Source organism: Stegodyphus dumicola, chromosome 10 (genome assembly GCF_044657685.1).
Source record: "Stegodyphus dumicola isolate Sdum_Otavi_A_Nest chromosome 10, ASM4465768v1".
Classification (NCBI taxonomy): Eukaryota; Metazoa; Arthropoda; class Arachnida; order Araneae; family Eresidae; genus Stegodyphus; species Stegodyphus dumicola.
Window position 1 is genome coordinate 51985313 of NC_140777.1, and position 144179 is coordinate 52129491.

Genomic DNA, 144179 nt, shown 5'->3' on the forward strand with positions numbered 1-144179 from the left:
TCGTGTGACTGTAAAGATTAAATCATGGCGAATATGTGGTAAAGGTTGAATGATGTAGTTAGGCTCTCTGACGCTACACTTTAGAGTTAGCCACTTTTAGAATAGTACCTCAGGGTTTAGAGTTGAAATTAGGGTGTGTTAAGGGGTCTCGTTATGTTGAATTTTAACACGTTAGTGTTTTGAATCTAGGAGGAAGTGTGGCACACGTAGACAGAAACACATTCGTGTTTGGTGTTCATTTACAACACATGTCAGAGAGCACGGGGAGAGATAATTAAAATAGTCATGAATGAAATAAGAATGTTAAGAGTAGTATAATTCTATATGTTACTTGCCATGTCATTGTGTAACATTTCATCAAACTAGTTTTCCTTCCAGATCTCTGGAAGGAACCAGATTTGAATAAAAGCTCCTGTTTAGATGCAGTACAGATGAAAAATTGCGTGTCCTTGGAGCTGCTATTGTAAAAACAAATTTCTTTTTTTTAAATTTCTAGTTTCTAGTGAGAGATGTTTGTAAAAGATTGGCCTCGCGTTAGATTCTAGAGCTAAAAGTTTTCAACAAGGTCGTTTTAGACCTCAGTTTCAAACTAATTCTCTGGCGGGAAGTATGTAAGGATCTTAAGTTTTACTAACGTTTATTTTATTTTAAATCTTTACTATCACTTCTTATTTTCTACTTCCGGCCAGAATTAAAAGCGTTAACTTATTTATGCAAAATTTTTCTGGCGAACGCCAAGTACTTAAGTTGTGGCTTTTTGCCAAGCGAGAGAGAGAGGAAGGAATTAGTCGAAGCAGGCCGCTTACCTTAGAAGTTACGCAGTTGCTATTTGCCTTCCAGGCCAGAGGTTTTAATCCTCTTGATAAATTAAACGTATTGTAGTGTTCACAGTCTCTGTGCTACATACGCTTCCTGTTATTATAAGGCCAATCTTCCACGTGTATTATTCTAAAGTTAAATTAGAGTTTAGTTTTATTTTTATACTTTTACGTTAGACCCCGAGTGGCGGGTCATTGTATTCCGAAGTACGGAAGTTATTGTATATAGAGAAAAATAAAGGGTTTTGTATACCCTTCGTCTGTATCCTGTCTACTTAAACTACAATTAGTGAACATAGCTTTAGTAAGCTCTCTGTTCCTAGTCAGGTCCTTGTATGTTCCCGAAGAAGGTTAGAAGGAACATTGAACCTGATAAGTAAACCAAACCAAACATTTATTTGGTGTCTTGCAAAAATTATCGTGTTTCGCTGGGAATCAAATCCGAAGTTTTCCACTTGTGAATGTCCAAATGCTGCAACACAAAGACTTATTGATGAATGCCTTAAAATTCCTTACATTCTCTTAAAGAGCAAATGCTATTGGATTGAATTGCATTTATTAGATTATGATAGGGCACTTGGTGACTGTGTATCTAAGAATATCTTCTTGAAGGATCTTTTAAAAGAAAACAGATTGCATCCAAGTTACTCTTAGAGAAAAATACGCAACCAACCCATTCACGGGACGTGAATCCAGATCGAACTATTAGTGTTCAGCGGTCTTTATTTACTTAGTCGCCACTGGTCGGATACTGGAGTGGATTATTTCAGACAAAGCGTTCTATCTATTTAAAGGAAGGTATGCCTTCGTTGAGGATTTTCACAGAAAATTTGTTCTTATTATATATGGTATTCTTATTTAATTAATCGATTACTCAAAGCAAGTTGAAAATGGCATCAAAAATTGCAAATTTTGAAATTATATATCTTCGTGAATATTTGTTATATAGCAGTCAAATTTCTTGTATTTTTTTTAATAAGTAAAACTATTTCCCAAATATAAATATAGGAGCCGGGAGACCACACTGAAAGTTAAATTTCGTTATTTGTCTAAAATTATTATTATTTTTTTAAATTTGAGTTTGCCAAAATATGAATATTTTCGTCATTTAAAACCCTTACGTATCTGAAAGAATATGCCTACGACCAACAATTGCGAAAATATAAGCAGGGTAAGGAGACTAGTATGAAAAATAGGGAGATGCATAACTAGACGTTTTAGCAGTCCCATATGCAAAATTTTAACGTTGTACGGCTAATCATTTTTAATTTATGCGAGATACATGAATACGTACGTATGTACAGATGTCACGAAAAAAATATCTTTTGTTTCCATTTTAAAATCAGTTTACAATAAGTTTTTGAAAAAAGAATCCTTTATTCTGTGCATCCGTTCAGACGTCAAGCAAAAAAATCGTCCAAATGGATTCCAGAATGGTCCGTTTTTTAAAAAATATTTTTTCAGCGTAATTTTTAATATATATTTATAAATATTATGTATATAAGAAATTTCTATTGAATATGATGCCTTAAATTGTTCCTTGATTACGTACAAGAAAGTAATGGAATTATGAAATAGGAATATTGCTCTTCGGAAAGCGCAAAAACATACCCTTTCATCCGCAGCTTGTTTACATGCGACATTTTGAAAGAAGAATACATTTAAAAGTAGCAGACGATATTTTTTATTTCAAATAATAAATTGTTGCCAGAAATTTTTATTCAAAATATTTGCGTTATATTTTTTTTATCATAAATGTTCTAAAAATATGCAAAAAATATAGGGAATACCCATAACATACATTTCATAGTTCTAGATTACTATACATTTTAACGCCTTATAAATCAAATAGCCTTTTGTATATGATTGAATTTAAACGCGGTGACATCTGAAATCAAAGGTAATCGCTGTCAGATGAAGATATTAGAAATCTTTGTAAGGGTTGAGGCAGAAACCAACTTAATCCATAGAATCTAATTGCGGTAGCGCCTGAAGCTGACAAATGGGCAGAGGTGTGACGCACTTTACATTTATAATGTAGTCCGGTAGGATCTTTAAATCCTTGGAGGCCCCGCAGGGCACTTCCCTAGCATTATATATCACAGATCTATTGGAAAAACTCCGGTGCATTGTTTACTAGAATTAATGGCTCTGAACCCCCTCCCCCTTTTAAGCTCTTTCGGAAAGGTTAGGGTTACTTCTTTTACACCACCTATAAATTTTCTGCAGTCTTTTGTTTATTTTATTTTAAAGAGGAAAAAAGAAGGAAAGAAAAACAGCAGAAATCTTTTTAAATCCGAACTTGTTTAGGACGAATTGAAAGTGAATTTAAGAAGAGCGGAAAGGGAAAAAAATTAGACGACAAAAACAAATTGCCTTTAGGACATTTTTAAGATTTTTTTTCCTTCTTCTATTTTTACCGATATTTTCTTATATTTTATCGTTATTATTTCTTTTTTTTAGAATTTGTTTTTCGAAATAGTTTTCGTGTACGATTAAATAAGGGTGATAAGCTGTTAAAAGCTGAAGTTAAAAAAAAAAGTCATTTATTCTAGCGTTAGTGACTAAATAGATATATATATACGATAAAAATGTGCTACATTGAGGTGTGTGTTTTAAAACTTGTTATTTATTCATTGGTTAAGTGGTAAACCTATTTTTTGTTTTTGTTCTTATTTTACCCCCCCTTTTTTTCTGAACGTATAAACAGCGCCATCTAGAGAAAGTTAGAAAAACGATTAGGTAAAAAAAAATTTAAGTGTTTTAGTTCTGCTATCTTTCATTTTAAGTATTCCATACATGTGTGTGTAGATTTAGTTTCTTCTTTATATTTTTAATTTAAGCATTAGACAGAGGCGATAAACAGAAAACTAAATTAATCATAGCCAATATGATCTTATTGCTCTATATCTTATAAACAAATTATTGTAAATATAGATGCATGTTTGTTTTTAATTTATCTTCTAAATATTTTAGAAAGGTGTTTTTTTTTAACTTACGTATTTAATTATTTCGTGCATCTTGTATGACGCTTTTATTTTTATTTATTAAATATATTATTTAATTTTGACCTTTTGGCCACTTTCTGTGTATGTGTGTGTTTATTTCGTGTAATTTATCGAAGATATTTCAGATCAGAATCGACTGATGTTTCAATTCGTAGGATATATCAAGCAGAATCCGGTATTTCTACCCAGCCTTGGCGACAACGTTTTGAGTACAGTTGGCTATATTTGGCGATATTTTGCCAACTTGCTGACATAGTCGAAGTTTTAGGAAAACCAGTAAATAAAGAGTCTTAGGAGCGATGTTTCTCGAATCTTCTAGTAATTCTTATCTTTCACCTTCACCTTCAGCATCTTCTCGAGGCCCACCGTGATGAAGCTCAAGTGCAACCGATTCTTCCTCCAAGCCTGCACCAGTCATGCGAATATTACGGCTTACTACACATGGTTACTAAGATAAGACGTTAACTGTTCCTGAACTCTTCACGGAGAAGATGCCGACGCACTCCATTATCTCTTTTCCTGCCCACTCACGGCAAGTCGACAGCAGCACCAGACTTCAGCACCTTCTCTCACAACAAACTGTTCACGGATTTAGCATTGTATTTTTACCTCGCCGAGGCTATGTATAAAGCCGGGCTGGGACTGTGGGGTCTGCGCCGCCACTGATCAGTCCCTTCCAGAGCCAGTTTCATCTAACTTTGTACGGAATCTCCAGGTCGAAGGTTCGGTCTCTGGTGCCCTGTTCCCTGATTACTATTGCCTAAAAGCTATAATTGCAATTATAAAACACGTGAACGAAGCCAACTACATTCTCAAAACAATGAAAACTTGACGTAACAAACTTAAACGCCTGAAAAAACGATGGATTCAAGAAGCCCATTATGTATAATTGTTGTATAGTTGGGTGTGTCTCACCCAACTTGTATTCGTGTTTTGATAATTAAAGGACAGTACATCCACAGATAAGAGCAAACAAAATGTAAAATGACAGCCTAAACGTCAGATTACTAGCGCAACGACCGGGATGATATCACAGCTCTGTACTGCCATTAACTAGTTTGAGGGACCAGGCAATGTAGAGCTACCACTTACCTTCCGCCTTAGCCCCTAGGTTGAGTGCATTGTCTTAGCATTTTACTATGACAGTATTGGCTCTAAGAGCACAATAATACGGACCGGGTTCCTACCGCCAAAAAAGGCAGCCTATGCTTTTCCGACCAGTCGTGGCTTAGGCCATCACAGTGGGCTAACGTGATGGCCAGAATAGCGGTCCTTCAACAGACTTCCCCCTCACTTCGTGGTCTCCGTGCGCCTGGGAGTGCCGGTTTACTGAGGTGTGCTAAGAGTGAGTTTCAAAACTCCGCCGCAGTGGAGTGGTATCACACTGCGTGAGGTTTACGAGAGCGTAACTACAACTCCCTTTTGGGAGCTTTTCTCGACAATTTCCCATCTTTCTGCCTAATTCAGAGGTGGGGATTCTGTCCGTGTACTCATGAATTCAGAGACGGCGGATCACGTAACTTAAAAAGACTTACCTTCCGCTTGAGCAATCTTATCAACAGGAGGTTTTGAGCTACCATGAGTCAGTTAATGAATTCAATAGTAGTAATTACATTGACACTTTTTCTAATACTTTATTATGAACTACAACGCCTCACTAAAGCATATACAAAGGGTGTTTTCACATTTTAGAACGATTGCAGGAAAATTTAATTAATGATTAAAAAAGTATTTTTTTAATGTTCTAATCGATACTTTTTTCTTTTAGTGTTAAATTTATCTCTTCGTCTTCATTTTCATGATAGATAGGCTTTTCGTAACATTTCCAGTGGCATTGATTTTCTTTCTTCTTTCGCTACTTTCCAGAGTCCATCCTTCGTGTCGCTCAGAAACAGCTCTTTTCAAGAGATCAAAAGCACAATAGATCATAGGTGAAACGTCATGGGACTTCGATGGAATGCACTGAATAGGTACATATACAATACTTGCATCAGTATTCAGTTTTTCAGGGAATGCAGTGGTACTTTCCGAAGTATAATGTTTTGCTTTGTCTTAATGAAATTTCAATCTTTGAAAGTCACTGAAAGTAGCATAATTTCTTATGTAACTGCTGGACGTAAAACTTTCTCTTGATAGTGCGTTGACTTTATTTTTTTTTTATTACAGACAATCCAAATATAATCCAATACCTAAAGAACAGGTGAAATATGAGAGATCTGAGAAGATTTAAAGTTATTGAAAAACTCGAGATCTTGTTCCATTCCTCTGTTCTCCAGCTACAATGGACGGCTCTTTGATCCGCGTTGAGCCAGAAGCAAAATTCTTAGGATTTATATTTTAAAGCTCACTTTCCTTCCACATATCTTAAATCTAAAGAAAAAAATGTGCTAAAGCTCTGAACATACTGAAAGTCCTGGTCAATACTTCATGGGTAGCAGAACGTTGTTCTATGCTCCGCATTTATAGAGCTTTAATCCGTTCCAAACTTGACTATGGCTGTGTTATCTATGGATCAACATGACCTTCTGTGCTACTGAAATTAGATCCAGTCCACCACCAAGCGCTACGGATTTGCTATGGAGCTTTCAGAACATCTCCAGTCCAAAGTTTATATGTCATCTGGTTTGAACCATGTCTGGAATTCAAACGCAAGCAATTCTCCATTGATCTTCATTATAAAGTTATGTCACAAGTCGAACATCCTGTCCGACTCATGACATCTGATCAGTACTGGCGTATCTAACAAGCATGTCCTTCATGTATCCCACCTTTTCATCTTCGCATTCACTCACTGATTGAAGAATTCAACCTAAAAGATCTCCATCCCAAAAGCTTTAATTTTTTCGTTATTACTCCCTGGAAAGAAGTAAATATTCACCTACTTAATATTTATGGAGAACTTAAGAAGAGCAGTACTAATGATGACCAATATCAATAAATTTTCCTAGAGCATAGAAGCAGTCATTCTAACTACAAAGTATTTTACTGATGACTCAAAGAATCATGATCATGTCGGGGCAGCTTTTGTTTGTGATAAAGAAATCAAGAGTAGTAAATTTCATAAGGCTGCATCTGTCTTTACTGCAGAAACGTTTGCCATTTTGAATTCCTTAATCTTTATGTCTAAGCAGAATAGCAGAAAGTCCATCATCTACTCTGACTCTCTGAATGCTCTTGAATCAATAAATACGAACACTAGCCACCTTTGGTCTTAGAAATTTTAAAGGCACACCTCCGTTTGAGAAACGCAGGTTATTTTATTGTGTACTGCTGGGTGCCTGGACATGCTGGCATCAAAGATAATGAACTCGCCGATGTCGCAGCAAAATCTGCCGATATTTTCTCTGAAAATGATGTCCTTTTTACAGACATAAGGAATTATATCAGAAAAAAGATCTTGTCCAGGGGGCAAGAACTCCGAGAATGCCAGACACTTAACAAATTAAGGCAGGTAAAATCCAATTTGGAGTATTGGGAGTCGAGAGGGAATCGAGACGAGGATGTACTGCTGACTCGCCTACGAATTGATCACTGCAGATTGACACATCAGTATCTCTTGAAAGGAGATAATGAGCCAATTTGTGGCACTTGCAACGTTCCCGTTTCAGTCAATCACATTTTAACCTGCTGTTTTGCTTTTAGTCAGAAACATGAATATCATTTTAACTCTACGAATGTTAACTTAACAGATCTCATTGGAAGAAACCTCATACGATTTTTAAAAGACATCTCTTTTTACCATATGATTTGAAGTTTTTTCGTTTTATCCTACTCTACCTGTTGCTAGAGCATTTCTCAAAGTCATTTCTCCATGCCTTCATCAGCATTACAGGTTCATTTCAACAATTCATCTGATACAGTGTGTTTGTGCATTTTGGATTTTATTCACTATTGTCTGGCGCATAATAATCTTCAAGGTTTTGTGCCATTAAAAGTCAACCAACCAACCAACCATCTACAATGGATACCATCTCATGTAGGTCTCAAATATTACGATATAGCTGATAGGCTACTAAAGCAGGGTACTTCCATGCCTCAGGTTTATGGCCTACCTTGAACCTTTGGTCTTTGGTCTACCTTGAACTATATTCGAGACGAAAGGCTTTAATTAACAGTTCCTGGAGACAGCTACCGACACATTCCTAGAATCGTAGTATAGGTCCTTTTAACTGCTATTGGTTTCAAGAGAACCAGAAAGGACCAAAATGTTCTGGCTTGGTTGACATCAGGATATTTAAGGACTCTCAGATATTCCCGTGGTACTAAAACGTTTTCCACTCGCGCTGAATGTAAAAACCTTGAAGCTATTGCGCAACATCTACTTAGTTGTGTTACCTTGGTGCGTGAAGATCTACTGAAAAGACCTAATTTCGTGTTGGAAGTTATGTAGGCGAATGAACTCATGGATTTGATCTGATTCAGGATAAGAGGGATTGGTAAAAGAAGAGGTAGACTTTTTTTTAACTCTTCTTATTTTTAATTTCCAGCTGTAATAATATATTACAACAAACATAAATCCCTTACTGAAACATTCTTTGCATTGGTAAAACCAGGTCTGTACATTTTTCACGTTTTGTTATCAATATAAAAAGGCCTTTTTTGTTGCATTCATTTAGATAAAGCCATGATTTATCAAGGATTACAATAGTATATTTCCATTTATCTGGTGCTAAATAGTTTTCACTTAAGGCTCTACAAATTGTTCTACTTTCAGCCACATACCTCTCCAAAATCTGGTGGACATTAAGTTTTTAAGTTAAAAATATTGGTTTGCTATTTTATTTATTGTTGCTAAGCGTGTATTTTAAAGACTTTGCAATTGATTTCTGCGTTGATGGATTTTCTTTCATTACCAATGAGCAAGAACTTTAGAAATATTAGAAACACTATTTACTTTTATCGAGTATTCGGTTGGAGTATTCTTTTAATGCGGAAGTGATGACTGACAATTTTTTTTTCTTTCCGATAAATAATGTTGCTTATTTTCCACTTTGAAATTTTAATACCATGCATTTCACAACTTTTTGAATAATGGAATAAGAATATTTCTTTTCGAAAAGCACAAAAGCATATCCTTAGATGCATAGCTTGTTTACATGCGACATTTAGAAAAAAGAATAAATTCAAAAATAGCTGACGGTATTTCTCATTTCAAATAAGAAGCTGTTGCCAGAAATTTTATTCCAAAACATTTTTTTTTTTTTTTTTTTTTTTTTTTCAAAACGTTTTATTCCAAAGCTTTTTATTCTAAAGCTTTTTTTTTTCTTATATCGAAATTGTTCTGAAAATGTGTAAACATCCTCTACACCTTATTCTGATATGACTACTGTCCATTAGAGCACATAATTAGGTTAAGCATGTTATTTTACAATTATTGAAAAGAATCATATTTTTCACAAAGGTAACATTTTTCACAGATGACTGCAAAAAATACTCTCTTTTTCTCGCAATTAATAACTTTTTGAATTACTTACTGAAACCGTAATGCTACTAATTAATAATTTTAATCTTGAGTAAAGGGCATCGTGTATGAACACTGAATACAGTATGTTAAATTTCATAATTTGCTAATAGATTTGCATTTCCACTTCAGCAGTATTAGTAACTATAACAATTTATTTAATCTTGAAAATGCCTTTCTGTGCATCTTATCATTTCGACTGGAATGCAAAGGAAATTTTAATACGGATGCTCATTAATCGATTTAACAATCAAGTGATTAAGTAAAAACCTTTAAATAATTAGGAAATTTCCTAAAAGCTATATTAACGCTTCCTAATGTTTAAACAACTTTCGCTTACATTAAATTACTGGTATCGATTTCTCAACTTGTTCAGTGCCAGAAGACAAATGTGCTCTATAAAGCGAAATGGAGCTTTCGATTTCAAAGCGAAAGTTGTACTCTTTTTCAAATAAGCTTCGTATATCGAGTTATTAGATGAGTTTTCAAGATATATGTAACCCATTAAAGTACAGGAACGTTTCCCTTCTGAAATGCGGAAGTTCTACTCTTTTTGAAATAAACCTGATATATTGATATTATTTAATGGGTGTAAAAATATAAGTGCAGAAACGTTCGCTGAATCACTTTCAGAACGTAACTGAAATACGTCTTTTGCAGTGGATAAGGGCCCATCGCCCTTCCCAAACTATAGGCTGGTTACCGATAGGTGGCTGCACAAGCCATTCAATCTAAGCTGGAACCAGTGCAACATATGAATGTTTGAACTATTATATTATTATGTGGAATAGGGGTACATAAAATTTGACGAAAAGCCTCTGAAGCGCTTGGTGGTAGGAGAAGACAGGTATGTGATCCTCGGATTCCATTCTTTGAGGTGTTTTCTGTCTATAATGGGATAGCGTTTAGAAATATCCTCAGTATGCTTTGCTTAAATTAAATAATTTAGTGCAAATCTGTGGATATGTAAACTGAATTATTCTCATATTGGTAAAAGTTAGGGAGTGGAAAGAATGTGAATAAAATTGAAAAAAACTATCCGCACTTTCTCTTATCGTCTCTTTAGATTTGACGTTCGTATGCTATAATATTAGCCACTTATGGTTATGTGAAGTAAAGTTTGATCTTGCTTGCTTCACTTTACTTTCCTCCGTTACACAAAACAAAGCGCACCTCTGGGAAAGAGAAAATATTTTAAAAACTTAAAATCTAGGAACACATGTGTGCGATATTTTCCAAATGCTTTATTTTATCCACGATGCTTTGTATTAAATGTTTTAAAACTGCATAAAATAATGTTGTCCCAGTTGTCCATAAAATAATGTTGTCCAGTTTTAGTTTCGATCATGATGTTGTATGTCTCGACCTTTTAGAACAGCGTTGTTTTTCTTCTTGCTTTCTTGTTTACCATGATGTTTTACGCAGAGATGTTGCCACTCCACGTTATTATTTCCTAAGCAACGTTTTCGCTCGCAGTGGTTTTACTGGCAGCATTCTGATATCTCTGATTCTGAGCATTCGTAAAGTATTATCGATATTTGAGCGGAAGGAAAATCAGAATTTCACCATGGATATGGAGGTATAACCTGACTCCACTAACTACAGGTTTACTGCGTAGAAGGGTGCATGAGTTCATCGAAAAATATAAAATTGTTCTGCAAGCGTAACGGATAGCACGGAAATAGGACGTTCATTAAAACCACCACTTAAGGTGAGAAGAACTCAAAAAATGACTCTGTATGGCCACCAATGAATTGCCAATTGAATTTGTTTCGGCATAAACGTTTCTAGTAGAAATAGTATTCTCAAAGACGAACATATTGCAAATGCAGTATTTTGAATTCTAATTCTTTTCTTTTTAATTCTAATTCTATTCTAATTATTCCATTATAAATTAATTTCATAATGGGAATAATAAGAAGACAATGTAAAATTTAAAATTAATCAAAACAGCAACCTTATAGCGTAGATTTTGAATAAAAACTGAGGATTTCGTGGGTGATTAGACACATACCAATTTTCTTCAGATGGAAAAAAAATTCTGCCTTAAGGAATGCTTTATTATTAAAATTAGCCTTATGAGTGATGATGGATCACATTTTTTTTTGGTGCCCTTAAAATTTTATTCAATTTTATCGGATTTTTTTTTTTCTTGAAAAAGAGGGTTTTGCTCTGATCATTCTTTAAATCTGTAGTTTTATTGAAAATTACCTTTAGATTAGGTTAGGTTAGATTATGGCAAAACACACAACACACTAGCTGCGCCATTAGTATCTTGGCAGAGTTTCACGCGTTCGCATATTCCATTCGTTAGATACTTTGATACTTTCGTCGGTATACTAGCATATAGTAGGAGAAATTTTCCCCTCCACTTACCAGTACGTTTTAGGAATTGGTGAAATCTGCAATTAAATACATATCCTCTAGATGAGATGAATTTGTCGAGGAAGAAGTTTAGAGCACTTTGTCTCTTGAAAGCAGACCGGAGGCTTGGGAGCTGGTCAGGTTTGTTCCTTCGACGAATCCTAAGATGCGGAGATTATTTGCAAACTATATACAATGACTACTCAAAATGCACAGAAAATTACGTTCCATATAAAGGAGACGAGGAAGAGTCTTTCAGATTCTTAAATTTGAAGAAACACAATTTTCAACAAAAAACTGCGCATAACAGAAAACAGCGCACAGAAGTATTGGGTTGTCATTTGTTATCGTGATCACATGGGTTTTAGTGAAGCAAATGAGCAGCAGAAGGTCTAATAAGTATATCCTCCTTCGGAATCTTATAGACTAAGATGTCAACGAAGTTTACGGGGTTGTTCCTTATTGATCTGTTGATAAAATTTTCATTTATCCTGGTGATGAATTGTTTAATTGATTCCATCTTCAGATCTGAATGCAGGCTTCTATTCGAATTAAATAGGGAGCTTTTGTGTCAATCCTTAGAGCCTTGTTAAGGAGAACCTGAGGCTTCTTAATGTCCTTACCGCTGGCGTTGCCCCAGACGGGGAACGCATACGCAACAATAAGTCTTATGATCGAGAAGTAGCATCTCCTTTTCAGATTTAATGGGAGTCTAACACTTTTGAGCAGCTGGAAAAGCCTGATCTTCATGCTATAAGCCTTTCAGCACACGTTAGTCATCCGGTTGAACCAGGTAAGTCATTATTTAGGGTAAGCACTAAATAATTAAAAGTATTCACTTTAGGAACCTGGGTTCTGAAGAGCGTTAGTTCTTTCTTAATAACGTCTCTGTTGCGGAATTTTCTGATTAGGAGAATTTTTTACTTCTCAGGTTGGATACTAATTTTCCACTTGCTGCACCAGCGCTCGATGATAGGGATTTTTTCCTGAATTTTGACCAGTGCTTGATTTGGATTCCTTAGAAATTATCGTGGTATCAAGAGCGTAGCAGGTAATTAGCGAGTTGATATCCTCATTAAAATTAGATAAATTATTCACATAGAGAATAAAAAATATTGATTCCAAGATTGTCCCAAAAGAGATTCCTGCTAGGATATTTTTCACACTGGAAAATGTTTTCCTATGTCTAACCGTGAAGGTACGGTTATCCAAAAAAGATTTGATCATCAATACCAGATGTCTAGGTAGGTCTAATTTGACTGGATACCAGACGCGGTCAAATGTTTTGGCCACGTTTAGCATCAGGACAGCGCACTTTATTTTATTATGTATAGAACAGCCCATGAATTCGATGAGAGGAACAAGCTGAGAGCTCGTAGAACGTCCTTTACGAATGATGATGGTCATCGAGGCAATGAAGATCACCTTTTATTCTGTTATAAATAAATCTTTCCACAATCTTGCTTAGCGATGATAACAGGCTAATCGTCCTATAGTTGGCAGGGTTGTCACCCGATTCCCCGGATTGGGAATCATGAAACTTTTCACATGCTTCCAGGCATGAGGAAAATAATGATTGAGTAAGCACGCATTGAGAATACTCGTTAACTTAGAGAACATCATGTTATCTTCAACGGCATGTTTATCAACATAAGGTTATTAATTTCATCACACTTAGGGACTTTCCTGGATGGTATTGTTAGGTATTAGCAATGCCATTCAGTTCATGCGGGGAAGCGAAGTCTGGAATGTTCATCACACTGGCTGAATTAGCCAATTTGCAATACATTCCTTGACCTCCTGGTCTGAACCACTATCTGATGGGAAGGTGTTTTAGGATAAACTGATGAGAGAGATATTCAGTAGAAAGTTCAGATTTTTCTTCGTCCTATAGATGAAGACATTAGCACTTTTTATGGGATTGGATTACTGCAGGAACTGCCATCGGGTAGAGAATAGGAAGCTTACTAATACACCATAATCTGCTTATCTGACTCTCATTCATTAGCTACATGTATGTGCATAAAGCTAAAGAATTCATAAAAAATGTGCATAACATAACGGTCATAATTTTTCCTCTGTATTTTCTTCAAATTTATAATAGCAGTAAGTTTATGGATGCATGTTAACTCCAAAATCACATATTTCGTTGTCAATAGTTTTATCAGGTACTGAAACAAATTTTGCATGCAGAAGAAAGATACTTTTCCTCGATTTTCTTTTAAAATTCTACACTATACAATTTTTAAGAAATTTCCTGAAAAAAATATGGTGTTGGCGAAGAGCTCCTTAGGCTTTCAATCTTTGGCATTGTCGCTTAATCTTTTTCGCGTAACTACAACGTACAGACATATTTATAATAAATTTTCCAAACGCGTTTCTTTTATTTTATAGAGTTACATTACATCTAAATGCCTCTGTGTTTTATCGCAATTTTTGATTTGTTATAATTATTACCTTTGTATCAGTACGTGTCAGAAAAGATACTGGTTATATTAGTTAAGCTTTTTTGTCTGAAAAACTAGTGAAGCAAAGTAGTTTTCATTTTATACTTGAAAAAAAAACGAATATTATTACCTATTAGATAATGCTAGTTTATTAGTGTATGGTTATTGAAATAATAACCATATTCCAGAATATGAAACTAGAATATGGTTATTGGAATAATAACCATACCTCTCAGATAATACTAGGTTATTGGGAGAGCTTAAAAGAGCTACCTCTCTAACAGGAGAGATACTTTCATGGAGGACTAAACGAAACTAACTCGTATTTATGTTACGTATGAGGAAAACGACGAAAAACTATCTTGTAGCCAGTCCGTTCACTTAGAATAGAAACCAGGTCGAATTTGCAACATTCGGTGGGCTTAACCTCTTGGCTACTGGTGGAACAAGTGTAAGCCAAAATAAAGTTGCTGATTTGCCTAATTTTAAATCGGTAATGGGTTTTTAGAAGGACAGATGTAACACAAGAATTTTTTTTTCTTGTGACAAATTTCAAAAAATGAAAGAGAGTTGTTAAAAAATCTAAAAACAAATTGTTACCTGCTACGTAACATACATCATTAGAAGCATCTTTTATTATTTTAAAAAATTATAAATATCCATAAAATTTATAAACTAGACATGTTATAAATTAAATATGCTTCAATTAGATATATTATTGGAAAATGTAAAATAAACATTTCGGTCTTAAGAAATGTTCTTAGTTCTAGATTACTCAGGTTTTTAAAATCTCTGATTAACTTTGAAAGAAAAATTAAAGGTCTTATGCTTTCTTGAATGACAGCATTTTGTAATTCGGCTATGCGCATGGTCACTTTAAATATAAATTGGAAATTGTAAACACTTGCAGGGGCGATGCTAGAGGCTGTGGCTGTGCAACTAGTGAGGCTCTTTCCGCGATAATAATTTTAGAATTTAGGGAGACATTTGGTGACAGAAGTAACCACATAACTGATAAGCGAAATCCGCCTGATAGGCCCCCCACACATAAGCAAAATCAGTGGGGGCACTTACAATACTGGCAAACCAAAGATTTTGATTAAGATTTTCCCGAATGATTTCATTTTAGGAGAAGAAAGGTGCGATATCTTGAAATCCGTCCCTGGTGTGTTCTTCATCAAAATTGGGACAGAGCTTTCATTTTTTTTTTTTTTTTTAGTCCAAAGGGACTTGAGTCCCGAAGGACTATTACTTTCGTTTTGGCATTTTGCGTCGGACTCATAAATGTCGGTTCACTTTTCAAACTGTTGCCACAAAATGTTAGAGTCCTGCATTATATTTGAAGAAATTAAATAATGAAAAATCTGCATAAATGTATGTATATTTCTCGTATTGTGATAAAACAACGGTACATAGAGTCATCGAATTTTGAATAACGTAATCCTCCAACGAATATGAGCATGTGGAAGACCAAATTTGAAATTTGAAATTTGTTTTATGATCGATTTCCTATTTTTTAAAACTTTGACGAATTTTTGATTAACAAACTCAAGGATTTCAAAGCGAGCAATGGCAACGTTGTGCAGAAAAAACATTTTTATCTCCAGCGCGTGAGTCTCTGTATCGGAAATTCTAAAGATATGCTCGTTTTAAAACTATTTTGCGATATTGCTGTTGCACTGGATCTTATGGTTTAAGTGCGAGGAACATGATATTTAATAAAGAAAGGTAACACACAAAATGTTAAAAAACGCCCCTTTGGACGTAATTTAAAATCTGAAACATTTCAGATTTTTTTTTTTTTTATATATATATATGTATATATATATATATATAAATTAGAATTATGATCTGAAATAGTTTTTTTTTTTTTTTTTTTTTTTTTTTTTTTTTACAGGTGGAGTTTCGTCTTTCTTTTCTGGTGAATCCCGTCGCCATGGTCCGTTTAGTGAACAAAGATGTTGGCTGCCAATCGTTTGACCTGCGTTCGGATCCCGGAGAAGGTATAGATGTTTGGAAGTTTATAGTGCACCAGAATTGCCCAAAAGGGCTATTAATTTCGTTTTGGCATTTTGTACCGATTCACTTTTGAAATTGTTGAAAATAAACTGATCATTTGATCTCTGGCGATCGTGCGTTTGATCGTTTGATATCTTTTTCCTGACAGGGCTTGGGATAAATGTTTATGTAAACAAATATTTAGAATTCGGAATGTAACGGATATTTTTTTGCTTACTAGGTTGATTTATTCTTTATTCTTTTAAACGGATTACTCAATTAATTATACTTGGATTATATTTCAGTCTAATATGTTTATGTATGAGATGTGTTGTGAATAACTATAAGTAAAACTACGACAACATCGTCTTCACGTGAGAATCACGTTTAATCATTAATGTGATATAGTATTTTTTTAATATTTTGTTGAAATGAGTTTTATTGTTTAACATATTTAATAAATAAAGGTAACACCCAAAACTTTAAAAAAAAACCGCCTCTTTGGACGTATTATGAAATCTGTAAGCTTTCAAACTTTCTTTTATTTTTTAGCCCGGGAGGGCTATTAATTTCGATTTGGCATTTTGCGTTGATTCACTAATAAACGGCGAATCACTTTTTAAATTGTTGCCACCAAATACTAGAACCCTGTATTATATTTAAAGAAATTAAATAACAAAGGTCTGTATAAATGTATGTATGTCTCTCGCACTGTGATAAAACAACGGTCCTAGAGCAATCAAATTTTGAGTAACGTACATCTCCACCCGAATATGAGCATCTGGAAGCCCAAATTAAAAATTTGTTTTATTATCTATTTCATATTTTGTAAAGCATTTATGAGCTTTTGATTAAGAAACTCAACGATTTCAAAGCAACCAATAGCAACACTGTACGGTAAAAAGAAAACATTTTTATTTCCAGCGCACGAGACGATGTTTCGGAAATTCTAAAGATATGCTCTTTTTAATATTTTACTATATTGCGTTGAATTGAATTTTATGGTTTAAGTGCGAAGAACATGAGATTTAATAAATAAATGTAACACACAAAACGTTAAAAAACGCCCCTTTCAGCGTAACATAGAATCTGAAAGCTTTTAGAACTTTTTTAATACATTTTTTTTTCTTTATTTTTTATTTTTTATATTTATATTTTTTTTTTAGCCCAAAGGAGCGTTAGCTCAGAAAAGCTATTATTCTCGAAACGGGATTTTGCTTTGAATCACTGCAAAAGGCTAAATTGCTTTTCCAATTGTCGCCACGAAATATTATCGCCCTATATCATTTAAAAGAAATAAAACAAAGAAGAATGTACAGAAACCTAGATATGTTTCACGCATTGTGAAAAAACGACGGTACCTAGAACCGTCAAATTTTGAATAACGTAATCCTCCACCCGAACATGAGTACCCGGGAGCCCAAATTTCTTTTATTATCTGTTTCACTTTTTGTAAAACTTTAACGAATTTTTTATTATCAAACTCAGTGATTTCAAAACGAGCAACACTGTTCAGAAAAAATAAATAAATAAGCGAGCGAGACAGTTTATCAGAAATGCTGTGTTTAAATATTTTGTGATATTGCTGTTGAATTGAATTTTAAGGGTAGTTGCCTTGAACTAAAAAGCATCAGCTTTGTATAAAAACGTTATTGATATTCTAAAACATGAACTATTTAAGAGAAAAAGTTGCCTGCAGCACAGTGCGGCGTTTAAGTGAGAAGAACATGATATTTAATAAAAAGGAACACACAAAACGTTAAATAATCGTCCCTTTGGGCGTAATGTAAATCCGAAAGCTTTCAGACCCCTCCCACCCTCCTCCGCGATATCCGACTTAAACACTAAGGGCTGGAGATCTATGTAAAACTGATGAAAGATAGATTTGATAGAAATATATTTTTAATTGTATGTCATTTTTTAATGGCCGAGCACTTTATTTAATAGCCATTAGTGCCCCTGCAAGGAGCGGAAGAGGTAGTCATTTTATTATGGAAGTACCTAAAAGCCGTTTACGAAAGTACAGACAGGATTCGAATCCGGGCCCATCGCTACAGCAGTCAGAGTCACTACGCACTATACCGGCTGAGCGGCTTTATTACGTCTGTATGTGTCTCTGTTGAAAAAAAAAAAAAAAAAAAAAAAAAAAAAAAAAGTACTGTACCATAACATTATTAAAGTTCACCTTTCTTTATCATTAATTTTAACTGCATTTTCAAGATTTATTTCAACTCAATTGATAACTGCAAGTAAAATAGAGGGTTGGAAATGGGGGAATTTATACTTTTACTTTAATGTTCTCATTAACTCGGAGTCTTTCATTTTTGTCCCTCCATGAGAAAAAGAAGTTTATATTTTGAATAAATAACATAAATTATATTAAAATTAAATAAGATAAATTATATTTTGCTGCATATAAATGTGAAATAATGTGAATAAATTTCTAGAAACAAATAAATTAAAGTATAATTTAAACAAACTCTTGAAATCAATCATTCAGTTTCTCACAAAAGCAATCCACATTGGCAAAGGAATGAACTCCAATTTCAGTGACGTCATCTCATTAAGGGTAAAATAATTAATAATTCAAACCGATATCTGACTGCTAGACAGTGTTAGGACTTTACAATTTACATAATGGACGTGTATCCAAACTTAATTACTTTATGTTGTCTCTTAGACGAAAACTTCCACGAGATTTACGTTTGAAAATGAAGGCAAATTAGGATACCGCCCTTGACTTTTGAAGAGTTAACAAGCTCAAAATGACGCCGTGCAAAAATATATTCTTCTCTACCAACCCCAAAGAGTCATCTAAATCTATACAAGGTCAAGGTCATATATTCACAGGCTGGGTGGATGACACGCTTCTATTCAAGAGGCGTGGTTTTGTCATATTTGCAAAATGCAGTACTGTATCCAAATTTCGGAGTTGAGAGAATTTGGGATTTTAAAGAGAACAAATCTGGCAGCAGATATTCTGCGCGGCGAGGGGAATTCATTCCATTCACTCTCGCAATGTGGGCGTGAAAGAGGCCTCTTTGCTTCAACGCGCCCCCTTCCCATACAGCTCGATTTTCATTTAACGAACATCTGCCTGACCTCTAAAATGGAATAGCAGTAGAAATAATAAGCATGTTAAGTGCCCGAGACCCCTATACAGAGCGTGAACTACCATTCTGTAGGTAGGTATTGCAGGAGTGTGACCTATCCGTACTTGCCTCAAATTCTCTATATTTTTAGTTTTATTTTTTTCCCGGGGGGAGGGAGGAAAGGCGAGGGCTTCTTTCATTCTTTGCGCCCGTACGTGCCCTGTTCGTGTTCTTACATTGTCGGCAGATGAAGTAAAAGGAATTTATCAAATTGGCGAAGACATCCCTCGTTGGCGAAAAGATGCCGCCATGAAATTCTTACTTAGGTTCATCATTGAATTTAAATTATAATTAATTATAATGACTAAGATTATCATTACATTAGACACCACTTAATATGATCACGTTTGTCTACAATTACTTTTATATCACTAAATGATGAAGAAAACATATCCTTCAAATTAATAACGGAATCTATCTAATTGAGCATAAATATAATAGGAAATATATAAATAATTATTTTCACAGCGTATCTATGAAAAAAGTCGTTAGTAGTGGATTATCTGCAAGCATTACGCAAAGGTTGATTTATGAACTAATGTTTCTGGAAATTATTTGTCTAATAGCATACTCCTAATCTCAGTACTCGGAAGGCATTACTTATATCAGCATTGGGAAATTATCTGTACGTTCTTCAAAAAGTTTATTGGAATATGTGATTGGATCGCTTTCAGAAAGCCCCTCGCAGATATCTACTTCTGAGCAACAAATACGTCTACCTGATCGTTCTCAAAATCAAGTTATTAAAATATCTATGCCAAACCAAAATAAAAGTTTAATTTTTGCCTAATTTTAAATGTTCGACTAAAATAAAAAGCTAGCAATTTGGTGGTAACTTAATCCCTTATTTGGTGACCTCTTTCAGTCGCTTGGCTGTTTGGAAAATTTACTACGTTTCGAGAAACTCATTCTATAACATTTTAATAGCATTAACTGAACTGCTGAATACAAGAAGTGACGTATTTTTCATGCTTCTCTGCTTAAACGGGCGGGTTTCGACAGTACGATAAAATTAACCGAATGATAACTGTCACATTCTTGCCACTAGGTGGCGGGCATCTCTTCCTTTACTTTTGCTGTAATTAAGTTCCGAGAAGCTGTAGAGATTGGAACCGCTCAGAGGAGCGTAAAGACTCAGAACTAAAAATGTACTGTCTTAAAATAGTTATCACCTACCTTGTAAATAGTGTATATTAGCTTTTTATTTCAATAAATAATTAAAAGACAAGATGGCTTGTTAGCAGTAATAGAAACTCTTACTGAAAACGTGATTATTAGAAGCCTGGCGTCGAGAACACTGAAGATGCAGCAGGTAAGGAATTTTACATTAATTTTATTGTAAATAGAAGAACCTGATGCAACATTTTTTATGGCGCCCGAACAGGGACGCCAGGTTTTTTGAAAAGTTCTAATAAAGTGAATTCAAAAGCTGAATATTAAAATTGAAGATTTTAATACTTGTTCTTGAAGTATTCAGCAAAAGAATAATTTTGTTTTCTAAGTAAGAGTTAAATATTTGTTTTTCATGAGACGTATATTTTTTGTGTAAATGTTTGAATCTAAGAAAGATAATGGCTGAAGTAGATAAATTAAAAAAGAAAAGAAGTATCTTAAGAACTGCCGTTACAAAACTATTTAAGAAAATCGAAAGTGAATTAAATAAATCTGAATGTAGTATTAATGAGCTTGAAGAATTGTTAGAACAGCTTAATGCTAAAACCGAAACGCTATCTAATGCCGATGTGGAAGTTGAATCAATTCTGAGTGTAGATGAATTCGAAAATGAATTCGAAATTACAGAACAATATCGCGAGAAGATAACGTTATGGAAATTCAGGCTTAAGAAACGGATTAAGGAACTTATTCATGACTTAAATGCACCGAACACACAGCAAAATATAAAAGATACACCTTATGTTAAATTACCAAAACTTTCGATTCCCGTATTTTATGGAACAGTAGTCAATGGCTTACTTTTTGGAATAGTTTTGAGTCCTCAATACATAATAACGAATCATTGAACAAAGTAGACAAATTTAATTACCTGAAAGCATATTTAAGAGGAACAGCTGCTAGTTGCGTTCAAGGACTTCCGTTATCGCCGAAACATTATGATTCAGCAATTCAAATCTTACACGACCGTTTTGGAAGGAGAGACATTCTTATTAATGCGCACATGAATAATTTGCTGAATATTGAATCATTAAAAAATGCGAATGACATAAAAACATTTCGTAATTTGTATGATAAAGTACAAACACAGATTAGATGTCTCGAAGCGTTAGATGTTGTATCGGAATCTTACAGCGCTTTGCTGTGTCCGATGATTTTGAAGTTATTGCCTTCAGAATTAACGCTTGAATTTCATAGAACACAAAATGTTGGCACCGATTATAACATAAAAGATTTAATGTCATTTTTACACGCAGAACTTTCATCCCGTGAACGCACGAGGTCAACGGTTTCGCAACAGCAAAAAATATCCGATCGGCGACAGTCTTCTTCCCCCCCTGGAACGAAAAGCGCATATGGTTTCTCAAATAGACATAATAAATCAAAGATTCCGACCGCTACTGATTTGTTTACAAAATCCGAATGCAGAGAGGAAAATATGAACTGCGTCTTCTGTAATCAATTCCACAAGATTCATGACTGTAGTTTCGTTTCCGGCTTATCATTACAAGAAAAAAGGGACATTTTAAAAAGAAAATGTGCTTGCTATAAATGCCTAAAATTACACCATTTGGCTCAAAACTGCAGAACAAAAATAACTTGTTCTATTTGTAAAAAACAACATGCAACTATTATGTGTAATAAACAAAATCCTTCTGTCGAGGTTTCGGAAATTAAAAAAGACGAACAGATAGAAAATAAAGTACTTTCAAATCAAGCAGGATGTTCAGAAGTATATTTGCAAACTTTAATTGTTCGCATATATGGAAGAGGGAATAACCAATTTGTTCGAGCGATAATTGACACCGGAAGTCAAAACTCATACATAAGCAGGTATGCAGCAGAAAGGTTACAATTAAGAAGCTTAGGTGAACAAAGTGTAACCCACGGACTTTTCGGTGGCATAGAAGTTTCGGAAAAACATAAACGTTATAGAATAAAATTGGGTAGCGTAGATAAACGGTATAATTGCGAAATCAATGTATTGGATGAAAGAAAAATATGTTCTTCGGTCCCTAAAATCAAAAATATACACTGGATTAGGGAACTTAGAAGAAGAGGAATTTACGTCAGTGATGTTTTTGAAAATTCCAGACTATTTCAGGAGAACCCCCAAGAGATTCATTTGTTGTTAGGGGCAGATGTTGCTGCAAATTTATTTACAGGTAAAATCGAAGTTCTTCCTTGGGGAAGATTAGTTGCTGTAAGTACAAGACTTGGGTGGACAGTCATGGGGAAAGCGAACACTGACAATTATGTAATAGAAAATTCCTTTTCCACGCTTTCGTTATCTTTACATATTTCTGATGCCACGTTGTCAGAACTGTGGAGGCTTGATGTTATCGGAATAACAGATCCAGTTACAAAAAAGGCTAGAGAGGAAAGGGATTTGCAAGCAAAATTGCAATTCGAAAATTCTGTATCTCTAAACGAAGAGGGGCGTTATGAAGTCGCACTTCCGTGGGCGGAGAATCATGTACCACTTTCCACCTACAAGGATTTAGCGTTGAAACGTCTACAATCTACCACCCAGAAACTTTTATCTCAAAATTTATTTTCTTCATACAATGCAGTTTTTAATGACTGGTGTAACTTAGGAGTGATCGAAGAAGTTAAAGAAAATATTGCGGTTGACTATGGACATTATTTACCGCATAGATCGGTGATCAAAGAAAATAGCTCAACACCATTTCGACCGGTGTTTGATGCGTCTGCGAGGAAACAATCGTCTCCTTCTCTAAATCAGTGTTTGGAGTGTGGACCAAATTTGATAGAACTAATTCCTTCTCTTTTGTTGAGATTTCGGGAAGGCAAGTTTGCTGCTATAGCAGACATTGAAAAGGCTTTCTTACAGATCAGTGTAAGGCCTCAAGATAGAGATTGGCTTCGGTTTTTCTGGTGGAATGATGTGGAAGAAAGGAAAACGAAAATATTTCGTCATACTAGGGTAGTATTTGGGGTTAAGAGTAGTCCTTTCCTTTTGGCAGCTGTTATAGAATTCCATCTACAAAAGTACATGAAAAATTCTTCATATGATACGGAGATAATAGCTAAACTCTTGCGTAGCTTCTACGTAGATAACGTTGTTGCCAGTTTTGACAAAGAATCCGAGATGATTCAGTTCATCGAAAAATCTCGAGAAATAATGAATGAAGGAAAGTTTAATCTTCGAGGTTGGTTACATAATGGAGATAACCTGAAACAGGAAACTATTTCACCCGTATTGGGTCTGTTATGGAACTCTCAGAAAGATAATTTAACTTTGAATCTGAATTGGCTAGAAGATTTTGAAATGGGTATAATAACGAAGAGAAAAATTCTCGCTGTAACACACAAAATATTTGATCCTATTGGTATTGTGAGTCCTGTTCTCTTGTATCCTAAAATATTGTTGCAGAACCTATGGAAAACAGGAATTTCTTGGGATACTGAAGTTGACGAGAGTACAAAACAAAATTTTATGAATTGGTATAAAAGCCTTTTTCTCTTAAAAGAAATATCCCTCCTACGTTGGATACATTCCAGCAAGGACAATAGGAAGTTCTGCAGCATTCACACATTTTGTGATGCCAGTAGTAATGCGTATGCTGCTGCAGTTTTCTTGAGAACTGTGACGAATTCTGGAGTTGAAGTTCATCTGTTGGCATCGAAGTCTAGAGTAGCTCCCGTAAAATCTATTACGATCCCTCGTCTGGAATTGATAGCTGCCACGATAGGTGCCAGACTATGCTCTTCTGTTTTAAATGGTTTGCAATGGCAAAATGTGGAAACGCATTTTTGGACGGATTTTACAACAGTTTTGACATGGATTCAAAGGGAAGAGATTGTCTGGGCTGTCTTTGTGGAAAACAGAGTCAGGGAGATTAGGAAACTGACGGATCCAAAAACGTGGAAACATATTGCTGGAACAAAAAATCCAGCTGACCTCCCATCAAGAGGTTGCACCGCTAAACAACTTTTAGTAGTTAGATGGTGGGAGGGCCCCGACTGGCTGAAGAAAAATCAGGAAGAATGGCCTATACAAAGGGAAATACCGGACATGGAAATAGTGAATTCAGAAAAAAGGAAATCAGTCATTTCTGCACTAAATACGCAAAGGGTAGAACATTTTTTTGAGAAATATTCATCTTACCATAAAATGTTAAGAATAACTGCTTGGATATGCAGATTTATCAACAACTGCAGAAGACCAGATTCTAAACAATCAGGAGAACTCACGGTCCCTGAAATAGAAACTGTAGAAAAGAAAATATGCAATATAATACAAATAGAAGCATTTGGCAAAGAACTTAAAGTTAGCAACCTTTGTACCTTTCTTGACTCAGATGGCCTTATTCGGTTAAAGACCAAGATTACTAGAAGAGAGGAAGAAGAAAATTTTCTCTGTCCAATTGTATTGCCCTCAAATCATGACTTAGTTCATAGGTTAATTTTAGATTACCATTTGCGACTATCCCACGCTGGTGTGCAATTCATACTAGCCAATATTCGACAGAAATTCTGGGTCTTGAGAGGAAGAAAAACAGTACCTAAAGTTCTTATGAAGTGTGTTCGCTGTAGAAGATATAGCGCAAAGAATATAGAGACTGTTCCAGCACCTCTTCCTGAAGATCGAGTTCGAGATGCTCTGGTGTTTGAAGTGACCGGAGTCAATGTAGCCGGTCCTCTTTATTTAAGAAAAGGAAAAAAGGCATGGATCTTGCTCTTTACTTGCGCGGTCTATCGCGCGATACATCTTGAACTGATAGAAAGTTTATCAACAAATGCGTTCATCTTGGGATTAAGGAGATTTATTGCCAGAAGAGGTCGTCCAGGTATTATTTACAGCGACAATGGTACTAATTTCGTTGGAACTGAAAATCTGTTAAGATCGATAGATTGGAAAGAAATAGAATGTCATTCAACTAGTATGAGAATACAGTGGAAGTTTAATCCCCCAACTGCTTCATGGTGGGCGGTTGGTGGGAGAGGTTGGTACAAACAGTGAAGAAGATGTTGAGAAATGTTCTCGGCAAGTCCTGTGTCTCTTATGAGGAAATGTTGACTATACTTTGTGATATCGAATCAGTAATCAACTCAAGACCCCTTACGTATCTTTCAGAAGATCCAAATGATCTTACGGCACTAACTCCTTCAATGTTTCTACAAGATGTGCACGACGTCGGAGTGCCTGACTTAGACTACCTGGATACCATTAATCTGACAAAAAGATACAAGTTCTTGCAGAACTTAAGAGAACATTTCCGCAAAAGATTTCGTGATGAATATTTAGCTATCCTAGTGCAAAAACCATCTAAACGATCTACTCGGACTATCAACAAAAATGACTTGGTGTTTGTCGGCAGCGACAACAAGAAGAGAATAGATTGGCCAATAGGTCGTGTTGTAGAACTATATCCTGGGAAAGACAACGAAGTACGTGTTGTCAAAGTGAAAACTGCAACGGGTGAACTCCTAAGACCTGTGAAACGTATTTATCCTCTCGAACTTGATAGACCTAACTTGTTTAGTGACTTCACCATGAACAGAAAAAACTCTGCCGATAAGTGTGACAGTGATATGAATTATCAAACTAGATATGGACGTAAACCTGTAAAACCTGTTACATATTTTTAAATTGCTATACTAATTTTTGTTTCTTTTCAGTATTTTAGAAATTTAATTGTCCTAACAATAGTCAATTGGAACATGTTATCTGGATATGATATGAATGTAATGCAGAAAATGTTTAGATGTGTAATCCTTCTTTGTAAGTATTAATTTTAGAGCATTAGTTACTTTTCATATTTGTGAAAGTTGTACTTGAATTTTTGTTTGATTATTGATAAATTTTGTTTTGATTTTCCCATCTTATCGAGGTAAAATCAAAAGGTGGGAGGATGTCACATTCTTGCCACTAGGTGGCGGGCATCTCTTCCTTTACTTTTGCTGTAATTAAGTTCCGAGAAGCAGTAGAGATTGGAACCGCTCAGAGGAGCGTAAAGACTCAGAACTAAAAATGTACTGTCTTAAAATAGTTATCACCTACCTTGTAAATAGTGTATATTAGCTTTTTATTTCAATAAATAATTAAAAGACAAGATGGCTTGTTAGCAGTAATAGAAACTCTTACTGAAAACGTGATTATTAGAAGCCTGGCGTCGAGAACACTGAAGATGCAGCAGGTAAGGAATTTTACATTAATTTTATTGTAAATAGAAGAACCTGATGCAACAATAACAGTAACTGTAATTACATTAAGTGACGTCTACTGTATTATATGAGCAACCTAAACAATTGATTTAAAAAAAAACAATAGATTTGAAAATTTGATCACGTCTATTTCTAGGTGGAAATGCTTTACATACATACAGATGAAATAAAATGACTGCATGGAACATTAATTATTTTATCTTTGTGCATAAACACGAATAACTAATCCCTTTACCCCGGCCCACCAGCGGCCGGAGGATGAAGCCGGTGAACACTGGTAGTTCCTACCCGGGTTGGATTCCAGGCGAACGAGCTGGCTTCATGCACGTTTTCTTGTTTTTACCCATGTGTAAAGTGCATACGAGCCAGTTTCCCTTAGAAAGTCCTCCATGAAGGCATTCCTTACCTTAGACAGCTGGCCCTCTCGTGCTTTGCCGTAATTAAATAAATCAAACCTTCACCACGTATTTTCGCTCTTGATTATGTACGAGTTTTTTATGTAGTTTATCTAAAGCAGAAAGTAATGAATTAACCCAAGTAATACCAAAATGTTCAGAGCACATTCACACAACGTGTCGTTCGTCCTGTGACAATGGTACGTGTGTTTAGAACTTCCTGCACTGCGTGCTAAAGTGTTCGGTCTTACAACAGTGTTCTTATCTTAGGATGTCTATTTGAAGATACAACATTGGTACTTTTATAGACTTCTCCAGCATTTGCTATAAAGTATGTTTGGCACGAAAGTTGTGAAGAAATATTAAAGAAACGTTTTTTAGGATCAGAGACAGAACTAAATTTATAAGAAACTTTTTTTAAGAAAAGGCAGAGATTTCCAAAAGCAATATTTCTGAGTGATAAGATTCCCGCCGGGGACCGAATGGATAAGACTGCTAAATGCTGGTAGTTCTTTCTGGTATCGAACATAAACGAAAGCGCTTGCTGCATGTTTTATTGTCGTGGTTTTCCCCTATGTAACACGAATACAAGCTAGTTTCCTTTAGAAAGTCTTCCACGAAGACATTCTTTCCTTTAGGCAGATAGTCCTTGTGTGCTTTGCTGTGTTCCAGTAACCTAATCTCATGTTCTGCAAACTTATTAATGAAAAGAGCCAAAGATCACCAGAACAACATTAAGATATCTTTCGAGAGGCAAATAAGAACCATGTTTTTAGGAGTCAGTTTAATTTCACTAGTTTAAACTTTAAGTAAAACCAGATATCATAACAATAATAATAATCTTATTTATTGATATAATGGAAAAAATATTTTTGCATTAAAATATAAATATAACAAAATTAACATTTAATGTGAGCAATGTCCTGCATTGGTATATAGTCTGGTTTGTTTTAGTTGATTACGACAAAGCATACCTACGAAAAAGGGTAATTTGCTTTCGAAGGAAATGACTTCTTCAAACATCGAAACATTGTGTTTCCTTTCCTCTGTAGTTTACGATTAAGATTGTTTAAATGAGATGTAACATCTACCATGAAATCAAATTTTTGGATCCACTGATCATCCTTCTAAAGGAGAAAGGCTTCAATTTCTAATAATAAGAAATCGAAACGTCTTGAAGCATTTCCTCTTGAAGCCAATGTATATCATTCTGCAGCAGGTGATCTCCGTATTAACTCTCCATTTCAACTCAAATTCTTTAATTTGGGTGATGATGAAAATCTTCAGCAGCAATTATATTGACAGTTTTGTTCATCAGTTCCAGAACACTGCAAATTTCTTCTGGAAATATTTGAGCACAAAGCGCTTCTGGATGAATAACGCAATGGTAAATTATCTCGTGATTCATTTTTCCCTTGAAAATAGAAACAAAACCTTTCCTCACTCCGGTCATTTTGCCCCATCCTTTGGAATGAAACAATTTTAATGAGTGGAATATAACGTTTCCCCACGCATTGCCATATCCTCGCCATATGATTAATCTTTCAACGGCAATAATCTGTGGCAAAAAAAAAAAAAAAAAAAAAAAGTGCTTTAAGAGGCAGAGACGAAATCTATCAAACAAAATGTGAAAGTTTTGAGCTATGTCATTTGTGTCACAAGATTTGTCAGCGGTTATTAATTAAAGGTGAAACCTATTTAAAGCCTTCGACTTGAAAATTAGTGATATTCAAAGACATTCTCATTGTTCTGTCTTTCACTGCTTTAGCAAACAGTGGTAAGAATTTCTGCCTTATTCTTAAAATCCCGAAACATCTCTTCGGATGCATTTATAAAACAACTTGTAATGTATTTACCGTCTGCGTATGGTTTGCCACTGTTAGAAGTCTCTAGACTAACAGTAACTTGCAATATTAACATTGTTGGAATATTTCATCTAATAATTAATTAAATACGTAATTTAATTTTTCTGGACTCTTCTGAAGTTCCTCGACTGCTTTCTGTATCGTATCACCGGCGAGAGTTTACAAATGAGTTTAGTTGTAAAGTGTCTCCCCATGATTGTTACAGGCCAATTTTTTGGACACGGAGCGCGACTTTAGTTTTGTATAAACGCGAATCTATTCAAATTTAAAATCACGATTTTCGTCTTCCGTTTTCCATTTCTCCTTTATAGAGATATCAAATAAGTGACACCTAAAACGTGCTTCATTTTATAATAGTAAAAGCTGCAACACGAAGTTACAACGACTTATTAAATTGATGCCAAAATACCTATGAGGTCTGCAAGCTATTTGAAAGTAGTAGTAGTAGCCCCAAGTATGTACTCTCTTCACTTTACCCGCCCAAAAGTAAGCTTTTTTTAACGTTTTGTGTGTTACCTATATTTATTGAATATCATGTTCTTCGCCCGTAAACCACATATATTTGAAAACAGCATATGTTTCGAATTTCCGCACTGGAGATAAAATTGTTTTCTGTACAATGCTCGCTCCGAACTCGTTGAGTTTGTTAATCAAAAATTCGTTAAAGTTTTACAAAATAGGTTAAAACAAATTCAAAATTCGGCCGTCCAAATTCCCATGTTCGGGTGGAGGATTACATTATTCAAAATTTGATGGCTCTAGATACTGCCGTTTTTGTCACAGTGCGAGAAACATACATGTATTCATTCAGATTCCTCATTATTTAATTTCTTTAAATATAATACAGGGCGATAATATTTGGTAACAACAATTTGCAAGGAGACACGGACATTTGTAGTAAAACAGCGCAAAATGCCGTTTCAAAACCAACAGCCTTTTTAGGCTACCGCCTCTTTGGGCTTATAAATTACATTAACAGTAAATAAAAAAATTATGCAGAACTAAAAATAAATTAAAAAAATAATCACTGTAAAATACAAGCAAAATTTATTATTACGGCTAAATGAAATTTTAATATTAGAATTAAATGCATAAAAATTTTTAAGGAGTCAAAAGTCTTTATCACTATGATTTATTATTATATATAATTGAAATAAAATTCCTTTATAGAAATTGTGTTATAATATTGGTCTATAATTTTAAAAAAGAAGCACAGTTTATAATTTTAAACACAACTTTGAAAAATTCGTTTTTAAATATTTTAGTATTTTTTATTTATTTACACCAATAAAAAGCATAAAAATTGCAAGAGAAAATTGCTTGTTTGAAATTTTCTATTAGTTCAGATTTAAAATATCATTTTCTAAAAGAAGTAGTTACAAATTTCCTTACAGCATAGGAAAAGCTAAAAAATATCCAGCCCTGAAAGCATGCAATAGCTTTATAATTATTCGGAACGTTAATTATGCTTGATAAATATGCTAAATTTTTAAAAATCAATCTCAATTTCAAAAATAAAAATATGTAGAAATTCTAATTTGTGAAATGAGGCGCTACAACCAGCTTTTTCATGTCAATTATACACGCTGCAATAGGCAACCACAGTTAAATTTCTGCAAGTAGTCCCTACTCCTTCGGATGCGATCAAAGTGACAACCGGGAACGCCTCAGACGAGGGAGAAAACCCATTTGGGTTAGTCTATTTCTTATAAGGTCCATGCTGTTGGCTTTCTTGATGAGTTGCGAACGATGCAATAGGACAAATAGCTCTTACGATCAAACCAATATCATCTCGATGAGATCATCCACATGGTATTAGCAAATTTAGGAGAATGTTGTCCTTGGTCGTGAGAGGACGCGTTAGTGAACACCAGCATTATTTGAGTAGGCTGAATGTCTCTACGTTTAATTTAATTAACCCAAAGGCACAGTTTGCCCAAAAGGTTTACTAATTTTGTTTTGGCATTTTGCGTTGATTCACTATAAACGACGAATATTTTTTTTTAAATTGTTGACAACAAATATTATCGCCCTGTGTTATATTTAAATAAATTAAATAATGAAGAATCCACATAAATGTACGTATATTTCTCGCATCGTTATAAAACAACGGTACCTAGAGCCATCAAATTTTGCATAACGTACATCTCCACCCGAACATGGCCATCTGGAAGCCCAAATTTGGAATTTCCCTTATTATCTATTTCATATTTTTTAAAGCATTTATGAGTTTTTGATTAAGAAACTCAACGATTCAAAGTGAGCAATGGCAAGACTGTACAGAAAAAAATATCTCCAGCGCGCGAGACTGTGTATCGGAAATTATAAAGATATGCCCTTTTAAATATTTTGTGATACTGCTGTTGAATTGAATTTTATGGTTTAAGTGTAAAGAACATGATATTTAATAAATGAAGGTAACACACAAAACATTAAAAAAAGGCGTCTTTGGGCGTAATATAAAATCTGAAATATTATTTTGGTTTTCATTATGCAGAGGAAATAATAATGACGAGCCCTAAACTGTCAGTATACAGATTTCTTAAACACCGGATTTACTGAAGAAATGGTTAAAATCAATATCGTGAAAAAATTTTACCAATTCGAAGTTTTCTAGAATAAGTTAGTGCCCACCAGCGGCCGAGCGGTAAAGTCGCTGAACACTGGTAGTTCGGTTCGACGTTCGAATTCCGCGAACGGGCTGGCTACATAGGTGTTTTCGTGGTTTTCCCCATGTGTAACGTGTATACGAGCCAGTTTCCCTTAGAAAGTCTTTCACGAAGGCATCCCTTCCCTTAGGCAGATAGCCCTCGAGACCTTGCCGTAATTAAATAACCTAACTTAGAATAAGCTAAGCCTAATTTTAAATTTAAATTTACTAAGATATTCGGTTCTGTATTTAAGAGAATGGATACAATAATATTACAGAATTTCATTTCGATACTAAACTTTATGTAAAATATTGTATAGAGTAATCATGTTTTAGTATAACTATATATCTAATTATGTGATTGCTATACATTCACTTACTTGTCAAAAATTTCCAATATTTTACTTTTTGCTTAATTTTATAGCTTGAAACTTTTCATTTTATACGTAAATTGGAGAAAATGGAAGTAATTAATTTAGAAGATTTTATAAACAAACTCTAAAGACAATAATCATGCTCATGAATTTTTAAAATTAAAATACAATGAACATAGTTTTGTATAAAATGAGAACAAATCTAAATGTTTAATGCATGAAAATTCACCTATTATTAAAACTTATGGCTCGTAAGAGCCCCTATGAAATGTAAAAATCATTGGGCTATTATGCAACTGCGATGAAAGCGATGAAAAATATTAGCCATTTGAGGCATGTGAAAATGAACACTCATCCAACAGACTTCTTAAACTGCTTGTGCATGTGGCCGCTAGCTTAAATTACTGTGAAAAAAAAAATAAATAAATAAATGGTTCGCAGTCTAAACAAGGTGGAACGAAAAGATAAATTAAAACTTTAAGTGATGAAAAAAGACTTAAATTTCCTTTTGAGATACTTCATTTTTATTTACTGCTCAAACATTTAATTGCAACCATATAAAATGCAGACGCTAGTTACAGCATAAAATGCTATTTAAAATTTGTTATTTAAGGTTAATTTACGGGAAAAATCCAGAATTTTAATGTAATGAAAGTAAGCTTTTTTTGAGAATGTCATTAAACAACTTGGTAAAATGATAGAAAAAGAAATGCATCAAAGTATATTAACTATCCCAGACCTAGCTAACTACTAAATTTCCGGCTCAGATGAAATTCCGAGGAAGAACACCCCGAGGTAAGTTATGGGTTCTATCTTTTTCTCCCCTACCATTAACCTCCCAAAGAGATTTCGAGTCGCCATGTCTTTTGAGTGCCTCCTTACCACATAGACACTATACGCGTACAATAATTCATACCGTCTCCAGAACCAGACCTTACGGTACAGCTGTCAGCATCATTAAGCATTATTCCGTCTGGGGGCACTGAACAAAGGCAATAAATCATCAGGAAAATTCGAAAAAAATATCAAAATTACTTGTATTTAATGAGAATTTTCTAAGAATTATAAAAACGAAACCACACTACTTCCTTAATTTTTGGAGCCCGCCTCTGCTCTTTATATTATTTCTTTGGTTCACGTAGTAAGAATTAGCATAACGCAGGCTCTTTTTAGCAAACTAATGAGAATCCTTTACGTAAATTACCTACAAATGCACGCTGAATGCGTAGAATAACTTGGCGCATTTTTTTTGCCATTATAACTTCACTCTCCATTAATGCAGGTAACCCTGACCCACCTTTTTCTGTATAGCAACCTCACCCTCCACTTACCATCTTTTTTGTATGAGTTCTTGCGGGACCGCCTGTTAATCTTACACATCAAAAATAGGAAAGCTATCATCTTTTTCTCTTCAGCCTGTATCATTTTTTTTTCTTCTCCCCCTCGTATCCTGTACAAGAATTCGCGGTGTTTATGCACTGTCTTTCAAAATCTGTCCGCACGATCCTACTTGCACGGAATGAAGCTTATTGGTGAATTATTCAGTTACGGTTATAGTTCTGCTTGCGTGAGCGTGAAATTAATCGAAGAACTTGCAACTGGAGGGGTTTGGGGGGGGGAGAACATCAATAAGAGCGGGAGTAGCTTAATTTTTAATTCAGCGTTTTTAAGAAATGCTGGACTCTTATTAATTGGCTTACGTAGTAGGAACTGATATTCGGAAACCTTCAACTCAAATGAAGCATACACTAAATAACATACTTCGTCAATTGGTTAAAGATTTAACAGAATAAAACTGAGATAATCTTTCTGCTTATATTTTTAATCGTTAACTATAATTCTGAATAAACATTCATTTCTACCACTAGATGAGTGCTGACTGCACTGAATTTAATGGCATTTCTGCACAAATTGAAATCAAGAGAGTTTCAGATAAAATATTCATTGAAGAAAGGGTAATAATAGTTTGTATAATTTAGTGGCCCTTCGCATAAAAAGAATCTTGCGAATCTTTCACTAAACTTGAGATTGGTACGTTATTTAACTTAGCAAAATTTGTGCAAAAATATCATGTGTGGAAGTGTCGCATCATCGTTCCCAGCACATATGAGCTAATAAAATAGCCGTAGCTGGATTTTTCCTTTTTCTTTTCTTTTCTTTAGACGAAGGACGTGTTCTAATTAGCTTCTCACCGACCTCATGTTTCTTGCTTTTATATATGCATTTCGAAATGTTATTTAGTGATTTTGCTTTGGTGAATTGTTTTTGCGTTTTTAAGACGGACGGGGACCTCTAGCCCTGCAAAATGAAACTTGGAACTTGATGGTACATGTGACAGTTAGCTAGGTAACTTTCACCATAAATCTTGAAATTATGTCCTAAGGCGCTGGCTTTAAATTTTGCATACAAGTGTAAAACGCTTTGTCAGTCAGGCGAAATTCAGTTCATGTACCTTTAGGTACGTATTTGAAGCTCCAAAACGTGGAAAAGCTGTTCGAGCAGTGAATTTGTTGAAATGCAAACACAAAAACGCAGTATGATAATGTAGAAATTCTGATTCGCCGGCAGCTATCACGTGAGTAATCACCCACCCAAGTTCAGACCCCGGAAGCTGCTCCTTCAGACAGTACCGGCGGAGTAGCAAGTTCTAAAAGTTCAGTATTTGACACTTATTATTCATAGTTCATAGTCTATGACTCTGCTGGTACGAGTTTAAATAAGCAAATCGTGAAGATACTGCAAAACGTGTCCTAGTTTCTTGTTCCTCTGTAAACCGAGAATAACACATATTTGGTATGACATGTTCCGACTCGGTTGAGATGGTATCCCTTGGGCTTATGACAGTACATTTTCTCGAAATAAATCTCGAAAGAGAGAGTCATTCATTGTACAAAAAAAACCCCCTTACTTTACAGGTTTAAGCAACAACAATATTTCTTCATAAGTTATAGGTGGATTAAAAATATACTATTACACTTCAGTTCCATAAGTAAGTAAATGGCGATAAACATGATAAATCCCGAATAAGTGTGCATATAATAAAATACATACAGAGTATTTACAAGTTCCTTAAACAAGAAAGTTCACGTGACAGGCTTCACGTGCAATAGCACGGTTAGACAAAAATTGACATAGTAAGAGTAATAAGAGTATAAAGTGGGACATATGACCCATCATTTAAGTAGAAAAAGTAAAAACAAAGCAAATGTGAGAGTTGTTGCTGACTAATGTGCTCACTTGTCTGACCTATAGTCAACCCAAGCCCAAGAAATTCGTCGTGATAAGGAGCGCAAGATACGCCTGTCTTTGGCCTTGAGCCTTGAGCATCTTACAGACGACAGGTAGATTTAGTTCAGTCGCGGCCCTAATTTTGATGGAAAACACCGAAACACCCTGGGGAGACGGGTCCAAGGGTCACCTACCTCTTTCTCTCTACCACCAACATCTCGAGAAGACTTTCGGCTTGTTGCATATTTAGAATGCCCCCATGCCGCACGAACACTATACATTTACAAACATCCATGCCTTCTCCTGGATTCGAACCCGGGCATTTAGGCACGGCAGTCAGTAACGCTAACCACTCTACCGGTTGAGTCGCAAATATGAGAGTAAATACATAAAAGTGCAAATAAAACGGTGAAACTATGGCGAGCAGGGCCCTGATTGGTTGAGTTGATTAAAGTCGTGTTCAGTCCAAACTTTATACAAAGTTCAGATGGAAAAGTGATAAAGATTGTTATGTCGTGGAGCAAAAACAATTTTACTTTACACCTGACTGCCACTGGCTCCGACATAGCAATGTGAATACTCTACATCTAAAATTTTATGACACCATTCCAGAAATTTAAATGTTTATTTAATAGAATTCTATTCATATATTTGCAAGTTATACACTATAAACACAATAAACAAAATTTGAACTTATCTGCACCAGCGTGAATAAGCCTGGCATAATATTCTGAACTCGACGCAACTTTAGGAGGAAAATTACCGCAAATTCAAACACAAGGTTTCATCCTTTCCAACGCAGCTAATTTTCTAAATATATTTTACTAATATCCGCAGCGGGACAGCGGATTCATTTCATTCACCCAAAACTCAAATGTTTTAACGCAATATTATCGCAAAGGAAACATCGACTCAAAATCAAAATATTAAAATCTATAGAATATCATCCGCTGTTATTCCAGCACTGCCAAGTTTTTCTTCCTGTAGCTGTTGCCAGACTTATCCTCACTGTATGATGAGAGGTACAACAAAGATGCATCAAATTTCATTAGAAATAACAATTAACATCCTAATGCAATCATTTCGTGTCATAACACTAGTGGAGACAAAAAAACAGGTGATCTCTAGCTTGGCAGGGGTGTCCATTTCAAGCGGAGCTCTGACTGGCTGTCTTCTGCAAGTCCATCGACAGGTCAGATAATTTGAAGAAATGGAAAAGATGAAAAAATTGCAAAACGGGATGAACGACGATCGCATTTACTTCGGAAGGATTGGGTGGAGCAAACCCAGCAGTACTGTAGCGACATTTGTTTGAGAAAATTAATAATGAAACATGAATAATTAAGATATTAGAATTCTAAAAGCATTAGAAAAGGCTAAACTGTTAGACCTAAATGCCAATAAATGAAGAAGATAATTTTTTATGAATGGGAAAAACTTCAAAGAAATCCAGTTCACGAACTGAAGGAGCATTTTGGATAAATTTTCCGATGTCAAAATTATGACTAAGTTTCCAACTATTGAAGATTAGCTTAGTTCTCCTTTTTGGATATAATGCTGTACTTTTTTTTTCCTCTCTTGAAGAAGCGGGGCTTGTGTCTGGTCGCGTCCGAAATCGACAGACTTGGTTTACTTAAAATATATGAAGAAATAAGTTTGCTGTTGCGCCTAATTTTAAGTTTTTATTAAAGGTATCGCGTGGTCCAAATCCTTGCATTATGGTTAATCGTCGAAGAGACATTTGACTGCGCTATCTTTGTGAAACATCGTGTATACAGAGGGTGTTTACACATTTTTGTAACGATTTTGCAAAGTTTCATATACAAACGATCCTTAGAATTTTATTTTCTAATATGTTTAATCTGATAGTCCTTTTGTTGAGGTATCATATCATATTACGTCTTGCTTTCCAAGATAAAAGTCCTGTTCTTAGAATATCAAGGTTGATTTTATTCCCCTTCTCCTTCACAATCTTCCACAATCCATCCAATATTTTGGGATGTCATTCATAAAGAGCTTGTTTTGTTTAAAAGTCCACATGCACAGTAATACATAGGAGACACATAAGAAAACTTGGGTCGGTTGCATTTAAAGGGATTAGCTTCAATTCCGGTTTCATTTCTCAATTTTCAAAAATTGAGCAGTAGATTTAGAGGTATAGCGTGGAGCCTTATCCTGATGGAACTTAAAAAATTGAAGATTGTTTGGATAAAGAGGTGGAATTTCTTCATTAAAAATAGATGTTAAAATATATTTCTGATAGTAATCCGAATTACTTTTGACACTTTTCTCTACTTTCCTTGTTTTAAATTTTCAGTTATAAGAGAGTCCAGTAATAACCATAAAAACCTTTAGAAAAACTTTCCTTGTTATCTCTAAACCATCATATTAAGTCTTTTTCTCCTCTTGTTTGGCAGTAAATCTAATAGCTTTTTCTATTGCAGTCAGATAAGTATATCCAAGCCTCATCAATTGTAATTACGTATTTCCATTTTTCACTTGCCAAATAATTTTCATACGGTAATCTGCACATAGTCTTACGCTGAGAAACATATTTTTGGGCGTTATGTTTTTATTTTGATTAGTTTTAAATGAGATTTTATAATTTTGTTTACAGTTCCTACAGAGGTATTTAGAGATTTTTCAATAGCTCTTCAGGGGGGGGGGATTTTTCTTTCAAAAATGAGATTCAACTTTAAATTTAATAAAAGCTGTACGTGCCTTTGTTGGGTATGCATTTTTCGCCTTTTTCCCATGGGAAAAACTTTGACGTTTCTTTCCTTTCATATTAATTATGTCACTTATTTTATGTATAGAAATATTAAAAATCTTTCATCTTTTTACTTCCCATGGGCCTTTTTCCTTTTTTCCATGGGAAAAAACTTTGACGTTTCTTTCCTTTCATATTAATTATGTCACTTATTTTATGTATAGAAATATTAAAAACCATGCTTTTCATCTTTTTACTTCCTTGCACGAAGTAAAAAGGAAGTATTGTAATCGCGAAAAGTTTCAGGCAGCATATTTCAACGAAAATATCCATTTTGACCGCTATCGAATGCAATTTAACGATGTTTTTGCGTCATATCTGTACGTAAGGACAGAATGAAATACTCTTTTCCTTCAAAAAAATTATGAAACTGCTTTAAAATTAATTCTGAAGATAATTTTTCGGGGCGTCTGTACGAACGTATGTACGTACGTGCGTGCGTACGTACGTATCTCGCATAACTCAAAAACGAGTAGCCTCAGAACGTTGGAATTTTGTATATAGGAGTGCTATAACATGTAGATGTGCACCTCGTATTTTGGTTGCAATCGGCCGCACCAAACATATATAAATATATTTTTATATATATCTACTCTATTACCCGGCTCAGTGACCTCAGTTTCTTTACTCTTATATGTTTGTAAATTGTACATTTTTTGCTTTAAAAATGATTAAATTATGTTGTTTTTATCTTCGTTAAAGATTTTATGCCTTTAGTAAATCTGTTTGCAATATTTTTAGAATTATCAGCAATTTTAAAATTGTTTAATTGCCGCTAAGCCTGTTTTTAATGGCGGCCATTGATGTTTACGTTTGAAACAGGAGACTAGTGGATTTGTTGCCAATCTAGAGAAACTTAGCTTCGCAACAACAAAGATAACGCATTCATTTATTATTGCCAATTAAATCACGTTTAATTCTTCTTGGAATTTTGAGGAAATAGGCGTTTGAAATTTACTTCGTAATTTTTAATATAAATATTTTGAGTTTTTATGTATTTTTGCCTTCTCGCGAAGTGAGAATTGGATTAATTAAATGAGAAATACTCAATCGTCTGTGAAAAACTGTTTCTTTTTGTTTTGTTTCCTTAATTTCTTTTATACATAGTTCTAGCTTTATTATAGTATCTGAATAGAACATGTGGCAAAGATTAGATAATTCTTTAAATGATATACATTTTGTGCATTCTGAGTTATAATATGAATGAAATATAATACTGTTAAGTAAACCTTGCGCCAGAGTGTCGCTATGGTAAACAAAATGAATTTTAAAGAATGCATTTATTCTATTGTGGTTTATGCGCTGTCGGCGAAGTAGGTTTAATTCAATCTAATAAGTTTAAATAAAATGCAATAAAAAATGCGTATAATTTAATATTTCGTGTACAAGGAAGTCATGTGGTGTACACATCAGATTTTTTTAATAATCGAGTAAGAGTATTTCTCTTCGGACAGCGCAAAAATATAGCCTTCGATCCATCGTTTATTTTTCAGAGACATTTTGAAAAAAAAAAAAAAAAAAAAAAAAAAAAAAAAAAAAAAAAAAGAAGAAGAAGAAGAAGAAGAAACCCTCTGTACGAATTCATTCTAAGGTGATGCATGATTCTCTTGCGTCATTTTCTAAGTACTAAAGAAAACACAGAAAGAATTATGAACAGAAAGGTGAAGAGAAAGAATTTTGTATCTAAACAAGCAGCAATTGACGATTAACTTACCCACTAAAGAAACATTCTGTTTCTATTTTCAAAGCCCTTTCTGCTTGTGTTTGTTATGGGTCTTTGATGTATACCGCACGAAGCAGGAATAAGAGGAGAAAAACAGTGTGGTTTTTTTGTCCGAATCATCCCGTAGTTATTTATTGAATGGGAGAAGAAGTAATCTTCAAGAAGCATGATAGCACATTTCACTTCTTAAATATACAAATGAGAACAGAATTTAGTCACCAGAAATGTTTTATTGCATTGGTAAGGGCAAAAAAATATTGTTTTTGTCAGCGTTTTACTTAGTTTTTGTCTGAAATATTCTCATTTAGAGAAAAAATTACAAAAATTATTCTGATCTCAGCTGCGTTTAAAAGAATTTATTCGTTTGTTTATAATAAATAAGACTGTAACTTTTAACTTTAGACAAAAGCAATGTTTGGGTAAGATAAGAAGATGCAATATAAAAGACAAATCTTGCTAAAGTTGTTTTCAGAAAGGAGAACTTCCAGATTCTGCAAAACAATAGTGTAGAAAAAAAAATTAAATTATCTGCTGATATTTTTCATGTTAAATGTAAATATCATGCATTTTTATTATGGAAACAGGGAAAAGAGAATAAAATATAGTTAATCAATAAAAACAATCAGAATTGTGTAAATAATCGTGAAAAAAAACATTCATAAGTAATAGTTATTAAGTCTCTCTATTTATAATTACTTAGTATGTAAATTATAAATTATTTTAAAGTAATTACTTTCTTTCGAAATGCCTTAATTGTTTCGGGAATTAATAATTACATATCACTTATTATATAAACAGCAGCAATTAATATTTCTATTTTTAGCAGTTATTAATAATTACATATCACTTATTATATAAACAGCAGCAATTAATATTATTATTTTTTGTTTTATTAATAATAAAGTGCTACTTATGGTTAGCTATTATCAGTTAGGGTATACGTGTTGATTACTTTAACCTTTTTTTAACCTTCCTTATAACAATTACAAAATACGTAATGAATATTCATAAAAGTCTCTTCCTTGTAATATTTTTAGGATTAGGTTTTATTTTTAAATGTACGAAACACATACATATAAGGAGTATTTAAAAGAAAAGGTGGCTTTTCATTAAATATCACAATTCAAAACTAGTGAGTTTTCTTAAGACGACCACCCCTTAGGCGACTTTATCTGAAAGTTATTAGCATTTCAGAGGGCATAAGTAAACATTGATATAATATTCTTAAGTATTATATAATATTGTCGCGCAAAGGACCGAGTGGTTAAGACTGCTGAATACTGGTGGTTCGATCTAAGGCGAAAAGGCTGGTTGAATAGTTAGTTTTCGTTGCTCTTTTCATTATATGGACCAGTTTGTCTTAGAAAGTTCTCCACGAAGGTAGCCTTCTCCTTGGCAGATAAATCCCGTGTGCTTTGCGGTATTCAAAAATGACTTAACTCTTACCCTTCTGAAATAAGTCTTCTGTGGAAATATTAAAAAACGTAGTGAAAACCCTTACCTATATCAACCACCTAAAATGTTTGTGGTTTACGTGTAAGGTGCATACTAGCCAGTTTCCCTTAGAAAGTCCTCCATGAAGGCAACCCTCACCTTAGGAAGACAACCCTTGGGTTGTTTGGTTTATTCAAATAATCCAAACTCGTACATTACGTTGCAGTAATTATGTATTGATCTAAATTTTTAATTAAAAACAATCAGTTTAATATTGAAAGGAAAATTAAATATTTTAAGCTCTGCCGAATGGTGACCACTGGGAGGTGAAAGAAAAAATACTTATCTCGAACGGTGGCAAAATATTTCTTTTGAATTAGAGTTTGTTAGTTAAATTTGGAAATTAATATATTTTACGCTTTGCGGAATGGTAACACATTGCCTTTAAAACGCTGAGTTTTATTAACTTCGTAAAAATCATAAAGTATAAAAAAAATTCGAAATTCGTGCTTTGAGTTACACATGATCGGGTAGAGGACTATATATGAGTTCACAATTTGGTGTCTCTAGGCGTCATAGTTTTCTCACAGTGTGAGGAATTACATACATGCATACATGTATATAGATTATTCCTTACTGAATGATAGAGATAACAGCGTATTTCTTTTAGTCTTTTGAAAAGGGTATAAGCAAAAAATTTCAGTTATGTTTTTTCGAGAAGCCTTTCTCTAGTTCAGTTACTGAAACCATATCTGTAAATAACAACAGTGAAGATCAGAATATGAGGGACCAACAACGCCCTTTTCTCGTTAAAACGTGTTCCAGTATAAATAGAGAAGCCTGGAGGCGCTATGCATCCGTAATTACATTTCCGTTCCGTTGCATTGCCTGAGTCATTATGCTGTATATATTAGGGAAAGGAAATTAATTGCCACCGACGCGGATTACGTCCCGATTCAGATGCGGTTGCGACTAAAGGGGGAAAAAATGTCGAACCTTTTGATATGACACGGGTCTCTCAGCCAGAGGGGATTTGGAATTAAGAGGACGTATCGGATGCAGGCAGCTCTCGGAAAATTGGAAGTTCCTGACAAATTAGCGTGAAAGTTAGATTAGAAATGTCTTCCTGCAAGTTGCCTTTGGGGAGGGCAAGTTTTAAACTCTTCAGGAAATTCACATTTATCTTAGAAAAAACGTTGTGTTTGCGTTTAAGCGGCTACATACTAGGTAAAAAAGAAAACATCGAAAGAGAAATAAAGGAAAGATTTATAACGGTTTAATGTTTGGCATGTAAAATATAATGTTTACGATTTCTCGAGAACATTAAAAGATTTTTGCCACAATAGATATACATTTTATAGTAATAATCCAGTGTGCTTTTACTGCTATACACTCTATCTGTCCGTATCGTTTAATCGAAATTTCTTGGATACGGGTGTATGCCCCAGAAATTGTATATACATTAAAAAAAAACTTTAAATAATTAAAAAATCGAAAATTTCATGCTTTTACTTTGTCATTGCATTATTCAAAATTTAGAATGCTTTGATTTATTGGCCTTTTACCACTTGCCTTCAAAAAACCCGAAGTGAGCATTTGAATGTGATCAGGTATATCCAAAAGAACTCAGTAAATATAGGGGATAATTTCAGAAGTACCATTTTTTTTTATTTACTACAGAGCCCACCAGCGGTCAAGTCGCTGAACACTGGTAGTTCGATCCGAGGTTCGAATCCCGCGAACGGGCTGGCTGCATGGGTGTTTTCGTAGTTTTCCCCATGTGTAACGTGTATTCGAGCCAGTTTCCCTTAGAACGCCCTCGACGAAGGCATCCCTCCCCTTAGACAAATAGCCCTCGAGGCTTTGCCGTAATTAAATAACCTAACCTAACCTTTATTTACTACACATATAACACAGAAAAGCATAATCAGTTTTTATGTATTAATTCACGGGCAGATTATAATTGCCCTTCCCCTCACTGCACACATTTTCCCACTCCTCAGACCTAACTGTAGACCGTTGTCTATGGCTTTGAATCAGGTGTGCAACAAGTTGGTTTTTACTTGAATCTGTGAGATCTCTAAGCCATTGGCTCTATGTAATACATAGCCGCAAAGCACCGCAGAAATCGATAAAAAAATTAAACTCGGGGGAAAATTATTGTAGCTACCACAGCATTTTACTCTTCGATTCTAGACCGAGCTAGAGCTAAAAGTATTCTGACAGGCAGATAAAATATTTACTACACTCTGTCAGATAGTAGCTGCAGGAAACATGAATGGAGAGATGCAAAGATCCTTTAAGTCTTTGATGTACACAGCAAAGGGGCAATGGGATAAGAATAAAAATGAGATGCAATACAATTCAGATACTAAAAGAAGTTATGAAATATACGCAATACGGTGTCCGCCGATAACATCGCGGCAAAAACATCGCGGACGAAAACGTCGCGGAGAAAACAACGCAAGGCGAAAACGTCGTGCTACAAAACATCGTGGGAGAAAACATCGCAAAGAGAAAACATCGCAGTTCTAAAACATCGTGGTACAAAACATCGTCGTCGAAAATAAAGCGGTCCAAGAACTTTGCAGTTTAAAAACATCGTCGTCGAAAATATCGTGGTAAAAAATAAAGTATCTACAAATCATCGCATGACGATAACATCGCAGACATGCTTTTTTCAGGCTTTAATAACTGTAAATGGATATTCCCATAATGATTTGTGAGCGCAAGATGTAAAGAAGGATAATTTTTACTTTCATATTTTTTGTTAATCAATAAATTTTTGCTGAGAAAACAAAAAGGAAACTTAAGCATAGAAACTTAATGCAACTTATAGCACTTAATAGAAATTTAAATCGACATAGTTAACTAACAAAGGCCATTAATAAATCATTTTTATAAAGATTTTACAGGCAATTTTTCATAAAAAGTATAATCTATTAAGTAGCATTTAATTTTCTATGCTTAAGTTTCCTTCTTATTTTTTCAGCAAAAATTTATTAGTTAATAAAAAAATGTGAAAGTAAAAATTATCGTTCCTTACATCACTTGCGCTCACAAATCATTATGGGAACATCAATTTACAGTTATTAAAGCCTGAAAAAAGCATGTCTGCGATGTTATCGTCATGCGATGATTTGTAGATACTTTATTTTTTACCACGATATTTTCGACGGCGATGTTTTTAAACTGCGAAGTTTTTTAACCGCTTTATTTTCAACGACGATGTTTTGTACCACGATGTTTTAGAACTGCGATGTTTTGTAGCACGACGTTTTCGCCTTGCGTTGTTTTCTCCACGACGTTTTCGTCTGCGATGTTTTCGGCTGTAACCACGCAATACATACTGCTGCAATCACAATGCAGATTAATATGCGTCATTGTGATGAATTGTCCCTGGTAATTTAAAGGTGTTTTCAGTAGTAGGATCGTAGTCAGCTAACTGAGCAGTATATATATAATTAGAGTTCATTATTTTACTGACGGAGTTATGACAACTTGCAAGAATATCTTGTGCATGCGGAGTTTCAAAATCTTAGAGCCAAACTATCCTAGCTGGCGACGTTTTAACTAGCAAGTTGGCGCCAGTTCTCGCATCTTGGCGAAAGCTGGCTCTTCTCGTCGCTTTCCATCGAGTGTTCCACTTTTATATTAAAATTCAGTTTGTCACAAACATTTGAAACAAATCCCATATAAAAGTCGTTCTAGAACCCAAATTATGGTAAAATGTAATTAAGCTTTTGTAATTAAAAGGACCGAATGGTTTCTTTACATTTGCATTTCCTCGCGTTAAATTCCTTGAACTGCTCATAAAATGCGTCTGTGTATAATTGTATACAATTATTTAGTTACGCACCATAGGAGAGTTAATTTATTAGCACATTTATCTGTATATTTATTAATTTAAGTAAGTAATATGCTTACACGATTCCAAGATAATTTCTGTTTTCACCCAAGATTTATACTTACGTATAGGCCCACCAGCGGCCGAGCGGTAAAGTCGCTGAACACTGGTAGTTCGGTCCGAGGTTCGAATCCCGCGAACGGGCTGGCTGCATGGGCGTTTTCGTGGTTTTCCCCATGTGTAACGTGTATACGAGCCAGTTTCCCTTAGAAAGTCCTCCACGAAGGCATCCCTCCTCTTAGGCAGATAGCCCTCGAGGCTTTGCCATAATCACACACACACACATTATACTTACGTATAATCGCAACCACCATAATAGAAGTCGCCAGATTTTCAGAATAGGCCAAACTCTGGCAACCATGCATATAAACATCCTTCTGGCCAGAAGCATGGCTTTGATAGTGTTTGTTGTCTACTTAAACTATCGGTTTGTTGTCTACTAAACTATCGGTATTTATCGTATATAAATACCGATAGTTTGACGATTCTGTATTTTTAAATTTCGAAAATTGCCAACTTGCCCCCGATAAGAAATCTGTATCTTTTTATCTGTAAAATATCGCCTAATTGCCCAAAAGTGATTGCGTTAATCCGTAAGAGGTAAGATAAAAAGGTAAAAAGGTATCAGATAAAAAGGTAAGCATTTAAACACTATTTTTATATAAAATGACCTACTTTTGCGTTTCTTAAATAAGAACTTTAAGAATTATAATTAATATTTGAAATCAGATGAAAATTTAGACACCTAACTTTTATTCTTAAAATTTATGTTCATTATGTATGCAACAGTGTTTAAATATTTCATTATGCATACTTACAAACTTTAACTGATATATATATTCTTTTTTTGTTAATACTAAGAAATTAATTTTCATTTACAAGGTTTGAAGGTCACTATATCTTTTAGATTTATCAAAAATATAGTTTTTCTGCTTCCGCCCGTGATCTTCCTGCACCCGTTGGTCAAAATTTCTAAAAATTTCTAAAAATGAATTTTTGTTTAACAAACTGAGCGATTTCAAAGCTCTGCGATACAACTGTTCAAACGTTTTTTGGAGGATCTGTTCCGCAAAATGTAAGATTTGTTCAGTTAACTAAATGGGGTACTTAAAAGCAATACGTTGCCACTGCCTAAAATAAATTACTTTCATTGTTCACGCACCAGAGTGTTGCCATTCGACAAAGCGTAAGATATTCAATTTTTTTTAAATTTAATTTGTCTGTTAGTGATTAACGAACCAAGCGATTTAAAGACAATAAATGCAGTTCTTCTCACTGTTGCTATTTAACCATAACCGGAACCGTGAAATTACATAAGCTGGGTTTATTAAATTCAAAAATTAAAATCATTATCTGTATGTTTTCTTTTTCTTTTTTTTTATAATATTTTCAAACGGCTACTTTGAAATTAATGCACAACATTGAAATAGAGTAAATTTATTATTTTGAAACTGTATGAACGAAACATATTTGAAATTTTTGGAATGAGGCTTCCCCGCAAAAAATCTTACAGAAAACTCAGCTTATTTATATATATTTTCTGAATTTAGCCCTTTGAAAATCAAGGGAATTTCGCAAACTGTCAAAATGAGCAATGCTTGATTTAATATTTTCATAAACAAAAGTTTCAGGAATATCAAATGCATAAACATGACAAATTTTAAGCTTTAAATCAACACATTAAACAAAATCTTCGAATAATTGCATTTATGCATATTTGCAAAAGATTCGCATTCAGAGATATGTAGATTGGAAATTGTGTTTCAAGTAAAATAAGAACATTCATGATTTCAAAATGATTTTTTTCAATTATAAATAAAAATGAATTGAGTATTTATTTAAAAAGGAAACTTACATTATTTGTGTTTTTTAATGACTAATATTTCCCACTTTATCTAGCTATACTTTAAAGAAAAACTAAAAATGGTTGTTGAAATCATTTCCCCCCTTTAAATCTCTATTCTCATCTAATGCCGTTCTACCCTTCCAGCACCGCTATCAACTTTTTCCGAAGTGGCAATAGGCATCTAACTTTATAATGCCCTTTTCAAAGCCCGAGGGGAAGGCGACCTACTCATTTAAGATTTGCTGGTCGCGTATACAGTTCGTGCTCTAGTATCATCCATTCCGGGGGGAACTCCCCAAGGGGGAGACCGCCCTTAGGCACGCGATCGAAGAGAGAACGCCCCATTAGCGCCCTTCCCCAGGGCTTTGCGTGATTTGAAGCGCCCCTCTGCGTAATAAGAGGTTGAGCCGTAGTGGGAAGCAATGTTTCTGGAATTCCAGAATGAAAAGGAAATGGAATTAGAATGGATTGTGTTGTTTGTTCTGTTCATTATGCAGTGGGAGGTATCAAAGGGGAAAAAACAATAAAAAGAAGTAATTGAAAATCGTCCACGTGTTCTTATATATGCTTCTTTTCTAAGAACTTCTAAGGAGAGTATTGCTTGTTCATTTAAAAATAAATAAAATTCGAATTAAATTAAACTAAAATATAATTCTTTCCCGGGAATTCGGTTTCTTTTCTAAAAATTGAGCGTTGCAGAAATTAATTTGCCTGTACTGTGTCAAGTTTTATGAAAATATTTCATTAATAGATGTAAAGCGAATACGAGCTAGTTTCTCTTAAAGTCCTCTACGGTGGCATCACTCTCTCCCTCTAGGCAGATAGAACTAGCGTGTTTTGTTATAATCAAGTAAACCAAATCTGAATATCTGAATTACAGAGAGTGGTTACACATTTTTAGAACGATTTTGAGAACGTTTAATTAATGTTTAAAAGTCAATAGCCCTTCCCCCTTTTTGTTTTGGACTAAAGTGTACATGGTGGTTTCCATGATAGATCTTTTCGTAAAATTTCTCTAGAGATATTAATTTCTATTCCTTTTCCGCTACTTTCGAGACTCCATAAAATGCGGTGGGTTTGCGCTTTAGAAAAATCTCTTTTCAAGGTATCAAAGGCACACCTGTCCATGGGTGAAACGTCAGGGGACTTCGGTGGAACACTTTGAAAATAGGGTTTCTTATTTCCCACTTTTTTTTTTTTTTTTTTTTTTCATTCCCGGGAAAGTGCCAGGAAGATGAAAGTGTTTCCCCGGAATGCATCAAAATTTGGAAAATTCTAATTTATTAGTTATTTTTAATTGACATCAGTACCATCACACAAAATATGGATATTCAAAAATTCGCATATTTATATTCCTTTATAATTTTATTACAAAATACAAATAAAGTATATTGATTATCAATTTTTGAAGTATGAATTAAGGAAATATAAGCAATCTATGCTTTTATCTCTCAGTCTACGGAAGCTATTTGCATATTTTTTAGACGATTTCCATTGCATTACAGAAACAATTTACTTAAAATTTTTGCGTTTTAAATATTACATTTGATAACCCTTATTCTTTACTATCTTTCTACATCGTAAATTCCAAGACAATAAAACCTTTTATAGTATCGGAAGAGGTATTTTATGCTATTCCTCTTGAACAGCTTCCCTAAGTCCAAGGAGTGTTGTAGCCCAGCTTTCGCAAAAATCCATGAGGTGTTTATCCTAGCGATTTAGAAGGGATATGAGTGAAGAACATGGCCTTGCTACTCGTTTCTTCTTCCCTTTTTTTCCAGGAAATTAACAGTGGATTTTGACGTGTGGCTGCTTGCTTTGTCATGTTGTAGTTCTACTGATTGATGGCACTGTGGGTAAACAGGAGGTATTTCATGTTTGAAAACTGGGTATAAAATATGTTGCTGATAATACGTGGAATTGATCTTAGCATTTCTGCCCTTTCTCTTTATTTTTTATTTGCAGTTATATGAAAAACCAGCAACAATCTTAAATTTCTTTGAAAACTTTTCTTCAGATTCTTTGAACCATTTTTAAGATTTTTTTACCTCCTCTTTTATGATAATAAATGGATTTCTTCTTATAGTAGTCATTTAAATACATCCAAGATTCGTCTGCTCGGGCAACATTTTTCCATTTTTGTCCGGATAAATGTTTCTCATAAAGAATTCTGCAGTACGTTCTGCGTTCAGTGACATGACACGGAGAAAGGCGAAGCACATTACGTTTCTTCCCTTTTTAAGATTCAAATATGCATTAATTACTTTGTTTCTAGTTGACATTGAGCGTTTTAACGATTTTGCAACTCTCCTTTAAATTGAAGGATTTTAACATTAAGGATCTTCTTACCTTTGCAATATTCGAAACATTCCCCTTTTTTTTTTGTTAGATATGTGTTTGAAACAATTTCCCCCCTCGACGCCAAACTTCGTCGTTTTTTCCTTTCTTGTTGACAGTTTTTATTACCTATCGTAGCTTTTATAACGAAAAATCATGATTTTACAGCATTTTTGGATAAACAGATACAAATGATGTTTTTAGGAAAGAGCGCAAACATAACCTTCCATCCATTGCTTCTTTAAAAGCGTTATTTGGCATGAAAACAAAACCATCAAGTTGCAGACGATAACTTATACATTCAAAAATATAGCAGCAGTTAAAAAAATTTCCAGGAAACTGATTTTTTTAAAGCAAAGCAAAATCATCTAAAAAATGTGCGATCAGCCTCTGTAGTTTTTAGCTATATTGCAAACAACCTGGCAGCAGAAAATGCCTTTCAACTGATGTCAAAGGAATCGTTTTCAAACCCTCACCCAGTTTTATAATATTCAATGATCGATTTACTTTGAATTAAATAACTGCAATTCTTGATTCACTGCTTTGTTCATGCTACAATTCTTGCTAGTTGAACAACTTAGGACCTTTGTCTTTGACTGGAACGCTTTTTCTAACCTTTCCTCAACGTTAAAGGTTTCTCTTCCGAAATTTCAATGCTATCTTCTTCTGAGAGCGAAGAGAGGGACTGTGATTCGTCTTCCTCGCAACAAAAGTTTTGTCTTGATTATTTTAGATTGTTTAATCAAAGGAGTTTTATTTGGTAAAGGGCAAATATCAACAGTAACTGCAGCAGCGTCATACTTTCTCCCAAAATTTAGGTAATGCATTAATCCAATTAGATTAACATTACGCCTCTCAGAAGTTCTTTTTACAAGAGACATTTCCATACCTTTAGCTGATTCTGAGTTTTGTTGGTCAATTACCCAATAATGAAAGCAAATAATACTCCTTCAGCAGCTAACAAAGTTGAGTTTCAACTGCATAGCTTTTCTAGGCCAGTTTTTACTGGCTTGAAGCTTGCAACAGTTGCAGTCAGAGTTTCGAATTCTATGCCAGCCAAAATTTGTTATTCTTTAACACCAGTTATTCCTTTTGAAATTATTGATTTTACCTCTACGAATCTTTTAAGTATTTCCAACAAGCTATTCTAACGCGGTGTCTAAACAAACCATCTTTTCCCAGCCAAATTTTGCTTTAATGTTATTTTATAAAATATCTTTTTTGAGAGGTGAGTTTATGGACAATTTTGGTTCTTTATCCTTTCTAAAGTTTCATTTATATTAGTCGTAGAATTTTTTTTTCTGCTTAAGTAATAGGAAACATAGTATCTGTTGCTATACCACCTTCGAATTCTAAATCCAACGCTTTGATTAAATCTTCAATTAGCTCCTCATTTTCATCAGTATCTTCTCGTTCTTCTTCATATCATGCTTTTTTTTTATATCTCAGTAGTGTTTTCTCTCAAGTCCACAGTTACAAAGGACATAAGACACGGCCAAGCGTATTGCGTGTGCGTGCATAGCATAGGTGACACTCATTATTTCTCCAGACTTGACCATTACATTAGCCCCATAAATAACCCATGAACTATCCGCTTTACAATTGTGATTCCAAATGACTTTAGTTTAGGCGCTACTGCTTTAACACAATTTTCTGTTGAAAAATATCCAGTAATTTTTAATATACATAAAGCATTTACTTTCATTGAAATGTACGTTTATGTTCTAATAGCGTTTGTTTTGAAATGATGTGTATTCATCAAGCGTCAAGCTATAACATGGATTTAATTTTGATGAAATTTAATTTGTAACTTAGCTCTAATCAAATCATATTATTTATAGTTATCCTTCATAGCATCTCTATTCATTTTTACTAGGGTATTCATTAATTATAATGTATAACTTAATTATAATTTATATTTTATTAGAACATACAATTTTGTATTTTAATGCTTATAATTTTAGGTTATTAATTAGAGCTTAATGCGTTAATCTACACGTTTGTTAAATTACCACAAATTGTTGCAGAAATTACACGTTGTTTCGAAAGTTACCACATGATCTTGACCATGAGTCATGAGTTTTCAAAAGCTTCTTACTGGTATGTGGCAAAAATACACTTTTCTTTACCTAATATTGGAAACTTGGATGAAACACCGATCAGCTTCTATTTGATAAACAATAGAGCAGTGGAAATAAAAAGTGTAAAAACTTTTCCAGTCAGAAGCCATGAAAAGACGAGTATTATCATACGTAGCAGATGGAATAAAGTTAAAATCCATGGATACTTTCAAGAGGAAAACTACTCTTATAATAAAATTATTGCCAGATATTTTCATAAAAATGGAGGTGGACGAGAATGGTGTAAGACATGAAATCAACACAGTCTGTTGGTGTGGGATATGTTTCGCAGTCGCGGAAATGAGAACATTCAAAATTGTTTAACACGGAACAATGCTACGATTGCTGTTATACCGGTGATTTAACTTTTATACTGCAATATTTAGACATATCTGGGAATAATCCATTCAAAAATCGCATACGTGAACAATGTAATAACTGGATGATGAGTGTAGAAAAGTCGTAAACGATAGGTGGAGCTGTGCGGAGTTGCGTCACACTTCGCATACTGCGTGATTTCGTTATCAAATTATAGGGAAAAGTGAAAGTAGAAACAGTGATCAAATCCCTTCAAAACGTGTGGTATTTCTAATGCTGCGGATGACACGAATGACGATTATGACGAAGTGGAAGTCTACTCGCTAGGTACAGATTGGGACCCATATGACGAGCTTCTCAACAACGAAAGTGAGGATGGAATTGAGGAGCTGTTTGCTTTAGATGATGAAGGCGAGGATTTTATAGGATTTTAAATCCAATGGTGAGTGATTTCGTTCGACTCCCAGTATACCCTTTGATCATCATTTACTCTCTATAAAATTTTAATGACCTATATGTGTTCAATACCGACTCCGTTGGGAACCTTTGGTCCACAGCTACGCGCTGTCAGCTAAAAGTGCTGTTGATTAAACATTTTTTTAGTTGCTATCAGGTAAATGCCCTGCCGGCTAAATTATGTGTCAGCTTAATGTCCTGTCAGATAAATGTCTTGTCGGCTAAATAATGAAATCATTACTTAGATTAACACCTAAAAGTAACTCCGCAAATGCTTCGAAAGACATGGGCTGAAACTGAATATCGTCTTGGCGTCTGCGAACAACTAATGATGCACTGATCGAAATATATATATTAATCAAACTTTATATACCTTTACTACAAACTAGTCGTGAGTTGAAACCTAGTTGAAACTAGTCGTGAGTTACGTCGGAGAGAAACAAATTCCTTAATGTTATGGACCGGAAGCTCAATCCCAGAACACAGACTTACTCAAAACAAACTCTCTCAAAAGTCCATCTCAAAACTCAATCACCGGGCGCTCGTCAGATCTCGAAAATCGAAGACCACGGCGGAGTGAAACAACAAAAAGTGTTTATGGCCGTCACCGCTACCTATTCAGATAATCAAAGCCACTGCGGTCCGGGACAACGCAGGCTGCTTTTTCTTTCAGTAGGACAGTAGGAACCAGGTTCATGTATTTTGCCGTTATAGCCGCTCTTGGCATAGTATGATATGCAGTTTATGCAATTCTCGGGTGGAAACATATGTGAAACTTTATACATTTCTAAATATAACAGTGAAATAATTACGTATGTGCATATGTTTTTATGGCAGTATAACAATGTAATCTCAGCATTATTTTCCAGTGATCCTGTATGAGACGATTTTATACTATTTAAATTTCTCTTTGATAATTTTAACTTAAACTTCGCCATTTGCTATAAGTGTCACAATTTCCTCTTGAATCCACTGTAATAAAAAATGCAAAGATAATTTTTTTTTTTTTTTTAGTTTCACTAAAACTGTAAGTTTTTAGAAATGTTTTTACATATATATTTTTTGCAGTAAAATTAAGACTATTGGGCACGATTTTATAAATTTGAACTTCGTATAACATGTATAAACGTTCTATGGAAGAAATTTTTCTTCCCTTCGCCTAATGTCTTTTTTGTTGCCAGACTTTGGACCCAAAGATTACTTACCCAGACCTTCCCAACCTTGAAGGGCATCTAATCGATCGTCGCGTGAGCGCAGTTCGGAGCCTTGAAAATCAAGTTTCACCACAAGATAAATGAAGTTATGAGGCATTCTCACCGGAAATAAAGATACATAAAAAAGTAAAAAACCCGCTTTAATTACCTGTCTCGAACGGGATTCGCTCCAGCTTTCCTGAGAAGGTTATACGTGAGATATACAAGTGGTGCACACACACACACATAAAAAAAGGGGGGAGACATTCACTTCTTGAGATTGCGGCCTTTAAATCATGCATGATATCATCCCACTTTCTCGAAAGTCATTTCTTATCTCCGTGGCATGTTTAACGCACAGGAATATGCATGCTAGGTTTTTAGGAGTAATCTGAAATGTAATAAGATGTTGAAAAACTTTCAATCTGCCAATTACTTGGCTTCTAATATATAAAGACCCAATGAAAAATTGCCTAAAATTTGCGGTTTAGACGATATTATTCTTTTTTAGATCTAGGCAGCATCATTTAATATTTTTATGTGATTATTAAATTTTGCTGAGTGACAACATCAACACAAAGTTGTTTTCAGTTGGTGTTCCATTATTATTGTGCAGTATCATCAGCGTCAGTAGTCTGTATTATAGTTACTTTAATTATCTCTGATCCTGATACTTATTATTTGCTTTAAAAAAAGGCGTACTCAAAAACAGTATTTTATGATAAATATTTGTATTCTACGTTTGATATATACAGAGAAAAAAAGAATAGCAAATTTTATGAAGATTAAAACAAAAACTAACAACAGTATCAACATTGCAAATTAATGGTAGAATATTTTAATCTAATTTAACTTAAATGCAATTATTCAGTACTTTAAACCTAATAATAGAATACAAGCATAAAATTGTATCTATATGTTTATGAAAATGTTATAAAAGTGTATACTAGTGTAGTTTTGTGATGGAAGATCTTAAATTTATATTTTGAATCGTGTTAGACGATTGCATATCAGTCAACAAACTTGAGTGATTTAAAAACAATTTTTAATTATTTCCTAATAATCTGTATCTCTGTTTCATCTTAATATTAAAAATGTTTGTAGCCGAAGCTGAAGCGAAGAAATAAACTGCCAGTTGTGCGAGCTATTCCCTTCTGTGAGGTATTGTCAGAAAAATGTAGTTTTGTGAATGTGAAATTTTTAATTCGTCATTCAGATTAAATTAGTACATTGCTTAAGTAAGGAAGAGGATTTTAAAAATAGTATGCATAATTTTAAATATTAATATTAGAAACTTTAAGGTTAGCGTTTATGAATTAAAAAAATATTCTGGCGCGATACATTTTCCTCTACAAAATTCCATTATATTCTCGGTAAGCATTTTTAGATCGCTAAAAGATGCATAATGCTTTTGGTGTATGCCTTAGTACTTTAAAATAAATCTATTTTTAGCAAAATAATTTGAATAATATTTAATTGATTATTTTTACAACCTCTTAGAGCCGAAAGTGTAATTTCTAATAATATATCGTTAAATACCATTTACTTTAAAAGTGCATTCTGCGCGCCATCTAGTAACTAGTTTGATGCACTGAACGTTAGTTTTATGACTTTAGTTTCGTGATGCTAGTACATTACCCCTCAATAGAAACTTCTTTCGCTCAGTATAAAAAAGTATAACTCGCCCCCGGGTGGTCTCGAACCACCAACCTTTCGGTTAACAGCCGAACGCGCTAGCCGATTGCGCCACGGAGGCGTTGTGCGGTCTTGTATCGGAATCTTACAAATTAAAAAATCTTTGTGTTCCGACTACTTTTTCTTGCTTTTTTTTACTTTTTTTAGGTCTGAAATTTTATTTCATGATCTTTAGAATAAAAATGTAACGTATAATTGAACTTTCATTGTTCATCATTAAAATATCACCTGTTATTCAAAATGAAAATTGGGCTTTCGGAAGAAGATCATGAACGAATTTATAAATACCGTAATGCAGATATATATGCTTTAAAATGTTGCTGCAAAAACTGCTTTCTGCCTAAAATTTATGCATGTTTATTATTTTTATGGTATTTGTGCATGCGCTGTAATATGAAGCGTTTTAAAAAATTTTTGTTAGCTATAAAAAATGGCTAATAATTTGCAAAAATGGATTAATGTCAGGATAACTAAAAGAAACATCTTAATGCGTTTGAAACTAAAAATAAGTGTTTATATACATTCATAAAATTATTTGATATAAAAAGTACTAAACAAAGTTACTAATTACTTGATTATATTGTTATGAAACTGTACGCACGCACTGTACGCAGTGCTACGAATTTTGCATTTAGATAGTTAATTTTAGTAGAATTATAATTAAAATTGTTTATTTCGCCGTGCAATGCAGTGCGTGATAAATTTTAAGAGAAAGCTACAAAAAAAAAGTTAAAAATATAAGAGCACGTGCATTTAACATTGAATAAATGGATATATCTTTCATTTGTATTGAAATTGAATGAATATAATTGACTACTGTGTTAGCTGAAACCGTAATTCCATCCTCTTGTTGATTTCCAGAAATCTCGAGAAGCAAAGAAATTACTACAACTCTCTCGCGACCGATTGATAGCTTTAAAAAGCCAGAGAAGGACATCTCAGCTCAGTTGTTTAGTTAGCTGGTGTTGTTATTGTTGATCGGATTAGTTTTCTCTGTGCTGTGCTTTGTGTTCTATTTAACATTTTTAGTAGTTTAAAGTACTAAAAACGTTAGGTACTCATTATTACTGCGTGATATTGTGAGCACTTGTACAGATATTTTCTGAGAAAACTTTCAGCGTTCTGTTACATTTCTTTTGATAAGAATAAATTTTATTAACCTTTTAGCGGACTTGTGAATTCAATCTGTTGCGAACCGGTACGCACGCAACACCCTTTGGTATCAGAAGTGGGATTGAATGCAAGTGACAAGAGCGATGGAGGAACAATTAAGGCAACTCATGGCAGCCTTTGTTGCATTTAAAGAAGAAAAGAAAGGGCCAAGAATCCGTTAAAGGAAAGATATAAGCTTGTCAAGTAACTCTTAAAGAAGATATGAAAGCTGTACAAGCAAAGATTAAAGCAGCTCAAGAGGAAATGAAAAGAGAAACTACCTGCAAAATAGAAACCAAATTCGAAGCTTTGGAACCAGAATAGACACACTTGAAGACAGAGTTGGAGAAATTCAGGACAGAGTTTTTGTAAAGGAGCAACAAATCGAAGACAGGGTTTCTGCTGCCGTCACCAAAGAAGTTGACACCTTAAATTAATGCATGGCGACAGCAGGAAGCAATTATGATAGATTAAAATTTTTACCCGTGCCTTCTGGTTTCTCTTCGAAGCTATCCACTTATGATGGTAACACCTCCTGGCAAGTATATAAGACACAATTTTCTATAGTGGCGGAAGCGAATGGATGGGATCCCCAAGCTAAGGCTTACCATCTCGCCGCTTCTCTAAGAGCAGACGCAGCGGATATCCTTCGGACACTTCCCGAAAACAAAAGGCTAGATTTCGAAGCTCTGTCCGGCGCGTTTGAGCTGCACTTCATGGAGAAATGTTTAAAAAACTATAGTCTTGAATTAAAATCCCGTAAACAGAATCCCACGGAATCCCTCCAGAACTCGCCACGGATGTTGAAAGGCTGTCCCATCTCGCCTTTTCGGAACGCCAGACAGAAACAAGGAAAATCCTGTTCCTGCAATACTTCATCGACGGCATTCGGGATCCTGAAATACAGAACGCTCTACGAATGGCGGGTGTCAAGGACTTAAAAAGCACTCTAGTGTACGCTATGAAATTCGAGGCAGCCCAGCAACCAATTTTAGACCAATTTGTTTTTTTAAAATGTCAATTTGCATTATGTAAAGTTTTATGCTTTTTTGAATAGTCAATTTGATACATGTTACGTTTTGTTCTTTTTTTTTTTTTTTTTTTTTTTTTTTTTTGAAGTGTATCGAAGGCATGTAGGGAATATTCTGGTACATTTAAGATTCGATTTTTGGTTTTGTACGAAATTTTTTATATCTTAAATGAAAATTTAATTTAATCTTTTTTACGGTTTTTGATCTCAAATGAACCAAGAGAACGAAACGTGAATGAACATGAAACGAAATTTGGAATTTGTTTAGTATCGCTTTCGTATTTTGTGAAGTATTTATGAGTTTTTGATTAAGAAACTTAACGATTTCAAATCGAGCTATGGCAACACTGTACGGGAGAAAAATTATCTCCAGCACGCGGGACTGTGTATCGGGAATTGTAAAGATATTCTCTTTTAAATATTTTGTGATATTGCTGTTGAATTGAATTTTATGGTTTATGTGCGAAGAACATATTTAATAAATAAAGGTAGCACACAAAACGATAATAAAAAGCTTCTTTGGGCCTAATATAAAATCTGAAAGCTTTTAGATTTTTTTCCCCTTGTAACGTAAAATGAATTTTATCCTTTTTGTGACATCATATGTGAAACTATGTGTATCGCAGACTTGCTTTAAGGGGGGGGGGATTTTGCTAAAGTGAAAAATCGATGTCGCCATATCAAATTTATTGAAATCAAGGAATTGGTTTTGTCAGGAAATATCATTAAATTCAGAAACTACAATCATTCGGCCATGAACAATGATTTTCGTGAGAAAATGTCTTGTGCGAAAGTCCCACTTAACAATATTTTTAGCAGAAATATACCTGATTTGTGTAGGAATATTCCTGATTGATGTGGAATTGCCACTAAAACGGTAAAAGCGTAGATCCTGCCTATATGTATTAATGACATTATCACTGAGATTTAAAAAAAATTAACTGAATTTTTTTATTCTAAAATATTTGCATCTAGGTAAGAAGCATTGGTAAAGTTTTGTGGCTCTAAATGCGTCAATCTTAATGCGTCAATGAAAATTCAAAAAAGGGACCTTTTTTACCACCAATTTTTTTATTCTTCATTTTAACTGGACCTCTTTTTACTTCTTCCTTTATTTTAACTCAAAACTGTAATGTATATATTCAGTTGTGTTTGTATCTGCCGCCCAGTTGGTGCAGTTATTAGTGTTGCTGATTACTGCGCCGATGGTCACAGATTCTGAACCTGGGTAAGGCATATGTGCTTGTAAGCATATAGTGGCTCTGAGACAAGGAGGAAAACGTATCGTAAATTCTGTCTTCCCGCCAATTTGTTCCTTTACTTGTACTAGGAAAAAATTTTAAACGTACTTACTCGGATGCGCGGAAATAATTTAGTTCAGTGTGCCCGAGTTAACTTGGTTGTGTGTATTAAGAGATTAATAATTCTCTTTTCAGCTTTTATATCTACTACTTTAAAAATCTTGAACTTTTGTTTCACCCAGGAGGGCAGCGTAGGCATAAATCCAGGTGTATCCACCTGAAACCAGGACGTCTGGTAACGCTACATGCATATAGTTTAGGAAATGATGTGCTCAAGAATGTCTTAGGATATTATGTGTTCGAAATATGCGCAGTTGTGAAACAACGTCACAACTGCATCTTGCGGCTTTTCAAGCAAGATGAAATTTAATAAGTTGAATCATAAATGCTAAAGAATATAGAGTTTATTATAAGCCATGTAAAAGGGTAATTTATTCTAATATTATTGTATCGTTATTATCTTCGGCCTTTCTTACCATCAGCTATATTATAAAAGCACAATCAGCGCTTATATATGGTTTAGTGGCACTAGCCCACAAATCGGAAAGCAGCATACAAACTGAAAACATCGAAACAGCCAACCCCGACTCTTGATTTATTCAGAGCTTCAGTTGCCTTCTAATAATCAATTGAGACTTTAGCCGTCACATTATACTTTCAGGTTATTCACACACAAACCCAAAAGCTTTGCAACTGGAAGCATCAACTCCAAAAATCTAATCCTTCGTAATCAATCAATCGACCCTCCAACATTCGACAACATACGAAGCCAAGACTCGACAGATGTCCTCATCACCTCACGACATCTATATAAAATCTGCAACAGACAAGTTCGAGACGATCACACCGAATCTGGTTATAAATATGTTACCTTCGACATCATGAAACGACAACAAGCAACATAATCACCAAATTCAAAATGAACAAATGAAGACAGAAAATATTTATACAACACCTGAACTAATATGCATAATATGCACCTGAACTAGTATATAATATGCCCTGATACACTCAATCGGGCATTGCAGTCACACAGAAGAAATCGACACAACTTCAGAAGAAACAAACGAAAAAACGCAGATCACCTGCGACCAAACATTCAAGAACAGAACACCAACAGTACTGAGAAATATAAACTGATGCGCAAAAGATATGCGGAAGGAAAAACATAAAACCAGAACTTGGTAAGAAAACTTAAATCCAGAGAATCAGACAAAAAAAAGGAATACCATCGCCCAAAAATTCAGAAAAGAAAACCTAGTTATAAACGCCAAATTATAGGAGCGAAACTTAAAGCCTGTCATACTGTAAGAATAACAACGATATTTATGATCCTCTTTATAAGATGGCAAAGTATAAAATCCTCAAATCTACTCAGCTTCATCTCTCGTGCACCAGTAAGTCCAACAACAACATCACTGATGCCACTACACCACCCTGAACGTAATCCTGGACGCAGTCCTCCTGAACGGTAACGGGGATGAAGATAAGGAAGACTAGAAGACTATTCCAACAATAAGCAACCTCCAGACTCAGAAAATGACCTACCTTTCACCCAGGCTCAATTAACGCAAATTATAGAAGCTCTTAACAACAAGAATGTCTTGGGCATCGATGAAATCTGTAACCAAATCGTTAAACTTATCCACCATACCAATCCCGACATAATTCTCCAGTTTTGCAGCAAATATCTCAAACTTAATACCTTCCCCAAATGTCTTAAAACTAGTCAAATCACCCTGTTCTTAAAGAAAATAAATCGCTCGGCAGTCAAATGCTTATCTTCCTATAAATCTGCTTTCTGTTTTGGGTAAAGTCCTTGAACGCTGTGTTGTTAGAAGGCTGAAGTACCACTTCCATTATGGGCCCACCAGCGGCCGAGTGGTAAAGTCGCTGAACACTGGAAGTTCGGTCCGAGTTTCGAATCCCGCGAAAGGGCTGGCTGCAGTGGCGTTTTCGTGGTTTTCCCTATGTGTAACGTGTATACGAGCCAGTTTTCCTTAGAAAGTCCTCCACTAAGGCATCCCTCCACTTAGGCAGATAGCCTTAGTGTACTTTGCCATAATTAAATAAACCAAAACCAAACCAAATACTTCCCATTATGAAGGACATATCAGCCACGAGCAATATGGGTTCAGAGAACAAAAATTCATAACTCATGACATACAAGCAATCCTAGACCACTTTAATATCAGTAAATTAAAAAATCTTCACTGGGCCATCCTATGCCTTGATCTCAAAAATGCTTTTGATTCGTTATGGTGAACCGCCACCTTCCAATTTCTCCGCAACATCCGCTGCCCACTCAACATCTACAAAATCATTGAAAAACCCTCCAAGACCGCAGTAGCATCATATTGCACAACAACACCATTAACTACTAAAGCACAAACACGTGGATGTCCTCAGGAAGCCTGCATGAGTGCAGATCTTTGGAACATCACGTTCAACGATATTATGAACCAGGAATGTCTCAACTTTGCTAAAATTACAGCGTTTGCAAACGATGTCGCCTTCGTGGTCAGCATATGAATACAACAAATTCTTCAGTAAAACTGCTAAGAAATAATTAATATATTCCAGCATCAGTTCAAGAGACATAAACTAGAAATATCCATTCCCAGGTCACAAGTAATGACCATTCAAAAGCCGAGATAGATAATTACAAAACATTTCTCAATAAAAATAGAAACAAGTAAAATTAAAAACGTCAAATCATTAAAGTATTTATCAAAAATGTCTGCTGATATATCAACGCCACCTATCCAAAAATCATGAAAATAGAGCAATGACTAGGCTACACCTCAATAATTGATTCCAACCAACATCAGGAATTTACGCAATGCTTCAAAACGCCAAACGTACTGAGCTGAGCCCACGAGCTTTATTTATGAACTCTGAATTTTGGACTGAAATATCTGAGTTCAGTGCAGTCTTACCTCTAACAAATATCTTCACATAACAAGGAATCAGACATTCCAATATACCTTTATTAACAAAATCAAATCCTATATGTTTATCAGCTTACATAAAAATGCCAAAATTGCAGTGGAACGATCTCCAAAATATCAACTCAATTACATATACAGAAGCCAGTACTGTAATGTTTCTGTTATGTTTTGCAACTTTGCCTAATTTTATGTTACTATCCTCTTATGTTTAAATACAACTCTGGATGTGTAATTCCAGTGTTTCCTTAGGAGAAAAAGCATACATTCAATTCCAGTTTTTCAAATTGGTTAGAGTACTGAGGCAATTACCTGTTTGATTCTATAGTGAAGTCTCTGGTACTTATGCATATTTACCTCTTAAAATGCCTGTCTATGTCTTTGCTATGGTAAAAGAAAGCTGATAAAATCGTTAGGAAGAATTGCAGAAGATGTTTACAGAATTTCGATAAGGAACTAAAAAAAAAATATCTTGAAAAAAATATTTATGTCAAGAGTTCGCTATTTGAAATGAAGAATATGATCTACTTTTAAATGTATTCTTTCAAAACGTAGCATCTAAACAAGCTGCGGTTGAAGGATATGTTTTTGCGCATTCCGAAGAAATAGTCATATACCACAACTCCAAAGCGTTGTGAAATACAAGGTATTAAAATTTCTAAATATAGAATAAGCCGAATTATTATTTAGGAAGAGAAAACCGTCAATCATTACTTTCCATGATTCGAAACGAATACCCGGAAAAGTTACGTATTGTTTGTAAATGTTTCTAATGTTAAACTGTTGGTTACAGTAAAAAATCCGCTGAAGCAGAAATCAATTACAAAGTCTTTAAATACACCTGTAAAAATAATTAAATAACAATAAATAAAAATAACTAAATAACAATAAATAAAAATAACTAAATAACAACAAACAAAACAAAAAAATTAACGTTTTCAGATTTTATATCACGCCCAAACAGACTTTTTTTTAATGTTTTGTGTGTTGCCTTTATTTATCAAATTTCATGTTCTTCGCACTTAAGCCATAAAATCCAGTTCAACAGCAATATCGCAAAATAATTTTAAAATGAGCATATCTTTAGAATTTCCGATACACAATCTTGCGCGCTGCAGATAATTTTTTTTTTTTTTTTTTTTTTTTTTTTTTTTGGTACAGTGTTGCCATTGCTCGTTTTGAAATCTTTGAGTTTGTTAACCAAAAATCCGTTAAGTGTTACAAAATAGAAAATCGATAATAACACAAATTTCAATTCCAAATTAGGGTTTCCAGTTGCCCATATTCTGTGGAAGCATATTCTGGATTACGTTATTCAGAACTTGATGGCTCTAGGTACCGTCGTTTTACCACAATGCGAGAAACATACATGCATTTTTGTAGATTCTTCATTATTTAATTTCTTTAGTTATAACACGGGGCGATAATAAGTGAACCGACATTTATATAAAAATGCCAGAATGACGTGAGCCAGAAAAAATTCAAAGGTGAACCAACGCTAAATGCCAAAACGAAATGAATAGCCCTTCTGGGCTAACGCCCTTTGGGCTATTAAACAAAGATTTGCAACTTGAAAAAGCTAAAAACTATGTTCCCCTGCTTTTCCCAAGGCATGTGGCTCAACGCTGAACGCCCCGTATAAAAACTATTTAACGAGAGATAACTAGAGAAACACTGTGACCCTTGATGAAGCATGGATTTACCTAAATGACTACTTCAAAAAAGGTGTATTTATTACAGAAAACGAAGAGCAAAAAATACAAAGCTAGTTCTGTCAATTCAAAGAAAGTTTTAGCAAGAGTTTTATGCTTGTCTTAAGATTCTCTTACTAAATGAGATGAAAAGTAACAAGAGTGGACGTGCCAAGAATCAACACTACGTATTATCGAGAAAAGGGGTTACATCCGATATTTACAGAATAATTTCCATTTCTTTATTCCAGTGGCTTTCAAAGACTGAAATTCCATCAATACGAAGCTGTAGAGATATTAAGTTAATTGGAAAAATCGGAGAGAGGACTATCGGGCCTCTAAACTTTTGAAGAAAGCTCTTTCTTAGCTCCAACCCCACCACGATGGATCGACTCTGGAAAGTAGTTGAAAAGTAATAGAAATCAGTGTCCCTGACAAATTTACGAAAAGCCGTTTTATCATGGAAATCGCGATGCAGACTTGTAGTTCAGAAAAAAGGTTTCAGAGGGAAGATTTAACAAACTGTTCGTTACAAGTCTGTAGTAACAAACTGCTTGTTACATTTGAAACATTAATTTAAATGCCACAAAGTCTTTCTAAAAAGGTGTTACCCTCTGAAAACTACAACACTATCTGGTTGCAGCACAGAACCTTGAGCTTTCCTCCTTATTCTGCAAAGATATGACTTGAAACTTTGAAGTTATTGTATACTGACTGCAAAGTCATAATCTTTGTAAAATAGTCCATTAATTTTACCATTAAAAATTTTGGTATCAAGCCATCTTCTTCCCTTGCTGGTTTGTGTGCCACCGTCAACTGAACACCGTCAACTCTTGGATCACGTCAGACTTATAGATATGTTCTGTAACTTTCATGATTATTTCACTTTGCGTAATCATCCACCTTTCGCAATTCTGTTTTATTTTTAATACATCTCTTAAGTTACCTCTTTAGAACAGGGGTTCTTAACTGCAGAGGAATTGCGTAGCTTCAGGGTAGAAAGCGGTCACCTTTTGATTTACCAGTAAAGTACTTAGTACATGAACACAAAAGAAAGAAACTACTTTTATTTAAGATTTTTATAATGTGGAACACATTTTTCCGTTAAATTTATAAAACACATTAAAAACAATCGAAATTTAAATAACTGTATATGAATTTTTCGAATTTTGGGCAGGAGTTGGGGAGAATGATTGTTTAATAATGATGAAAGGGGTTGAATGAGGAAAAGAGATGGAATACACCTGCTTTAGAAATTCGCATTAGCATAAAATTGCCGATATCGATAGTGGTTTCAGACTGCGTATGCTTTGCCTTTACATGCTTCGGTCAGGCTTAAATTCATTTTATATAAATGTTCTAGAGAGAAAAATTAATGAACAAGAACACTCAAAACAAGCAGGAACTTAGAAAATATCATAAGTTGATTGATTGTTTCTGACAACTGTGCAAAAGTGTCCTTTGTCCGTAACTGAATACATCTGTTAGACAAATTCATTTTCTCGCAGGAATGATGTGGACAAATACCACTTAATGCGTAACTGCCGTGTGCCCAAGTGTCACCTCTCCTTATAAATAGTATACCTTCTCTCCCAAAAGTTTATAGACTCAATTATATTACATGTTAAAAAATTGAAATGTGTAAAATTACCGAATTAAAATATGTTTATTTAAAACACATGTGCCTCATATTCGAGTAAATATTTTACAAAAATATCAATTTGTCTTTTAGAAAAAATAAAAAGGAAAAAATGTTTGTCCCAATTAGATAAATGATACTTTATGCAAGTTGGTTAGCAACAATCACGATGAAGAACTTCAGCATTTTATATGATAATGCCTCATTTAAATCTCCAATTTAAAAAATAAAAAAGATCATTTGAACTGCGTTTAAATATGTCTAAAGCTACCGAACTTTCTGATGCTGAAGTTAATAGGTCTCTGAACTTTAAATTACATGGTAGGTTTATTAAAGAAATTTCAAAACTTCTGAATCGATCTATAAGCATGATTTATAGTGTAATATCCCGTGAGACGCCGCATCAGCCAAAAACACGTACAGGAAGACCCCGAGTGACGGATAGTCGCAGTGATAGGCAGATGTAAAGAATACCTCCCACACAAATTTTAAGGACTTCTGGATATCCCAAAACACTCATAGACAAATCAAGGAATCTGCTTATATGATTCGCATAAAATGGCTCGATCATTACCGCTCCCAGAACTTCACAAACGAATGAGATTGGAATGGGCCCGTAACCACATGGCATATGGTGACAAATGGATCTCTGTAATTTTCCGTTATTAAAAAGTATAATGGAATCTAGATGGTCCTGACGGATATTCATATTACTGGCACGACTCGAAGACTATTTCGGTAGAAACAATGAAGGTTGATCTATTATAGTGGGGCAGCTTTCGGTTTCAACGAGCAAGTGGATTTCACCTTTCTAGATGGTTGGCAAGACTCGGTTAAATATATAGAAACACTAAAAGACCATCTTATGCCATTTGCAGAAAACATTGGAAGACAGAACTGGGTGTACCAGCATGACAATGCTCCTATTCATACCTCTAATACTACAAAAAATTGCGTAGACGTAGAAAATGTCAGTTTTCTTGGGTGGCCACCAATCAGCCCCGATCTTAACCCGATCGAGAATGTGTGGGGTATTTATATCTCGGACAGTTTACGAGAATGGAAGGCAGTTTTCTTCCGTTAATGCTTTAAAAGCAGCCATCAAGAGTGCATGGTACAGTGTGGAATCAGAGTTATTACAAAACTTAGTTCTCTCGATGAAGAAACGCATATTACTTACGCATATTAAGTCGTTTACAAAACTTAGTTCTCTCGATGAAGAAACGCATATTACTTACGCATATTAAGTCGTTTACAAAACTTACTTCTCTCGATGAAGAAACGCATATTACTTACGCATATTAAGTCGTATGGAATAATAGGACGACTTTGAAGTATTAAGTAATTTGATTGCAAGTTGTTAAAATGTTAATTTCTATAAACTTTTGAGACGCGTATTCTTCTGTGTTTTATCTATTTATTTATTTATTCTAAAATAAAAATTGCTATTTTAGTTGAACACTTACTGGAATGAAAGTCCCATGTGATGTAAATAAACAGATTTTTATTTGGTGTTTGTGCTCCTTTCCATTTTTCTAGTACTTGAGCCTGTAAACTTTTGAGATCGAGCATACTTCCAGTATAGTATTTGTTGTTGTCTGTTTCAGTGGCACTTGATTGATATATTTCACTTTTAGTGCTCGTAACGTTTTGATATTTCTACAGCAGTGCAAGAAACCCATCAAAATTTTATGACGTTCGAGTAAAACTGAGCGAGAGAGATACTTAGTAGTTTGGCGCGGAACAAGAAAATCTTCTCATGAATAAATTCCACTCAACTCAAGTTGTTGAATTTTATTTTTACTAATTTTGTTATGATTCGTTATGATACGTTTAAGCTTAAGCGCAGCTTCGTTTGAAAAATTGCTCTCATTTTCCCTTTTTACTGCATGTTTCAAAGAAGGCGCGCGCATCTTAAATTTGACAATATGAATACGCCATTTAAACTCTTTATTTACACAACGTTATGCAACGTTTGCGCAGTTGATCCTCTGCCAGAATTATTTACGCTTTGTTTCTGCGGTTGCAGGAAATTGGGGGGGGGATGCAGGCATTTTTTTTTCTTCGCATGCAGTCTTTTCCTCCCTTACGTTTCAGCAAACAGAAGCTTGAATAGAAAATTGTAAACTTGCATTTAAATTATAATCGTTCATGGGTTGTTTCAAACGTTTTTATTTATTTTACTTATTTATTTATTTATTTTAATTTTTTCAGCATTTACTGGAAGCTGTGCTAAGTGGTCAAACGCAGCTTGAATTCCGTAAAAGAGCAAATATTGGAAAAGAAAAGTTTCTAAAATTCGTTAAATTTAAGTTAAGCTTGGAGTGAACGTTTATGTCTAGTCGCTTAAAGCAGTTACGAGTCCAGCTAGAGTAATTTTATAAAAGTATTTAAAAATTTTAATTATACACCAAAAGTATTGCTTTCCTGATTACACTAATTTAATACATTGTTAGGTGGACTCATAATAATTAATATTGGAAAATAATTACGTGTGTCCAGTTAAGTAAGATATTTCAATACATTTTATGTAAATCGATCAGATTAAAAATTTAAAAATACATTATTGAGAACAGTGTTTCATTGCTTTTAAATCGCTTCGTTTGTTAATCTCTAACAGAAAGACATAAGCTAAAAGATAAATATTTTTCACATTGCCGAATGGCAACACATTCGTTAGCGGATATTAGAAATAATTTATTTCGTGTTGTGACAATACATCTCTTTGAAATCATCAAGTATGTTAATAAAAACTTCATTAAATTCGTAAAAAACATAAAATTTTAAAAAATGAAAGTATTAAATCAAGTTTCGATGTTCGCATGTTTGGGTGGAGAACAACGTGTATTGAAAATTTGATGGTTCTACGTGCCGTCGTTTTTTCACAGTGCGAAGGACATTCATACGCCAGGCTCTAAATCATTGGAGTATTGCTATTCGGTAAAGAGTGAGATACTTAATTTTTCTTTCAAATTCAATCTGTATAATATTAATTAACAAATTAATTGATTTAAAAAACAATAAATGCAGTTTATCATCTTTGTTATTAATAATTAATAAGTGGACCACTGAAATGACACTGGCTGGACTCGCTAAAATTATTACGTATATTTTCTCTTTTAGAATTTTAGGTGACTGAGCGCATAAGCGGCTAGTTATTTATTAATAGAGAAATGCAGAGAAGCTTGTTTAAAAACTAATGCCAATGTGAAGTTTTTAGGTTGAGGTTCTATTTCTCGACGAACAAGCAATTTTGAATACAGACTTCTTTCGTAACATTTAACTTAAATAGGAAGAAAATTTCATTTCAGTTTAATAGCGTAACTAATTCATGTATAATTTTAAGTATTTTTCTTTTAACTATCAGGATAAAAGCAGGCACATATATAATGTTAACTCTAACTAGCTATCTAATTTGCTCTTATTTAACCCTTCTTTCTCCGATAAATTATTGGTCCATTGGCGGCCGAGAGGTAAAGTCGCTGAATCTTGGTTAGTTCGAGCTGAGCTCGATTTCAGGCTATCGGGCTGACTGCATGGGCGTGGATACGATCCAGTTTTTCGAAGTCCTTCACGAAGGCATCCCTCCCCTTAGGTAGATAGCCCTTGCATGCTTTGCCATAATCAAATAAACCAATCGATGAATTATTATTGAGGGAGTTAAAACAACAACAGCATATAAACGTAGGTAGGTTACAGAGGACTGGAACACCTGGCGTCTAGCAGAGACATATAAACGTAATAGTCATAAATTTACAGGCCTAGTTTCGAAGGTTAAATTATAGAACTGCAGAAGGGCAAATGACGGAGAGAAGCATGTGATGAGATAAGACGATAAGAATGAGAGGAAGGAAATCAAGCTACTGGCTCCCTCTATTGATGGAAAACGAAATCAGCTAGTAAAGAGTTTCCTTAAAAGCTCGGGATAAAGATGGGTTGGAATTGGGATCATTAACTAGAACTGAAAGATTTTAATGAACTTGAAACGCCATTGAAAATCTAATTTGCTAACGTAAGATATTTCTTGAATAACTTTGGCTGAAGAAAATTGGAAAGTGTCATTTTCTGATCAACGATATTGAGCAACAGAGGATTTGTGTGTTTCTTTTTTCCTAACACGTGACTTAAGTTCCTTATGTTCCACACTGGAAAAGAACCCTGCATATATCCCAGGAGTTCATATCCGGAATGTGGTTCTTAAGTATGGAACTGCAAATTTTATTGACAGATGAGAAAACTACCCCAAAGTGGAATTTGTTTAAAATATATGCAATTTTACTAGCATATATTTTAAACAAATATATGCTAGTAAAATTTTTGCTAGTAAAATTAAAATTGCTAGTAAAATTAAATTGACTAGCAAAAACTTTAGCTAGTCGATGGAAAGAAAGGAAGGACAAGAGAAATATTGTCTGCAAAACTGAGCACAAATTATAACTATAATAATGCAGACAATATGTAAAACTCAATTAAAAGGATTATTAAACTATTCTTTGTAGTTTACAGTGTAAAGCGAACAGTCAAAAATCACCTTTCTACGTGCATGCAGAAATTAAGATATTTAAATAAGTAAAGCATGCAGTTTACTATTCAACACAACTCTGTTTTAACAACAAGGATCCTAAATCTGCACTTTATAAAAGAAATAGCGTGATTCACAGTAGTTTTTCAGAAATTATGAAAATTCCTTAAGGTGTGTCAGTGTCAAATTGTTTCATTTGACGATCTCTCATAGCGTTAAATGTAATATTATTATTGAAATTTCATTTGCACTTCATGCTGTTGGCTTTAAAACTATTGATGTAATGCAAAATGGAGAAGTTTTCCCTAGAAGAATAAATCTTTATGATTTGCATTACTCCTCAACACATTAATTTGATTCCGATATCATCTATCTCACTCTCTTTCTTGGTAACTGTAGCATTTTAATCCCCATTTCGAGCATTTTGTCTGAACGCGGACGACACGGTAGTAATACACTCATGCAGGTAGTAATAAACATTTCACATATTTATTATACAACTGGGAATTTTTGCTATCACTTAATATTTAATTCGGTCTGGTCTATTTTAAAACAAGGAATCAACAAAAATTAAAATGTACAAAATTCAATAGCTAATTTTATTAATAAACTTTTCGCGTATTTATTATTCATCTGGGAATTTGAGCTATCACTTAATATTTAAATTCGGTCTGGTCTATTTTAGAAAAGGAATCAACAAAAATTAAAATGGACAGATTTCAATAGCTAATTTTAAAAGCTCGTATTTTATGTGTTTTTCATAGAAAAATTACAAAAATTTATTTCATTTATAATAAAAACTTTATTTCATTTGTACTAAAATTTGCAACGCAAAACGTTTAGCAAATACAAGACAAGAAAGCAGATGATTCACTATGAATTCGGAAAGGGGGAAGAAAAAGAAAAAAGGGGGAACCCACAAACTTGTTCTTATAGTCAGTTTAATGTCATCTAAAAACAAAAAATTATACTCTAATAAATAATTCGTGATTGTCAAAAACTAAAGCTTTGGCAATGAGATTATGCAAAATTTGGTTGCCCATATGACATACGGGCAAAACTGATAAGTGGTTAATGAATTTTTGCACGAAAGTAGTGATTCTAATGTAATAAAATTTCACAAGAATATTAAACTTTTCACATGGGATATAAAGACTGACTTTTTTATATATTGAAGCTACTATGTACACTGGGGTCCAAAAGTTAAGTATATTGATTGTTATGTGAATATTTAAGGAAATCTAGTCAAAATGGCATGAAACGTGATATGCAAGTGCAATGCTGTTACACCATAAGAAAACAATGCAAAAGAAGGATATTAATCATTTTTATTATCCACAGAAAAGAGTTTGAAGGAAAACAGCGCAAACTAATAGTTTGTACTTTAGTGACAAAAATTAAAAATGGTTGTTTGGCCGTTTAATGAGATGTGTGGTCGCCTCTGGTAGCCCCCTATGAGGCAGAACAATTACGCATTTTGCTATGAGAGTGTGGCCTCAAATAGTTCTAAACATTAAGGAGAGCTCTTTTCAGTTCTGAAACAGAATTTGGTGGGTGCAGAAGAGCTGCAGTTTGTGTCCCGAGCATATTCCACATATGCCCAATGGAAAGAAACTAAGCACAAAAACTGAGCACATGGTGGGGTCTGCACAAACTGAGCACAAAGTATATCTAAACTATAATAATGCAGACAATATCCAGCGCATCCAGATCAGGAATGTGAGCGGGCTATTGCATGCGCTGGATATTTTTACTTTCAAAGAAGTTATCCACTAAGATCGCAGGGTGACAAGGCGCGTTATTATTCATGAATCCTACAGCACCTCGAAATAGGGAAACCTATAGCCTACCAGGACCTACAGCACCTCGAAACAGGCGAACATGAGGTTTAAAGACTTCATCTATGTACTTTTTAGCAGTAACAAACCTCGTCTCCAAGACGTGGAGATCTGCGTGGATATCCAGCATTATGCCTGCCCACACCATGACACCCTTTGAGGGAATATTATGTTTTTTCGTGATTTTTCTTGGATGAAAACGAGTTCCACGTTCTCTTCATGTCGTTATCCGACAAGAATCTTTATTCAGAGCAAACCGAGACTCTTCACTGAATATCACACTGGCCCAATTTTGCAGACACCAGTGCTAATATTTCAAACTCCAGTTTAGACGAGCGCGTTTATGCGCAGGTGTGTGAGGAATGCGAACAGCTGGTCGTCTGTCATACAGAAGCATGATGGAGCCTCCTGTAAACAGTTTGCCTTGAAACTCGTACACCTGTGGTGGCTGTGAGAGCTGAATCGTGTTCTCTGGCACAACTATCCCTTTGACGTCGTGCAGTTATCGTTAAAAGTCAATCTTGATAAATAGGTGTTACTCTTGGTTGACCTTGCACTAGTCCTCGGGGTATTCTAAAACCTCTGCTACTGCCTGGAGATCCCACACTGAGGGATATTCAGAATTTGAGACTCTTATGTTTGAGATCATTCACATTCTAGCATTCCAATAATTCTTCTTTTCAATAACATGTCTATCTGGTGTCTGTATGCCATTCTTCGGCATTTTTGATCGTTTAAGTCGCTCCTCAACACAGCAACTGCACATAACCTGACTGATTTCCGTATAGCACGTAAAACGGTTTTATACTCTTTCTGACGTGCGCGTACGTTTTGCGCATGACGGCGTCGACTGAAATGTTCTGCATATGCACTCTGTTTTGCATTCAAGCAGTGATTTTTAACAATTTAATTAATATTTACGTACGTTCTTCTATATTTTACGTATTATGCTTAGCTTGTGTATGCCAGTGTATGTCTACTATTCAATCAGGAAGGAACAGGAAAACAAATCAACAAGGTCTGCGATTTCCTGCTCCGAATTAAGCAGCAAATTTTCCACCTCCATACTAAATTAAATTTCTTTGAGCTTCATTAAGCGTAGGGAATGCATAAGACATAGTATATATCCCAGCGTACCAGGCAAAGGTTAGTATCGTTAATTTTAACGTTTGGAAAACTTATAAATTACTTATGAGGAAGTTCTTTCGTAATACTGATTGCCACAAAATTATGAAATAAATAATGTAAATATAAAATTATAAGTAAGTAGTAGCAATATAAAATTGTATCATTGGATGGTACTTAATAGAAAAAATTAACCTTGAATTATTCCAATTTATTTATTTACCGACTGCTCAAGACGAGCTGAAAATGATAGCAAATTTTAAAATTTTGTACCTTGTTAAATTTTGATATATGGGAGTCAAACGTTTTGCATTTTATTTTATTTTAGCGGAAGTACCCGATGCCAGTTGGGTTAAATTGAAAGTAATGCATCTAAACAACAGACAGAACGATACCGCTGTAATCCATCTCTAATACCGATGCAAAAAATACGATTCATAGTTATACATTTTTCAGTCTGATACAATATGGAACCCACATAAAAAATTTCGATAGAAAAATAAGCTAATTCTTTCTCATCATATCAGCAACAATGGGACGCAGTTTTAAATTATTTTCGGCTTTCTAATCAAATGGCCGTAAAAGCTCAAGTTCCATCCTATATTTCACCTATATTCAATTTCAGTAGATTAAATGTAGCAAAACATTTATCATATTTGATTAGAAATCAATAACGCGAACAAACAAACACACAAACAGACCTTCTCCTTTATAATGTAGATTTCGTAAAACTTACAAATTTTTGATTCACAAACTCTACGATTTGAAGGCGAGCAGCAGCAACACATTTCGAAATAAAGCATTTTTATCTCCAACGCGCGAAATTGTTGCCACTCGGAAAAATGCGTGCGAAAATTAGCACTTTCAGAGCTTTTAATTAATATTTCGGCTTATTAAAGTCGTACGAAGATGAGAATAGTCGAAATTGCTTCGCATGAATTTTTGGAATCAGGAATAATACTATATTTAATGCAATGCTATTTTTATTTCATCGTATAACTTAAGCATTTTTATTAACAGACTCTAGGATTTGAAAGTGAGCAATGGCAACAACTTTCGAAATAAAGCGGATTTTCATCTCCAGCTTGGGAGACGGTTGCCACTCGGAAAAATGAGAGCGAAAATGATCGTTTTTCCGAGTTTTTAATTAATATCTCTGATTTTAGCTACTTGTGTTTGGAAAAAAGTAGACGTCGATCTTTTCCAGGACGCAGAAAAGAATTGTAGAAAGTTTGGTGACAATAACTATAGTAGTGACTGAGTTATAAGCGAAAAAACGCACATACTTTCTTCTTTATATATATATAGATAAAGAATATAAATTTACCTAAGCAGAAATATAGAGAGCATTGGCAAAGCGTTAAAATGATTTCATAGTTCTAGTAAAATTGATTTTTGTTAAATTGAGAAAGCCAAAACATGAACATGTGAGCCATTTGGAGCATTTTGGAAACTGAGAGTCTGTATCTATGAGCAACGGCTGCGAAATTAAAGGCTGGATAACGACTTATTTTATATGGCTTTATATAGAAACCTAGACCATAAAAGACAAGATTTCCCATTTTGCGAAACATCGTCGTCGCCTGGTGTTGAAATAATCACCAGGAGAATATACTGCAGGAAGGGGAAAAATATCTTCACATATCTTCTTTCATAAATCTGAGCTATGAAAAAATAATTAAAAAAAAATACGTATCTAATACGAGCTTCATTATCGACATTTTGCTTGAGTTTCAAAATACGAGACGCTTTCATTATAAGCAATAATTATTTTCTTGCAAGAAAAATTACAAGAAATTGACGATTCCAGGAACTAAGTTACTTTTTTTCCATCTTTTTTCATTAATTCAAAGAGTATTTTTTCTGTCTCCATCTTATAAATTTGCTTAAGTTGCAAGTTTTAGATTTTTTCAATGTATTTTTTTCCCGCCAAAGTTTTCCGATTTTTTTTATGTTCTCACTTTGTATTTTTTTACTGCTTCTTTTTCCTTTCGATTTCTGAGTTTCCCCGCTGGCTTTCCTCCCTTCTTCCCGGGGGATCTATTTATGACACTACACTTAATAGCTTTAATATTTCATGCTAATAAAATACATTCGAATTAGCAGGCCTTTTTTTTAAATTAAAGTTGCATGCTTATGCAATTAGTTTCGACATCTAAGAAATTATTGAAATTCAAAAGCATTTTCTGAGATCAATTATTACGAGTTTCCATTCCAGTTTTCTTTTTTTAACAGAATATAGAAGAAGAAAAATATCGTGCTATAATCCATTAGTTGCTGAATAGATTTTTGCATTTATTTGTCTAATACACAATTTCGAATTCCTCTTACTTATCTATTAAAAGCATTGTAAAGTCATTAAGATGTTTTTGATGCAGGAGACAAGAAAAATGAGCAATGTACTCAGCCAGGACACGAATCTGGGCCTCTGGAATACGCGCCGAATGTGCAACCGTTTCACCACGCAGACATGCAGAAAGAAGGGGGGGAATACCTTATGTACTTCCCCTTTTAAAGGGCGACTGGATATTAGAAGACTCAATAGCCAAATCCTGATAGTCAAGAATCATCATTCACCACCCGTTTGTTCGGGCGCCGTTGTAAAGTCATTAGGAATTTTCTTGAAGCTGGAAACGTGAAAAATGCGCAATGGCCTCGCCGAGACTCAAACCTGGACCTCTTGAATATGCCCGAGTGTGCTACTGTTACACCACGAAGGCATGCAGAAAGGAGGGGGAAAATATCTTTTAGCATAACTACCGAAAGACAAGATAAGGCAGTATACATACCTAGCTCTGAATAGCAGTACTGCTAGCGACGTAATAATATCTAACAGCGAGCGGCGCTAGAAGACATTTTTTCGAAAATCCAGTTCGAAAGACCATTAGTCTTAACGGGATGCTCCCTAGTCGAAACAATATCGCTGGAAGTGATGTCCCGGTTAGGTACGAATGACATTTCACGACTCTGGCGAAAAGCTCTTCTAAGCTTCAATCTTACAGAAAGTCAACTAATCACATATCCTAAAACGAAGCTTCTCGGAAATGTTTCTTTCGAAACATAGTCTCAGATAACTTGCAAATCCGGACGGTTTTAAGATTAGATTAAAAGTTTGAGGTAAACGATACGAAGGCAACCTGTCTGAGCAAAGAGATGCTCTCGAGGAGGACTTTCTGAAGGAGACTGTGATTCAAGATGTCTAACACATAATTTTGCAACTTTAGGCAAGTATATATCTTGAGATAATGCGAGTGCAGTTTCACTGAACTGTCAAGTGAATATTATAGTTTGCTAGATTTCCATATAAAAGTATTTAGGATATATACACACATTAGCAAAAAAAAAAAAAAAAAAATCGAAGCATCAAGACGGACTTTTGCGCTCGTGACGAAATTTGGTATGCAAAAACATCTCGATCGAAGATGCAAATGATCAAAGTCTCAAGGCAAATGAACAGGAATTGTGATCATAGCGCGCATTTATAGTGCGCAATTCGCAAAGAATAAAAACAGTAACAGAGGCGGAAAATTTACATTTTTTTTTTTTTTGGCTGCCTTTGTAATTCTGTAAATAAGCAACTAAAGATGCCATTACGACGATATAGAAGATCTTACAGACAACTAAAAGACGTCGAACGTGGTCGCATTGTAGGGTTGCGTGAAGCTGGGTGGTCCTACCTGACAAAAGGCAGCTACCTGCAGCGTATAGACACTGTTGTGCAAAGATGTTGGCAGTAATGGTTACTACAAGGAAATGGCGGACGAAATGAAGGCTCTGGAAGGACAAGGAGCACAAATTTCTGTGCAAAGAATGTTGGCAGCAATGGTTGCTACAAGGAAATGGCCGACGAAATGAAGACTCTGGAAGGACAAGGAGCACAAATGCGAAGCAAGATAGGACAATTAAAGGATAATTGTTCGCCAGCCCCGTACTGCGCCAACGTATCATTGTCGACTATTCGAAGCACTAACAGCCACGTCTATACCTCCCGTGCTACCGTCCACCATCTCACGGCGCTTGTCTGAGGCGGGTTACGTCCACACAGGCCTTTAACACGTTTCTCTTTGACCCCAAAACATCGGCGGAGTCGTCTGGAGTGGTGTCACAGCCGATCATCATGGCTGCCATCAGACTGGCATCGGATATAGTCTTCAGCGATGAATCCCACTTCACTTCTGAAGCAGATGACAATCTTATGATAATAGGTCATCGTTAGTCATCCTCCTTACATCTTTAACAGCTCAACGATATATTGATACAATACTGCGGCTGGTTGCAATACCCTTCATGGCACGTCATCCTGGGGCCATTTTCCAACAGGATAATGCCAGGCCACATACCGCTCGCATATCCGGACTGTCTCCGTTGACACTTTTCCTTGGCCAGCAAGGTCACCAGACCTTTCACCAATCGAGCATGTATGGGACATGGTAGGCCGCCAGATTTAGGCACCACAAAATATCGCAGATCTGAAGCGAGAACTAGTGAATGCGTGGCAGAATGTGGCGCAGGATGACATTAGGAACCTCTACCACTCCTTGTCTGAATGAATTCAAGCATGCGTTGCCGCCAGGGGCGGTTCGACCAACCTCTAGTACACATATTTTCAATTTCATCAATACCAACCATTTCCTTCATGGTGCTTCGATTGTTTTGCAAAAGAATGTATTTAGTTATGAAAATACATTTTTAGATATGATTCTATAAAGAAACAAGGCAATTTTTGTTGGAAACAAGACTACTTTTGTTTTCTTATCACGCTTATTTTTTTTAATAAATGTTCACTAACAGCTCTGATTTCAATATAAGCGAAAAAAGGGCTAATACATTAATGAAATAATGATTGTTATTCTTAAAAGTATAAATGACTAATAATAATGGTTTATGCTAATAATAACAAAGCTGTTTATACTTGCATTAAATATTTTGTAATATTTCTATAAATGTTGACGCTTTTTTTAAAGGGGCATTTATTTGGCTTCTGAGCGTATTTGGCCTTTCCTGTGTTTAATAAAAAAGAAATACAAATGCATTTCCGAAATGTCTTTACATTTATTATAGGTTCTTTCGCACTTCTTAGAAATCCTTTTGTAACAGTTCCTATACTCCACGTACAATGTGCCCATATCGTGATTTAATAATACTAAAGCGGAAAGATTTTAAGGAAACTATTCAAAATAAATGTCTTTTATGTTCACTGAATATTTATTGGTAGTTTAAATCAAGTTTTATATCACATAGTCGGTTTCATGGCCCGAATGTCATCAAATTTTATTCCGAGAACCGAAATAAATTACGAATGTAACTTTCACTGTCTTATAATTTATTTCCTATACAATATTGATTAATTGATTATATTATCTCCTAAGTTTAATTAAAGTAATATATTAGATTTCTAACTTATGCGAGAGTTTTAATAAGACTTTTTAACTTCATACTTCTTAATTTAACTCAATCCGTTAATAAAATGAAGAAAGATATCTTAAAGAAAACAGAACGATATTTTCAGAATCTTACTCACTTTTGAATACACAGTTATGTTTATTCTATTTTATTATTTTTTTTTCTGGAAAATTTTTAAAAAATCACCCCTGTTTTATAACAATTACTTAAAAAAGAAGTGCTGTTTATTTTAATTTAATGTCATTTATTAGGTTTTAAAATTTTCTATCAATAAATTATTTTTACATATGGAAATAAAACTAGTTCTCATTTGCTTTTAAAATGCAGCAACTATTTTAAATAAAGCGAATGCGAAATAAGAGGTCTAATTTATCTTTCGCATGTCCCCTCCCCTCGCAGAGCTGATTGTCGGAATATGCACATTCCTTAAAGCACGAGGTCTTTAAATTTCTATTCAGATTTACACTATTATTATTGGTTTACAACTTGAGCGATTCAAAATGAATTAACCCACTGTTTAATTGAACAAATCCTTATTTTCCTTCGTCAATAATGCTTTTACCTTGTGTACATGTAATTTACACGCATACAGCTGAACATTTTATAAATATTTAAGGCTTTACTATTTTTAAATAAATGATGAGTATTTCCCCTGTCATATATAAAATTAGTTTAACGCAAGTTTTCAGAGTTTTACCATTCGATAATGCACTAGATATTTAATCTTTTTCTCAATTTAATTTATCTCATATTTTATCAATCTGCCATTGTTAACAAAAACAAAAAACGTATTTCTTTATGGCATAATTCTTTCTGTTCGTTTCTTAAATAATGCATCTAAATGATATAAATTAAAATAGTACATTTAGCTTAAAATATTGTTACGAAGATTGTATATATAGTGCTACAGGAATAAATTCATCGCCAAACTGCGACAATTTTGGCGAGTAATTTTTGTCATTAAATTTTGGGAGAAAATTCGCCAATATTGGCGAGCATTTGATGACATTTTTTTCCGATTATCGTGTAACATTTTCTCTCTGCTTCCAGAACGCCTTTATGATGCGATTGGAAGTATACATGACGCGTATTCCAGAAGTCCAGGTTGGACTCCCGGGGAGGACATTGCACATTGTTCACATGTCCTGCTTCAATAAAACTTTTGACTCTGCAGTGGCGCCCGAAAGAAAAGGTGGTGGGTAATAATTCGTCACCACCAAAATTTGACGATTATGTCTCCTAATCCCAAGTCGCCCTTTAAAAGGAGGAGTATGTAAGGTATTTTTTCCATCCTTTCAGCATGTTTTCGTGGTGTAACGGTAGCACACTCGAGAGGTCCAGGTTTGACTCCCGGCGAGAAATGGCATATGTGGCATATGTTCTCCTCTCTTGCTTCAAAAAACAACAGCAACAACAATAACAAAAAAAAAAAAAAATAACTAATGACTCTACACCGTAACCGGTCCGATCCTTATCTAACTGTAATTGTATCAGGTCCTATGTAACTATAACTGTGTATGCCTTCCAGCGATTTCGACAAATCAAAGATGCTGGTAATTTCTCGGCGGACGCGGGAAAACTACACAAGACCGTAGAGAACATCAGTTAATTTTAGCTTAGAATGTTGAGAGTTCTGAGTACTGAGAGGTCATCCTGCGAGCTTACGCATTTGAGGCTCTTTGCATTGCCTTGTGTTCAACATTTCTGTAATGTGGAGTGATAACTACTGCTTGTGCTCCGTCATACTGAGAAGGAGTTGTACGAATACTTATGTGTGGAACGTTGCAGAAATGTAGAAGTGTTTTAGTAAATAAATAAATAAATTTCATCGAGTTATCATCGGTTCTGTGTGCATTTAGTCCATTACGAAACCATACGCACATAACATAATAATAAAATTTTTATGAACATTTGCATATAGGTTGCTATCAACAAAAGATGCTTCTATTGTCATATGTTACGTAGTCTAAGGAAACTTTTTTATTTGCCCCAAAGGGCTGTTAGTCTCGAAACACAATTTCGCGTTGATTCACTTAAAGTGAAGTGTTTCACTTTCATTCGACTATGTTGCCATTCGGCTAAATGTAAGGAAACTGAATATGCCTGGTTTAGATTAAGAAACAAAGTTGCTAAAATGCAGTTAAGAATATTGTTCTTTTACTTTTGAATCGAATGTACTTAAATAAAGCTGTAATGAATTCATGATGTGTCTGTTACCGACAAAATATGAAATCCAACATTCTATAGAATACCTAGGCATTTTATAGAATGCCGAAAACTGGCCGAAAGTGTAGGAAAAGATCACACATTGCCTAAACATTTTACGCAGTGTCAAATGATAATCCAACAAAGTATGAAATACATCTATCTCCATATTATGTATAATGCCCAGAAAGAATATATAATTATTCCTGTAATATACTGGAAGTTGTAATGAGTGTGACATAGGATAGTTTCTAACGACTTGGGACTTCTGAAATAACTTTAAAACTACTATGTATGAGATCACAGCTCATTTTATGCTCTGAGAACATGCTCAGAATTAGAGACATTCCTGACCACGAAATTACTCTCTGGTCAGTTGCAGTTGCTCAGTCCGGTGAAAGTGGCCAAGGATTCGTCAAGTGTACGTGTAAACGAAAGTGCAGAAATATGAAATGTCTTTGTATGAAAAAAAAATTAACGAAGTGAATTCAAAATGCCATTAAAATCTATCATATTAAAGCAGAAAAAAAAAAAACTAATTTTAATTTTTTAAATTTTTTGTATGAAAATTTGTTATCTTTAATAAGAAAGGCATAAATTTTGTTTCGTACTGCTTTCCTTTTTCTTTGCGTATTTTGACTAAAATTTTTTAACGGCATTCTTTCATTATTTTTTCAAAATAACATTTCTACTTTTGAGGAATAAATGTTTTTTTAAAATAATAGACACATCGTGACTTTTTTCATACTTTGCCCAAAGAGCACTTGTCATTGTATAGAATGCTTATTCATGATACATATATAACGCCTTGGTTAAGTATAATAATTATTATATTTTCCACTTTGCCTAAAAACTACAGAGATTCTATGAAATTCCTGGGTATTTTATAGAATGCCAGCGTTTCATACTTTGCTGGTAGCGTATTTAATTAAAAGCATTCAATATTCTTATAGAATGACGTTATATACTTTTTCACTTTTCAAATATACAGCAGATATAGAACATTCCCACGTTCGTGTAAATGTATATTCTTCTAGAATCGTATATATATATATATATTACGTTTTCTAGTCAACTTGTATTCTAATATTAGCTAATATCCTATAAATATGTTATATATTGCTATTCCTCTTGGGACTTCTCTATTGATATTCTCTGGAGATAAATCGCATTAAGCTGTGATAAAGCCCTTTTGCGCAAGATTTAAGTTCTGAACTCTGACATTTTTTTTTAATTTAATTTTATTTCTACTTTTACATTTTAAAATTGTTTCACTAATCTCTTGAAATTTTCAGTGTAAATTTTTTCGAGGTGTTTAATCTGAATTGGGCCAACTGCAATTTTCTGTTTCGATATTTTTATAACAGATAAGGATTTTTCTAAGAATGCCACACTTTTTTTTTATTAGTCCAAAGATTTCTTAGCAGTTTATTTAACGTTTAAAACGTAAAGAATATTTTTTAAATGTTCGATCTCATAGACTTATTTCGAACTATAAATATGTGTAGTGATTTCCATGAGCTTTCATAAAATTCCCATTCCTCTTCTTTTATTTTCCACAGTACATCAATCGTGGTGAGTTTTCACTTAGAAAGAACTCTTTTCAAGAGTTCAAAGGCACAATGGCCCATAGTTGAAACGTCACGAGACTTGAGAGCAAGGGGAAAAATTGATGAAAAGATACGTATGCAATACCTGTATCAGTCTTCATTTTTTCAAGGAAGATTTTTCAACTTTTTGAAGTAAGTTGCTTTTTATTGTTGAAGTTTCCCTCTTTCAAAGCCATTGGGATAAAGAATGGAATTTCTTCTGTAAATATCGGACGTAAAGCGCTTTCTTGATACTATATTGAGTTTTTATTTTAACATTTTCCCCACTTCTCTTAGTTCTAACTTCCCATTATAAGAGAAGCCTGCGACAATCATAAACTTATTGAAACTTTCGATGCATTGACGGAAGCAGGTTTGCACATTATTTCTTCTTCATTTTCGGTAATAAATAGACATTTTTTTGGCTACAGTCATTTAATGTTCTTCATCAAGTGTACAGTGTATTTCCCTTTATCTCCTGCAAATTAATTTTTATACAGGGTTCTACCGCTTGTTCTCGGTAGAGACACATGCCTCAGCAAAAGCTGATAAAAATTATGTTTTCCCTTTTTAAGTTGAAAGTCTTGATTATTATTTTATTTATTTTTGCTACAGGTGTGTTTAAAGACTTTGCTACTGATTTCTGCGTCAGCGGATTTTCTCTTTTTACCGAAGATTTAACTTCAGAAATATTAGAAACGATAGGTTATTTTTTTTTTCAGATTTTCATTTGGAGACTTCTTTCCACGTAAAAGTAATGATATGCGGTTTTTCTCTTAATAATGTTTCTTATGTTGCACTCAGAAATTTCAAAAACATGCATTTCGCAACGTTTTTGAAATATGGAATATTCACATTTCTCTTCGAAAGCCGCTAAAACATATCCTTCAATACATAGCATGTTTACATGCGACAATTTGAAAGAAGAATAAAGTTCAATATAGCTGGCAACTTTTTTCATATCAAATAATAGGCTAATTTTATTCTAAACTTTTGCTTTCTTAAAACTTCTTTATCGAAATCGGTCTAAAAATGTATAAATGGCCTCTGTATTTCACTTCCAGTGGATTCCAGTCTACCATGTGTTATTTCAGGGAAAGGATAGGAAGGAATCGTTGATCTAATTTGTAATGAAATCCCAAATTCTCCTTCTTTACAGACTGCAGAGACTAAATGAATTTTCTCACATCACATACGTATAATTAGGTTTATTCCTTCTCGGTAACTTTCGTAGAGGAGAATGTTTCCCCCACTATAATGTGCATTTCTCATCGACTTTTTGCTTTTTATTTGTTGAATTTTCTGAAGAATACACCTACACTTTTCCAGAGCATAAAATAAAGTTATGCTTTTCTGTTGCATGGATTTAATTAGCTTGATTTCTACATTTGCTTATTGGTTAGTTTCATACGTTGGCTCAAATCATGCAATAAATTTATATTTCTTTTCTATGCTCCTGACTTTTTTTGAAAATTTTCATATATACGTACATACTAGGTATGATGTACATATGAATGTATGATTAGTGAACCGTACATTTGGCATTCAAACAGATAATTATTTCATTATATTTGCAAATGCGTGTAATTACTTCTTATTTAAATGCACATGACATTAATAATACCATAATAATTCCCTTTTAGTTTCATTATCACCAGAGGATCTATTAATCTCGATCCTTACATTTGTGGTGTATAACTTATCAAATCAGAAGTCGATCTCATCCCTATAGATACAGAAGTTGACCAATCTCATATTTTAATGTAGCTAATAGAATCGATTTTGTTGTAAATTTATTAAGCTGTATCTATAACGCTTATCACACATATTATCTATGCACGTTTATAGTGTTATAAAATATATTGTCGCATGTTTGCTTTTTGGATGATTATGTATACCTCTTATAACGCATATAACGCTTATAATTTATCTTCAGGTTTCCATCGAATCATTTTTGCCATGTATTACTTATTTTTGTAATGCATAAATTACTTTCATAACAGATATCTTACTTATACCATGCACAACTTATTTCGTAATAAAATGCATTACTAAAATACATACTTATGAAACGTAATGATACCTATGAAATGAACGTATAAAAATTAACATATAAAACTATTAACGTATAAAATACTATGAAAATAAATAATATATACTTATCTCGAAAATATGTATATGGTTCTTATTTTCGTAATCCATACTAAAATAAATACTCATGAAATGCATGAAGTTAGTGTATAAAAATAACATAAAGAAATATTAATGTATAAAACACGTATGAAAATATGTAATACATAGTTATTTCAAAAATATTCTTATTTTCGTAATACCATGTATTACTAAAAGAAATACGTATGAAATATATGAAGAAACGTATGAAAATGAACATATAAAAGTATTAACATATAAAATATATATGAAAATAAGTATATGGATCTTATTTTCGTAATACCATGTATATGTGCATGTTACTTATTTTCGTAACGTATGCATTACTTATTTCATAATGCAGGTAACTCATGGATTTATAATACACGCGTGCTTAAAATGATGAGAAATATTCTTTTTTCCCCTCTCCAATGCCGGCCACTTGCCTATAACGGCATTGGACACTACTATGGCCACATGTGGTGGCCATTTTATTGTGGAGGCACCTAATAGGCAGAAAAAATGTCATGTTGTCGAATGTTTGCTTATCGGACGATAATGTATATTCCAAATAATGCTCAGAATGCGTATTATGCTAATAAAGTATTTTCATTTTTCGGTCGAGTCACATTTGCATCTTATCACTTTTCAAATAACGCGTGACCTTTAATAACGTTCAAAATACGTTGTCGAATATCGAACGACAACGCATATAGCTTATAATGCTTATGTGCATGTCTATTTATATATATAAATGAATGTTTTTTTGTTTATCTTTTATACAAATCTACAGTTTAATTCCGATCTTTATGAAACCTGCCATGCTTGACTTTTAAAACAATATGAAGTATCACTGTCTACATAATATTTCTCAAAAACCAGATCATGGAGTCCACACTCTTCATATGCATGTATTTTATGCTAATTTGGCAAAATTTTGATTAAAAACTCAACGATTTAAAAGCTTTACGTTGCCATTCTGCAAATCAGAAATCTCGGCGATATAAAAAAATTGTGCTGCCACTCCGGAAAACGCAATTGTATTAATTTTTCTTGAATTTAATAAACATACTCGGATATTTAAGAAATATGCGTCGCTACTATTTAAATTAAAATACAAGTATTCTAAAGTGAGGTGTCGTTCAACAAAGCGTAAAATATTTAATTTTTCACGCATTAACATGCCTGATAACGCTTCACACATATATATATTCCTTTTTGAAGGTCAATTTGTAATAGGCTTCACAAAAAGCAATATTTTCTCTATGAAACCAATTATGCCACCAAAACGAAAATTGATCTCTTGATCTACATCACAAGCACGAAAGAAAAAGACGAGCAAAGGGAAGAATGACTGGAAAACGTTCGAATACGCATTATTGAAATCCGTTCGTATGAAACAAACGAGCAACGAGAAGCACGACTGGAAAACATTCGAATACGCATTGCTCAAGCCCCTTCGTCTGAAACAGACGAGCAAAGGGAAGCAAGACTGGAAAACGTTTGAGTACAATACTGCTCGATCCAGACGAACACTGCACGCTGATTTAAATCTTGGTGAATTCCTATTACGATGCTAATTATGATTACAGTCTTCATTTAAATGTGGTCGTTGGAAAGATGGATAAATTGTGCATGTATTGCAGAGCCCTCAAATTTAAGAATGAAGCACTAAAAATGTGATGCAGCTGGAAAAATGAAATTGGCAGAAATAAATTCATCATCCAAACCATTACGAACCTTAGTATCAGGTGACACAAGTCAATCGAAACATGCAAAATACGCTTGAAGGAAAAATTTCATAACGGAATTAAAACACAAGCACTTTCTTTGCTTTGGGCAGCATTGCAACGCATGTCAGATAACATCTAGTAATATATATGTATGATATGCATGTTAAAAGAATATTCCTAGTTCGAACTCTAAGAAGTTGCTTAAATACTGTGGTTCCGTAAAAATATTAACATAAGCAAAATAAGGTGCAATGAAATGTGTTACAAAGATAAATTAAACAATACAAACACTTGAATATTTACAAATAAAAATCAATACTAATAGTAAGCAATATGCTAATCAAAGTAAGGCATATTTAAAACATTAGAATACAGACAAATGATTTAAGCAAAAATATAAAAACTATAAAAATAACAATTTAGAAATAATTAACATTCAAATACAGCATTCTTTCAATAAAATTCACTTAAAATGCTTCAGTTATAAATGTATAGAATTTGGTATGCATCTGTACGCCTAACATAATGTGTAGTATATTTTATATTTCTACTTTTTCATTCGTGTTATTACTATTTTTTGGCTAAAATTTCTTCCATAAAATGCCTGAAATTGCGCACTATTTGCTCATAACCGAGTCGTAAAGTACGAAATGACTTCAGTCATATTTTAGGAAAATTTCTCTATATGCTTTTAGTATTCATGAAACTTACGTTACTGAAACCATAAAAATTTTATTTCATTACTTTATATGTAGTATAAAAATTTTTGTGACTTTATGTGACGCAGCTGCATTGTGAATATTGAACGAATGTACCTGCTTCTACTTAGCTTAAAAATTCTTGAAAATGATGAAACATTAAGACTTAGTATAATGGTCAAATTTAATTTCTCCTCTAGTATATTTCCAATTTCTAATACATCAAGCATGAATATAAACGCTGCGTTACTTTATTATTAGATATTTATGAAGTAGATGTTTTAAAAAAATAAATAACTATATATCCTACCTTATTTATTGCGTAAAATGTGAAAACTTGTTTTAAAACATAATTATACGATGTGATTTAAAGAGAAAAATCTTAAATTTGAGGACAATTCTCGCATAGTATTATTTAAATACTTGAAGCTTACTAAATCTACTGTCTAAAATAGTTAAAATAAAAAAGAAAAAATATATAATGACTTAATAAATCCAACCAATGTCATTTCTTTTGTCTAATTCTTAGAAAGTTCTTCACGAAAGCACCTCTCCTCTAGTACTAATGTGCTTTACCATAATGAAATAAACCAAACCAAACCAGACGTTGGTCCATCTAGCAATTTAGAATAATAAAGGGGAAGATCTGCGTTTGTTGCTTTTAATTCGCTTAGTTTTACAGACAGATTAAATTTTACAAAAAAAATTAATGTCTTACCCTGTCTAATGAGAACACATTTTCGCGTGGAAGATAAAAATATTTTATTTAAGGCTCTGAAAACGTATTTCTTTTAAATCAGTAAACATGTTCATTAAATTTGTAAAATGTATAGCTTACATCTAGCCGAGTGTCAACGCGTTGCTTTTAAATTGTCGAATTTGTTAATCAAATATGTTTGGCAAAATAATTCATTTCAATAATAATTAATTATTTTAATAATAATTAATTTCACACAAATCTTTTAAATCACTTAATTTATTTATCAATAACAGATTTGAAATTAACTATTTTATATTATGCCGACTGGAAGATAAAAATATTTTATTTTGGACAATGGCAACACTTTTTTTAAGTCGTTCATTCTGCTGATTAAATTTGGAAGACAATACCTCATGCTTTTCCAAATGGCAACAAATCGCTGCGTTTCATTATTAAATTTGAAATATAAGTAAGTGGCGTCATATTGCATTTAACTCGTTCAGTTGATCATTGAAATTGGATTAATTTAATTCAAATTGTGAAATAAATAAAGGAAAAATTCGAAATTCAAAATTCGGGTTTCGAGGTGTCCATTTTCTCTGTTTAAAATCTAGTCTTTCTAAATGCCGCTGTTCTTTTTCTTACTGTTTCTTCTGCTTACTGTTTCAAGTGTACATACAGACATACAGGATCAAACATACATACAGACAGCCTGATATTCCATTATTTAATAGCAGAGGTTAGAAGTTGTAAAAAAAAATCGTTTTCCAAATCAAGTTTTAAAAATTATTATATGTATCGATGATAATAATTATTATGTAAGTTTTCCAAATGCAAACACTTATGAGAAAGAAAACCTTTTACACTAATTCATTAATTTAAATCATTAATTTTAATTAATGTTTAAGTGTATTTAATTTTTAAAATAATTTGTTTCACCAAGAAATAGTGCAAATATTAATTTTTTGTTGAAATTATGCGTTTTGGATCATTGCCAGTTTCTTTTAAATTTCATACTGTTTGCAAATATTTATTCTTTGTTGTAATTATGCGTTTTGGATCATTGTCAGTTTCTTTTAAATTTCTTACTGTTGAGACTAAAAAAAAAAAAAAAAAAAAAAAAAAAAATCTGAAATGTTTCAGATTTTAAATTACGTCCAAAGGGGTGTTTTTTAACATTTTGTGTGTTACATTTCTTTATTAAATATCATGTTCCTCGCACTTAAACCATAAGATCCAGTGCGACAGCAATATCGCAAAATAGTTTTAAAACGAGCATATCTTTAGAATTTCCGATACAAAGACTCACGCGCTGGAGATAAAAATGTTTTTTCTGCACAACGTTGCCATTGCTCGCTTTGAAATCCTTGAGTTTGTTAATCAAAAATTCGTCAAAGTTTTAAAAAATAGGAAATCGATCATAAAACAAATTTCAAATTTGGTCTTCCACATGCTCATATTCGTTGGAGGATTACGTTATTCAAAATTCGATGACTCTATGTACCGTTGTTTTATCACAATACGAGAAATATACATACATTTATGCAGATTTTTCATTATTTAATTTCTTCAAATATAATGCAGGACTCTAACATTTTATGGCAACAGTTTGAAAAGTGAACCGACATTTATCCGTCCGACGCAAAATGCCAAAACGAAACTAATAGTCCTTCGGGATTCAAATCCCTTTAGACTAATAAATAAATAAAAATGAAAACTCCAAATAAGCATATTAAATAGTAATAATAATTCTACGCTTATTTATTAAAAATTATGAAAATTTTTTGCGGTCGTATCTTCCTAATCACTTTCCACTTTAACACGTAAAGACTGTTTTTTTATTAAAAAGGAAAATAAAAGCTTATTATAGCTTTATTATTCACAAATTACTGGTAATTATGTACCAGTAATTTGTACCAGTACTGGTAATTTTCTTGAAAATAAAGCAAGTAGGAATGTAATAGATTTATGAACTATTGAATGTGTACATTAAAATTTTTATCCGGACAAACACAAACAGAAACAAAAGAAAGCCGTTATTTCATAAAAAAATATGATGCACACACCATGACTTCCTTATACGGCCTAAATTATACATATTTTTTGCTGCACTTCGTTTAATTTATTTCTTAGAATTATAAATGAATTAACCGCTCCGTCAAGGCAAGTTGAAAATGACATCGAATATTGCAAATTTTTCCTGTCCACTTTAGCCGGATAATGGTGTGTGTGTGTGTGTGTGTATGTTTGGTATTACCCATTGGACTATAAAGAAAGGTGCACAACTGGATATTACAGAAGTCCCATATACAAAATTTCAAAGTTCTGCAGATAGTCGTTTTGAGTTAAGCGAGATATATACATACATACGTATATACACACATACGTACATACGTATAGACGTCACGAAAAAGTCCCTTTTGAATCTATTTTAGAATCCGTTTTGAAAAAAGTCTTTTATTCTTTCCGTAAGTTAGCAAACAAAATCGTCTACATGGATTCGGGGACGGACAAAATAGATATTTCCATTGAAATATGCTATTCGAAATTTTTCGTGATTTTAATTTTTAATACTTCCTTTACTTCGTACAAGGAAGTAAACAAAGTATGATTATGTTATTAAGAATTGCAAATGTTGCTTCAATTACATTGATCAAAACTGCACTTCGGTTTAAAACAAAAGTAAAGCATTTCCGGCAATAAATCGCAGGAAAAAAAATTCTTTGCCTTTAAACTCACGTGTCCTTATTTGTTGGACTACCTATATTGCAGTATTTGTTTCCCGCATAGAGCTCAGATGACAAATTTGAAAGCTCATATATGACTAATTGCATCAGAAATGTCTAATTACATCACAAAGTCTATTTTATTCACGTATCACGAAATGGGTGAGTCTTATGTTGTGTGATCCAAAAGTCGCAACATCCAACTTTTATGGTAGAAACTACAAAATTAGTATTAATGGCAACTTGTATTAAAGTATAATATTTTTATACTGCTACAAGTTATATATCATTTGAAGTTTCAGTTGAAGTTTATGATATTAGCTTTGTTTGGTTCTAGATAGAGATGCAGTAGATTTCCCCATCCATTTGTCTCTTCTGAGTTCAGACAAAATGAACGGAGTCAGGAATAAAATGTTGTAATTGTCAGGAAATAGGATGATAAAGATGAAACAAGAATCAAATTTGTGCGTTGCGAAGTAATGCTCAGTCATAAAAATTCTCTCTTTTTGAGGAATACTTATCTCGATCTTGCACCTAACAATTTTCGATGCTAACACCATAAACTTCAACCAAACTTTAAATGGTGTATTGTTTGAAACTTTATTTGCAGTTTATACAATTATCTTTAAAAAGTCCATTAAACTATTAACATTTTTAAAACAATTTTTAAAAGTTTAATATGCGTGAAATTTTGAGTGACCCGATGTAAGTGTAACAACAGCACCTTCCCATTTTGCCTTGATGTGTATTTCACCTTAACAGCGTACACAAAACGTTTATATATTAAAAGCAATAACACTTACTTTTATAACGGTCGTAAATTTACTTGACAATTGTTTAATGTTAGTTGAATGCAGTGTTTGCCCACAGAATTCCCTAGAATCCTAGTATTCGGGGGAGGGAAGAGGGACTGCTGAGGTTCCTCAAGAAATAGTAATAAATAACGTAACTGTATTGATAATCGTATGGCAGGGTTAACTAAAGAGCACTGATCGTATGTAGTAAATAATGTGCTTATGTTATTTGAAAGTTAAATAATAGAATTTCACCTCGTTTCTTTGAAGACCACCAGTTTCAGACCTATGTGTTAAGTAATATAAACCTTTAAAATTTAAAACCTTTAAAATACCTTTGCATTTGTGGGGATTCCTGCTTACATATGCGCAAGATAAAAAAATATGTATATATAAATTATAATTTAAATTAGCAATAGCTCTTTAATGCTTAATTTTAATTTGGGATATAGATGAATCCATACGTATGGCTTCACATATGGCTTCACATAAAGTTGATGACATACTTAATTCGGAACTCAAAAAATTTCGAGAACCGAAACATTCTCTTAATAAGCTGTCATATTGGATAACTGCGTACTTTTAGATGACATATGCAGAAATGTCGCTAAGCTGAATAATTTTGCAATGGAAATACTCTTCGAGGGCGCACACAGACTTTAGAAACATCCTGTCGATTAGCTGGGAAGAAGCAGATTTGGCTGTAATATTATAAAAATGCTTATTTCTTAGATGCTGTGATGTTGATTCATAATGTAAAGGAAACTTTGAATCATATACTAGACATAATAAGATGAAGTCGTAGCAGATTTAAATCGTATTTCTTTTATAGAAGTTAAATATTTTTCGTACCTGTTTTAGAATAGTTGCATTTTTTGCATTGTTATGATAGGAAGAAAAGCAGCACATCAGTTGGAAGCATGAGGACGCAATTTTCCATGGTAGCTTATTAAGAGAATGTTTCGATTCTCTGAAACTACTCTAAATTAGCTAAGTCATTCACCAGTGTTATGTAATAATCATACGACATGGATTATTCTCAAAATGACGCAATGTAGACAAAGTTTTACTATTTTTAGAATAGAAAAGGGAAATACCCAAATTAAAATTAACCATGAAAGAGCTATTGATAATTTTAAGTACAATTTATGTTTACATATTTTTTATCTTACACACACATATATATACTTATATGTAAGCGTGTAACAATAATTATGTAGATAATTTGAGGGTTAGAAGATAGCTCTTAAAGATGAGACGTTTATCTGTAATTACTGACATAGATTACAAGACACATAATGTTATTTCTCAATACTTAATTCTTGTGGTATATATTCTTAATCACACATCATTACGTGATGCACTCCACAGTTTTGCATATCTTGAAACAGAGGACAACGCAGAGCGAGAAGCGCATGTTGCCAGCAGCAAGAGAAGCAGGAAAAAAGGGCTACACATTAGTAGCAGTGATATTTATAGACTTGATTTCGTTGTTTAAATTCAGGATCTGCGATGGACAAGAGCTGTTGCAATGCTGAAGGACTACATAAGCAAGCAAAAATGAAATGGGAAGACGCAGTCCAGAAAGTTGTTAAAATAATTGCTATTTTTAGAAAAGAAAGGAGAGACAGATAAAGTACCACTGTAAATTAAAGTTAATAATTTTAGATTACTTATTTTATACCTTACACACAAACGTGCACGCACACACACAAACATTATTATTTTGCAGCTTTAGCGAAAGCATTAGACAATTTATTGCGATTAATTAAATTGTTTACTTGTATATATAAATATATCACAAATTTTTGTTTAAAAATATAATTATTCAAAGTATTTTGGCGCAATATGCTGCTGAAAATTGATGAGTAAAGAAAAAAGTAAGAAATTTAGAACCTATTTTTACAAGGACCCCAAAAAAGGAAATTCAATACCTATACATTTCAAAATATCCCATAAAAATACAAAATAAGAATTAAAGCGAATTAAGAGTGCGAAATTAAAACCTAAAAAATGTAAAAACCTGAAACTATGTACCAAAACTAATAAATAAATAAAGAAGAGGAACTTAATATTACTACTGCGTCGTAAAACTTTCTTAATGTACAGGCACTTAATTATAAAAAATTAACTTTCTTTGCCGTTGGTTTCGAATGAAAACCTTGGTTTCAATTCACGAGACAAAACTACAAGATTTCTATCATCTGAGACGAGTTAATTGAACATTTAAGAATCAAAATTTCCGAAACAAGTTAATTTTCTTCAGAATCAAGTTATTTAAAGAGACTACGATTGCGAAATAAAGATGGAGAAGCTTTTCGGAGAAAACTGCACACTTCTTTCTCATTCCAACCATCTCGTTATAGTTTAAAATATCTTTGCAGCTAATTTTAATTGAATTTAACCACGCTTTCTTAGTAAAATTCCTTGAGGAAACAATAAGAGAAATAGAAGATTCTTTCGAATTACTCAAGGGTTCGAATTCTTAGAACTTCAAACAGAGTCTTCTCTTCAATCAGTCTCTCCCTGAAGGAGCACCGGACGAATCATTTCCGGAATGCTATTTTCCTGGTGTTCTCCAGCGTCTCTTCTTCTCGGAAGCGAATAAACCTCCCTCCCAACACCTCTTTCCCCGCTCCACCAATCCATTCTCTGATTTTGTTTCCTCTTCTAAGATCATTTTCGCCGAAGCGGCTTATCTGAGAGAGCTCAGTTTTTTCCTCCATTACATACTCTTAAAGATATCGAAGACTTGGGATCAAAGATTCTTCGGCAACTCTTTGATCTTTGCCACCAATCCGATAGCAGATGACGTACATTTAAAGTTGTGCAATCGGTTTCCTCACATTGCTAGTGAGATGGGTTGCAAGTAGAGATTATGTACTTAAAAATAACTGCTTTCGAAATTTAAATTTTAATTTGTGCATTAATCTATTATTAAATAATATATATTCTGTATGTATGTACATATGACAAAGCGCAAGATTTTTGTCTATCAAATTTAATTACCCGCTTGTGCTGCCAGACGCATAAATAAAATTGTTAATAAAAAGAAAAGTATTTGTAATAATTTTAATAAATCTCGCTAATGCCATTTCATAAACTAAACACAGTGGTTCAAATATCCCTAATGTGCCAAGGCCTGCAGTGCCACGAAATCTGCTTTCTTCACCGTGGGCCCCGGGGGGCGTAAGCATGTGCCCTGAACAAGTGATCAGCTTGTCGCAGAACCCTCAGTGTTTAGTCCCCAAGCGAGCTTGGTACTCATTTTATCGACCCAAGGGATGGAAATCAAAGGATGAAAGGCTGAGTCGACCTTACCTAGCCCGGGGTTCGAACCCCGGACCTGTGGTGCTGCTGCGCGATACGTTAGCCACTGCGCCACCGAGCCTCAATGTCATTTCATAGGTCCTAATATTTCAAAGCAATTAAAACTGAATCTGCATTTGTTGCTTTTAAAAAATCTCTTAGTTTGTTAACTTTGTGGTGTTGCGCGGATCCAACCTACACGCAACAATAATAGTGACTGCTATGAACTGGAAAGTACACAAAACTCTTAAGAAGGGTTTAACTCCCTTTTTTATTCTACTTTAGAAGTTACAGATGCGTGCACTTGACGCTCACAAATTACGCCGACCCGGCGGTAAAATAAAAATACGAAACTAAAAATGAATAATAACAAGTTACTACCTACGAGACTATCTAAACGTAACTAATCTAACCGCGTTCTAAGATACCGCTGATATTTCAGCAAACTTCTGAAAATTAAGTTGACAGATTCAACTATCTGCCGAGGCAAGCACACAGGCCGAAACGCGCGATTCTTCTATTTCTACCTAGCCACCTTCACGCTCGTGAAGCAAGAAAGCACACATTCGAACTCGTTTCCCTTCTATTTAACTCAAATTTACTTCCGCTGAAAATCTGAATACTTTGCGCGTTCTACTAAAATTTATATACTCTGGCATTGGCAATTCCAGGGGAAAGTAAGGCTTGACAGGAAAGATAGTTTAAACTTAAAAGAAATGTTAGTTAAAATAAATATAAACCCTACATTTGCCGCTGCCAGAATTTGGTAAACTTGGAAGCAGGTCCTAGAAACAACCTGTTGAAAAGTTTTCATATTCTGAACTAAGAGCCTCGTTTACATAAAACAAACTGTTTTCTCACAAATTAGAATAAATTTCTGTAGATAATCATTTTACCCTCTCTTCTTACAGCAACCTTTCCTGGACTTCAGCAATCAATCTGTTCTCTTCCTTCCAGCATCTTTAAGGAATAAGTATCAGTATCTTTTTAAATACATTATAATTTGCACTTTCTTGACACAATAAAGTTTTTATTCGTTTTATTTTTCTTAATTGCTGCTTAATTCACATTCATTCAAGTATTCAAACATGAATTTAATTTTACCCTGGCTCTCCATCATGTGTGCTGTCAAAGGGGAATATTCGTGTTTTAGTATTGCAACACTTACCCTAACCACAATGATTTGTTAGAATTCAACGACCAAATAGACACACCTTACTCGACATTCTAAAACTCGATGAGCTATTTTAACATTCTTAAAATTCAAGTGTAGGTGGAGAACACTACAAAACACATTCATTCTAACTTCCCCCTCATTCATCTTTAGACATGCAGGCTTTCGCTCTAAAGCATGATTTTATCTGCTGTTTAATACTTAAACTTTAATTCATTTCTTTCGAGTATTTACTTTTAGCATCTAAAATTTTATGCTTCTAGACTAAATTCTATTTTTACATAACTTTCAAGTATTTACATATATTTACAAAATTCTAATACATATGATTTTTACAATTTACCATAAAATGAATAAGAGAAAAACAAATTTTTACTTCACGCATTCTTCGCCGGCGGCACTGAAACTAAATTTCTCATTAATACAATAATACGAAGTTACTTTACTTTCGACCAAATTTTGCCTTTAACATAACCGAATTAGTCTTTCGACCAACAGGAACTGCTTGCTCTTAGATTTCATACTTAAAGAAAATAATATTTTTTGCCTTAGCTAAATAAAGTAAAACAAAACTAAGTCTCAACCGAGACAAATTGACTTCCGTCAAAACATAGAACTTCGTATTTACGCATAACATTTCGGAACAAAAGAAAAATTTTATAGAAGATTTTAACTTATCTTTGAGTTTTCGATGATTGGAACTCCGACATGCTCTTCTGGCAGAACTGCTCCCACGTTATGGAATTCATCGAAGTCAGTCGTCTCCTTTGTGTTTTTCGAATTTCGTCCATGTTGATTTTTCTTTTTCGCCCTCTGTACGCAAGTCTCTTGGAGTGGTAGTCGTCGGGTTGCTGTCTTTTCCGTTTTGCCCCTGGACGGCTGGTCTTGGCGTCCTCCGGTCTGGAATCGTGCTTGAATTTCTTCTGTTGGCGGTGGTCTTTTCGTTCCTCCTGCTGCCTTTTCGTTCTCGTGAACGGCGGCCTTGTTTGCTCCTGACTATCTGGCCCTGGAAGTGTTTTCCTCGATGCAGAATTTCTACTGCGATACGTTGTAACTGATCTTTTCCTCTTTACCAGAGATTCTTTACACGGCGGCGTTGCTTTCTTGTATTTCTTAAATGCTGGAGTCTGAACGTTTTCCTTTCTTCTTTTCGGTTACGTCGCATTACTTGTAGAAGATCTAGATTTCTCTTCAGTTCTCTGCTTCTTGGGTGGTGAAGCGGGTGACGTTACTTCTTGTGTTTTTCGAGTTTCGTCCGACTGTTTTGGCTGCGACTGTTAAAAGTTTCTTTTACGCTTGAGTCCTGCAAGAAACTTTTAAGGATTTCAAAATCATTTTGATTATAATATTTTTTCACCTGGTCGGGACTTGCTTTACAGATTTCCCTTCTCTCCATCTTAAGGTACAATACGACTCCCTTGATTTCCTGAATTACATAGGGGCCTTCAAATTTTGGAGCTAACTTTGCAGTAAAATTGTTTGGGGCACTTGATAAAGAAAATTTCCGCTTCAACACTTTATCTCCAACAAAATCTGCTTCACGGCGTTTTCTATCATGGTACAATTTTTGTCTATTTCTTGCCGTATCCGAGCTTTTAACCGCCTGGTCAATGAGTTTTTGCACATCTTTTTGTTTGAACTCTTGCTCTCTTTGTTGCACAAAGAATAATTTATCTAGTGGCGTAATTAATTTCCGTCCTAAAAATAATTCTGCTGGAGTTTTCCCCGTAGTATCGTGATTTGCTGTTCAAAAGCGTAAGCTAACTCATTTATGTAGCTATCCCAGCGCCTGTGATGTGTGCTCACGTAACTGCGAATTATTTTTACTATGTTTTTATTAACTCTTTCTGCTATGTTAGCCTGTGGTCTATACGGAACCATTTTGATATGGCGTATGCCAAGTCCAGTGCAAATGTTTTCAAATATTTGGCTAACGAATTGTTTACCGTTATCGCTAATGACTTTTATCGGTGCACCGTATTTTAAAATGTATCTGTGTAAGAATGCATCTGCGACTGTTTTGGCTGCGACTGTTTGGCGCATTCAAGTGGAACAATTTCTGTCCATTTTGAAAAATGATCTACGATTACTAAAAGAAAACGATTTTTATTTAACTCACTCTGGGGGAAAGGACCAAGAAGATCTATGCCTAAAATTTCATTCGAAAATGTAGCGCGAATGCTATTCAAGTACCCGGCCGGGCTGTAATTAATATCATTTATTAACTGACATTGATTGCAAGACCTGACATACGCAGTTACTATTTTGTATAATTGCGGGAAATATACCGCCTCGCGTACCCTTTTTAAAGTCTTTCTGACCCCTAAATGACCCGCTGTTTTCGCGTCGTGTAATTCCTTCAAAATGCTTAATCGAAGCGAGGCTGGGATGACTGGTTTGTACTCGAGATTTTCGTTTGTTGTTTTCGTATAAAATAATAAATTATCTATTATTTCATAGTTTTCTGCTCTATTTCTTATCGCATTGATATCTGTGTGCTCAAAGCTTTCGGGGTCTTTCAAATATGCATAGATATTTCCAAATTCAGGATCAGCTTTCAGTTCAGTGATAATCGTATCTCTAGAATCTAAAATTTTTGAAGTCAACACAGCGCATTTAAGTTCATTTCCTTCATCGTCCAGTTTTATACGAGAAAGTGCGTCAGCTACATTGTTTTCCTTACCCGGTTTATATTTTATTATTAGATTATATTCTTGGAGTTTTAAAGCCCATCTTATTAACCTGGGCGTTAGGTTTTTCACCGAGTAAAGTCTACCAACAGCCGCATGATCCGAAAAGACTGTTACTGGCGATTTGCCGAAATAAACTCGAAATTTGGGTACAGCCATTAATACGGCTAATGTTTCTCTCTCTGTAGCTGTATAATTCCTTTGTGTCTGATTCAACGTTTTACTAAAAAATGCCAGCGGATGGCTATTTTGCATAAGAACCGCACCCACCGCATAATCCGACACATCTGCTGCAATTTGCAGGGTTTCGTCCCCCTCTGGGAATTTCAAGACAGGGGCATTGATGAGCACTTCTTTTAACCTTTCAAATGCAGTATTTGCTTCTGCTGTTCACGTGAATTTACTTTTCTTTCTTTTAATTACTAACAAGGGTTCAACAATATTAGCAAAATCTTTTATGAACGACCGATAATTAGAACATAACCCAAGGAAAGAAGAAAGTTTCTTGGCGGTGTTGGGAGGTGGAAAATTCTTGATGGCTTTTATTTTTGAATCCTGAGTTTCTATACCCTTTTGCGAAATTTTATAACCCAGATATTTAAGTTCTTTAGTTGCGAACTAGCATTTTGATGCATTAATTGTAAGACCGGCCTCTTTTAATAATTTAAAAACTTCTTCTAAGTCTTTAATAATATGTTGTTCCAACGTACTACTCGTTATAATTATATCATCTTGATAGATTAAAGTCGATTTTTCTAGGACAGGCTTTAGAACAATGTCCATAGCTCTCTGGAATATTGACGGGGCCCCACACAACCCAAAGGGCATGCGTAAAAATGCATAAGTGCCCGATTTTGTTATAAACGCGGTTTTATGTATGTCTTCGGGTCTCATAGCTATTTGATAGTAGCTTTTCAAATTTCCTTTTTGGGCCTTGACCTTCGAGCTTCGATGAGTTACCTGGATAGCTCTTTCCCCCATAAGAGCGATTTGCGTTTCTGGTCTGCTCATTTGAAGATTGCCTACGGAGACCTTGAGAATACCATGCCCCTCTAGCTTTTTCCGCTATTCTGCGATTTTGGAACTTGACCGCCAACTCGAAGAGTTCCTGCAATGGGTTACTGCTTGGGTTTCTAATTTCGAAGTAATCTTGAACAGCATGTAGCAATCTTGGTAAGATTATTTCAATAATCTCCGCGTCGGGTTTCTTCCCATATAGCATATCCGTCAGCTTAATTTTTCGCAGAATAAAGTCCGTCAACTCTTCTATATTCCGTTGATAAAAACTATATAGTTCGGCTTCTAGCTTTGCTCGGTCTTTCACTATGGGGAAGGCCTTTAATAATGATTTTTTGAAATTTTCAAAGGTATATATTTGGCCTCCGAATTCCCCTAATAAAAATTTACCTATATTCTGCCATCATAGCGAGGCCTGTCCTCTTAGTGCAGATGTGGCAATGGCAACTTTTTGTCTTTCAGGCACAGGGTAGAGCTGGAAATGATTTTCGAGGCCTTCTAGAAATATCGCCACCGAATTTTTTCCGTCGAAATTGACGTTTGGCTTTATTGACGCTCTCATCGTCTGGACCAGGTATCCAAATCCTTCCAATTGGCTTGCCATTTCTTGTTGTTGGACTTGTCCAGAAACTTCCATCTAGTTTTCGGCCATTTCAGTTCGACAAGTGTTCGGGCGCCAATGTGGTGTTCCGCGGCACCAACCTACACGCAACAATAATAGTGACTGCTATGAACTGGAAAGTCACAAAACTCTTAAGAAGGGTTTAATTCCCTTTTTTATTCTACTTTAGAAGTTACAGATGCGTGCACTTGACGCTCACAAACTACGCCGACCCGGCGGTAAAATAAAAATAAGAAACTAAAAATGAATAATAACAAGTTACTACCTACGAGGCTCTCTAAACGTAACTAACCTAACCGCGTTCTAAGATACCGCTGATATTTCAGCAAACTTTTGAAAATTAAGTTGAAAGATTCAACTATCTGCCGATGCAAGCACATAGGCTGAAACGCGCGGTTCTTCTATTTCTACCTAGCCACCTTCACGCTCGTGAAGCAAGAAAGCACACATTCGAACTCGTTTCCCTTCTATTTAACTCAAATTTACTTCCGCTGAAAATCTGAATACTTTGCGCGTTCTACTAAAATTTACATACTCTGGCATTGGCAATTCCAGGGAAAAGTAAGGCTTGACAAGAAAGATAGTTTAAACTTAAAATAAATGTTAGTTAAAATAAATATAAACCCTACAACTTGTAGAGTCATTACGTTTTTCCGATGCTAGAAACGTGAGAAGTGAGCAATGCCCTCACTGGGATTCGAACTTGAACCTCTCGAATACTTGCCAAGTGTGCTACCGTTATACCACAAAGGCATTCTGGAAGGAGTGAGAAAATATCTTATAAATTAACTACAATGAATTTAAAACAAAAATTAAATATCTTACTTTGTTGAACGATAGCACACTTTGCCATGTGGAAGATAAGAATATTTAAATTCAGGCAGTGACAACAAGTTTCTTTTATATCTATAGGTTTCTGTAACAGGAGTTTAAGTTAAAGTTCTACAGACCCTACTGGACAGCTAGTGAGTTCTCACTGAGTCCAAAAAGAAATTACAAATATTAAAGAAGTTTTACAACTACCATTTCATTTAGTCTCAAATTGAACAAAAGTGGCAGAGCTTGTGCTTCAACGAACTTCCGCTACTTTTCGACTTGTCTTTAGTTCTCGTAATCGACATGACAACTGACCTAAAGCTGAGGTGCCTGACGGGTTACTTCATCCCGACAAATAATAAAAAAAAGGAAAAAGATCTTTAAAAAGTATGAAAGTTTTCAGATTTTATATTACGTCCAAAGAGGCGTTTTTTTAGCATTTTGTGTATTACTTTATTTATTAAATATCATGTTCTTTGCACTTAAAGCATAAAATTCAGTTCAACAGCATTATCACGAAATATTTAAAAGAGCATATCTTTAGAATTTCCGATCAATAGTCTCGCACGCTGGAGATGAAAATATATTTTTCTCGTACAGTATTGCTATTGATCATTTGAAAATCATGAGTTTGTTAATTAAGAATTCGTTAAAGTTTTACAAAATAGGAAACAGATAATAAAACAAATTCCAAATTTGGGCTTTAAGATGCTTCTAATTGAGTGGAGGATTACATGATTCAAAATTTGATGTCTCAAGGTACCGTTGTTTTTTTCATAGTGAGGGAAACATGCATACATTCCTGCAGATTCTTCATTATTTAATTTCTTTAAATATAATGTAGGACTCTAATATTTGGTGGCAACAATTTGAAAAGTGAAACTTCGTTTGTAATGAATCATTGCAAAACGCCAAAAAAATTTATAGCTCTTCTGGAAAAACTGCCTTGCCTCTTTGGGCTAAAAGAAAATGCTATCAACAGAAACGCATTTATAAGAGCACTTGAATCATTACAGATTACGCAATGTTATGTCACATAAAATATTACATGGTGCGCAAGTTCGTGCTTCGTTAGGCTCTTGCATTATTCACAGTGATATACTAACTTCAAGCATTGCAGATTGCACACAGTTATGTTACATAAAATATTACATGGTGCACAAGCTTGTGCTTCGTTAGACTCTTGCATTATTCAGAGTGGTTTTTATGTTGCTCTGTGCGTTGAGCCTCTTTCGACAATTAGCATTTGGAAGAGAGGGGACAGTAAGATAATAAAATAATAAAATAAAAAAAGATTAAGTAATAAAATAATAATAAATAAATAAAAATGAGAATAGAGAGAAACATAGCAAAAAAAGTACGTCTAGAGTCATTATGTGTTTTTGAATCAGGAGAGGTGAAAAGTGAGCAGTACCCTGGCCGAGACTCGAACCCGAGCTCTCTCGAATACGCGTCTAGTTTGCGTTCAATTACACCATGAAGACATGAGGAAAAGAGGGAGAAAATACATTATAGACTGAAAAGAATAATATATAGTAGGATTAATACCATTCTTCTACATGCAGTATACTGTATGAGCAAATAAAGAGTATTTATTATTATGCAGAAAAATGAAAAAGGGCTAACTGATAGAAGAAATACATACATTAGCACTGCTTAAAGTAAATCAATAAAACATATTATTGTATCTATAAATGATAAAGACCAATTGATACAATACATAATCGCATGTGAGTAAGCGGGATTTGTTTTCAATTATCAATAAAAAAAAATTGAAAATAGTTGAAATGCCAACATGCGGTGTAGATGCTATTGGAAATATTGTACAACATTTGTTAATAACAAGGTAGAAATGTCTTGCTCAGTTAATAAATATGCGCGTTTTTTAGAACATCGGCTAGCAAAGACGCTGATGTCGGAATACAACTTTAAGCTGAGCCAGCGAGAATAAGTAACAGCAAGACGCGGCTGCCAAAAGCTCTCATCTAAACGTTGAAAACCTCTGCTTAAATAAACAAAAACCAAATTTGTGCTCTGACTAAGAGTACGAAACGAAGAAATTATAGTAAAGATTTAAATCATAATAACTGGTTAAAAAACCAAAATCTGATACTTCCTTACACGGTCTATTAAATTATAAACATGTTTTGCTACACTTGGTTTAAACTTATTTTCTTCAATTATTCTAGCTTAATAAACCTCAACGCAAGTTTAAAATGACTTCAAAAATTGCAAATTTTGAATTTAAAAATCCCGAAATGAAATCTCGAACTATCCCAATTAAATATAAAACTTTCCTAATATAAGTGCGAGAACCGGGAGACGATATTAAAAATTTCCAATTTGTTTTCCTTTCTTTTTTGCTATTGCCAAAGAATGAATATTTTCGTCATCTAAAACACTCCTGTAACTAATAGTGTATGACTCCGACTAACGACTGCGAAAATAAAGTTCGGTAAGGGAGCTTCCATATTGCTGAATGCAGTAAAAAAGGATGGTGAGCAACTAGTTGTTATAGTAGTCCCATATATAAAATTTCAACGCTCTAAAAACGGCTAATCGTTTTTGTGTTATACGAGATATGTATTTACGTACATAAGTTACAAAAAATTAATTTTGAGTCTGTATTAAATCTATTTTAGAATCCGTTTCGGTAAAAAAAGGTCTGTTGCTCATCTCTAACGTACAGACGTCACACACACACCATCACACAACACACACACACACACACACACACACACACACACAAAAAAAAAAAAAAACAGCCAAAATGAATGCGGAAGTAGTCAAAATGCATGCTTCCTTCGAAATATCGCAAACGAATTTTTTTTAATTACAGTATTTCCTTTACTTCGTACAAGGAAGTAAAAATAAAGTACTTTACAAATCGCTGAGTTTGTTAACTGAATTAAGAAGAAATTCTATATTAACGTTTGCAGAGATGCATCACACTTCTTTTATACTGCAGAATTTCCTAATTAAATTTGAAAAATCAATAGTATATTACGCTTCAACGAGTGGCAATACAAAGCTTTTATATCGCTGAGATTTCAATTAAAAAATTCTTAAATTTGCGCAAAATGTGAAATAAATAAAAAGCAAATTGGAATAAATAAATAAAAAGCGAATTTAAAATTCGAGCTTTGAGGCGCCCATGTTCCAGTGAGGAACTGTTTTCGAATTTGGTGACTTTCTAGGTGTCGCCACTTTTCTACATTGCGATTAATTTCGAAAAACAAATATATTCCTTTTTGCTGAGTGGTAACACACTTCTTTTATATCGCTAGAGTTTCTGATTAACATTAAAAACTTATTTTTTGCTGATTGACAAGACAAAACTTTAATGTTGCTGATTTTTCTAATCAAATTTCATTAACTTCGCACAAAATATGAAATAATTTTTTTTTAATTTGAAATTTAAAATTCGGGCTTCAAAAGGGCCTACGTATGTGAAAACTGCCACTGTATGTATGCCACTTTTCGAAATACAAATTTTTTATCTTCTTTCGTGCTGGTCCAAACAATTAAAGTAGGCGTTAAATACCAGCCAATATAGACACGGTAGGCAGTATTGAAATGGTTGATTTCCTTGACAGATGGCGGTTTAAGACAATTAGTTCTCTCGCTGACTGTGAGATTCGTGCCGTGATTAAATTTTTGAACGCGAGGAATGTTAAACCGGCCGAAATTTATCGTCAAGTGACAGAAGTTTACAGTGAATACGCGATAAGTGATGGAATGGTGAGAAAGTGGGTAAGAATGTTTAATGCAGGTCGAAAGAATGTCCACGCCGAGGCTCGGAGTGGTCGGCCTTCTGTTGTCACCGATGATTTGGTAAGGAAAGTTGATGAAGCAATTCATGAGAACAGACGCTTCACAATGACAACTCTTTCAGAGGTATTTCCACAAATTTCACGTACGAATTGTATCTGACCGCTTGAATTATCGCAAACTGTGTTCCCGATGGGTTCCAAAAATGCTCACTGATGTTCACAAAACAAAGCGACTTGGTAGTGCCCTGACATTTCTCACGCGGTACAGTGATGAGGGAGAAAACTTCTTAAACCAAATTGTGAAAGGTGATGAAACTTGGATGTGTCTTTTCACAACAGAATCGAAACAACAATCGATGGAGTGGAGACACACTCATTCTCCGAAAAAACAAAAGTTCAAAGTGACAATGTCATCACAAAAAAATCATGTGCACTGTCTTCTGGGATAGGAAAGGCGTTTTGCTTACTGAATTTCTTCCCAGAGGCGAAACCATTAATGCGGCACGATATTGTGAGACTTTAACAAAACTAAGGCGTGCCATTTAAAACAAACGAAGAGGAATGCTCAGTAAAGGAATTGTGTTGCTCCATGACAATGCTCGGCCCCATACTGCTGGTGTCACTCAATCGTTAATTCGACAGATTCATTGGGAGCAGTTTGATCACCAGCCGTACGCCCGGACTTGGCGCCGGCCGACTATCACTTGTTCCTGCACATGAAGCGCGAGCTTGGTGGCAAGCGCTTTGGATCTGACGATGACACGAAAAATGCTGTGGAGTCGTGGTTATCGAAAGTGGCAGGAAGTTTCTTTGACGATGGTATACAAAAACGGGTCACCCGTTATGACAAGTGTTTGATCATTGGCGGAAACTATGTTGAAAAATAGTTTAAGACATGTATTTTCGTGTAAAAATAAAATTGGATTCGAAAAAATTGTTTTACAATTGTTTTTTTTTTTTTTTTTTTTTTTTTTTTTTTTCAAAACGGTACTTAGTTTCCGAATACGCCTCGTATATATATATATATATATATACATATACATATACGAGACGTTTGTATGATATATATATATAGAGAGAGAGGGAATATATATACATATATATGTTCACTCTGTTACCTGGCTCGGCAAGCTTAGTTTTTTTTTTTTTTATTCCTACATGTTGGTAAATTCTTAATTTTTTATTAAATTATGCGGTTATTATGTCTCGGTTAAGGTGTTTATGCCTTTAATTAATCTGCGTGTAATAGTTTTAGAACTATCAACAATTTAAAGTGGCGAGTTAAACCTATCGAACCGCCATTTGTTTACATTTGAAACTCAGTAGAGTGGTGAATTAAGTTATTTTCTGCCCCTTCAATGTCTTTTTGCCGAGTGGGACTAAAAGTAAACTTTCAATTTTGTTCACCAAAAAATCTGCCTCCTTGCACGCTGTCCAAATCGCTTGTTTTTGCGTAGAAACTCTAATTTAAATTTTGTTTAATTCCTTTTTAACTGTATTTGGTGTTTTATGTTTTTCTGTACTTTACAGTTTTTAATGAAGTTGTTTTAAGTTTTGAAGTATTTTTACTTAGCCGCGAAGTTAGAACTGAGTTAATCACGAGAAATATATCTCTAATGAAATTCGAGAAAAGAAGCTTAAATGAAATGCAGCAAAAAATGTGTATAATTTAATAGACCATACACGGAAATTATGTGTTATCCACATCAGCCTTTTTTGAAATGTTTTGGAGTATATTTTTTAACAAGTAGGCTTTGAAACAGATAAACAAAAGTAAAGGAGAGAAAATAAATCTAGTAGCTTCTTGCGCAGAAATTTAAAAAGAAATATCCAAAACCAAGTGCGCATGTATTCTACTAGGTTATATGTAGTTAAAAAAAATTTGTTCTTTTTCAACGAAAAATGATTAAAGTCAACGAAAACAATTTTATCACTTGGCTTTTACACGGTTCTCGGCATTATCTATAATATCTCTTTTTCTATTGATCTTTTTTCTAGTAACCCACTTTCTGGTATGACAGTTTTTTAATGAACATCAGGTACTATCAGCAAAGTATCGTACTTATTCAAAGAACAATGTTTAGGATTTCCTAAATGCATTTAAGATTACGTCACCTGACGTCATGATCATAGGTTTTAGATGCGATAAGAACCAAGAAGGTTCGCATCTAGTAGAGTCGTGACATTCCAATGATGAAAAACCGAAAAACATTAGAGATGATCCGTATCGAAACGAGTTGAGATGTTGCTGTTCTGTTATCTGATAGTACGACGGCCTTCTCAATCCATAATCATCTTTACACGAGATCTGGGAAGTCAAAATCGTGACATGCTTTGTTACAAAATGTGTTCTGAAGAACTATGAAGGTAGGTTGGGTGATAGTATGGAAATCAATGGATGGGGTTTCATAGAGAACAATCTTTCTGAGCTGGAGATTTTATTTTTACCGTTAATAATCGTACGTGATCTACTGAGATAAAAATCATTATTAGCAGTATTGCCATTCTTTCAACGTTGTGTTCAATTGCTTTCATTAATGAAGATCTGAAGCTTAATTTCCTAATTTAAAGTTAGCAAATATGTAAGCTTCCTGCTGTATAGTCAGACAGTGAAGAAGAAAATGGTGTACAAGATGAAAGGCAGTGCAGTTATCAATCAGTTGAGAAATTATAATGAAAGAGACTTTCTTCAACATCTGCTTCTTATTTCATATATTTTGGATAGCCTTTTAGAGTGTGAAATGAGTTGAACTGTACAAATGTGGCCTTATTTCCTCCAGTGACATGACTGCTGTCATTGAAAGAAATGCAGGCGTCCTAATGATCATTGTTACAAGCGAAAGTGTATGTTTATATTAGTAAGACTTTTCTATGTTGCGATCTCCCAGACGTAAACTGGCAGAGTAACTAACAACTTCTAGGACGTTGTTTACAATGACATGATTTAGTTGTCATATTAATCTATATTATTAGCTTAAATTAATCTTATTTTTTGGATAGCAAATGTATAAGTGTATCAGGAGCAATCCTGATATGCTAAGATCCGTATAAGATATGTTACAATATAAGGCTGCCTATAACGGTAGGACCTTTCAAATGAAGCTGCAAACTTCGGACTAGAAACTAATAAATTCTGGGACGTTGTACTCGTTAGTAAGTGACACATGCTCAGCCTTTCTGTTGAATGGTAACTGGCAAAATCTCGAACGTCCTTTTCAGCGTTATGTTCAGTTGTTACATTTATCTAGATCTGAAGCTAAAACTCCTCTTATTTACAGTAATTAGCAAATCTACAAGTTTTATGATGAGTAGTTTGACAACTGAAGTAGGAAATGGTATATAAGTTGAAACTGGTTTCTCAGTCAAGTAATTAAGTAATAATGTAAGAAATGCAAATAAAAGTTTTTTTTTTTTTTTTTTTTTTTTTTTTTTTTTAATGTATTTGCTGTTTTATTCGTAACTCTGGAGAACTACTTCAAAGATTGAGCAGAGGTCAAATGGGAATATCACCTCTTAAAAGAAGCACAGGTTTCCTATAGATCATCATTACAACTAATAAGAATTACCTATGCTTCTGAAAATGTCAACAGGTACTGCAAATTATTGGGTAGAAATCAGCAAGTTTTTGGAAATCCAAGGAACATAGTCAGTTGAAATCAAAACAATGAGTGTTATCCCGTACAACAAACAAGGATTTATGCTTTCAGAATTCGTGGCCAATCTACAATGTGTTAATACTGTTTTTTTGTTTGAATATTCTGAACTATGTGTACGACAGAATTGAAAGGGAATTCAGATTTGCTTGTAGAACTAGACTACACGTTATATTCTCATTTCCGCTCTTGTCTTCTTCAGGATTACAGCCAGTAACTTTTCCACTACTATACATTTTCTCACAAAGCTACTATTTTCAGATACATTTGGCCTCAAACCTATATTTAACTTTTGCCACAAGCTGATTAGCTCCATGTGGCTATTTCTATTTTCTAAATCATAGTACAACAGCAGGCATGTAAAAAAAACGGAGAGTATGACGAAAATTTGAAACATCAGTTCTTTTGCTTTCTTCCAAATATAAGCGTCCATAGAAAGAGGAATACGAGGTATTTGTTCGCTCACAAATCGAGTAAAAATAGTATTTTTGTATATATGTATGTTACTACTAAAGTGCAAAAGTCGTTAATGTTCACATTACTTAGCTAATCTGCAGATTAACGTATTTGCTCTGGAGTCAAGTGCGGAGTCAAGAGTTTTCTACATTTTACCTGTTTAAGTGTGTACATTAACGGCTTTCCGTACCGTTTGAAGTTGAAAAGTTTTGTGCTCTCACTTACTTTCCCTTTCCTTCCACTTTGCACATTACCTACTAAGCACACTCGCTAATTAGCACTTTGCCTACTAGGCGCTCGTTAAACTGAGAATAAGATCTTTGCTGGAACAACAACAACGTTTCTGTGTGTTATTTATAAATTTTTGGATATCTAAGAGATAAATTTAATGCAATCAAACAATCAACAAATCAGTTGATAGAATCAATCATCAATCAATTAAAAAAACTATAATACGAAGAATAAAACGGTTTAAAATATTATTACAATTTAAGGAAATGAATTAGCAAAACATATAATAAAATTATGCTCACTTATTAGTGCAATTTAAATCTTGGTGACATTTTGATTTATACAGCAAATGGATTTTTCGACAAACACACTGATTTGTGGTATATTTAGATTTGCGGTAACATTTTCTGAAACCCTGACCGATCAACAATTTAAAAGTTTTAAGCGTACAGAAACATTGTTGTTGTTCCAGCAAAGCTCTTATTTTCACTTTAATAAGTGTCTAGGGGGTGATGTTTGGCATATCTATGTAATTTGCAGATTACCTAGATAATTTAGAAAATGAAACAATTTTCTGCATATTAACAGATCAGCCTAGTTAATCTGCAGATTAGCTAGATAATCTGCAGAATAATTGATTTCCCCCCTTAAGAGGTAACATACAGTATATGAGTTTTGGTGTTGATCCAATGGTGTACTCTATTCTCTTTTTTAGAACCTTTAAAACTATATAACTATATAAAATGTCTTGGTGTTAATATTAGTCTCCAGTGTTTGCCTTCCTCCGATGCAAAACTTTTCTAGTTCAAAGCATTTTAGGATCTTGCAAAGCAGCATGTCGATTCCAAAGAAAGATGCTGTGAATAAATCAAACCCTGTAATTTACTATAGCGATTTTATATTTTTGTTTGGCGTCTCGTTTTCGAATTGCCGCAACGTTTAAAAACAAATTTCTTAAACAATGAATTTGCATTACATAATTGAATCTTCCTTTGAAAGATACCGCAAAATTTAAGAAAGTATGCGAATTAAACAATGCCTACTCCAGTTCAAGGAAACCACTGGATGACTGCCAACTTTCCAAGCGTCTTTAAGGAGAAAATAAGCGTTTATCGATTAAGAGAAGCTTAGTGGGTCTAGTTTTGAATATAAATTTGGAACAGTCCATGAAATTTAAGATTTCTATCCAGTTTTTGAAATTAAATGAAAGAAAAGAAAATTCTAAATTAATGTTTCAAACAGTTTTAGTTTTTCATTATACCCCTAGTGTATAAAAGTATTGTACAGGTGTATGTATGCAGTACTCTGTAAGTTATATAAAGTTTATGTAGGCTGTATCATGGGAAAGTCGCCATACCTCGCCGAAGGCTGGAAAAGTGGAAAAGGCGAAGTTTGATTTTCTTAGAGAATATTATAAAAAAAAACAAAATGACAGTCTATAAGCGAATACGCAGATGTTATTCTACCATGTAGTACGGTATAGATTAATATAAGTAAGAGAACATACTGAAAATGTTTTTGAGCTTCAGTGCAGTTTCAAAGTAAATATTTACCACTAAATGCTGCATTATGTATATATATATATATATATATATATGTATATATATATACAGTGGTGGCCAAAATTGTGGACACTTTTGGAAATTTTTATGTTTTTGAACTTTGTATGCTCATTAAAAACGTTACGTTTCACAAAATGCAAACTTTTATATATGATTTTAAAGAGAATTTATTACTGACTTCAATACAAAACTCAAAATTCAATTATTTGCAATAAAAAAATGTTAAACGATAATAGTTATCGATATACATTAGATAGTGATGATTGCAATGAGTTATCAGTACTGAGTAGGGTACTCTTTATTTTTCGTTACAGCTTCACATCGACGTTTCATTGAGCTGACAAGAGTTTTAAGCGCTTCTTTCGTTATTACATGATACCAGGAAACAATTATAGCCTCAATTAGTTCCCTTTTATTTGATGGGCGTCTAATTTGGACAAGAGTTTTTAAAGGGTGCCACAAATTTTCGATAGGATTGAGGTCAGGACTGTTTCTTGGCCATGACAACAATTTAATGCTCTTTGTACGAAACTACTCTTTCGATATTTTGGCCATGTGGCAAGGAGCAGAATCCTGCTGCAAAATAAACGAAGCATTGTTGGGAAAGAGATCTCTGATGGAGGTAGAAGTTTTGGTTCTAGAATAGTGTCAATGTATTTTCTGGCATTCAGTGTCCCATCGATGACATGAAGGCGACCAATACCATCTGCTGACATGCATGACCAAATCATAACACTAACTGGGTTCTTCACAGTTGCTTGAATGCAGTCAGGATGTAGCTCTTCTCCTATTCTACGTCTTACATATTTTCGCCCCTCACTACCGAATAACGATATCTTAGATTCATCACTCCATATAACTTGTGACCACTGATCATCTGTCCAATTAATGTGTTCCTTTGCCTACTGTAGTCTTTTTTTTTTTTTTTTTTTTTTTTTTTCGTTGCTGAAAATTACAAGTAAGATAAGGCTTTTTTCGTGGAATTCTACCTCTCAGTCCAACATCTGTTAATCTTCTCCTGATTGTTCTTGAACTGACAGAAACACCAGCATCATTCAGATCACTTCTGATGGCCGCTTATGACATTTTTCTATCTTGGAGACATAGTCTTTTTATTCTTCTGTCAGCAATAGATGTGGTGCACCTTTTCGACCTTTTCCTTCTTTATTCCTTATTGAATTTGTCTCCTGATATCGTAAACAAAACTTTCGGACTCGGACTTTCGGACAGATGTAGTCACTGAACCACCCACCTTTCTTGCAATTTCAGCATAGGAAAGACCACTTTCTAGTAACACAATAATATTACATCTCTTTCTAGGTGTCCAATCTACTCTTTTATGTGATGTCATTGCTTCTTGACTAAATATTAAAAATTTTTACAAAAATTCCTACTTGTAATTGCAGTGTATAAGAAACAGGTCCTCCTTCTACAGAACAAAGCAAAATAATGAATTGTTTCAAGTGTAAACATGATGTCAGCTTCTACTGGCAGTTACTAACATTTGATTGGTTCTCAGAACAAGAACAGTGATTGGCCAGGAAAGCTAGACATTACAAACCACTTCATGACTGTGCTTTTTATTTATATTAAAGTACATATAACTTTTTTCTGTATTGCAAATAATTGAATTTTGTGTTTTGTATTGAATTCAGTAATAAATTCTCTTTAAAATGATATATACAAGTTTGCATTTTGCGAAACGTAACATTTTCTATAAACATACATAAGTTCAAAAACATAAAATATATAAGTTCAAAAACATAAAAATTTTCAAAAGTGTTCACAATTTTGGTCACCACTGTATACACACTAAATGCTGCATTGTTTATATACATATACACAAAATGCAGCATTTAGTGGTAAGCATTGTGTATATATCTAATACCTATCAAATTGGAAACATTAAAGTAAAATTTAAGATTAGGCAAAAATGATCTTAACTTGATTTTTTACTTAACTTTAAATAATTTCTTACATAAGTCCCAGATTCTAAATAAAATGCTACTGACTTCGAGGGCGATAAGACACAGGTCGCTGTTCTTCAGGAGCAAAAGCTTTACAAAATGGGAAGAACAACGTTTGTATTTACATGTATCGAAAGCAATGAGCGAAGCAAAAAGAACACAAATGTAGTGTCATCTATCGTAGAAAATAGTATTCTTTTATATGATAGAAGTGTATAACCTCCCGCAGCCAAACTGCGCAGCCACCTGAATTTAGCCCGAGACGATCTATCAATTGTCTGTTTACTACTAGATGGCCAAGCGAGTTTGGTATTTTGCTTTTTATAATTGCTTGTGCCGATGCAAATACGCTATTTGCCTTAAGGATTTGTTTTTTCTGAATATGGCGAAGTACTTGTTGGGAGGAGGTATGCTGAAATGAAAGTCTTTCTAAAGGAAACTAGCTTGTATTCAAATTACGCATGGGGAGAATCCTCAAACTTCATAAGGGTGCTAGCACATTTGGGCCCTTATGTCAAGCACTTTTGTGTCTCAGTAAGATACTGACAACTTGAAAAAAGGGTTCCGGCACCTCCGCATTTGTGCAAGTTTGCAACTCTTCACCAAAGTTAAGATCTTCAAGAAAGTGTCCCGGCAGTCTTGATGAGACGTGCTTTCCACATTACTGAAATTTTTAATGCCCCTCTCTCGCATGACACTCTTATTCCACGTCGCCCGGTCAGTTACACCAAGCCCATCTGATTATGAAAGGGATTCAGCAGGATCTGTCCAAACGTTCTTGACATGTTCATAAATATCTGCATTGAACTTTTTGTGAATGTTCTGGTGCTAGATGAGATTCAGAAGGTTCCACCCGAACGTTGCTTGAACGTTCCTGACATGTTCGTGAATACTTACAGGGATTTATATTTATTTTAACTAACCGTTTGAAGCTTAAGTTCAAACTTTTCTATAAGCTTTCGTTCCCCTAATTGTCAGTGCCAGAATAGTTAAATGTTGTAGCGCGCGTGAAGGAATGCAAATTTCTATTTTGTAGAAAGTATTTAAAAGCCGAGTTTCGGTAGGAGAAAGAGAGAGTTAGGCTCTAATCGCCACCTCTACGTCTGCTTAGGTAAGAAAGGTTTACTTCCTACCTCCATGCTGCTTACTGCTGGATCAAGTGGCTTAACTGCATTTATTTGCGGCCACTAGCTTCAAAGAGGGTTGAAATTACGGGATCTCGCTGAGCCCTGTAGTCTAGTTCTATCATTTGTTAATATCTTCAACTTTTAGTTTCAATATCTGACTTTTCAGGTACCGCCCAAGCAGAGGCGAAGTTTGTTAGCGTTGAGTTGACGCACTGTAAATTTTCAAAGATTTAATAAAGGGTACTTTAACCCTTCTTTTGTGTAGTTTCCTGCTACTCCAGGTTCAGACAGAAGTTCATCTATTGGACTCTACAACCTGAATGTTCTTGTGCTATTTTGTATTCAGAAAGTTCCGACCGAAAGTTCGTGACGCTTTCGTAAACGTGAACGTTGAACGTTTTCTGAGTGTTCTAGTGCTAGTTGGGATTTAGAAGGTTTCGTCCGAACGTTGACACGGGCGCAAACACTTGCATTAAACGTTGTTTGAATGTTCTGGTACTTATTGGGATTCAAAAGGTTCTAGTCAAACGTTCCTTCTAATTTTCGTAAACGCTTGTATTGAACGTTATGTGAATGTTCCACCGAAACGTTTTCGACACGTTCGTAAACACTTGCATTAAACGTTCTCTAAATATTCTGGTGCTAGTTGAAATTCATAAGATTCGACCTGGACGTACCTGATACATTCATAAACACTTGCATTGAACGTTCTCTAGATATTCTGACGCTGGTTAGGATTAGTCATAAGAAGTGAAAGCATTTTCATTAGAAAAGAAAATGAAAGGACTTTTCAGCTGGTATAAAATGGTTATGACAGTGCTCTTTAAAGAAACATTCTTTTTTCTCGTTGCCACGCTGGTTTTCCAATTCTCAAAGAAATAAGATACCTCACTAGCATCAAAGGTTTTTCTTCTCTCCCGCAAGCCAAACACAATAATTTTTTTTCATTCCATGTAAAAAAATGAAATGATAATATTATTTGATCGACGGAGAAAAATTTCAACGCTTTGGTAGTGGAGGTAATCCTTACTGTAAAGTAAACTTCCATCTTTTGCAAAGAGAAAACGAATAATGAAAGCTAATGGACAAACAAATAGATTGTACGAAAACTCCATTAAGAATGATTCCTCTGCTTTTCAAGCCTCGAGCCATTTTTTTTTAGTTTAAAAATTCAAATGTTTATTTGGTATCTTTTTTCTTTCTCCTTTCCTTTCATTTTGAAATATGTCTTATTTCTCTCATGAGCTTTGGAAAGGAAGAAAAAAAATTGCTACTGGATATAAAATGCAATCGTCGAAGTTATTTATCCTTCTGCTGCTTGTTTTATGGATGATTCCTTCTTTTAAAATATACTTGGATAAGTGGATTTGCATCTTTAACTGTAAAATGTTTTCTAATTGAAACATGGTGTTTGGAAGTAAAAATGAAAAATGATTTTTACCATGGAATAGTATTCTGAAACAAGAAATCACTCTTGGTCAACACATTTTCTTAATAAATAAGCTTAATTTCATGAATAACTTAATATAATATGAAACAGCAGTTTGAGTCAAATTGCGTCATTTAAAATAATCCAGAGACTTTTAATGTTTTAGTTCTCGCATCGCTAGGCCTGTAAAAGAAATGTTTTACTTTCAGAAGGCGCGGGGGAGGGGGGGACGTGGATGGAGTTCTTGGATATTCTGAAGCTTTGGATTCAGCATTAAATATGAAACGTTGAAATAAAAGGCGTTTAAATCGAATTATTTTTAATTTAATTTAATTCAATATTATATCATAAATCATTTCTCTTTACGTAACTCGTAATCGTAATTGATTTTGCTTGCATTCAAATAATATGCAAAATTTAGAAACACCTGATACAGTATTTTTTACATTTGTTTTAAGTATCCTTCTAGCCTCAGTTTAAGGTTCGAAAGCGGACAAGGAGGCTGTTGCCAGTGTTTCCAACACAAGATCTTCCATATGGCTTTTATTTCATAAAAATGCATGTTATCATCGTAAAGCGCAGATTGTTTTGAAAAGCCAGCCATTTCAAAACAATCTGCACTGCTCGGCAGCATTTTCTAAAAGTGTTATAAAAATTTATAGTTTATGTAATTAGTATAAATAAAAATAGGTTCTTGTAATGCCATATATCATACGCCCTACTTAGAAAATTTCGAACTTTTCTGGTTGTACAGTCTCTTCGTTAAAAACAGATTATAATATAAAGGATACAATTCTGAAGCAATATGTATAGCTTTTAATTTGTAAGCACCTTTCTTTTTAAAATTTTATTAAATGTTAGAATACGTTTTTCAGTATTATAGTATACTTTTATTTTTAGTAATTTATATTCAAAAGGAAATTGCGTAAATATACACATGGGTTTCTAATATGAAAATACTTTGCATATGATTTTTAATTATTGACGATCACTCGATATGATGTTAATACGTTTTAATGTGTTTATATTTAATATTTTGAATGACGTTTAGAAATTTTGTTTGTTTACTTCTTGTACGAAGTAAAGAAAGTATTGTTTTTCGGTATGCGTAATTTTTTGGAGGGTATACGTATTCGGAAGTATTGTTTCAAAAACATTCGGGTATCATATTTCACCGAAAATATCCATTTTGACCAATCTGGAATCCATTTGAAAAATTGCGTAAAATCTGTACCTATGGATAGAATAAGAGACTGTTTTTTACAAAGTGGATTTAAAATAGATTCAGATGAGATTTTTCTTCATGTCGTTTGTACGTATGCATGTATCTCGCATAGCTCAAAAACCAATAACCTCAGAACGTTGAAGTTTTGTACATGGGACTGCTATAACATGCAGTTGTGCGCCTCCTTTTTTTTGCAATCGGGTGCACCAGAAGTTTACATATATATACTCATTTTGTTACCCAGCTCAGTGAGCTCAGTTTTGTTTTATTTTTGTATGTTGGTAAATTGTGCATTTTTTGCTTTCAAAATGATTGAATTATGTTGTTCTTATGTTCCGGTTACGGGTTTTATGTCTTAGGTTAATCTGCATGCAGTAATTGTAGAATTATAAGCAATTTAAAAGTTGTTTATTTAGCCTAACCAAGCCGCCATCGGTTTACATTTGAACTATTATTAGAGTAGTGAATTTAGTTTCTGCTCCAACTCCAGTGTCATTTTTCCGAGTGGGACCAAAAGCAAACTTTCAGTTTTGTGCACTATTTTTAATCCTAAAATTTTTTTCTTTAACTGTTTTTAGCTATATTTGCTGTTTTTAAGCTTTTCTTACAATTTTTAATTAAGATGTTTCGAGTTGTTATGTATTTTTGCCTTGTCGCAAAGCGAAAACTGAATTAATTGAAGGAGAAATATAGCTCTAATAAAATTCGAGGAAATAAGTTTAAATGAAATTCAGTAAAAAAAAAATGTATAATGTAATTGGCCGTACGAGGAACTCATGTGATGTCCACATCAGATTTTTTTTACAGACATTTTCTTTACAGTCACTCTTCTAGTTATAGTACTAAACATTACAGAACCAAATCCATTCAAGAAATACAAGTTTTTTTTTTTATGTCTGATGTTAATGAAATTCCATATAATACTTGAAGAAACTTGAAATATTGATAAAATTCAAGGCATATGCAATCATATTATTTTTAACCGGAATACAAATGTCAGTCATGTCCCCGTCATTGAAGTCAGGAATACCAAAATCTGTCAGGTCCTGTCGTGTTGAATGATTCCAGTCTCTTTTAATAGAAATCATTCGGATTACAATGTTTACAATGTTACATCAGCTTGACAGAGGAGAGCCGAATTCAAATTGCAGCTGTTCCTTTACCAATCACATTTTTAAATCAGTTTTTACATTGATGCAAATTCCTGCATTCCTGCTACTTCCCTCGCCTTTCTGTAAAAAGAAAGGGAAGACAAATATATTATTTCAATTAAAACTGTATTTATTTATTCTTAAATTAAGCATTAATAAATAAGATCTAATGATTAATTAATTAAGTGATTGTTTATTTTGCCACTGGGTTTCTCTGTGATAGTATCCTGCATTGCGAAATTTCTTTTTGGTAAGGGTTTCAGTTTCTCGCTTTCATTTTTAATGAATTAATTTCCGAATAATAATATTTGCCTCAAATCTTATAAGCAAAATATCTAGTAAAATAAATATTCTCACCGTGGCATTAATATGTAATGAAATAATATCAGAACAATTTTTTTCCTTAACATTTGGTTTTTGCCGTTTTGGACCGGAGTTTTAAATAGATGATTTTCATGTTCTTTATCTTTAATTTCGGCGCGATTAATTCTTAAACTCGTAGGCGTATTTCCACGTCTTAGCTTAAGATTAATCCAGGCATTATACTGAAATCCCCATGCTACTGATCTTCTTAATTCTTCATATCCAATGAGTTTTAAGTTTTTTTTACTGTTTTTTTTACTGTTTTTTTTTTTTTTTTTTTTTTAATCTTTTCGAAATTTGTATTGCATGTTCTTCAATACGTTAGAATTTAATCTTAAATTTTCAAAATTAATTTTTTCCTTTCAGTTAAAAATGGCAACTAGAGGTTTTAAGATGGTAAGTGTTCTACTTCTTGTTAGTACAGTCAAGTGTGTGCATATTTTGTTTATTTTTTAGAGTGACGCTTATTATATTATAATACAGACGAAATTTCTAATTGTGATTTATAAAATATAAACACATTTTAGCTAAAGAACACAAGACGCTGCACAAATTTACTTGTCTTGAAATTGAACAGTCCTTTCATATGTCGTATTATCTTGCTTTTTAAGCACTTTATAGTTATGTTTTAGTATGGAATGGTTATATTGTCATTGTTCGAAATATACATCAGCTTCATGCTTGACAAAAAATACTGGTATATTTTAACTGATTTGAAAATTAAGGTTTACAGTGCTAATGAATTTGTGTTCCTTAGAAATTCTTTTTATTTTATTTTTTTTTTGGAGTATTATTCACTTTTCTAACATTTAGCATATAGATCATTTACCAAACGACTGAAAATATTGAATAAAGGATTAAAAATTCATAACTGTAACTGTTCCAAAAGCATCAGGTATGTACTTAGGTTTTTAAGATTTCTTTCACAACAATTATTTTAGTTCGGTGATTTTGCAGAACAGATCTGCACTTTTCTTAATTAGTTTATGATAAAGAAATAAGTTATAAAAATAAAGTAGTAAGTAAAAGAAATAAGTTATTCTTGATTTCGTAATGCAGAACTTTAAAATTTCATAAAATAATGAAGTTTTCCGACTTACTAATATGCGATAAGAGATTATGTAGCAATAAAAACAAGTTGTACCAAGGATAGAATTAAAGTGTTACATGTTATGAATTCAGATACAAAAATGTGTTTTTTATTGATGCTAAAAATTAAAATTAAAAAATGTTTTTTGAAGTTCTATGAGATGCACGTATGCGAGACTGAGACATCGTAGGACATAAATTAACTCGGAAAACTGAAAATAAGTAATGAAAAGTGGATTGTCTACCGGTTTGTTTCATTACATACTACTTAATTACGTACAAATATATATTACATACTGTATATATCATACATTACTTATGCATTATTACATTATATATTACTTTATGCGCAATATTTATACAACATTTATACATTATGCACTGTATTACACTGTATAAATGTCTTTTGCTAATATACCGACAGCGTCTCTAAGAGTCAAATTGAACTATTGCAATTTTCACGCACGTGATATGATTTTTATTTGAACATTTTGAACAGAGGTACTACGTCGAAATCTATAGTAGCACAAAATAAATGATGAATTCATATAGAATTCAGAACAAACGTTTTCAAAGCTTAAACAAACTCCCAATTTATTAATGTTAATATTACTTATTTATGCTAATACTGATCTTATCGACGACGTCGTTTAAAAAGTCATCCATAGTATATTTCAGTTTATACACAACTCAGAATTTTAGAGAATTGCAGAGCTTAAGAATTATGTTTCTGTGGTTATACAAGCTGTTAAAACAACCCATTTAATTATTTTACAATTTCAAAAGGTAAGTTTTGTACTATTTATTAGCAAAACTAAAACTACCTGAAAATTAATTCACTAGCAACAACTTACAACAGAAATGGTAATACTTGATTTTTATAGTTGCAATCCACAATCTAAAATTCCTGCATTTTACAATAAATATAAAACAAAGACTCTTAAGTCTACATGCGTGACTTCATCTGCAGCCAGAACTCAATTGACTGTGATTTTCGGGATGAGCTCAATCGAAGTGTAATCAGAGTAATACAGGAATGCAGTCTACTAATCTAATTGCAAGAACTCTTGTGTTACAGAGAAGTCCTTGTGATTGGATGAATTGAATAATGTCATGGTAGTACCAAATTAAGCAGTCGGTTTCTCTTCCATTCTAGTGCAATGCATAATAATGATGATGACAAAATTGGGTTTCCTCATTTATTAGAGTAGTTATGAGAATTTTATTAATTTTGATGGCTGCCATTTTGATGAAGGTATCAAAACGTCTACCATGTCTACGTAGCACCATGTCTATGGGCGCGGTAGTTGCCAATACATAAACGTAGATATTTGTCTTTGCTTTCTTTGGATTGTTTCTTTTATACCCGCAGTTTCAATAGCCAGTGACATAAAATAATTATTATAAAAAAGAAAGAAAAAATACTGAAGAATTTTAACGAGCAGAGCTAATAATTCATAATAATGCAGATGATCTGAATTCATTTCTTTTTAATTGCTGGATTCGTAACAAACTGGTGAAATTTGAAATGTAAATTAAGTACCTTACGATCTGACGAATGGCAATGTACTGCCGCGGGGAAGATAAAAACACTTCATTTTGAACGGTGGTAAAACATCTCTTTCAAATCTTCATATTTATTTATTAAATTTAAAAAGAGAAATATTTTACTCTTTGCCGAGAGGAATACCTCGCTGAGTTTGTGAATCAAAATTACATTCGATTCACAACAAATACGAAATAAATTAAAAAGCAAATTCGAAAATCAAAATTCTTGATTATATGAAGGATTATATGTGCTCAAAACTTGGTGATTCTAGGGGCAACATGTTTTCTACAGCGCGAGTAAACGTACAATCGAAATTTTAGTTTAATTACTGATATAAGTACCTTTAGAATTTTAAAGCTATTCCACCAGACAGCTACTAATATATAAATTTAAATTTTATCACTTTACTTTTAGTTTACTTAAAACAACATCTTTAATTTTAGAAACGTTAAAACATTTCGGTTTCAAAATCCTAAGAATGCAAATCGTATGGTAACATAAAAATGAGAACGTTTTCTATTGATAAAATAAATATTATTTTTTCCCTAGGAAATTTAAACACAGATGGTTACTTTAATTCCTCCTAAAAACAATCTTTCAAGTATCATTTAATGTGATACTTGGTTTCTAGCCTTATAAATTTACTGTGCAGCATACCCAAATTCTGACCACCACCTCCACGTCGTTAATGGATGCGCATTGTTCATGAGCACTCGGACTATCGGACGTTAATACTACATGCAACAATAAACCATTTCGTTTTAAATAATTCATACATGTATATTACCACAAAATTTATGACGCATGAAAATAGTATCCAAAGAGGAGCTAAAAAATGCACAAATACAAGAATGATTCAAAGTGGGAAATCAGTCAATTTAGATATTGATGGAAATTTTACGCCATTTTTTAGTTTATTCCTCAAAAATAATGGAAATACAGCAGTCTTCATGAAAGGTGAAATAAATTAATTTTAGTGTTTTTATTTTATTTTATTTACTAAAGTAAATAGCTATTTTTTCTAAATATTTTTTCTACCGATATGTAGTCACTGTTTTTATTTTAGGTTGGTTTAATTAGCACATATTCGCACGCTCAGCTGGTTTAATTAGCACATATTCGCAATCAACAGTATGTATATCAAGTGGACAAATACGAAATCTCGTAGTTTGCATCAATGTGTTATATTGATAGCGAAGATAATGTGCGATACGTGCAAATATGTTACACTCATACCAAAGCATGTTTCACTTATAGGGCAAAGGAAAACGCTTTAGTTGCTCACCAAATGACTCAAAAATGAAGTGCCTTTAGTCAGTAAACCTATCTGGTCAGCAGACTGCATTACGTATTTTATGCCTACTGGAGAACCTTGGTTGCATTCATCAACCATATTTGAATTCCTGTAGAATTTGAGATATCCATTTTCTTCCTTTTTATCTGTCATTTCAGATTCCAAAAGCTAATGAAAAAAGGAAATGACTTACGAAGAAACTGTGCGGGTTTCAAAAAGAAATTATCATATCAGTCATAGAAAAATATGATTTATAAACGTAGTTATAAAATAACATAAATGGAATATTTTGTTGTTAACGAATAGGAATGAATCGGGACACAGATGAAATTATGTATAAATGGGAAACTTATAAACGCTGCTTCGTTGAAGCCGGATTTTGTCAAAGAGAAGTTCTGTTGCAGTAATTAAATTTAATTCAGCCCTTAGATGTAAGAGATACTAAAATTAATCATTCAAAAACTGTTCAAATATATTCTTTTCAAAATTTTCATTTCGTGATTAGTATCCTTCTACTCCATTTAACAGCATATATGAAACTTTCAATAATCACCATAAAAAGGAAATAAATATAAAATTCAAACTTTTTAACTTCAAAAACTTTTGTGACGTAAATGATGAAAATTTTTATTTAAAATCAAAAGAGTCGATTCGTCCCCCTCCTCCTTAGTTCTTTTCTGAGCGGCGACGGGGGGGTAAGACGGGGGGAAGCACCGAATGGCGAAGGTTGCAGATATTTTAATCCTTTTCATTTTCATAGAAAGTGTAACACTTGTTTTAACTGGAACGTTTCCAGAGGATTCCAAGATACCAGCTACGAACTGGGTTGAGTTGCATTTAACTGTAGAAATGCTCATCTTAGAACGGTTGATTATTTATGTCCATGTAAGTTAATTTGTAAGAGGATATCTTGTTTGCTGTTTGAAGATGTGTTGAAGATTTATTAGAAACAGAACTAACTACAGAGCTTCTTTGTTGTAACTCTGCCTGATACAGCACAATTTTAGTTAGTATGCCTTTCCTAAAACTGTACGTAGTCCATAATAGGGTCTCCACTGCAAAAAAAATGGGAGACAGAAAAAGATCTGGTTGATTTAACTGCCGTATTTACTCGCATATAATCCCCCACACACCACATATCCCCGCGATTCTGTCAGCAAATTATTCATACTTAGAAACTTTAAAGAGGCAAAGTGTTTAAGATATAGTTTAACAAAATAATACATGCATTGCGTAAGTGAAGAAAATAGTATGAAAAGTGTTACTTGTAACTGCACCCTCTCATTAATTTAGAATACAACAGTACCTGTACATACATAGCATATTTACACATTTTTAGAAAGATTTCGATAAATAATTTTTAAAAATCAAATGTTTTGGAATAAAAGTTTCTAGGAACATTTTTGAAATAAGAAACGTTGATTGCTACTTTTATTCTTCTTTTGAAATGTCTCGTGTAGACAAGCTGTGGATTGAAGAATATAATATTCCGCTTTCCGAAAATAAAAATACTATAGTTCAAAAACGTTGGCAAATGCATGTTATTAAAATTTTAAGTGCAAAATAAGCAACATTATCAATCGCAAAGCGGAAAACCAAAACCATCATTCATTACTTCTACATGGAAAAACGACTCAACGAATACCCGAAGAAGATACACTGTACAAAAGAAAGAAAAAAAAAAAAGGGACAGTTCTATATATCCCGTTCTACTGTTCCGATTGACAAAATTCAAATTGCGTTTTTCATGTCTCGAAAGCGCGACTTAGGATATGTATTAGATTTATATATAGCATTGTTCTAACATAGGTGATTTGACACAAAATCGGATTTTTTCTGAAATAACGTACCAATTGTTTTCCATATTTCGATTCTACGACTCAAATTATGCCTAGATATTAAATTTTGACAAATTTGGTGCAAAATTTACGGAGAAATTCAAACTTTTATGTTGGAGCAATTTTTTCAGTTTGGCCAAGAATAATTCAGTTGGCGAAGTTCTTAATATGTGACAACCAATTTTCCTTTCCCTTCCATTTTGCCTCAGCGGAGAAAAAGGAACCTCGTTCTTACCTTTTTACATTGTGTATGAGCGGAAAAAAAGTCACGTCGTTTCTACTTCTAAATAATATTAGCAAAGTGTTTAAACCACATCTAATGTTTTATCGCTTTCAACAAATATGCCAAATTTCAAAACGCGCCAATATATAAATTCACGTCTATCTTCAGTAATTTTGAATAAACAATTGTAATTTTTTGCAGGTATGCTTAAATACGTCTACTTTAAGATGATGGTAAAACATTTATAGATCATAATTCAAATTTTTTTTTTTTGAAAAATTTATAAAAGATATTTAATATTATAAAATTCAAATTTTAAAAATAAATCATAAAAAATGGGTGAATTTTATTTGGAAAGATCCTGAATTCGGAATGTGAAAGGAAGAATCAAATAAGCTTAATAAAAAAAGAGAGAATTATGAATATATACCAAACTCAATTAACATTGAAAAGCTAAAATTTTGAGAGCTTATGTTTTAAAAACTACTCGTGCGATTTTTACAAAATTTGGTAGTTTAGCGTAACTTAAGTCGTAGAATCGAAATATGGAAAAAGAAATGGTATGTTATTTCAGAAAAAGTTCAATTTTGTGTCAAAATACCTACATTAGAACAATGCTATATATAAATCTAATACCTATCCTAAGTCGCGCTTTCGAGACATGAAAAAAAGTTGAATTTCGTAAATCGGCCCAGTAAAGCGGGAGATATAGAACTGTCCCAATTTTTTTTCGCAGTGTATCTACTGTTTCTAAAGTTAAATTATTGGTAACAAAAGGAAATCCACAACGCAGAAACCAATTACAAAGTCTGTAAATACATCTGTAACAATACTAAATAAAATAAATTTAAACAAAAAAAAAGAAAAAAAAAAAAATCTGAAAGTTTTCGAATCTTATATTAAGCCCAAAGTTTTTTTTTTTTTTAAATTTTTTTAAACCCTTTCGGGTGTTACCTTTATTTTTTTAATATCATGTTTGCACTTGCACCACATAAAATTCAAGTCAACAGAAATATCACAAAATTTTTAAAACAGTATATCTTCAGAATTTCCGATAGACAGTCTCGCGCGCTGGAGATAAAAGTGTTTTTTTCCATACAGTGTTGTAAATGCTCACTTTGAAATAGCTGAGTTTAGACACAATAACACGCCGAATAAATACTAATTCAGAAGTCAAACAACAAAAATCAGCGTTATATATTGACATATGTATAAAAATAATGGCTTATAACTTTTGATAATGGAGTTTGTTTAGAGCAAGATTTCTCAAACCACGGTACATGTACTGCTCATGGTACAGGAAATCATTTTGAGGGGTACAAGTTTTGCACAAAATATTTAAATTACTGTCAAATTTTGCCGCTTTTGTTACATATATTGGCATATGCTGACGTGCATACATATATATGTACATATAGAGAGAAATTCCAGTTCATCCTTCTGAACATCTTTAGAATATTATTATCTTAATTTTTAACATATCATTACAAATTTCCACGACGGGTGGAGCTTCGTTCGTATCTACTATGCTTTACCGATCGCTTTAGATATAAATACGGTCGTCGCTCCTCCTATTTCGCACCAGCGACTATGACTGAGCTAAACAGAATGATTAGAGTACAACAGAATTATTATAATTATTATAACTGAGCTGAACAGAACAAAATAATTTTAAAAATATTTGCGAATTCAGAAACAAAAAATTGAAAGACACAATCGAGGAACTGGGCACGCACAATGGCCTTTTCAGGAAATTTACTGACAACCTCAAAAATATACATGAATTCAATAAGTTCATTATTTCTGTATAAAAATGCAGTATATTCTGATGATGACAAATGCCGCAATCCTTGCAGCCCACTTGAAACGGCAGTTCACACAGGACTCGATCCCTACGGATGTAAATTTTGCCACACTGGTTGAAAATAAAGTTTCTGACTGGTTAGCTGTTCTGACAGCACTTAATACTAACTGGCATATATCTCCAGCGGAAATTGTAAATATCATTAAGAAACTGAAAACCAAAAATTCCCCAGGCACCGACGGTGTTCCCAATTATATGATTCTCAGCTTGCCCAATAACGCAGTTCCACAGCTTTCTGGGATTTTCAGTGCCTCCTTAACGCTGTATTATTTCCAAGACCAGTGGAAGATAGCCAAAATACTCTTTCTGCTGAAGCCACATAAGGACACTTCTAAGACTGAGGACAATAAACCAATCAATCTTCTTTCCACGGCCGGTAAGATATTCGAGAGGATCATCTTGCTCAGAGCTGAATCATATCTTCCGGATTATCAATATGGATTCAAGAGTGGTTACCTACTACAAAACAGTTACTCCGTTTAGTTGAATTTGAGGGCTCAACCCTGTATTATAAGTGCTCTGAACTACTCTTCTCGTACTAGACTTAGCGAAAGCTTTCTACCGTGTCTGAAATGAGGAGCTCTTGAATAAACTGATTCACCTGAACCAAACTGATTCACCTGAAAACTTGATTTCATTAACACAGGAGGAAATCCTGAGTTAATTCTTTTTTTAAAGTTATAACTCCCGAACAGACTCTTTGTCGTCAGTTGCGGTGAAAGCTGCTCAACTTACTTACGAGCCATGTATTACAACTTAGTAATACATGGCTCGTGTTTAGGACCAGAACTTATCTATTTTATGCAGTGAACTTACAACAATCTCAATAACAATATAATCCTTGCATGTTACACAGATGATACTGCGATAGCTGCCAGAGAGTTATCAGCATCCTTCAGGACTTTGACTTAAATATTGGAGACTAGTGCGGCATCGATCATCAAGGATATCGATCAATGCAACTAAGTCAAAATTTCTCTTGACCAGACGTAAGCGAATTCAGAATGGAACATGTCCAGCCATTGTAGCCTCTTTGATCAGTAAGTGCCAAGGATAGCTACAGTTATCTAAGATTCTTTCTTAAACAGCGACTGATCTGGAATCCGGCCATAAACTATGTACCTAAGAAGACAAGTGATGTTGCCAGTCAACTGTTCGTACTTTTGTACGAAAATAAATAGAAATCTCAATAGAAAAAGGCAAACATATATTACAATACTCAGCCCATTATGAACTATGCCTTCCCCGGCGTTGGCCGCGGCATGAAGGGGTATAAGCTTCAAGTGATGCCGAACAAGATGTTGAGAACGAGCATTGGTCTCGCTTCTATGTAAGAAATGAGCTCCTCCAAGATGATCGCAGGATAAAATCTGTGGAGAGATTCATGAATTCTTTTAAGAAAATCCATGAATTCTTTTAAGAAAGGACAAAGTAGCAACAAAAGGAATTTTTGTGTCTCTTTGAATTATATCGTAGTTCCTGCAGATTACCACATCCGGCCATCCACTGCGCACAGAATGAGAGACCATAGCTTCATAACCTAGGATTTTTCATATCATTAAATTACATATTTATCAACATTGTTTGTATACATTATTGTATTTGAGTATTTGTTTTCTCAGCCTATGCTTTGTACAGGTTACATTTGTAATTACGTTCCATAAACTGATTTTAGCCTCCTTCCTCGTGGAATTTGTTAATTTATGAGAATTGACTGTGATCTTTGATATACTTATGGGACTTGAACTCCCTTTTACCTTACCTTCCTCGGATTTCAATTTGTGGGAACTTCTCTCCTCGCTTACACTTATACGGGACGCATCGTTGAGGCATTAGATGAATAAGAGCTCTCGACAGCCAGTACTGCTTTGCTGATAAAGCATAAGCACCTTGCATTAAAGCATTACCCATTTCACAATTCCGTCTGGGATTTTCATGGCTCAGATAGTATTTAACTGATGCGTCTAACTGACACTATCTTATCATCGAGCCAGACACATCGCACTCATATATGATATCCTCAGCAATAGCAGCTGAGTTTATTTCACAGATTTCTTTTTAGCCCAAGAGGGCTATTAGTTTTGAAATAAGATTTTGCATCGAATCACTATAAATGAGTCATTTAACTATTCATTCGAATCTGTTGACGCTCGGCAAAATGTATGAGATTTAACTTTCAAATTGAATCTGTCTGTTGTGGACTGACTAACTAAGTTATTTGAAAGCAGAAGATGCACTTCTTAAAAAAATTCGTTTCTTACTTTGAATCGGATTGATTTAAATAATATAAAGTATGTAATTCATGAGCTATCTAACAAAATATTCAACATTTTTTTCAGAATAACATTATATAATTTGTATTATTCAGTTTTTATTTATTAAGTCATAATTTGTAAAAATTTAATGAACTTTCGATTAACAAGATTTGGAAACGAGCAGTGGCAACATTGTACGGAATAAACACTTCTATCTCCAGCCAGCGACACTGTCTGTCGCAAATTCTAAACATATGCTATTTATAAATATTGCGTGATTCTGCTGTTGAATTGAATTTTATGTGGCGTAAGTTCAAAGAACGTGATATTTAATAAATAAAATTAAGATGCAAAACATTAATAATAAAAAGACGAAAAAAAGGGGTTTGTGAGCCATCTTACTAAGAAAACCGAACATCGATATGATAAACTGAGAAAAGACCGGAAAAAATAGAGAAAAAATTTTGCCACATTTAACACTGAATCGGGAATCCTAAATATATGCTGCTACGTTCAATTTTTTTTTTTTATTTTGCTGTTGAATTGTGTACAACTGAAGTGCGAACAAAGCGTTGTTTAATAATAATGCTAAAAGGATAAAAAAAAGGGGGGATTACAAAGAGTGAGTGCAGCAAAAGATTGGTAGACCGCGAGCTCAGCGAGAGTATAAGAAACCTTAACAAACTACATTGGGCGACCATTAAAAACTGAAAGCTTTCGTATAATTTCTTTTTCATCTTCATTGTTTTTATCCCGAAACACAGAGGCGTATACCTAAACTCTCTCACGATCGGTAAAGTTTTATTCAAAATCTACACCAAAATAAGACTGGTTTGGTTTGGCTTATGTGATTAGGGCAAAGCCTCGAAGGGGGAAGGATGTCTTCGTGGGAGACTTTCTAAAGGAAACTAGCTCGTTACACATTACACATGGGGAAAACCATGAGAACGGCGCCCATGCAACCAACCAGTTCACGGGATTCGAATCTTGGACCGAACTTCTACTGTTCAGCGACTTTACTGCTCTGCCGCTGAGAGGCCCCAAAGTAAGACTTCTGTTTCGCCTAATGCTAAAGAGCATAATATGAAAGTATTAAAATAATTCATATAAATGTAGCAAGAGAATGAGAGAACAACCGAATAGTTGGATTCTAGAATAACATTAACAAATTACACGAGCAGTCCAAAATTTATACAGCATCAGGAGGTAACTTAAAAGATTAAAGTGAATTTTTTTAGCATCATCTTTTTCATAAATTCGTTTCTAAATTCTACTTAGTTTTCTGCTTAAATTAAAGTTTTGGATTTAAAATATTTCTAGACTGTTCTAGGCGAAAGAAATAATAATAGAGACCACCTTTTATCCTAAAACTTTGATGTACCTTAACCTGTTCATTAGTTAAGGAACTGAATCATAAATGTAAGTTTAACCCTCATTATTTCGGTTATAGAAGTATCTCCTATTTAAATAAGTATGCCTGCTCGAATTTCTAGTCATTATATTCTGTAAAGGTGGTTTGTTATAAAGTATCCAATTCCAGCATAAATTACAAAGTTAATTATGAGAATAGAAACTTTGTGCTTCCCGTTGAACAGAAGCCAAGTTTTTAAACGCGTGGCTTCCAACACGAAAATTTTTAGACATCATTAAAATTGATTGCGCGGAAACTTGCCTTTACGGGTAACTAAATGTAGTTTAATATCTGGAAAAGCCCGGGAAAGTTAATATACAAGATAATAAAAATGCTGTTCTAAAAATTGCAAAATAACGCTCCCGTTTCATGGCAATCCTTCATTTTTATTTTTTGCGGTTCTATTCTTCAAGATATAGGATAAAGTTAACGAATTTAAGCAAAGAATATGCAAGAAATACCACTGTGTTGTTAGTGAATAGTATTAAACGTGCTGTTGAAAATAGAGTGATAATGGAAGTGAAGCTTAGTTGTTTATCACAAGTAAAAGATCTTTCATTAAAAGACAATACTGTTATTCCAAAGCAATGGATGCATCAACACTTTTCTTTGCTCAGGCAGGATAAGAAGGTCTTGCTATGTCCTTTGATATGAAATATTTCATTATTTCTCAGACTAAAATAGTGCATTGTTTATTGGAGAACAAAATGATCATTTTAAAAACAATATATCGTATTTCGTCGCGTATTTTCTTTATTTCATCAAATGATGTTTATCGTGCGAAAGTCGGGAGGAGAGAATTATGCGAGGAATTTAATTTCTGAAGAAGGCAGTTACAGTAAGAATATAACAAATGAAACGAAGTCATGATAAATTACTCGCAAATATCCCAATATCATTTCTTTAAAATAAGCCTATATTCTAATAAGAATACATAGTAATATTTGCATCACAATATTCTACAGATATTGAGCCAGTATCTGACGGAAATTGAACCGGACACCAAATATTTTTTTAAAGCCCCATGGGCATCTCACATGAATGAGACTTGACCGCAGTTCCTACGAGGAGCATCGGATAAACGAAGGACACGGATTTCGAAAGACTAAGCACGTCAGCACTAGATAAGACTACAATGAGCTGGAACATAAATAATAGAAGTAAGAAATAAGGTGAATTAAAGTTGAAAAGCACACACAGTTACACAGAGCCGGATATAATTACAGTTACATAGAATCGGATACAGTTACAGTTGTATAGAACCGAATACAGTTACAGATGCATAGGGATCGGATAAAAATGTTTCCAAATGTTCACCAAGTTTGGCGATATTTGGCGCTTTCTCCCCAATTTTAGCAACAAAAATTAGTCGCCAAAACCGTTACGAGCAAGGCGCATTGGAGAGATAGCTATTTACCTCATTATTAAATGGACTTTCTCTTGTAACCCTGTTTTTCCGGTGATGCATTGCAATCTGAGTTTACATTTTTTCCGTGTTATGTTATACAAGGGAAGCTATAATTTATATAGAAGTTCATTAAATTTGTGTACATGTATATAAAATTCGTAACCACCTGATCTGTTTCTCTTATTTAAATTCTTCCTCGATAAGTAAATAAAAATACTGTTGCGAATTTTAAATAAAAATAAATGCAAATAATGTTAGTAAAATTATAGGGTTTTTTTTTTTTTTTTTTTTAAATAATGTAACACGAACTGCTTGAAAGAGACGAAGCTCCACCGGAAAAATAAGATTACATGGGTAAATCTATATAACATTTAGGTAAAATGGCTATCTCACTAAATTGGCGAGATATCGCCAAGTGGCGATGGCTTTGGCGACTAATTTTTTATGCTAAATTTGGCAAGAAATCTCCCAAAGTCATTCTGGCGATATTTTGATCCTGTCTCTTTATAACTGTAAGTAATATTGTAATTGAATAACTGTAATTGATCCCTATATGTAACTGTAAACGTATCTAGCCCTCCTATGCTTTCCAGTAATTTCGAGAAGTGAAAGGTACAAAAGATTTCCCAACTGCCGGGGAGAAACTATATAAGACTTAGAAGAGCACCAGATTCTCTGTTGTTAGTTCAAAGCTGATTTCGGAGTTTTGGGAAATCGTGAGAGCTTCCCATTTTAGATGCACTTTGCTCTGAGCTACGCTTGGTAGTTTAAAGTGGTAACTACTGATTATGCTCTATGATACTCAATAAAGCTGTACGAGTGCTGTTGTAGAACGTTCCAGAACTGTAACGTGTTTCTTTTCTGAAAATCAATTGTATCAGCTATCATCGGTTCTATGTGCACTCAATCTATTACGGATCCTCACTCACACAACAATGCATATGCATGTAATTATTTTTTACTATAACACTTGAAGACATTTCGATTCTGATACGCTTTGTAACATTAGAGAGGAATTATCATTGTCACTGATTGTACAGCCTCGTCGATTAGCTGGGCTCTTTTCTTATTAATTTTCGAATGTTAAAAAACTGTTCTCATTTAAGAAAGTTCCCAAATAAAGCTGGCCCACCAGCGGCCGAGCGGTCAAATCGCCGAACAGTGGTACTGACCTGTGTTCGAATTCAGCCGAACGGGCTGGCTGCCTAGGCATTTTTGTGTTTTCCCCATGTGTAACGTGTATACGAGCCAGTTTCCCTTAGAAAGTCCTTCACGAAAGCAACTTAAGCAGATAGTCCTATTGTGCCTTGCCGTAATATATCAATAAACCAAACCAACCCATTATTCTTAGTGAAAAATTTCCTAACAGAGCTTATTTATTTTTTGACAAATACAGCATATATGTCTTTTAAAGGAAATAAAAATAGTATAATAACTAATAGTATAATAGTCATACAACTTGAATCTTGAAATATTTACAGGAAATACAGAACTGACATGTCTTCGCCGGTTGCATAAAATTGCTTCTGGAACTGAATACGGCTCGCAGGTCTTCAGTTTGTGAGCACTAATTTATGTTACCATCTGCATCCCAAATAAAACTGAGCGGTTATGGCAACAGTTTGTTGCAACATATGGATTGTACGCCTCTATACATCTCTCGGTTTTTTAAGTTCCCCCCCTTTGAAATAGTTATACCATATCTTTAATAATTTGATGTTTTTATATTTATAAAATTATGTTTCCGGAAAAGGAATGCAGAGAAAACTGACTTATTTTATACATATAAGTTTATGCAATAGTTTTATTAATATTTCGTTTTAGAGATTGGCAACAGTAAGAAACTAGTTTTGTGTTTGAACAAAAAGCAATATGTTTATGTATATATATATATACACTTCTGAATTCATATTACAAGAATATAGACTTGTTTACCAAATTTTAATTTTCTTTTTAGTCTTCCATGAAACATTAGTTAGAGCAGTGGTTCGACCTTTTCCCATGCTCCCCTTTCACCTCAGCTAGACAATCATCTCCCCTCCTTTTCAAAGCTCGAAAAATACATATATACTTTATTTTATTTAAATCGTATTTAAATTTTTTAATGTGTTTTGTAAATTAAAAAGTATAGAACATATTGATAAATACCAAACTTTTAAAAATCATAGTCTTTTATAAACTGAAGCTAATGCTTAACAGGTAAATAATAACCGCATTTCTTATCTGAAAATATAAATTTCTCACCAGAGGGAGGAATCTATCAATGGTGTAAACACTTGATTTTAGAGTATAATATGAAGCTTTCAGGTTCTCTTTTCTTTTATATTTATAATTTATGTATTTCGGTTTATTGTAAATAATAAATTTACTCTAGAAGCCTCAAAGAATGAAGAGTAAACCTCTTTTTTTTTCTTTTTTTTAAAGAAATGAAAATCCTACTAATAAATAAATTAAAATAATTTGTAGAATCTTAAACATTAGAATAATGGAGTAAAAATTACTCTAATACACCGTAAATCTTCTGGTTGAAAAACACGCCTCTTGAAATTAATCTATCTTTAAGATAGGGTAACTTACATTAACACTTTTTCTGTGTGTTAAAATTTTCTGGATAGATTTTACTAAAAGTGTTGAAAGAAGAAGTAAGGAAATGAAATCTTCAATTTGTGTGACGTTACTCTGACACTTTATAATTCATATTGCTATTCTCTGAAACGTTTCTGGATTATTTTTATCATGCGATATGTCTATTTTTATGACTATGAATTCCAGTCTTGTTTGCATTGGAGATAAATTATTGTAAACGAACTTCCAACAACACATATATCTCATGACCTTAAAAAAAGAAAAAAAAAGTCTTTCTAAAATCCGGAACTTTCATTAGGTGCACGAGAAATTCTTCTCTCTAACAAAAATAAATAAATCAAAGCATAATGTACGATGGTCTTTCTAGGAATATGACAGTCCGGAACATTCCGGACAAAAACTAACCACGGCAGCGATGGTTAATGATGACAAAACCTGAACGTATTCCAAAAACGCGACACAAGAATGCGGAGAATCCTTTATCGACGTAGTAGACGGAGAGGATTTCACGCCACCCGAAATGGTGAAATAGTTCTCGGAACAATTACCGCTCTTTTCTTTTTCGGGTTTTTCAGGTGGCAACAGCGGATGACTCATGTGATGAGTAAGTCCGTTATCATCGAGAGCTATTTCTACAGTCCCAATTATCGACTCGTTGGCAATTCCTGAGTCAAATTGTTCTTATTTCTTTCCCACTATCAATATCCCTAAGGTAAAATATTATTTCTTCATTGCAGTTATGTAATAAGTGTACAAATATTAGCATTAGAAATGTCTTCTTTTTCTCCCTCGAATTGTCTGGAACAAGCGGAATCCATAAAAGTGTAGTCTTTTATTCATTTATTTACGTATTTATATTGCTAGCTATTTACGTGGCCAGCCGAAAAAGAATATCAGAAATAAAAAATATGATATTTTTAATTTTTGGAACTTCATCAGCTGAATTGATTTTAGAACTCCACTTAGTGTAATTTCATGAGTCCAGGTAATAATTAAAAGCAGACATGCAGAACTACATTTATTGTTGCTTATAAATGGCTTAATTTGTTAACAACTGACAGAAAGTTAAATTTGAAAGAAAGAAATGTTATTATTTCCAAAATCGTAACGCACTAGCTTGTGGAAGATAAAAACATTTGATTTTGGGCAGTGAAACATATTTCTTTTATATCGTTCAGTTTACTGCATAAATTTGAGAGACTCTTTGAGAGAAGCAACACATTATTGTAAATCACTGAGTTTGTTAATCAAAATTTCATGAAATTTGAACAGAATATAAAATAACTTGAAAACGCATTTTAAATTCAAAATTTCGGCTTCGAAGTGCACATGTTAGGGACTACGTTATTTCAAAACTGAGTAGCTTTAGATACCACCGATTTTTCTATAATGTGAATAATATACATACATACATACATATATGCGTCTTTCTTCATTATTTAATGATAAAGGTTTATTTATTTTTATTATATAATTAGTCATTTATTTTTTTTTTGGGGGGGGAAGGGAGAACTTTATTATTTTCATAAAAGAAATGGTAGCGAAACTTGAAAAAATATATTAATATTGTGTATCTTTAGTTTAAAAAGTGAAAAGAAAAACATTACCTCATTAGGCGTTTTGCTCCTGAAAGCTATTTTGCTTCTCATTATTTCAGGTAACAATAGCAACAGTGATAAAAATATTTGCTTAATTAATTATTTTAGGCATTTATTTGTGCAACTCTGTGGTACTCAAAATTTGTGTACACAGCTCAGACCTATTATTTAGATTCTTCAAAAAATTTGTGTGACATGCGAGAATAATAGAGAAAACGTCGGAACCTGCAAATCAGAATTTAAAAAAAAAAAAAAAAAAAAAAAAATCATTTACACACAACAAAAAAACACGTTTCGGCACAAACACATTTGGGCTAAAAATATTTAAAAACAATACATCTTTAGACAGTCATTTTTATCTCGCGCGCTGGAGATAAAAATGTTTTATTCCGTACAGTGTTGCACTGCTCATTTTAAAACCGTTGAGTTTTTTAATAAAACATTTCGTTAAAGTTTCACAGAATATGAAATAGGCAATAAAACAAATTCAAAATTCGGGCTTCCGGCGCCCATATTCGAGTTAAGGACAACGTTATTCAAAACTTGATGGCTCTAGATACCTTTGGCTTTTCACAATGTGAGAATCACGCATACATTTATGCAGATTCTTCATTATTACCCCAAAGGGGGTAATTTGTCCAGAAGATCTATTACTTTCGTTATGGCATTTTTCATCGTCCACTCTAAAACGAAGATTCCCTTTTCAAATTGTAGTCAGCAAATATTAGAGCCCTGCATTATATTTAAAGAACGAATAATGAAGAATCTGCATGAATGTAGCATGTTTCTCGCAGTGTAAAGAAACAACGGTACCTAGAGACATCAAATTCTGAATAACATTGTCATCCACTTGAACATGGGCACCTGGAAGACCAAATTAGGAATTTGTTTTATTGTCCATTTCGTAGTTTGTAAAACTTTCACGAATTTTTGATTAAAGACTCAATAATTACAAACCGAGCAGTGGCAACACTGTACAGAGTAAAACATTTGAATCACCAGTGCGTGAGACTGTCTATTGGAAATTCTAAAGATATGCTGTTTTAAAATATTATTAGCTCAAAAGTGGCTTTAACTAAAATGTTCTCGAAATTGTAATGGAAAAACCGCCCGTTTGGGCATAATATGAAATCTGAAAGCCTTCAGATTTTACTTTTTTATACTTTTTTTTATTTATTATTTTATTCAAAAATATAGATTTAATTGAATAGGGAGACGTTAGCTCCATTTAATGATAAAGTTTTAATTTGGTATGTTGGCAACAGTAAACATTGTTTTTTTATTTAAGAAGACGAGTAAATAATTAAGAATTTTCATATTTTTAATTTTCTGTTATTTTTATTATTAAAGCACTTTAATGGCAGACACTTTATTGAAGTGTTAGACTGTAATCAGAAGTTTTCTTCTTGCTTTTAAACTTTATTTAACTATTATCACGTTTTTTTTTTTTTTTTTTTTTTTTTTTTTTTATAGTTTTTCACAATGGATAGCACTGCATTACTTAACTGTATAAGGTATTTCTTCCACCTTTCTAGCGTGCCTTCGTGGTGTGGTGGTTCTGCACGCTAGGCCGTATTCCAGAGGTCCGTGGTTCGATTCCCGGCGAAGGCAATTGCCCTTTATTCATCTTGCCTGCTTCCAAAAAATACCTAATATCTCTACAGTAGCGCCCGAACTAAAAGTGTGGGATGTTGATGCTCCTCACCCAGGATTTGGCAATTGGGTCCCCTAAAACTGTAGTCGCCCTTTAAAAGGGGGTGTAAATAAGGTATTTCTCCCGCCTTCCTAGCGTGCCTTCGTGGTGTAGTGGTTCTGCACGCTGGGCCGGTATTCCAGAGCTCCGTGGTTCGATTCCCGGCGAAGGCGATTGCTCATTTTTCATCTTGTCTGCTTCCAAAAAATACCTAATGTTTCTACAAATGTTACCACCTTAAATAAAAATAATCTGTAACGTCATTAGGCTTATCGGTGCAGGAGTGAAAAATATGCAATATTTTCGCCTGAATTAGAACACTAGACCGCCCGACTACCAGGACGTGCTATACAACTACACCACAAAGGCACGCTGTAAGGAGGGAGAAAATAAGCTACACAAGAAATATAAACTTTTTCAATAATTTATTTAACTAACAGAAATAAAAATATTTACAAATATTGTTTACAATATGCTTAATTTACCCAACTCGTAAATTTTGTAAATATGTATGGCATAATTTAAATTAACAATATTTATAATGGTGTACGTTATGAACTTAATAATTATTTATTACCTAGGTACATAATGTAAATCATTACAAATATTATTAATTTAGGCGAATAAAAGTACTCAATAGTTTAAAAATCTGTTCAATAGAGGTATAATTAAGACATTACACAACTAATGCCTCTATTGAATACTTTTCTAAACTACATCAGTTAATTTTACATGGAGATGGCAAAGCTCACAATATATGTGAGTTTCAAAATGGATATTAAAATTAGAAAAATCTTAATTTCTTAATTTCATTTATACAATCAGAATTTTTCGATGCCATGAAACTGTAGAAATCCGCAATGCCGTCGCCAAGATTTGAACTCCGGGCCTCCCGAATACCCGAGCGTGCTTCCAGTTTTACTACGAAAGGCATGCGGAAAGGAGGGAGAAAATACCTTTTACATTTTATGATTTCTTAATGACACTTTAAGAAAAGTAATGTTTTTACATATGGATGATCAATAGCTCTTGTGTATATATAGTTTTCAGATGGGGAAGCAGACTTGCAATTCAAAAGCTTCATATTGTACGATTAACAGCTCAAAAGGAATTTTTCCATCAAATTAAAAAAATATAGTTGTTGTTGCTAATGTTCACTCGTCTGACCTCTCGACAGGACTTCCGGCTCGCCGCATATTTAGTGTCCCATGCCGCATAGACACTATACTTACACAAACATCCATACCTTCTCCGGGATTCGATCCCGCCCCATCGGCATGGCAGTTAATACATATAAATAGTACACACAAAAAGAGTACATATAGTAGTCAAATAATAAAACTGAATGTTTACTGTTAAATATATAAATGCTCTTTAAAATGTTAATTTTTTAAAGTTCCATGTGTTTGCTTGAGCATTTTGTTTCCGAATATCAAATGATATGAATAGGAAGATATTTCATGTTGAAAGCACATTCATCATCCTCACCAACATGTCACCAACACGCCCAATCAGGCGATGTGGAAGTTCATTGTTCAGGTATCGACGAACTTAAATGAATTCCAATCAGGAGTGGCCAGTCCTGTTGGAAGCCGAAATCCGTAGAATCAGCAGCCAGTTGCAGAAATAACCACAGCCAGGTAATTTGAACCAGTCACAGACCTGGAGAATATAAACTCGTTAAGTTTGCGATTATTTGTAACGTGTAATAATACCTTTGAACGTACAGCAATATGAAAATGCATGAACCTTGCATTACAAAGAAATTTGTTAGATTTTTTGTTTTTGAAGCAGAAATGGAATTAAGAATTTTATTATCCATCAACTATAAGATATTGAAATATATTTTATTCTACGTAGTGTTATAAAATATTAATGTTCTAAAATAACACTTATAGTAAAATGTTATGAAGAAGCATAGATAAAATTACTTTTTAAATAATCGTTTTTGTTGCGGTGATGAGCAATGTATTTTTAAGATAAGCAGCACCTTTTCGTCGTATCGAGCATCCAGAGCTTCCGATTTCCAACCACGAAAAAAGCACATTGGATTAAAGCTTTGATTCCGTACAGTCCTATTAGTAGAGTGAATGAGATTGTTAAATTTTCCTATGCGTAATGTGTGAATACAATCATAAAGAAGCTCTTCAGTTCTTCTTATTGAAATTGCCATTTACATAAAGCGATCAGAGCTCTCCGAAATTAGTGTTGGGCAAGCTGATCGAAGGAGGGAACGAAGTAGCCTTAGAGGATATGACTAGCAATGATGCTCAGTATGCTAATATTTATTTATATTCTTAGAAATATAAAATCTACTTTTACGTGTTTACCATGAGAAGATTCATTATAGTATTTGCTATGGAAATGTACGCTGTATATGTGGAGTTGTTCTGGACTTGGAGTTCCCAGCGAGAAGAATTCAGTTGCAAATGTTACAGATGTGGAAAAAAAAATGTGATTATTCTCCTCAAAGGGGAAAAAAAAACTTCCTTGGCTTCGATCAGTTTTAGTTTTGTACTTGGGTAATTGCTTAACTTTTCATGCATTTCACAGCTTTCCGAATAGAATATTTCATTGAATAATTTGTTATCAATTAATTACTCTTTATCAAATCATTTTCTTTTGAAAGTTAGGCTTTCTCCCAAGTGTTTACATTCTACAGTATTTTCAGAAAATTCTGCTTTTAGAATTTTAACATGGTTTAAATTTGAAGTGTCATTAGACTTTACTTCGAAACAAGAAACAGAAAAAAATTAACAGTGTCTTCGCCGGAATTCCAGCCTCCCAGTTGCCAACCGTACATACTTCCAATCAACCACGAAGGTATGCTTCGAGAATGGAGAAAATTCTTGAATTGAATTGAATTGAATTGAAATGAGCAAGAGTATGTAGTCTTCCTTCCTCATTTAATTAGCGTGTAGGGAGGAGGGGACCCCATCGCAATATCCTAGCTCCATCACACTTTAGTTAGAGAGGTATTAAAGAAATTTTTGGAGGCATGAAACATGAGAACGTAAACAATGCCCTGGCCGGGGTTCGAGCTCTGGACATCCTTATTGCTAGCCGGGCGTGCTTTCCAATTACACCACGAAGACATGCGGTAAAAAAAAGAAAAAAAATTCTTACAAATTCACTGCTCTTTTTCTCAATAAATAAACAAACGTAGCCGGGATAGAAACCCCGAAATTTTTTTCTACTACTTTTGGGAGACCTTATAAGTGAAATAAAATATATCTAGAAAGCACGATTATTGATTATTAAACTTATTTTTGATCCTAAACGAACATCTTCACAATCCTAAAGAACAACGATTGTATAAAGCAGTACCGACAAAACTCATGTTAACTATAGTTGCAAAACACAGGGATATTTACAGAAAAAGGAACAGTCGTTTGAACATATCTTGAAGCGGAACACCGCTTTGAAATTCAGGATACAGAATCCGGGATGTCTAGTCACTTTTCATTAATAGCATTAATTAAACTGTTAAATGTTTCATGTTCTACCATCGTGTTTCGATTTATTTTGTTTATTATCTGCGGTTAATAATATCTAATTATCAACCTCATTTTATAACAAGTTTACTGCCTTATCACATTCCGTTGCAAGAATGACTTTCAGCGTATCAAGAGATCGTTGCACACTTTTAATGATGGTATTCGATTAGAGCAGACTTAAAATATACTTCGTTTATCTCTTCTTGTTTTTATATAAGTATTAATTAGCAAGCAACAATGTAACAAAACAAAGAAAAATTTACAAGTTCATCTTTTTTTATATGCACAACTTCAGCTGCTTACTAAAACTTTCCGATATCCTTGCACCTTCGTACTCAAACCACGTGTTATGCATTATTCATGAACGAATCATTATGAAAATGTTGTGTTAAATTTGTATTCTTAAACGCTTTTATGAAACACCTGAAATATAAAAAGACTCGTTTATACATATGTAATCGTAACAATCGATCTCGTGAGGGCATATTGGAGAAAATACTTGCCCTTCGGGGGGGGATGAAAGGTTAAAGCTGTGTAGTTAGGCAATAATCGTTTTCGTATATGCTTCTAAAAAGATAATTTTGCTTCGTAGTCAAACTAAAAGCGAGGCTAACTTGTATTCATTTACATTGCATTTGCGTGTAGCTTACGGAGTATAATAAGGGCTTTTAACTGATAACTGAATGAATGATGAGTAGATTGAACTATGCTTCAATATTTACTTTTTTTAATGCCCTAAACGCTTATCTGAAGCCTAAAAACGTTATCATAAAAACGTATACAAAGAGTCCAGATAGTGCAAAGTCATAAAAATGTTTTACATTTCCTAATTAAATATCATTTAAATACATTTTAATTTAAATTAATCAGATTAAGAAGCTTTTAAAAAAAAGCCCAATGGCGATCACTTGCCTATGCAGCAATGGCCACTCCTAATGGCCAGATGTGACAGCCATTTTATTGTGGTTATGAAGGGACGGACAGTTACAGCCATGACTTCTCCGGGATGAACCCGGGGCGTTTGGTTCCGCAGTGGGCACTCCGCTGTCTGAGCCAGCAGGTTAAGAAGCAGAAAAAAGTATTCTTAAAAAATGAGTTTATTGCGTTTAAACTGATTAGTTTTTCAATAGACAGTTTAAAAGTTAAATATCTTACCCTCAATTGAATGACAACACGCTAGCGCGCGTAAGATATTACCAAGGTTATTGATTAAAACTGAACATAAACATCTTATATTTTGCCGAAACGCTATAGTCTAGCGCGGTGGAGATAAAAATGTTATATTTCGAAGAGGGTTGCCACTTCTCGCTTTCAGATTTCAAATTACTGAGTTTGTTAAACGAAAATTCGCTAAATTTTCCCAAAGTATGAAATAAATCGAAAACAAATTCGAAATTCAAAATTCAGGGTTCCCATGTTCGGGTGGAAGACTACGAATATTAAATAAATATGTAGTGGCTTTAGGTGCTGAAGGGTTTCCACAGAGTGAAACACATAAATAGAGATTTAAATCTCAGTTGCGTAAAGAATTTTAGCATTATTCTATTGCATTAAATAATTATTATACTGTATTTAAAAATTTAAGATTTAGTTAATATGTATTTATGTTTTTATTGTTTGGTTTCTTTGTTTGTGTGGGTGAAGTCTTGAATGACCCCACTTCTATGTAACTTGAAATGTTTTATGCATACGTATTTGCGATGACAATACAGTATTTTCCAGTTACGTTTCCTAAATTCGATACGGATTTATATTATTTTTTCTTGAATTTTTTCCACGTATCATTTTTAACATCAATGGCCAAATTATTCAACGCGAAATTCGATCCTTAAACTGGTAGTATTTTGCGCAGCAAAAAAAAATAGTCTTCCAGTTTAATTCTTTTAAACTTTTCTAAAGCAATTTATTATTCTTTGATCGTTGGATTATTTAGAAGTCACGTGGTTGCTACCAATAAAAAATCTTTCAAATCAAACAATAATCTAATTATTAAATGAATACGGGTTTGTAAGTGAAACAGAAATTTAAATGTATTGAATGCGATCTTAAACCATCGAATAAATCGAAAGACGCTGAAAAAAATCATGTTAGAAGATTTACAAGGACTGCAGATAACTCTTTCGAATTGAATAAAATCAAGGTACATGAAAATGTTCAAATGGTAAGTATAATACAAATATATTCATGGTAAAACCTGGAAAATCAGTGAAACTTTCAGTGGTATTTTATGCAAATAATGTCCAAAGATACTTTTCTGAGCCTGCGGACGTTAATATATGTTTCCAAATTCAGTGTAATTTTATTTAACACAATATTTCGTATTTACACTTAACCCGTCCGCTGTATAACGACCATGATAAGTCTTGACGTCCCGTTGCTGGCATTTTCTTGGCTTCATTTTTGTGACGTCAGATTTACTCCGTCCAGTCCAACCTCCTTTATAAAAATGTTTATTCCGTCTGCCACTGGTCGCTTTCAAATCTTTGAGTTTGTTAATCAAAAATTCATTAAAATTTTACACAAAATATGAAATAGATAATAAAAAATATACTATAAAATAGATACGTTCTCTGAAATTTCATGAAAACATTGAATATTTTTAATTAAACAGATTATGAATTAAATGAACTTTTATTATTTAAAGCAATCAGATTCAAATATTAGGGAAAGACTATTCCTAAGACCTGCATCTATGGCTTTCAAATATCTTAAGTTTTAATCCACAGTAGACAGATTCAAATTCAAAAACAAATATTTTACATTTTCCGAATGGCAGCAGACTCGACATGTAAAAAGACGCATTTATAGTGATTCGACTCAAAACTCCATTCTGGGACTATTAGTCCCTTTTGGGCAAATAATCAAAATACATACTTACTCAATAACTCAAAACTTACTCAAAACTCAGTATTGGGCTATGTTTATAATTTTATGACATTTGCCTGTTATAATCAAAATATTTCTTTATAATATTCAAGATCATTAAAATTTAGACAAGGAAATCAGTTCAAAAATTAATGCTCACTCTGATTAAGTATACAAACACACTTATTATACATCTTTTATTTATTCTCCCCTCCTCTATTTCTTAAATCTTTTGTAGCACGTCAGTAAAAGAATATCACTTAATTTTATCCTATGCTTGATGATTCTCTTAAACATTCAAATTTCACGCATGCGAAACATGCATTTTCTTCATATCTCCTGTACGTCTTCCGAGCGCATTCTAGGAAATGGCTCATATGCAACCAAAACTCACAGTCTCAAGCTAATCTAAGCTTTCCCGCTTAAGCAATAAACTTTGTGTTTGCAAATTTCAAGATGCATTTTGAGGGAAGTATGCGTTTGCTGCACTAAACGAGATAGATTTCAGAAGTGTACCACTTTCATTTTATTGCTGCTATAAACCGAAATGTTGCCTAGAATAAAGTCAGTAGAAGGCACTAAAACAAATCATTTCAATTTCGTTCATTGTTGATTCAATGTTTCCTTGTTTTTACTAAGCAGATATGAGATGACATAGTTAAGTGGCACTACACCGATAAAAATAATTATTCAACGCTGATTCATTTATAGCAGATTTTTGTGTTTAAATATGAGATTCCAAAAGATGAAACCACAAAATGTTGTTCAGAGTACCATTTCAAATTATTTTAACTGGTAAACTCCAAGCATAATAACAGTCATTAAAACAGTTTGTCAAGAACTGCCAATTGATGACGTCAAATTCTCAAAGATTTTATCTGTCTTGGAGATGGAGCACTGAAAAGTCTATATTACTTCGACTATGAATTAATTAAATACAATAAAGAATGTTTCTTTGAAATAAACTGAGTGGCTGAAATCTCTAAAAGCTGACATTTCAAATGGCTGCATGGTACTTTTGTCACTTTCCTCGTATGAATGTAAATGTGGGCCCGTTTTTTTTTTCAGGAAGACCTCCACGAAGGTATACTTTGTCTTAAACAGATAGTCTTTCTATACTTTGCCGCATAAGAAGAAAGAGAAAAAAAATTTCAAAAATATGAAAGTTTTGAGATTTTGTATTACACCCAAAGGGGCTTTTTTTTTAACGTTTTGTGTGTTACTTTTATTTATTAAATATCATGTTTTTCGCACTTAAACCATAAAACTCAATTCAACAGGAGTATTACAAAATAGTTTTCAAAGAGCATATTTTTAGAATTTCCGATACACAGTCTCGGGCGAGGGAGATAAAAATGTTTTGCTTTTTCGCACAGTGTTGCTATTGCTCGATTCGAAATCATCGAGTTTCTTAATGAAAAACTCATAAATGCTTTACAAAATATGAAATGGAAAATAAAAGAAATTCCAAATTCCAAATTTGAGCTTCCAGATGCCCATATTCGGGTGAAGACGTACGTTATTCAAAATTTGATGACTCTAGGTACCGCTGTTTTATCACAATGCGAGAAACATACATACATGCATACAGTCGCAATACGTAGAAAACTGTACCGCACAAATTTGCTCTGATGAGGAATACATTGAGTTATTCTACATTGATATAAATGGTTTTACAGGCTGGGATATTATCTCGATCGCTGCGTTAGTAATCAGACGGTTAGGCCACTTTCTACATCTTTTCTGTGTGGACTAACTATACTTTATTAGGTGAAAACACAACACAAAAACTAACATGCAAAGAAATCCTTATAAAGATATTAGTGCATCTAGATAGTGTAGAAGTTAGTAGTACTATTTACATTAAAGTCTGTAGTGGATCTGCATCATCACCGTCTTGGCCAGGCATTTGCCTGTTTTATTTAAGTTTTATTATCTTGAATAATATTGCTCTCTTCTTGGTTGATTATGACAAAAATGCCTTTTAAGCAGTAGCAATCCGTGAAATGTCTTTTGAACGTGAAATTTCTGCTGAAGTCGTGGAGGAAAGGCTTTGAGCGCAACTCTATGGTATTAAAGCAATCACTTTTTTCCCATTGGCGGGCACTTAGCCGACTTAGGCTGGCCACTGGAAACTTATCGCTAACAGATGGACCACTGGGTCCCTTATGTAGAGAATTGCTTCCACTCACCCAGAAGTGTTTTTCGTTATGATGTTAGAAACATCCACATTAGAATTTTTCCAAAGTTTATTACGTTGTAAGTAAAGCATACA

General features: G+C 33.8%; 1 protein-coding gene and 1 non-coding gene across 2 annotated transcripts; one reads left to right on the plus strand and one right to left on the minus strand.

The window, feature by feature from the left end:
- The first annotated feature begins 22269 nt into the window (after positions 1–22269).
- On the plus strand, positions 22270–117134 carry LOC146994964 (uncharacterized). The gene is made up of 2 exons (XM_085824927.1): positions 22270–26585; positions 117101–117134. Exon 1 carries the CDS (start codon positions 22652–22654, stop codon positions 25406–25408), a length of 2757 nt encoding a protein of 918 aa, XP_085681053.1. The 5' UTR covers positions 22270–22651; the 3' UTR covers positions 25409–26585; positions 117101–117134.
- On the minus strand, positions 54912–54985 carry TRNAN-GUU (transfer RNA asparagine (anticodon GUU)). The gene has a single exon. It is a non-coding gene; the product is annotated as a tRNA-Asn (tRNA).
- Positions 117135–144179: the final 27045 nt, after the last annotated feature.

Bases quoted from the DNA above. Each gene is read 5' to 3' on its own strand.
- LOC146994964 (XM_085824927.1), top strand. From the start codon at position 22,652: ATGGGGAAAGCGAACACTGACAATTATGTAATAGAAAATTCCTTTTCC.